Source organism: Lethenteron reissneri, chromosome 46 (genome assembly GCF_015708825.2).
Source record: "Lethenteron reissneri isolate LAM-NWPU_2019-01 chromosome 46, ASM1570882v1, whole genome shotgun sequence".
Lineage (NCBI taxonomy): Eukaryota > Metazoa > Chordata > Hyperoartia > Petromyzontiformes > Petromyzontidae > Lethenteron > Lethenteron reissneri.
The window spans coordinates 4819411-4963589 of NC_083824.1; the positions used below are offsets into that span (position 1 = coordinate 4819411).

At 45.9% G+C, this 144179-nt stretch overlaps 3 protein-coding genes across 15 annotated transcripts; 2 read left to right on the plus strand and 1 right to left on the minus strand.

The window, feature by feature from the left end:
* Positions 1-464: 464 nt before the first annotated feature.
* On the plus strand, positions 465-24800 carry CHAF1A (chromatin assembly factor 1 subunit A). Of its 3 annotated transcripts, none has more exons than XM_061570904.1 (15): positions 465-754; positions 3545-3616; positions 5223-6316; positions 7031-7078; positions 9083-9276; positions 10820-10880; positions 10992-11066; positions 11432-11655; positions 13806-13980; positions 14713-14793; positions 15334-15432; positions 16682-16934; positions 18426-18928; positions 19925-20024; positions 22034-24800. In XM_061570904.1, exons 1-15 carry the CDS (start codon positions 694-696, stop codon positions 22066-22068), a joined length of 3075 nt encoding a protein of 1024 aa, XP_061426888.1. In that variant the 5' UTR covers positions 465-693; the 3' UTR covers positions 22069-24800. The 3 variants fall into 3 exon arrangements, with proteins under 3 accessions (XP_061426888.1, XP_061426887.1, XP_061426889.1); XM_061570903.1 differs by having other exon boundaries at positions 468-754; positions 13803-13980; XM_061570905.1 differs by having other exon boundaries at positions 468-754; positions 3572-3616; positions 13803-13980.
* Positions 24801-24956: 156 nt separating this feature from the next.
* LOC133354222 (centlein-like) lies at positions 24957-57698 on the minus strand. Of its 11 annotated transcripts, none has more exons than XM_061570890.1 (26): positions 57592-57698; positions 55566-55654; positions 53675-53763; positions 53075-53159; positions 52018-52152; positions 51371-51550; positions 49091-49224; positions 47560-47722; positions 46588-46746; positions 45880-46059; positions 45294-45425; positions 44719-44840; positions 43177-43299; positions 37825-37925; positions 36995-37077; positions 35826-36634; positions 35415-35529; positions 34575-34856; positions 33936-34121; positions 33486-33583; positions 30267-30393; positions 29549-29686; positions 29212-29397; positions 28595-28774; positions 26553-26618; positions 24957-25548 (listed from the first exon to the last, which is right to left on the minus strand). In XM_061570890.1, exons 2-26 carry the CDS (start codon positions 55650-55652, stop codon positions 25453-25455), a joined length of 4056 nt encoding a protein of 1351 aa, XP_061426874.1. In that variant the 5' UTR covers positions 55653-55654; positions 57592-57698; the 3' UTR covers positions 24957-25452. The 11 variants fall into 11 exon arrangements, with proteins under 11 accessions (XP_061426874.1, XP_061426878.1, XP_061426883.1 ...); XM_061570894.1 differs by having other exon boundaries at positions 57512-57674; XM_061570899.1 differs by having other exon boundaries at positions 45880-46056; positions 57498-57674.
* Positions 57699-74269: 16571 nt separating this feature from the next.
* LOC133354227 (5-hydroxytryptamine receptor 1A-like) lies at positions 74270-86012 on the plus strand. The gene is made up of 2 exons (XM_061570909.1): positions 74270-74571; positions 81450-86012. Exon 2 carries the CDS (start codon positions 82305-82307, stop codon positions 84507-84509), a length of 2205 nt encoding a protein of 734 aa, XP_061426893.1. The 5' UTR covers positions 74270-74571; positions 81450-82304; the 3' UTR covers positions 84510-86012.
* The last annotated feature ends 58167 nt before the right edge of the window (positions 86013-144179 follow it).

Consider the following 144179-nt stretch of genomic DNA (forward strand, 5'->3'; position numbering starts at 1 on the left):
GTGGGGGAGAAAGGGGGGAGGGTGGGTGGAGAAAGGGGAGGGGTGGGGGAGAAAGGGGGGAGGGTGGGGGAGAAAGGGGAGGGGAGGGGAGAAAGGGGGAGGGGAGGGTGAGAAAGGGGAGGGGTTGGGGGAGAAAGGGGGGAGGGTGGGGAGGAGAGAAAGGGGGAGGGGGGGGGAGAAAGGGGGGGAGGTGGGGGAAGAAAGGGGGAGGGGAGGGGGAGAAGAAGGGGGAGGGGTGGGGAGAAAGGGGGGGAGGGTGGGGGAGAAAAGGGGAGGGGTGGGGAGAAAGGGGGAGGGGAGGGGGAGAAAGGGGGAGGGGTGGAGGAGAAAGGGGGAGGGGAGGGGGAGAAAGGGGGAGGGGAGGGGGAGAAAGGGGGGAGGGTGGAGGAGAAAGGGCGTAGGAGTAGGGGAGGGGTGGGGTCGCAAGTCTCGCGAGAACTCGGGCCGCGAACGGGACGACGAGAACCTCGTTTTTTTTATGTTGCGCGCGCACGTCACCCGCTTCCCGCCAAAATACGAGCGCGAGGCCCCGGCGCCATCGTCACCCGGCAGGCGAGTGTCGTCGCTCCTCCTTCACCCTCTCTCCTCACTTCAGCAATCTCCTGTCTGCCCCCCACCTCCCCCGCATCTCTCTGTGTCGTCTCTGCTGTGAAGGCGTCAAGCGAGAGGCGAGCGCTGCTCCTCACGACCGCGATGAGGGAGACGACGGCGGGCGCCGCGGGGCCACTGCGCTCGGTCGTGAAGGAGAACGACGGTGAGACGCGAGACACGGATACTTCACCTCACACACACCCCCTAACACCACTCATTATCTTCCTACCGTACCCCCCTAACAACACTTTCAATGTTAGCGCGATTACCCCTACCTCACCCCCGTGGAAAGTGCACCTAGCCTGGCACCGGCGCCGTGGTGACGTCACCGCTATTTAGCGGTAATTGGCGGCTCTTGTTGCCCAACAATCCGTGTGTCCACTCCACTCTCTTTGTCCTTCCATGCCACGACCTTACGCTAAACACCAACGCGAATGTTAACCGGATAGCGTTGCGCGGGGCCGTGCCGGGTCTGTAAGTTGTTAATTGTTGTGTTGCATGCAGTGCGGTGGGAATTAAGTCGTGTTTGCGTGTTGGTTTGTTAACAATCAAAGTGTAGTCAAAGTGTTGTGTGTGTGAGAGAGAGAGAGACATCCAGCAGTGGAGTAAAGTTGTTTGTGGGGGAGTTGGGGAGAGAACGGGAAGGGCGTCGATTGGCGCCGTTCTTTAATCTGGTGCGGAACGAGGGGACACATCGTTAACACAAATACATTGTGTACTCTACTCACGAGGTTTAACACTAATTATAAACTATTAATACGCGAGACGTAATCACGATGGGTCTAAGGTGTGTGTTGTGTATCTACGCCGACGTTTTGTAATTGCCCGAGCACGTAACACTCTTAGGTTTTTTCGGTAAAGTCACGTAGGTAAAATAATAATAAAGTAAAATAATAATAAAATAATAATAAATGAAAATAACTAAATTAACTCACGACGTTTCGGAAGCAACACAAGCCTCCGTCATCAGGTGTAACTGCGCCAGTAAAATTGCTAACGTAACACTCAACGCTGATCGCCACGGTATTCAAACTTAGACGTCAACTAACGCGGACATTAAACACTTATCCGCTACAATCCCGTCACTAGTTCTAGTATGAACAATTAATCAATGAATCATGAGCTAACACTAACCCTGACATTATTAGGACTTAGACTTTACGTAAGCACGAACGCCAAACGGCGTAACGCGCTAACCTTGTCATTAACACTAACCATGTCATTAACACTAACCATTTAACCATGATGCTAACCATTCACACTTATATAAAACACTAATCCTCAAGTAACAATAACTCTTACATAAAGCCGTAGACTAATAACTTACAATTGGCCTAAATATAATCCGAACGGTTAACTGGAATACGAAATCTTGTCACGAGTTCATGGGAATACTAGCGCCAACATCCTAACTTATAATAACTATTATTATCATCCCTAACACTGACCAACATTGACTTAATACTACCCCGTAAGGCTAACAATTTACACTCGTCATAACATCAACATCAGATAAACACTCGCAAGCCCTTAACACAAACCTTAACCGCAAGTCTTTTTATTAACACTAACTATAGCCTAACATTAATGTGAACACGCTTAAACTCTGTACCATTCCTAATTTTTATTTTTATTAATTTTAATTTCATTTTTTACCTACGTGACTTTACCGAAAGAACTAAGAGTATACTTTCCAAAGGATGTTTATTTCCCTAATCGCCTTGATCAAGGGGCCATTATCGTCGATCAATGAGCGGCATGTCACTGTCAGCTATGGCTACTGTCAACTCTGGTTCAGGTTTACTTGGCTTAGGCCCTTTAGGGTTATAATACCACTGGACCCAACTTTCTTCGTGTACAGAATAAAAAACAAGATTTGGGTTATCCACGTGGATTGGATTAACCGTGCTTGCATGGAAACTGAATATTAAATCGGGCATTCGATGCTCGTGTGCCTGTTACTCCTAAGTGACCGATTACAAAACTATTCAAATATACGACACGTTTCATCCTTCGCCCCCATTCCACATACGTAAACAATACTTAATTTTTGTAACGATATTATTTACAATTGTTTTGCACTAATGGGTTTTGTTGCATCTGGGCCATCCCCTCCCCGTCATAGTGGATAATCGCGAGTTGACTACCGTAATGTAGCAGCAAAATGGTTTGAGCTGTTACAAAAAAAGTAAGAGAAAAAAACACAATGATAACATTACAAAAATGTTTACATTCTATCCAGGATAGAATGCTAAGGAAATCTATATTAAAGAATTGAAACATCGGGTTGCATTGAGTGCGGTGTTTCATGGAAAAGGCTTTCTCCTTTGACTTTGTGAGTGAGGCCCAGCTGGATAGGATGGCGACATCTATAACATGGCCGATTGCCTTTGAGCCCCAGAAAGAAAAAAAACTCCAGGCAATTCCCAGCTTTTTCTGTCTTGTTTAGGTTTATGCTCGGGCTGAGAATGAGAGATTATTTGAGGGGTTTTAGCCTTGAAAAGTAAACACCATATTCAAAGCACTTAAAATTCGCCTCTGCATATTTGGTCTGCTTTGGATGCTCTACATTTTGAATTTATCGAATATGACAGGATCGTTTAAGTTTCCGTTTAATAGATTTAATCACCCTTTTCATATCCAAAGCAATGACGTCTATTGAGTATTGAGCCTAGGCTTCTACAACTCGACCAGTGAAGCCATGTAAGCGTTGAGATAATCCATGCAACTATCTCCTAGCATAACTGTTGTGCAATTGTGTTTTTGCAGTGTTTTGCTTTGTGGTAAGTGGATTCAATCGGTATCATGTTGTAACCAATGTGTCTTAAGTTGCTGTGAGCTGTTGCAAAATGGCTGCAACAGTGAATTGCTGCACATTTCTTCAATCCATGCGAGAATGCATAATTGTTAACATTTTATATCTGGGTGTTTCTGTCTTCGGTTTGACCGTCAGGTCTTTTTCTTCGTGTTTTCTTTGCAGATGCCAGTGAAACAAAAGAACCGGGTGCTAAGAAACTTGTGCAAGGTGACACCCCCACCTCTTAAACACCAGTCACGTTACATGCCTTTTTAAAAGAAAAACTCGCGCGTTCTCGAATTAACTTTTCAAATTCACTGTTCCTTCAGTTTTAGAGCTGTGCATAAGTAGCCTCCTGTAATTTGTGTGTTAATTAAGAATACTATCTGTATGTGGATGGAGCGGTGGTGCTGTTGAACACTACCACGAGTTTTATTCCTGGACAAATGAGTAGTGATTATGCTATGACGTGGGGAGGTCTTTTTCCTGCAGCGAATTAACAAAGGATTGTAATTTATAACGTATATATGCATATGCATTGGCTGTCATCTTTGTATAAAATTAAGAACTGCTTAGCATAGTATATATTTCAAAATCAAAACAATACGTTTGAATAACCGTTGTGATGGTGTCAACTTTTTAAAATGGATTCTTTCTTCAAATATAAAGGCGAGAAGACTCCTGAATTCAAATTTGTGGCAAATGGCCAATCATATATAATCCTCATTCGCATGCAAAGAGGGTTGAGCATTGTTCTCTGGAACACAAAGGAACAAATTAGTTGTAATGCTTTGAAAGTATATTCACTTTTGAGTACTTGTGGAAGGGAAAGATGGTGAATAGTTTGACAGCTACAAGTTGGCTGGCATTTTAGCAGGCTGGAGTCCAAAAGGGAACATTTTTTTGTTGGTTTCTGAGAATGCAAGCCAAACATTATATGACCAAATCATCCTGAATCTCATGTCTTAGACTATACGCAGTATTAAGCCTACATATTATTGGGTAGGCGATCGCCATCCATATAACAGATGTTAGAGGCTTCTGCGTGACTAGAGTGTGGACAGCGGAAGGGCAGGTTCTTTCGGTAAAGTCACGTAGAAAGGAAAAAAAAACATAACATGTTTAATTGAAACAAAATAAAATGTAAAAATTTTATTATTTTATTATTTCCCTTCTACGTGACTTCACCGAAAGAACCAAGAAGATGAATCCCTGCAGTCACGAAAGCTTTAAATGCTTATATGCTATTACGTAGATCTATGCTATTTGCCAACCCGCACTGACAAGCGTAGTGAAGCACGGTGAGAACTCCTGTGATCCTCACGGTGTGGGGAGAACCTCAATCGGCAGTGGGGTGACAAATTAGATGGACGTATATATATATTACAGTTAACTGGCTGGGTGGTGGTAACAATCAAGAGTTTGTTCAGTCCATCTCTCCTGGGGTTGGTAAAATGGATACCATTGTCTGTGATTCTGCAGTGATGTTCCTATGGAAACACTGCTCCTCATCTTAGGGATGCGCAGTTTTCACCACTCTCAGGAGTTAGTGCTCGCAAATACTATTTGCGCAGTAAGATACATTTACTTTGTTATACATTTTTTAACATTTAACTGGTGTTATGTAATAAATAATTAGATTTGTTTATTTTGGGAAGTGTTCCAGTTGTTCCCGACACCAACCCGCACTGACCACCATAGTAAAATATGGTCAAATAACTCCCACTGTTCACATGGCGTAGGGAAGCCGTTGTCCAGCAATGAGTTGACAAAATTGCTGCAAATATTATGATTTCTAATATTGAAATGGTTTTTGGGCTTAATTTTTTTTCAGCACGGCTGCCTTTTAAACGCCTGGACCCCCTCTCAAGGCAAAATGGCCCTGGTACTCCAAATGCAAAGCGCGCCAAGCTCTCGCCATCAAATCTGTCCAAGGAAGCATTTCCCAAAGCCAAGCTGGTGAGCCTTTACGAGGGGGATAATGCAGTGAGCTCCAGTTCGGAGCACGTCAATCACAAGGACAGCGTGCGGTGCGACAGGACAGGTGGCAATCTGCCATTGCTACGGGGTCCCCTGGACAAGCTCATCAGCTCAGCCCAGGAGAGACATATATCCACAACAAACGTCATTGACTTGACCGAGGAGTCGAATGATGGGCTTGGAGAACAGGCGGCTGCTGCAGTGGAAGCATCTAACGCTGTGGACCAAGACAGAGCTTGCGGTGTTATAAAACCTGAAGTGGTATTAATATCAAAGGCAGAGATAACATCTGAGCCTAAAATGGAATCATCTACCTCAACGGATTTGAAACCGGAAGTGACTGTTGTAGATGTAAATCCCATGCCCTTAGATGATTCTACACTGAGTACGAAGTCCAACCTATCTGAAGTGAAGCAAGAGATTGAAGGCCATGAGCAGAACTGTACAGTGGTAGAGGACCTGGACACAAGTTCTGAGCCCATGGATGTCGCTGAAAATATTTCTGAGAATGCACAAGACTCGAAGACACTTGAATCATCTAAAACATCTGATGCCAGTAAGTGTGTGGAGATATGCACCACAATAAAAGAAGACAAAGAACATGAAGAAGAAACTTCCAAAGGTGAAGAAGAAACTTCAAAAGATGAAGATGAGGACACATCTCAGGAAGAAGCTGAGGAGCCACAGAGTGAGAATGTCACTCAGCCAGAGTCCCTGGAGCGTGTAAAGCCATCAGGGTGTTTCGCTACTCCACAGCGGAAAAAGCTGCTGTCTCCGGCTACCTCCAGGAACGACTGTCCTGACACTCCAGCATCCCAGGCCTCGGCATTCAGCACCACCTTAAGCAGTTTGGACATCTCCACCAACCTCTCCTCGGAGGAGAGTTTCTCTCAGGACAACAGCCCCGCTGCTTGTAAGAGCCTGCTGAGTGCAACATCAAGCTCACTGGTGAGGCCGGTAATGACTTAATTTCATTGTGTGACCAGAGGGATGCCAAATCAACTTTGTGTCAATGGTTCTTACAATTTTTTGTTCTTACAATTTACGCAGCTTTTGGAAATGCAATTACATGTCAAAGTGTTTCTTGCTGTACATGAGTTTTGTCTGCCCATTGTTATTGACTGAAACCATGGATGTAAGATTAGCCAATATTCCTGGAAAATGTCAGTACCAGTAAAGAATTTGTTACGTTGGAGTGATCATTTCTTTCTTATTCATTTGTGAACTATTTGTGTTCTAAATTGAATTGCAACCCTTGCACCTATTGTTGTGCTCGGTGCTTGTTGTGCCTGATGGTGGAATGTGGCATTAAGTTTATTTAATTGTCTTGCTTTTTGATCAGATGTAAATAGTCAGTAGCCACAGTAAGTATTTCTGCATGAACAATGAAAAGTAATGCTATCACCTTATAAAGCATTGTGTTTGTCTTATGTTATAAAAATAAGTGGTTTTAAATGTCTAGTTATTCTGCTGTGTAATTGATGCATTTTCATATAATAGGAATTTAAAATTAAGCATCAAGTTACATTTTTTTAGCAACGCAAACATTGCCTCGGTTAATAACATTAAATGTTCCTCATGTGTAAAATTATTGCTTTGCTCTTGCTATCTAATATTTAAGCAGGATTTATGGTTATTTCATGCATCCCTTTTTTTTTACAGACACTTGGGAGTGTCAAGAAGAGAACAGGTGTCCGTAAACAGAAAATGGTAAGAAACTGCTTAAAACCAGACTAATATCCCCCTGAGGCAATATCTTTAAGCACAATGTCAGGTCTCATTGATTAGTAAATATACACGTGTGTTGCTTCGTGAGATGTTGCCTTTTGTGATCATTTAGTAATCTCTTTATTAAATGCATTGAACTTACCACAGACTACACATAATAAATCAAAACATTTTTGAGGCGGTTAGGTGGCTCAGGGCCTCCACGATCATGTTATGACACAGCTGGAACCAGTAAGGTCCTGGGCTGAATCTGAGCAAACACCCCAGATTAAACCATGTGCTCACTTGTAAATGGTCTTAATTGGCCATCAAGAACGCAGCATAGCATCATATAATAGTTTTTTTTCTGAATTTAGTTTCAACTTTTAAATATGTCATCATACCTTACATAGCATGAAAGATCACCATGCATTGTTTGGTGAGATATGTATGCAAGTATTTATTCAAGTAGTTTCTGTGTTATCAATTTCCAAGGACATTTAATTCACACTATGATTTGCTGGCTTTGAGAATTTTGTAAAAAAAATATCCTTTGTTTTGTGGGACTACTCATGTTATTTAATTGGTGATACAAATTACAAAGAATGATATCAGTGTGGATCCGAATTCGGAGGGCTGAGCTGACCTGCTCCTACTGGACATCTGTGAAAGAGAGCTTCATAGCTCATCAGATTCCTCCTGGATACAGAAATAAAGAAATTCTGAGATCAAAGGTGACTTTGAATCAAGGCCCTTGGATTTAAAATTGACCAATGACTGGAAAATCGTCAAATTAAATTATGGCATTTTCTTTTTTTGGCTCTGAGAATAAAAACAAATGTACTTTCTAACGTAATGATTTGTGTTAGCGAGTAAGGAACAATAAAGAAGCAAACGTGTCATTCCTATATAGTTTTTATGTGACGCGGCATGTAACAAGGCGATATATTTTTCAGATTTGAAAAACCTGTAGCCATTTTGTGATACGATGCACTGCTCTGCAACATTTCAAAATGGGTTCTTAACCTGGACAGACGGATAGCACAATTTGAATAAATAGAAAAATGCTAAACATCCAAAATGTAAGTGATAAAATGAGAAATGCTGTTCATGAAATAAGGTAATTCCATTATATTAAGCATTTTAAAAGACTTACAATTACTAAGCAATCCATTTTTAACTTGAATTCATGTAGATTAAAAAGCTTTAAATTCAAATTCCAGCATATTTATTGAGCTGTGTATGTACTGTTGCCCAATGTTTCCCATATTATGAATAATGCAGAGGCATATTGGCAAAGTAAAGGGCTTTGTTATTTTAAAAATGTATCCTGAATATGCGAGGTGGCCTTCGAAGTCCGAGCGTTGGGCTGGCACTGATAAGATCTTTAACAAGTAGGCTTTCGCGACCAATGTTATTCATAATAAAGGTTTTTGGGTTAGATCACGTTATTTATAAATGTGTCGTAACCCTCCACCACCCGACACGGCCAAACAGTAAAAAATGTGTCACGTTGACAAAAGACAAATAGTTCTCTACTTTAGCCCACCGGAGTGAATCCACAGCATTTACAATTTTTGAGTACGACTTTTCGCTGGATGTAATTACCAACGTGACACATTTTTTACTGTTTGGCCGTGTCGGGTGGTGGAGGGTTACGACACATTTATAAATAACGCGATCTAACCCAAAAACCTTTATTATGACTGATAAGATCTTTGGTTTCAAATCCGGGCAGTCGCCAGTGATTCCACCGCGCTCTCATTTGCAGTGAGTTAATGGTCTCAGTCCTGTCCCTAATGACTTAACAAAAATAACTCCTTAACATAAATATTTTGTTATGCACTAAATCTGGCAGAATTTTAGCTCCGGGATTTAAAAACGAGCAGGTTGACTATCGTGCAATGAAGAGTGCTGCCCCACTCCTGTGTGGCCACTGGAAGGGCTCTGAGTTAAGCTCTTTGATATCCATTTCCTTGGACTGTTATCTGACGATTGTTATTTTAGGCAGAGCTGGAGCAGAAACAACGACATCGGCAGGAAGAGAAGCTGGAGAAGGAGCGGCAGCGTGAGGAGGCTCGCCTGGCACGAGAGGAGTCTCGCCGCAAGATCAAGGAGGAACGCGAGCAGAAGGAGCAGGAGAAAGCAGAGAAATCTAAGCTCAAGGAGGAAAAGAAGCGCGAAAAGCAGGAGGCCATAGAGTGAGTAAAGAAACTGCCGTGGTGCTGTATTTCCATGATCTCTGGGATGGTTGGTGTTGGTTTTGTTCGCAAGCCAGACTCGCTGGCTTGGCATGCATTCCCATGGTAGCTTAATTGGCAGACCTAATACCAAGTTGGTTGAGAAAACAGCCTTAGGAGTTTACTATCATAAGGGATCTGCACCTTTTACCTGGGACAGCCTCAACCCATTGTGACGTCTATGGGGTCAGCATGGAACTAAACATTTGTGGAAAATTACAAGATTAAAATATTTTAGTTTGATGTTGGAGTGTATTTGCAGTGTTTAGCGCGCTGCTATGAACCCGGTGACATGAGTTTGATGCTCAGCTTCACTTAACATCAGTAGTGTGTGATATCGAAACCAGTTCTGGGTCACCCCTTCACCACCACATTGGGCAGCATTGTGAAGCATCAAACAACTCCCATGATTGGCATGGTGTGGGGATGCCTTCAGCCCACTCTGTATTGACAGGGCTGTACATTACATTTTTTATCTAATCCAAGCCGACCGTAAACACTGTTTATAACAAACCTTTAATGATTGCCATCCGACCTTCCACCCTGGTTGCTGAGTGTAGGTTGTTAAAGCCTGAATCCATTTGGTCTTGGAAACTTGTATACACAGTGTACGGGTCATGTTAGGTGACTGGTTGCCTCAGGCAGTTAGTGTTATACCTGATGTTTGCGAACCAACCCTCACAACAAAGGTGGTTGCTCAATGTCTATGTTGTAACACTGTGCCAGGACTGATGAGATCCTAGGTTACAACTGTGTCAACAACTGATTAAATCGGGTTTTCAAATGTATCAACTTTATGGCCCATGGCTGCCAGTATTTCCTGCACTGGCAGCTTGGCATTTTAATGATTCACCTCTACTACAATTCATTGAATTGTGGTGGACATGTTCAATAATTGTCGTTCATTAATTGTTGTTTAAGGAGACTATCCATGGCTAGCTGCTCGTCTGTAAAAGGAGTGTATGATGTGAATATCATAAAGTAAAATACGATTACATATTCGACTATTGGCATAAGACAAGCCTGTTGGTTATCTTTTAATGTACACTAGTAAGTTGTCATACTCGAGTAAGCTATACATAATTTTGAACGATCGGGCTGGGGTGCAAAACATTTGGTTTGTATCAATCAAATAAACAGCTCATTTAATTGAGTGAATCTTCATAAAATTTTTGCTTGGGGAATTGTACAGATGGACCACTTGTGCTGTTGTACATTTGCTCTGTAAATGCTTTATACATAACAAAAACTGATGTTATGTACATTAAAAGCCACATGCCCATCATAAAATAGACCCGCTCTGGCTCTTCTATGTAAATTTATTTTATCCATGTGACAATAACACCACATGCACAAAACACAAAGTCATGTTACAATGTAAGTTATCAACCTAGATCCATTGATTGAGAGACGGTTACTTTAGTTCCTCGCCAAGATCAGTGCTACCACGTACATATGTTGTGCTTTCTAATTTCAAATGTGTATCGTTTTCTTGGGTGTCCAGGTTAAAGCAGGAAGAAAAACGCAAGAAAGAGGAGGAAAAGAGTAAAATGGAAGAAGAAAAGGTATTTCATACAATATGAAGTTATGGACGTGTTTTTAAATTGATGCTTGCCGAGTGTTTTACTGTTGGGTTGCAACTGGCTTCACATTAACTGTCAATTCGTTCGTTGCAGCGTATGAAGAAAGAAAAATCCAAAGAAGCTTTTGCCAGTTTTTTCACCAAGGGTAAAACTCCTCAGGCCCCCAAGGTTGGTATTAAAATCATTCAAAAGTTGAGCTTCCAGTTGGAGGGCTTGTAGTGATTTTCAGCTCTTGTATGTCTTGTTTCAATTGCGATAATAGGAATTTTGAGTCGGGAAACAAATCTAAAATATGAGATTCTGTCGACCATTTCCAAAAGCAAGTGGATTTGGGCAGGATAAAATGCCAGGAGGACTGATGTTGTGGTGGGATAAGCTTTCCGGCAGAATTACGATCATTTCAGCTAATGATGTGCAAGGGTAAGATGGATTGTGGAATTTTAGGACAGTGAGGCATGGTCACAGACCTTCATCCAGCAGTGGATAAACAATGTCAAAATGATTAGTAATAAAAAAACATTTCCTCTCTATAGACACTTACAGGGACCTGCGGACCATTTGCGCCGTTTGAAATAAAGAACAACATGCGAGTGGCTCCTGTGCGGCGTGTGGAGGTGCTTCTTAGCGCTGTCGATGAGGCTATCGAGAGCCAGGCGACCCAGAACCTGTACCTACACGAGCTGAAGCGGCGCAAGCCAAAAACGAGCAAAAAAACATACCCGTACGCCGACTCCATCTGTACAGCTCAACTGGAGAGGCAAGTCATTGCACGTTTGTCACATTGTTACTCCTTGCAAATGCACTCTAAGTCGGGTCCACAACTGACCGATCAGTTGTGCGGACAAATCGGTCTCGAAATTTCCCACTGCTTGGTCGCTTGGAGATATCAAAATCTCCCTCACATTAACAAAGCCACTTCCGTGCCCTCGTTTAGGAGGCCGCTCTTCTGTCTTACAGTTACATGCTGATTTCTCACGCCTTGGCCACTTCTTTATAACCCTTGAGCTACACCCATTTCAAACCTTTTAAAACAGTCTGCCTCAGCAGCAGACTTACCCACCTGATGACGGACGCTTGTGTTGCGCCCGAAACGTCGTGATTTATTTTATTTTATACCTACGGGACTTTACCGAAAGAACCAAAGAGTGTATCAAAATATTTATCTATACTGGAGGAATCGGATGAGCTATAAAGCTTTTTTTTCACAGATTTCTAGAAGGGGCAGTATAGAACGTTACGACAAACAATACAATAGGAGTGCAAAGTATAGGAAAGGTAAATGCATCACTTAAATTGTATACAAATAACACAACTATTTTTAACTTAGCAGATATGATGAGATTGGGGACATTTTGGGTGATGTGGACATAAACCCCCCCCTTACAGGTATTGCGTAACAAATAGAGATGGAACATTGCATTGATTTTTCGATTAATATCGGGTTCCCTGTGTTTTGCAAAGGGCCGTTGTGAAGTTCCGCTTCTGCTGGCTCAGGGACACTGATGGAGATGAGAGTCTACAATGCTTGTTTGAGCAGGGGGGAGACATTTTGAGACTGAATAATGAATATGCAATCATCACCGTTCCTCAAAGGGATGCTGCGGTTCTTAGCCACATTTCATTGTACGTCGTTGGCATTTTAAATGTGTAACATTTTAAACGAATTTGGAAATTTCAATGGCTGCTTGAATTAATATACAGTACCCCGAGCTTTGCTATACATATAGAATAAAAAAAATCACTTGTGTACAAGGTTGATCCATAATCATTGCGTATAGCATTATTGTATAAAATATGTTAGAATGTAAGAAAGATGGTGGTTATAAAAAAATTCAAATGCTTGGGAATACATTTCTGCTTTAGCCTTGAGGACCTTGTATGAAAACTATATTAATGCATTCCATCTTCTATGGCATTGGTTCAGGTGGGTTTGTATTCTAATTTTCTGAACTCCAATTCAGTTGTGTCCAAATCGAGTTCTTTATGTGCATGTACATGGCGGTGTTGTGCAGAACTGAAGCTAAGGGCGTGTGAAGATGTTTCTAGAATTCTTTTCGTACGGCAGATGTTCAAGAGCCAAATGCCAATATTGGTCTTCAGGATATCATTTATGTAATTTTGTTTTTATATGAACTGTTTATACTGTGTATGCATTTGCAGGCAAATGCATAAGGCTTAAAGGTAATTGGTATTATGATTATTAACATTTCCTTATACGCGCAAAGTCTAGTTTACTCCAAAGCTCTCAAGACTGATGGTGTATGCCTGCATGAAGGGTTGGTGGGTCACGCATGTTAATTTAATTGGTTTAATTTTGCTCCGTCAAAGACATCCTATGCAATTTAAGTCAAGACTTTTTATATACATTTAATAATTCTAAATTAGTATAGTTCACTAATTTATTAAATGTTGGTGCAAGGGTTTTGTACTTCCTCCCCTAATACCAACAGTTCAGCTAATCCGTGAACTTAGTAAATATTTTATGTCCACTATAACTCATTCCTACTTTGTTTCTCAGTGCACTGCTGTGTCTAAACATTGCAAAATTTGCTTTGTCTTATTCATACTTGTTCATGTAGCCTCATCGCAGTCATGCTTTGGTGTTTGCCATTGTCTTGCTGCATAATTTTTCCCACTCAGTAGTCGTTGGCCAATATAAAATACTTTGACACATTTTTGTCACTAACCTTCCCCACCAAACTAACACTGATTGCACATTACATCTTGTTCATGACTGAACTTAATGGACTGCGAGGTGGTCCTAAGGTGGTGACTCGTTGGTTTTTGACCTGTGCATATGGAACTTTGAGTCGGTTCTGCGTATGCGAGTTTTTTTATATGAGGCTACTCTGATTGTATGCGTCAACATTTCTGTATTTCTTTAACTTATGGCTTCACCCACAGCAGTGAACTGGAGATCATTGAGAAGGTGACGGAAAACAGAGTCTCCTTGGAGGAGCGGAAGAGGTTTGGCCGCATGAAGCTACTGCAGTTTACTGGGAACAATCGGCCTGCTTACTGGGGCACCTGGAGCAAGTGCAGCAAGCACATCAACCCACGCAACCCCCTCGCCAAGGACAAAGTATGGAGACCCCAGTCAATGCACTTTCAATCTTATATTCCACATGGCTTCTCTGTTGAGCTGTATACCATTTGGAGTCACGTTGTTTGTATTATGACCTACTAACTCAGGTATTCAATTCCATGGTAAGATGATGGCAGCGCAGGATCTGATAAATGCACATTTTAACATGAATGTAACATCACTTTTGATGTTACATCACTCAAGTGTTAGAATGCTTAGTCTGCCTTACTGGCTTTCTTGAAGGCGCATGTCAGCGGATATATTGAGCAGAAATTTTCAGTAATTTTAAATCATTCTTGTTTCCCTTGGTGAAAAGTGCTTTTGATTTAAATCTTTCGTGACTGCAGGGATTCATTCTTGGTTATTTTGGTAAAGTCACGTAGAAGGGAAATAATAAAATATTAAAAATATTCAACTATAAAAATTCTCATGACGTTTCCACTGCAAAGTTTATTTTTGTATTTTATTTCTCTCACATTGCATAGTTTTTTTTAGGTAATGTGCAGTCATTATTTTTGCTTAACAATTTGTTCTAGATGCAGCAGACCTTCATGTCGGTCCGTCAGTCACGGCAAGTCTCCCCGGCGTGGGCATCTAGTTTTATATTGATTTGTCTCCTTGCCTGTGTAAAGAGCAGCGAGGTGTTGTGTGTGAGCTCCAGGTTAAAAGTGTTGTCTGGCTCCTGTCAGACAGTTGAGCGCTTCGTGTGGTCGTATGTGTGACGGACAGGAGTTGCTGGACTACGAAGTGGACAGTGATGATGAGTGGGAGGAAGAGGAGCCTGGGGAGTCCATCTCGCACAGTGAAGGGGTAAGTGGAACAGAATAATAATGCACGTTTATTTATTATAACAGTCTGAATGTTCAACACGGGCATTTATCACCAGCGTATAAACTAAGCGGAAGCCTAATGTAAACTTTTGAAAGAAACTAAAATGTTTTAAATCACCTTCTCTGGAAATCTAGCATTAATTTTACATGGATATTCGCTGAGCTTGTCGCAGTGATATTGTTTTCTGATCAATGTTTAGCGTGCGATACTGCAGTAATCGTCAAGGTCAGGGGTCTCCCTGCTGAATCGAGCATTGGGCAGTTAATGTTAATTTACATAGTTAATGTTCCGTTATAGTTTTTCAAGTGCAATAATCAAAATGTGAACTTTGTTTTTACTTGACATAGTTCTCAAGTAGGTTGGGTCTCGTGACCCATGGTAAAGGAATGTGAAATCGATGCCACGAGGATCCCGCCGCCAAAATGATACCACATTTTGCCGATGTCTCGGGTATGTTATCCATCGGTGCTGAACTTAGATTTGTTGAACTTCGTCCGTATGTATCTCTTATTCATTCAGGAGCAAGACGACGAGGAGGAGGATGATGATGACGATGACGACGGGTTCTTCGTTCCTCACGGTCACCTTTCTGATGGGGAGGGCAACTCCGATGGAGAGGTACGTGTGTGACCCATGGATTCACATGTTGTTTTTAGACTGAACCAGAGGTCATGACTTTTTTTTTTATATATAAAATGTAATGTGTTGCAAAGTATCAGTAGCGGTTGGCATATTTGAATGAAATCACTTATTTTTATTATGAAGTAATTAAAGTATGAAAACCGATGCAGACATGCTACACATGCTTCTGGGTGCTACGGAAGCAGAACATGCCATCCTTGAACTTGCCTAGCCAAATTACCTTTGGGGTGTGACAGCCTGCTACCAAAAATAAGATTTTTTCAACTCGTGAGGTTAGCATTTTCTGTTTCTGTAGGACCCAGAAGCATCCGTTATCATTCAATTAAAATTTTGTGAATGTAATTAATTAATTTTCCACGCAGGTTTTGTGTTTTATAAATTATTAATAAAGACATGATTGACACCAACAGAGAGCAGTGGAGGAGTGTAGCAGCTACAGATATAAAGATTGACAGCTGTGTTGCCTTGCACCTACAAACAAAAAAGCCAAAGGTTATCAACATTTTTATGGAATGCCAAAACACATCACCTTGACAAATTGCTCTGTTGTTGGAGATGGAAGCCTCACCACTTCTTCCAAGAATCTGATGAAAAGTAATGTTTACCAGCTCTCGAATTGGACCCTCAGTAGTGTGGTTGATAGGGTAGAGGCGGTAGACTGTAATTTGGTCAATGAGTCTGCTGCAAGAGCTGTACGCACACGTGTTGATTTTATTAATGAATTTTGTGTAAAACTATTTGTCAACAAAGTGTTAAAAAAACCAAAGCTTGACTGTCTATGGTGAGACAAAATTATCTTGTGAGTGAATATGCAGACGAAGAAAATTGAGTAACATTTAAAAGACTAGGGCACCAATATATATTTGAAAAGATTGTGGCGAGTTCCCCAATTAGGTCACTTGATAATATTGGCTAGGGGGAAATTATACCACTCACACCAACAGATAATAATTAGAATTTCACTAAATGTGTATTTCAGTTCACTAGATTAAGAGAATGGCAAAATGAAATTCACACACCAAGACTTGACTAAAATTCCACAGGCTGTCATCGCCTAGACGATGACAACACCAAAACGTTAAGACCTAAATGAACAAATTCACACACTCCAGTTGTATCTCGTCACTGTGCCTGTGTCACGCCCTATCCGAGAGGAGACACATTTACAAAGTGGTGAGACGTTTACAGAGCAGTGTCCTTCCCCACCCACCCCCCCCATGTGTAGGGCAAGCTGAGCGCCGAGACAAAAAAGCTGCGTGAGCGTCTCAAGGCGAAGGAGTGGGATGACCTGACGCGGACACATCGCTGCCAGCGTCTGGAGCCTGTGGTGATTGGTTGCGTGTGGGAGGGTGAAGGTGCGGACAGCGCAGCCCTACAAAAGCTGCTGCCATACAAGGGCCAGCGCTTCGATCTCGGAGCCGAGGAGGAGGAGGAGAAGGAGAATGCCCAGGAGATCAAGCAGCTCCGGGACATGCAGAGTGAGGAGTTTGTGCTTTCGGCAACTTGTCATGAATGGAAGAATCCATTAAGAACTCTCAGTGGTGCAACGTCCCATGTTCAAGAGTAGCTCGTGGGAATTTGATATCGGAGCTATCTTTCGAGATCCCTTCAAGTGACCTCTTGCACACAGTAGGGGGCAGTTCTTTTCCACCCACTCTGCCACTGAGAGTAATGGTTGTTTCATGACAGCGGGCGTTGCGGTGGTCTGATGTTAAATACCTCCCCTGGTATGCAGGAGGTCGTGGGTTCAATCCCGACTTGACGCCTGTATATTTAGAGTTTGCATGTTTTCCCTGTGGTCACGTGGATTTTTCTCCAGGTCCTCTCGTTTTTCCCTTAACATTTAGAAACGTGCATTTTGAGATTGCCTGCTATAAATGTCTTCATAAGCCACTTCATTGAGCTATGTATTGTGGCCAGGTTGCTTCTGAAAAAGAGATATATAGTTCCGTGAGTTTTACCTGGTAAAATACAAAGTTTAGTTGAGTGAAACTAATATTTTTTTAAATTCTCAGCTGGATTTAGGCAACGTAAAATAATCTCAGTGGTGCCAGCTCAGTGCTGTGACTACCAGAGTAACACTTAATGGTGGGAGCAGATAACGTTTCCAGGTATAATGGTTGCACGCCTGTAATCTGATTACCTCCGCTCAATGGGATGTCGCTCCTATTATCCTGCTGCCCCCGAAGTCTAAAATTCTCCCCATGATAGCACTCAAGTCCAAGGTTTTTCCTTAAATGTATATTGTTCATATGTCATCTCTTTGGGGTGTCTTACATCGTACCTCAGCACTGTCCCATTTTTTCCTGTAGCTTCTTAACATATCACAGTCCCCCAGAAAAAAGTCATAAATCTCAAATACATTCAGTTGGTACAGCCCCTCGAGTCACGATATGGCCTCAAAAGAATAACTTGCTTCTGTTCCTTCATGTTTTGTCTGTTGTGAATAATTCCATATGAAAGGATTTGATGAAGTTTTTTCAATGAATGGTTATTTGGCTGAGACCATTATTTCACTTAATGGAAATGTAAAACCGATCGTACAATCTATCATGCAATGCCTGCTCCACAAATACGAAGGGAACCTCACAGCGATATAGCTCTGATTATCACGGTTGGCTTTATATGGTGGGAAAAGTTTTACATTCATACATAGTCCGCTGTTCCTGACACCGTTGTCTGGCTTGACCACCTGAATGTGAAATTGTAGTTGTTGCTCTCCATCTGCAGCAGCCGTACGAAGAAGATCATTTCACGACTCTTGAGAATTAATTTGCTTGAATTTTAATAATGAATGTCAGTGATGTGAGCTGTACTGAATTATCTCCTATAATTTTTTACAGAACGCTTATCACGATAATCAGTCGTGTATTTTACGAGATCCAGCTTAACAAGAAGTGTGTGCTGTGGATGTGTCTGGCTCCTCCCCTTCTCTGCCAACACCACCACATCATGCTCCACTCCTACAGTCTTACGAGAACTCCTGCCCTTAGTGCATGGCAACATCAACTGCAGCAAATTCATGATCGAGGAGTTCCAGGCGTGGTGGCTGCAACGGGAGACGCAGGATGAATCGCCGCCGAGGGAAACTACGCTGGATACGAAGAAACGGCACAGGAACAGGTGGGACACGGCGCTGCCCTCCAAGTTGCGGTTGAAGCGTCTGATCAAGGAGAGCGCCGTGTACAGGAAGCGCAACGAACTGAAGCGCGTGTGCTGGTACGTGCACGCCGACGTGTTGCTCAAGTACGGCCTGCAAGATCTGCCCGTGCCGAGCCGCTGGAACTACGTGACTGCGCCGCCCGTGCGGGAGAGGGACGGCGAGGCGGGGTCCGCGGTGCCCACGCAAAGTTCGGGGACGCCCCCTGCTGCCGCCGTTGCACGGGAAGGAGGGAGGAAGATGGCCGCGTCCACCCCCGTCAACACTCGCAAGATCACGGCCTTCATACAGAAGCAGGAGCCCGGAAAAGCGGTAGGGGCGCGTTCGCATTGTCAAAAACGATTAATGCACCCGGCAGTCGGTGTTATGGTACTGCACATAATATAACCTGGTGCTGCTCGCACGCGACTGCTACGGTCACAGAAAATGATGTTGCCGCACACGTTCCTGTCAAACTGACAGCACGTGCTGCTTCCCGGTGCCATAGTTTACACTCGTACCAAACGCAGTGTACGCTGCTGTTGCACGCAACGTGCTGCTGCCACACAGCACTGCTACTACTCCCATTGGATGTACTACTGTCATTATGTATGACTCGCATATAGATTATGCTGCTGCTACTCACAAAAAGTACTATGCCAATTCTATGCACGTGGCAATATCATTGTCATGTTAGGCAGTGGATAATTCCACAATTTCAAGATGGGGATCGATCTGACACCTGCTGATGTTTCAGGCCGGTGCTGATTTTATTGACCTGGGAAGGATAATGGGCTGAATTACCTCCTGACTGGAATTTGTAATCGTGAGTCAAGCGCTCTACCAGTAGTGCCATCAAGAGTTGGGCTATCCGATATTTAATAGATTACTTGATAAATCAGAAATCATGTGCCACTGTACAGGAGGTTATGGACAGGACTTGGTGACATCATTGGCATCATCAACATTCTCTCGCTGGGTGTGGCCTGTTAGGATTTTCCTGCATTTGTGAGGCAGGTTATTGATTTTGAAACAGCCCGAGTAATCACCAATCACAGAATGATGATGGTGGCTTAATAAATATAATCGACTAATTGTCCCAGTTCTCGTGCTCATTTGGTAAAATGGAAGAATGTGTTAGCTCAGACTTACAACGAAGCGGTGGTAGAATTGCATTATCTATAATGGTAGAGGTGCCATGCATTCTCATGTGGCATTTTCCTATGGTGTGTGGAGCGATGTACACCGATTACAGTTTAGTGTCGATTTAAGCGGTGCTATTGGCTCATACATGTCAGGTGTGATGTCATGTCCATGCTACTTGTATAGGTGTCTGACGTAAAGCTGGAACAGGCGGACCCTGCCGGTGATGACTGCATGATTTTGGAGGAGCAGGAACCCACTCTGCCTTGCAACGAAAGCACAGATGGTAACATCTTTTTATTAAATTAACATTCCACTTTTCACATGGAGTCTTGTAGAAACGTTACACCACCTCTCCTACCTGCCTGTTCGGCATCTCGCTCTTGACGATTGAATATAACGATGAATCGAATCATATGTTCATCATGTGTCGAATTATGCATTTAAAATACATTTTTATTTTTGTTTTGGTTCACATAAATCCTGCAAACTGCTGTGCTTGTACTAAACTACAACGGCATTAAAATAATGGATTCTTGAATCGTGGCTCAAAATTGTCGATTTGTCAAATTACAAGAGGGTGAATTGTTACATTCATAGTCTTCACCCCCCCACTACCCCTTCTGCACTCTCTGTGTCACCACGTAATGTCACATTCTCTTGGACTCAAGAAGTCAAATTCAAGGTGGGCCTGGTGGCTCAATCAGGTGGCTCGCTCATACAATGCCCATTGCAGAACAATGAACCGATACTGATAGTGCCTCCTGGTTAAAGCAATTCTCAAGTATAACTAGTTGATCGTCTTGGCTAATTTTCTAATGACTGTACAAAAAGTTACGTTTTTAATTTGTGACCTTTTTGTATAACTAAGTTAAATGAAATTTATCCAATCTCATCAGATATCCAGAGCTAAGGGCTGTCCCTGGATAGTGCTTTGATTAACCACTGTATTAAGCAGACGTTACAGACTGCTGCCTGGCTGTTTTGTTGGCAGCAGAGGGCAGTGCAGAATTATTGTACTTTGCTATGCTTCCACATCTGTTCCCCGTCTTCACCAGCCCGTGCTGACATGCTTGGTAAACTACAGTCTTCTCAAATAATACCTACGACCCATGGCACGGAGACTCTCAAACAGCAATACATTTACACATTCTACCTTTAGAGAGGTGGAGCAATGGCGCAGTGGTTAGTCCACTACTGCGCCAACCTGGTTTGCCCGAGTTTGGTACATGGCCCCTGCTAAAATCAGTGGCGTGTGATGTCTGAACTTGTCTTTGGCCCCCCATACACTTTGCCAGCCCATGCAGACCAGCGTGTTTAAGTATTGTCAAACAAACCCCTCGTGACCAACATGGCATGGGGAGACTTTCGTTTAGGAATCGATTAACAAAGTGGTGTAAACGTTTTTTGTCGGTATTTTTTCTGTATTTGAGGAATACAATTTTGCATTTGCCAGCATACTTCACAGGGCATATCAGGGCCTCTGTTGGGTGAGGAAGGCCTGTTCCAGTGACTCTCAACACTAGGACTTTCTGCTGATTGGCAGTTGTGATTAGGCAGTACAATTGGGATATAATTTTTTAAACCATAAGTATATTTACATGATTTCACCATCCCAATATATTCTAAGTTAAAAGTTACTTTTAAGTGGTTGGATGCTTGTGTACAGCCCATTTGTAATCAACTGCTGGAAGCAGGCAAAGTCACGCCATGTGAGTTGACTACACTTAACCACTTGTCCGTGCAGGTTGAGAATACAGAGCATAGATGTGGGAGCATAGATTCGGTAAAGTCACGTTGGTAAAAATACAAATAAATAATAAAAATAATAGACATAATAATAGAAATAAAATAATAAATCAAGTCTCCGTCATCAGGTGGGACCGTCACAGCTAAATTTAGCTGTGACGGTCCCACCTGATGGTGGAGACTTGTGTTGCCTCCGAAACGTCGTGATTTATTATTTTATGTCTATTATTATGTCTATTTTTATTTTTACCCACGTGACTTTACCGAAATAACCTAAGAGTATGAATCCTTGCAGTCACGAAAGCTTCAAATCTAGAAATACATAGATGCACAGTACAATAATCGAATTTTCTGAACTGTGCCCTATTGTCCACAATTAAGTTTAGCCCTGCCACCTTATATCAACTTGTGTACCGTAATCAGCCATCTAAGCACTATCCAGGCTCAACTCTGCTTTGCTTCTGAGATCTGACAAGATCAAGTGCATGGTATATGTGAAGTGAAATGATGTGTAATTTGAGATCTCTGATTGTTATTGTTTTTCAGTTGTACCTCAAGTTCCAGCTGAAAGCTTGCACTGAAAAGGGATAAGGAAGTAAAATGAATCTCACCACGTTTTTAATGTTTCCTACTGTATATCCTGTATGTCTAGATCATTATAAAAGCTTGAATCGGAGCACGTGCATACAGCACAGCATTTTTCAGACTTGATTAAATGCTTATTTGTACCATTAATTCTTAAATGCAAAAAGATCGTGAAGAGGAACAGATTTATGTAGTTTATTTGAAACTGTATTTCATTTCATAATAAATCTAATAAAAAGATGAATGTTCTGCACAAATCACATTGCTGTAGCAGTGGAATATCAGAGCAGAAACTAAAGCTGCATAGTCATTGGACTTGGTGCCAAAATTATTGAGCAGCTGATGTACAGTTCCCATATCTACCGAACGGTTTACTTGGCCCAGTGCTTATTTACAAATGGGTTCTGTAACCGTATCAGTTCCACAGATCGCTTGGAATTGGTGGTGGTAGTGGTGGGGAAATATTTGTCCAAATATATTAAGCATTATAAAAAGGTAACATTTTGTGGAAACATCTTTTTTATAGCACTCTTTTAATGTGGGTCAACACGAGATACCATAATTCCAATGTAATGCCTCTTACATATTTGTATATGTTTGTGCCTGTGTGTTTATAGGAACCTATAAGTGACCTGTGATCCTGTTGTGGAAATTAAATGGTTCGGGCTGCAGATCTAAACTGGACGGAAGTGGCAATAAAACGGCAAAGCAGTACAAGGCGAGCGAGATACGTTCTGTTAAAATGGTTGGTTAAGCCAAAATTTGATAAACGATCGGTTTCATTATACAGATTTTTTGGGTTAGTGTAAATTACGCATTCTAACCCAAAAAAACTGTGGATAATATTGGTCGCGAGAGCCTGTTTCCCCATAATACAGGTTTTTTGGGTAGAATCGCATAAGTTACATGTAAATTACGCGATCTAATGGAAAAAAAGTTTTTTATTGGGTTAGATGGCGTAAACTCCGATCTAACCCAAAAAAAACCTGTATTGTGAATATTGCTCGCGAAAGCCTACATGTTAAACTGATGGGTTTCCCATTGAACTCCCATGTTAAAAGCGGCGTCATATTTCAACCCCAAAATGTTCCACGCTTGAGCAACTTTATTGTGAGAAATGCAAATTCTAATTTTAAATAAAGTAAACCATGAAGTATAACACCACACATGAAGAACAACCAGTGCTTGCAAGTGCATGTCCTCGGCATCTGAAATTAATTAGCGTCGCCACCACCTCTCCCCCACCCACCCATTAAAAGTGCACAGCTCCAGAGTCTTCTTAATATCGGAAGGACGAGCATTGCAGACGACCACAGAAGCACATCTGAACGTGCGCGCGCGCGATGCAAACAACAAAACTACGGGCTGTGCTGCGGCCACGGAACACATTCGATCGATCAGTCTCCGCTTGTTACGCGAACATTTGCTCGTTTTTCAAACAGTGGTCTAATTTCAAATTTATTGTTATAACGAATTCTCGTAGAAAACGCTCATTAGGCGAGACACACCTGTACTGGACTTTAGCTTTGCACTTCAGTTTAAGTCACATTGATTTCCCACAGTGATTTTAACATGGTGTTCTAGCAAGTGAAGGGATGTCCTGGGATGCTGCTCTCAGGCTTAACACTATATAGGTCTCTGAAATATAAGACGGGGCCAATTGGAGAGGGTGGTTTGATTAGTGAAAAGTTTTCCCCCATTACAGTAGATGGGAATTAATTTGTTCATGATTTTATGGTGCTATTGATGACCGTGAATAATGCAAGCTCATTCTCCGTTAACTTGGTTGCATGCAAAATATAATCGACCAAAATACTAACTGCACATCCGCCTGGTTTTAGGTGAGCAGAGCCTCACAATCTGTGCCTACTGATCAGTAATTTCTCACGTGTACGTGTACTATATTTTTTGTTTTGTCTGGACTGTTTTTAATGCTTTCCAAATAATGTTGCTCTGTCCGTCCATCCTTAATGGGGAGGGGGGGGGGCATAACTCTTTTCAAGAAGATGCAATATGAACCAAAAAATGAGTGTCAACTTGTGTTATTAGGGACTGACCCAGGTTGCCCAAAACTTGGACAGAAATTGGCTCAAAGGACACGCTACGGTGTCCTGTCTCTCCCTGCCTTGTGTACTTTACTGGTCAGAGCCACTATCAAACTCATTGTATCATCACAGCCTCCAGACATCCTGCGTGCCTGATGTTAGCACAACTATCACTCAAAAGGACACGCATAGAGAATCCATGCATGTGCATATTATTTGTATTTCTGCCGTCTTTTGTGTACCATTTGTACTCTCCTGTATTTGTATTTTTGTTAGCACGAGCATTATTTTCGTAGTGTTGTCCATCTTGTTCTCTCCCTCGCCATTGTTGGCCTACCTATTCTATGCCGGCTTGTGCATTTACGTAAATTAACAAAAATAACAGTTGTCCATAAATGAAATTTCAACTGTTGGTCATTGTTTTGATGCATGATTCGTATGGGTCAAGAATCAAATTTCATCAATGTGTGGTTCTGGCCCTTTGAGAGACCTCGCCCAGAACTTTGAGAGCCTCGTTTGAAGTGGCTGGGTTTCTTCGGGTACGAATGACATTGTAAAAGTAATGAGCCCACACTGCTGAGATAGTTTAGATTTTGATTTATTTGGTATTTAAGTTGAGGGTAAACATTTTTGTTGTTGCCATGTGCTGAACACTCTGTAGGGCATAAATGTGCCATTGTGTTGTCACCCGAAGTCCCTGTGATAAGATTCCAGATGGAGATATATTATTCATCTGAAATACGCTACAATTTGAATTGATAATGTGTCTACAACCGCATCAAGACAGACAAACATTTTGAGGTTTAGAACAGTTGACCAATCTAAACAATTTTTCTTAAAAAGGATTGTAGTTTAATAGCTTGGGAGCTCAGGAATCAATGGGTTCTTGTCTAAAATCACTAAACCAGATCCTGAGCTCAGAATCGTTTAGACTGGAGGAATCCGATTAACTACGAAGCTCTTTCACAGATCCATCATGAGCTACAACCATAGACTCCCAACCAAGGTGAAAACTAGATTTTAGTGTCAACCCAGTTGCCCATAATTCAATAAAAAATTACATGATCGATTATATACTTCATTATAACAAACTTGAAGGGTGCATTTGTATTTAGCTACTATGCACAGCTGAGGTGTATTCAGTCATGGTGGCTGTGTAAGATACAGCCTTAAACGATGTTGGGCGAAAGCATACTTGATCCAGGGAGTTGTAAAACATTGGTGAGCGGGTAGATGCTGTAACCAGAAAAAAAAACATTGAGATACACATGTACAGTAAATTGTAAAAAACAAAAAAATACAATAAAATGAACAGCGAGTCTGGTTCACATTTATTCAAGTGGCTTTCTGCTGCAGGATGTTGTGTGTTAGCTGCAGTTCTTCCTCCATCTTCCCCACCACGAGGTGTAGCAATCTGTCTGCAAATGGACCCTGAAAGCAACATCAAATTAACGGCAGTTAGCCTTGTAATATGAGAAGGGATTTCTACAGTAACCAAGCCCTCTGGTAGAGTTTGTTTGTGGATCTTGAGAATTGTATCATGTGAATCCCGACTTGCAGAAGAACAAGTGAATGTTAACCATGAGCATCAGTTTACCATATTCTCCAGATAACTGGTCATTTAGGAACAAAAACACTAAAATACAACATTCTAGGAAAGGGATGTAAACTATAAAGCTAGAAATTAGAATGGACGTTGGATAAAATAATACATGTTAATCTGCAGCATCAACTTATTATATACAATACAGTAAAGTCATTCTTTGGGTCTTTCGGTAAAGTCACGTAGATAGGTTCAAAGAAAATAACAACTACGACGTTTCGATGGCAACACAAGTGGTCGTCATCTACGTGACTTTACCGAAAGACCCAAAGAATATGAATCCCTGCAGTCACGACGGCTTTAAGTCAAGATTTAATACAGAAAATTCCAATCCAGTAGCAAGACGCACCTTGCTAATAAGATTGGTTTAAAAATAATCCCAAAGTTGCCATGCTACTGGCAATGATTAATCTGGAGGGCCATGCAGTCCAGTGGAATTCATGTTTGCTTCAGTGATTTACCTAATATGCTATTTTTGGTTATTTATATTACAACAATTTGCTGGGGAAAAAAATGCTTGATCATGTTTCTGCCAAATGAATTGACAACTTGCCGTTTAAACAGTACAGCAATGAAGAAAATAGAAATCCGAACAAAACTGTTCAGTTTATTTTGAATTACTCTGTGATCCAAGAAGCTCACATGAGAAATCGAAAACATTGCACAGACGTAAATCTATATATACAAGTCAGCTCAGGCAGATAGTTTTTATACATCATAGTAAAAAGACAATGATACATGAAATGATCCTGTTAATCTCAGTCTTGCATGTGTACAAACACCCTGAATGGATAAGCATTGGGGGGGGGGGGGGTTGGTGGTTAAAGGTTACCTGGGTATCCAAGAGTGCCTCCACTTCGCTGCACCACCGCGTATCCCTCTGCAGCGTCGCATTGGCCTGGTGAAACGGTTGCAGTTTGTCAGACAAATGAGTAAGTTCACAAAAGCCATCACTATTGACGCACTGTAATAACCTTCACGTTCATGGTCATAAAATCGCAGAGCCTATATCAATTACTGAATAAAGGTCTCCGTGGGGCCATTTCATGGGATGTTATTTGACGATACTTCACCATGCTGAGGAGTCAGCTTGGACTGGTTCAGAAATCACGGCTGACGTTGGGTATGGCTGGGAATTGAACTCAGGTGGGGTTTATAGTATAGTGTGCAAACCATTCTGCTGAACTAACCTGCATAATCCGCCTAACATTTGTGGCAGCATATATTATTGAGGGCAGGGAAATATTGATACAGTGGAAGCCTTTACTCTTTGGTTCTTTCGGTAAAGTCGCATAGTTAGAAATAAAATAAAACATCACGACGTTTCGATCGCAACACGCGGTCGTCATCAGGCAAAGGAGTCTGCCTCTAAAGGAAAACTTTATAAAAAAGCACCAGGAGCATGGGCGGTGCAGCCTTTGCCAAATTCAATTTCTTAACCACGGGAGATGCCTGTCAATAATAAGATATTTTAATCCTGTTGTGCACCACAGCCAACAAAAGTCCCTAAATCTTTTATTATGTCTTAAGTAATTTCTCATACTGCATGTTGGCATTACATTGCACGGTATGGGGTAGAGATCTGAGGTGAATGGTGGCTTCGCTGAAGAGCGACCAGAGCCATGGGTGTTGAGCGGCTTTCTATACTCTTGAGCAGCGATCAATGCACAGCTGCAGGCCATTGCTGTGGCCCAACGGAACCTCTTTGTAAACAAGTGTAATCAAATCAATAAACAAAATTACAACAAAGCTTTAGTTGCGTTTTCTCTTACAAAACCGCAAACACTGCACCACATTTCATAATTTTGTCGTTGATAAATTTCACGACGTTTTGCAAAATGAGGGTTGAAGAGGTTTGCACGCTGTGCCGTGAACTTGGTTATAGATTTGATTCCCGGTCACAGGTAAAATCAGTGCCGAGTGATATCTGATCCGGTCCTGGGCTTCCTCTTTGCCAAACCTGCACTTGCCAGCACAGTAAAGTGTGGTCAAATAACCTCATGACTGATGCACAACATGGGGAGGCCTTCATCTAGCAGAGGATTGACAAATGAGTAGATTATTATGATGGTGAGAATTCATAAGAAATCTGTTGAATTTTTACAAATGTAAATAATACGTGAGGGACAACTAAACAATTTGGTGTCTGCTGAAATGAGGAATAAGCAGTGCTTTTATCCATTGGTGGCCCTGAGTCGTTGGTAAAATGTTCATGTTGGCGCCCAGTCTACTCCCCACAACAACTACAGGTGACCCTCCGCAGGTGGATACTTTTATCAACCCTGAAAGAATAAATGACTAAATTTTGATTTAAAGCTTTCGTGACTGCAGGGATTAATATTATTGGTTCTTTCGGTAAAGTCACGTAGAAGGGAAATAAAAATATTAAACTAAATTCTCACGACGTTTCGACTGCAACACAAGCAATCATCAAATTTTCTTGCTGTGGATTTCACACCTGATGATTTCCTGTGTTGCAGTCGAAACGTGAGAATTTTATTGTTAAATATTTATTATTATTTCCCTTCTACGTGACTTTACCGAAAGAACTAATAAATGACTAATTCACTACCATCAGGTTTCAACTTCACAAGCTTTCACTTGCAAGCCGAGTGATCTCACCACAGCCGTCTCCTGGCCAGAGTATGCAACATATTCCTCAACAATCTCCGCTGTTGTGACACGGTAGAGTGAGGGGGTAAATATTCCACCTGAAGACGGAAGCTTGTGTTGCCTCCGAAACGTCATTTTTATTTTATTTTACTTTCATTATTTTTTTATTTTTACCTACATGACTACCGAAAAAAACCTAAGAATATGAATCCTTGCAGTCACAAAAGCTTCAAATCTAGAACTGAGAGGGTAAAGCCTCACCTGGGCCTCATCCACCTCCAGGATGTCTGAGAGCTCCGCCTCGGTGATGTTGAGGATGGAGGCAGCGAGGGACTGAGCTCTGCTCGCCGAGTCCGTCCGCGCGACCGTGTCGCTCGGATGCGCTCGCCGCAACAGAGCGTGCGTCTCCCGTGTGTGACGCACAAACTCCCCCGCCAATGCCTGGCTCACGCACGCACGCACACGTAACATTCACAGACACGTGCACGAACACTCCCCTGCCAGGGCAGAGGTCACAAACAGGTACACACCAATGTGCACTCGCATGTACGCAAGTATGTACGCACTTCCCCGCCAAGGCTTGGATCACACACGGACACTTATGCAGAGACAAAGATCCATATAGCCTTAGACTGTTGGCGCAAGTGCTGTTAGCAAGCGCCTATCAAGGTCGGTAGGGCACGCGAAGGTGGCCAGCACCACGCCCTTCGCCTCTCAAGTGGTGAAGTTTACACACCGCACCAGGTGCTCCCCACAATGCACACACATTATGCGTGTGCATATTTGCGCACGTGCACACCGGGCCAACACGCACTCACGGAGAGACCAACACGAAGCATCGCCGCGGGGGGTTCTCCCCACCCCGCGGACCCCCGCACCTTGACGAAGTTGGCGAACTGGGCGGTCCGCGATTGAGACGCGTTCAGCTGTTGGTGCAGGTCACGCAGCGTCTGCTGGCTGTGGCTCGCCAGCTCGTGCAGCTGCTGCGACGCCGCCGCCTCCAGCTCCTCGGCCGCCCCCTCGGCCGCGCGTAACCGCTCGTTGTGTTCGCGCAGCTTCTGCGTCTGCGGGGTTGATAATGCACAGCGGACACGTGGTCCTTAAGCAGATGATAGATTTGCTGCTGTGGATTGCTTTAGTAAATACGGTTCGGCATTTATAAAAATTGAGGGCAGCGTTTGACGGCGCAGCTGTAAGTCTCCTCTTTGGTCCCACCTTCTTGTCCAGCCCCTCCTTGGCTCTCTGGTAGAGCTGCTCGTACTCGCCCTTGGCCTTCGTAGCCACGTTCAGTCGCTGCTTCATCGAGTCGAGGGCGACCTTCCTGCCACTCGCCTCCTCCGTGAGGGATTTCACCTGGACGCATCGCATAGCGGGACATCGGACACTTTCGGGGTGACGGGATCCACTCAAACTTGTGTGTTTTTTGTAGATGGGATGAGTTTAAAACATCTATGATATTAAAAGGCACATTTTTATTTTAGGATAATTTCCATTAAATAATTGAACTTGTGACATCACCCAATGACACATAAGACATTTGGTGGAAAGCACGGATAGTGGTGTCACATCAGGTGATGTTATATTTTTCAGATTAATCAGACACCAAACATTTTTTCGGATCATCTTAAAATTTTAAATAGGCAAAACAATGTTCGTAAATTCATCTGCTTTTAGTCAACATAGTGTTAGTAAAGCATTTGTGTCAAGTTGTGAATCCGTGTCTTTCTGCTGCTGCAGTGTGGCGCAAATGTTCCCCGCACACATTTAACATTTCTCCTGAACAAGTATCCATGCTGCAGCCAAAGCTCCTCTCAGAATGCGACCCACAGGTTGAGATCCCCTGGTGTAGAGTGTGCGATTGACGCGTTAGCGCGAGAGGAGCAGCCCGAGTTAGCGGAGTTGGTGCTCCGGGCCGCGTGGGCTCGTTACCGACCTTCCCCTCCAGCTCGGTGAGTGCGGCCCGCTGAGCCGCCTCGCTCAGCTGTGCGCCCTTCACGCGCTCGCGCTGCTCCTCCAGCAGCTGACGCTTCATGGCGACGTCGCGCTCCCCTCGTGTCACCCTGCCCCGTGGCACACACACACATACGCGCACGCGCGCACACACATCGCCTCGTGAGAGACGACTCCGGAATCATCACTCACTCGCTGAGGTTCCAGCTACAAGTGGGGGAAATGACTCCACTCGTACGAATACAAAAAAATATTACGAGTGTTTTTCTCATTCACTGCATATTGAATACAGTTATTTGAAAGTAAATTAAAGTTAGAGGTCGCTGGGTGACTCGGGTCAGTGCTGAGCTTGCCTTACTAAGATCTTGGGTTCAAATCTAGGCACATTACTTGGCAAAAATGATAATCTTTTATGAGGTTTCTTGGTCTGGGTTTTTATTATTTACTATCTTTGTTTTACTAGGTAATGGCCACTGAGCTATGTAGCTCTTTTTCAGAAGCGACCTGGCCACAAATGATAGCTCAATAAAGTGGCTTACCACATCGAAACGTATAGCAGCCAAATACTCTAAACGCCGTGATGTTGATTCTAAATGTGGAGGGAAAAAACGGAGGACCGGGAGAAAAATCCACGCGATCACGAGGAGAGAGACACCGCAGACTCCAAATATACAGCAGCAAGCGTCAGGGTCGGGATCGAACCCACGATCTCCTGCATACCAGGCGAGGTAGTTAATATCTCCTAGCCACGATGATGATAATGAGAGAGAGACACGCAAACTTAAAATATACAGCCGCAGGCGTCAGGGTCGGGATCGAACCCACGATCTCCTGCATACCAGGCGAGGAAGTTAACATCTCCTAGCCACCATGATGCTAATGAGAGAGAGACACGCAAACTTAAAATATACAGCAGCAGGTGTCAGGGTCGGGATCGAACCCACGATCTCCTGCATAGCAGGCGAGGTAGGTTAACATCCTGCTACCGTGGCGCCATCTAGCCACTGTGATTAACTGTCATTGGCATGTGAATTAAATACAATGAAAACATCACATTTGTCAAATAAGCCGGTGAGCAGATGCTGTACGAGTTGAATGACCGCGTAGCCAGGAGGGAGAGCTGTCTGTTGGGGATGTTCAAGGGATTGTGTCGGCAGTGACGGTCCACATTTGAGCTTTTCATTGTATCGAGCGGCACGGTCGGTGCGTGAATCGACCTGCACTGGCGCACAAATCTATAACGGAGACGGGGGGACAAACGCCGTTTGAAAGAGACCACACAGCCCGCACGTACGGAAAGCTTGCAATTACAACTGCACGTTCACAAGTACACATTAAAATAGAACAAAATCTCGTGCACATCAGCGCCAGTGCCCTCTTTGCAATCGGTGGGATGAGGAACTTTTAGCAAACAGTTGATGCTTTGTGTAATGCTGTAAAATAAATTTGCATGGCTGCAGACATATAAATGTGACAAGGCTGTAACAGTGAGGTAGACCCATATGCGGGGCTTCCTTGAACAGACAAATTGTTGTTGTTCTTTGTCGTTTGTTTTTACCGATGTACTGAACCACTGTGCCACCAGTCCCCACAACAGCGGTTTCCCATGTAGCCTACACAGTGTGTTGGGGAAAGTGCTGTTAGCAAACCCCTACAAAGACTCGCACGGCAAGGGCTTGGTGTGGCCAGAACCAGGTCTGGCTGCCATTACCTCCCCAGTGTTGATGTTTGCATAGTGCAACCAGGTACTCATTTAAGGATGAGCCAACTTGGAAGAGGTCCAGAACCAGTTCAGATAAGCACCACTAGTGTTAGCCATGGCCTGGAATCGAACTTGAGGCATCGGGTTCGGAGAGCGATGTTCTAACATCTTCACCACCGCTAGCCACTACACACACACACGCACACAGATGTGCACTTGCGATCACTACACACCAAACCCATCCACCGTGTGGCTCGGATTTCCTAACGAGCAAATCAATGAGGCAGACACTTGCTGAATCAATGACATAGATCTGTGCGTTGTGGCTCAATTAACAAGCCACTGCCATTACCCTCATTCCAACAACGAACATGAGCTCCCAGAAAAGAAGCTGTATACAGCTGAGTGGAACCACCATCTATATTCGAGATCTTCAACACAACACGCAAGAGTTACTTGGTATTCAACCTATATTACAATTGCTGTTATTCATAAATAAGATAATTTGCACTTAAAGAGGGTGGGGATTTCCTCCAATCTTAAATAGCAGGCCGCTTGACAGCCGTACTAAATTGGTGCTCGCTAACAGCGGTACTTGTAGTATTGTGCCTGAACCTCACCACATCTCGCCAGGTAGCAACTGTATTGGCCAGTCGGAAAAAAATCTCTCTGCTCAGCTGGTGTTGGCCACTAAGCACGATAAAAGCTTCTTAACCATTCTAAGTTTTTGTGACTGCAAGGATCCATACTCTTGGTTCTTTCGGTAAAGTCACGTAGGTAAAGAAAATAAAAATAAATAAATTAAATCACGACGTTTCGATTGCAACACGAGCAATCATCATCAGGTGTGACAACCACATTGCTTGTGTTGCAATCGAAACGTCGTGATTTAATTAATTTTTATTTTTATTTTCTACCTATGTGACTTTACCGAAAGAACCAAGAGTATAAGCTTCTTAACCCTTTCCTGTTCCGATGACGTACATGTATGTACACCATCAGTTTTTTTCCAATTCTGTTCTGATAAACGTGTTCGTACATCATCAAAACAAAATCGGAAGAAAAAATTAATTAAAAAAACTTTATCGGTACCGAGGCTCCCACAAGGCCATGCGGGAGGGCGTGTGGCACAGTTTGGCACCAGCTATCGAGTGTGGTCGTGTCGCTGCAGTTATCTATGGTGAGTACAATGTCTTTGAAAACAACGGCGCTTCACCTCTCTAAATAAAATTAACCCTGAGCGGCTAGCGCATTCCGAGATTCCGAGGTGACCAGAACACCGACCCTGCAACTTGCAGACGCCTTCAAATGGGAAAGGGTTAACGTCCCAGAGCTTGGGTGTCCCACCACGATGCTGAATGACGTTGCAAATCCAGCATCACAACTACCAGCACCATAATCATCGTCAGCAGTCATGCTCTATCTACTGTTGGATGAAGCATCCTCACAGTTTCCCTCGCCGTTTGCGTGAGAGGCTGTGGTTTTCTGGTAATAACTCACTTGTCTTGGAGCTCTGAGATGTGCTTCTCCTTCTCCTGGAGCTCCATCCGCAGCTCCTTGATGGTCGCGAGCTGCCGAGACATCTCGCCCGCCGAGCCCTGCACATGCAGAACAAAGTCGGTTTGTAGATTATGATTTCAACATATACTTTTATTATGTTTTTCTCTGCAGCCGTTGGAAGAAATTTCATGGCCAAAGGCGCTTATGTGAAGCGCTCTAAGCAGAGATCAGCAACAAGTGCCAGAGATACACCTTCAGCCAAGAGCGGCATTCCACATTTCTATGCCAAACAGCAGTCTTAATAGGGCAAGGACTGTAGACTTGTCATCAAGTGGCACAGCTTCACCAGGTGGTGCTCGTTTTAATAACACAAGGTGCACCTGTATCTGGCCGGTCGCACCGTGGAAGTTTTGCGAGTTGAAATCCCGATGGAGCGGCTCGACCTCTCACCCTGAGCTTGAGCTGCAGCTGTTTGATCTCCGCGTCCTGGTTGGGTGGCGGGGCTGGCGGCGCCACAGCGGAGGCTGGCGGAGGAACCGGTAGCGCCGGAGACGGTAGGCCCCCCCTGACCTCGTCTCCGCCTCGCTCCAGGACTCGGATCTTCTGCTGCAGCTCGGACACCTCGGCACGCAGCCTCTGCACGATCGCACGCACGCGGGCACAGCTAACGCAGCCGTCTTTTCACTGCACGTGAAGCCCGGTTCACACGTGCACGTACGCGCAATGTACGATGTTTTGTATGCCGCAAGGACACTCAATTAATCTACAACTGTCGCGGAGCACAAATGCCTGCTGTGAAGATGGCTAGGGTGAAAGAGGGCATTACAGACAGTGGCGAAGTGAAGCAGGTGGAGGAGCATCCTCCCCCTTAGCGGAGGTGTGGAGGCTTTATGAGACGACAGGGGGGCAAGGAAGGGAGTTCCAGACAAAAGGTGTGCAGGAGTTGAGGAGGAGTGACCTCTCATGGACAAAAGATCACTGGGAAGTCTTGAGAGAGAGAACAAGGTTCAACTTCAGAAAGGAGCACAGCAGAGGAGAGGAAAGCGAGCGCCCATCAAGCAGGAGGCGTAGAGAGAGAGCTTCCCTGACCTGCGCCGCGAGCCGCTGCATCTCGGCGCGCTGCTGCGCCTCCGAGAGCCGCGCGCCGAGCAGCGTGGCGTGCTCGCGCAGCCGCGCCGCTGCGCCCTGCGCCTGCAGCCGGGCGGAGCGGAGCACGGCGACTCGGCGCTGCAGGGATGCCACGCGGCGCCGCAGGGCCCCCGCCACGGCTGGCGGAGGCGCCCGGTGTGGCGGCGCCGGCGCCGGGGACGCGTGGAGCGACGCCGCCGCGTGCTGCACGCGAAGGTGCCGCCTCCACCGTGGGTAGCAGGGCTGAGGGCGCGAGGGAGCACGTGCGCAGAGAATACGTCAAGGGCGGTAAAATTCACCTATGTTCTGTTGGGTATAGCTGGTTGAGAAGACTATTTATAAGTCTATGTCCAGCTTTGTCAGCCGGGAAACGGCTTCAGTTGATGTGTGGCGGATTGCTTGATGCATATTAGTTTGCTACCGTGAGATCTATGGTTTGGTCAATTAACAGCCGAGGCTAAGCCATGAGTTACTGGTTAACACCAGTAATCCCTGGGTTTAATCTTCCACGAAGCTCATGGTCCACCCTGAACGGCATCCACAAAACAATGGTAGCTACCTGATGCACAAATGGACAATTAATATCATATAACCACGCAATGCCCCATCCACAAATACGAAGGAGGCATCACAGCGATACACTCGCTGCTACTCCTGACGCGGTTATCTGGCTTGACCACTTGAACGTGAAATTGTAGTCGTCGCTCTGCATCTACGTCAGTCGGACGACAAGAAGAAGACCGGTGATCTGGGTTATAGGCCGAGGCTGTGATTGCGAGTGTATCCGCGTGTGGGTCTGACCCGTGCGGGGCCGCCCTTGGCGGTGCGGGGCCGCGCTTGGGACGCTTGCGCAATCAACGAGCCCAGGCTGCTGCTGGGAGTCGTCCTCTCCGTTGTCCCCGAATCCGTGTCGCTGCTGCACAGAGGGCAAGGCAATCACTCGATGCGACTCACACGCCCCATCACGTGATCACGTCGCCAAACGGTGGCAACTTGTGGCTATCAATTGCAGGAGGCTACCGACTCTGTCGTGGGATTTACAACATCAGCAGGTGAACTAGCTGATGAATGAAACATATGCAATGTGCAACTTGCCCCCGTAACTTTATCATTCTGAATATTCAACAGTGAATTAGCAAACCTCGATCAATGTCTGCTGATCAAGCACCATCTGCTACTCTCCCATCAGCCAGGGGTGCCGGGGCGCAGCACCTGTAGTCGCTCATGTCCTCCCATCCGTCCTTGCTGAAGTTGCGGAACGTGTTTCCCATCTCCTGGATGGATCGGTTCAGTACGGCCTGGTGGTGCCGGAGGTTCCCGCTGCGTCTCCTCCTGCCAGGCCTCCTCTTCCTCGCGGGGCCTCCGCTCCCTTCCGCGCGTCTCTCCCCGAGTCTCTCCTCGCATCCTTCCTCCGCGTTCCCCTCCGCATCCCTCCCGAAGGCGTCCGAGCACGGCGCGCCCCCGCCGTGTCGTGCCGCCGGTCGCCGCTTCTCCGCCAGCGCCGCGTTCTCGCGCCGCAGCTGGCGGCAGCGCTGCCTCAGGGCCCCGTGGCCCTCGGCGAGCGCCAGCCTCTGCGCCTCGAGTCCGTCGAGCCGACGCTCCAGCTGGCCGCACCGCTCGCTGGATTCGGCGCCTTCCCGCCGCAAGCGAGCCACTTGCCGGCGAAGCTCTGCGTTGGCGTCAAGGGCCCGCTCGCCATCCCGCGCCCGGCCCCGCAGCCCGGCGTTCTCCTCCTCCAGCCGCTTGAGCTGGCCCTTGAGCCCAGCCATCCTTCGGCCCAGATCGGAGTTCTTGCAGGACGTCTGCTCCAGCGTCTCCCGCAGCTGAGCGAGCTTCTCTTTGAGCTGCGAGCTCTCGCGGTCGGCAGCGGCCGTCTGCCTCGTTCTGTCTTCCGCCGTCCTCCTCAGTTTGGCCACGGCGGCCTTCAGTAGACTCCTCTCGCCGGCCAGGGCATCGCGTGCCTCAGCCAGTCTGCCAGCTTCCTTCTCCACCGCCTTCAATTGCCGTTGCAATGCGAAAATCTGGAAGAGCCAAGAAAACGTCCGTCAAATGAAGGCTTGCCAAGGCTGACGGGATGGGATCAGAAATGCCAACACTGCTGAGATGCAGGGGAGCTGCGCTTTGTTGGAATTTATTTGTGAAGGGACCTGGAGAGCCTGGACCCCCTCCCGACTTCCCTCCCTCATTCCCTCCCTCATTCCCTCCCTACCTCCCTACCTACGCTCCCCCCTCAACCCTGACCACTCCCTCCCCCGACCCCCACAAGCTTCGGTCTTGCCCCGATATATGAACCTCCTGGCAGTCACTGCTGGTGGCTGTGTCTTGAGTGCTGCTCGTGGTGGCTGGCAAAGGCAAGAGGGAGGGGGGGGGGGTGCCCCCACCTGCATCTGCTGCGAGTCTCGCAACTGCTCCGGCTGCAAGGAGCTGCTCCCCACCCCGCGGTGCTCCAGTCTCCACAGCAGCTCTGCAGCAGCAGCAGCAGACGACAAACGGCAGCAAAGACGATGGATTGAAGACAGCGACAGTCGCTCTCCAGTCTTCACCACGGACATCGCCGACCGATGCTCACCACCATTAGCATCACCCCCCCCCCCCCCCCCCACTCACTGGCAATGCCTTTCAATCTCGCCGATTATTCTGTCAGCAACATGACTGTTGCAGCCAATTCAAATAACCTAAGTGCTTAGCACACTGCAGTGCGACACTGTGACCTGAGTTCGATTTATGGATGTGGCTAACATCAGTGGCGAGAGCATTACCTGAAACGGTCCCGAACTACACTCCCCCCCCATCCCCTTCACCAACCCGTGCCTCGGATAAACAAAGAGCGGTGCGCGGTCAATATTGCATCTTGGACACCATTAAAGTAAACTAAAAACTATTAAAAAATATATTTTACCAGGTAAAGCCCACTGAGCTATTTTTCAGACGTGACCTGGCTATCACAAATGATAGCCTCAGCGAAGCGGTTTATAGTGTGGAAACGTATAGCAGCCAAACACTCTAAACGCCATGATGTTGATTCTAAACGTGGAGGGAAAAACCGGAGGACACGGAGAAAAATCCACGCGATCACGGGGAGAACACGCAAACTCCAAATATACAATTGTCAGGGTCGGGATCGAACCCACGACCTCCTGTATACCAGGCGAGGCAGTTAACATCTCGCCACCGTGGCGCCCCGATTGTCGAAGAACACAAGACTCCATACCGTCGCGCTCATGATGCAGGCAGTGTGAGAGCTGAGCCAACGCGGCGCGGTCTGCGGCCGCCTGCACGCGAAGGCGATCCAGCTCCTCCTGGAGACGCAGCCTGTGGCAACCACGGCCACGAGAGAGACAGAGCACCATCACACGTGGCACATGCACCATACAGCCAGCAGCACCGTCATGGGCCCACTGACACACGGCATGCAACAAACATACCTAGCAGCACACACGCTCACCAAGACCCACACACAGACAGAACAAGCACCGCACATACCCACAAGGATATACTCACAATACAAGTGTAATAAAAGGACTCAGACACTTCTTGCTGACTCCGTGTCCTTTATTTGGGGTTCGCGTTCTCCTTCCCACACGGCACTCCTCCTGAGACTCTCTCCCTGGCAGCCCCACATCTGCCTTCGCTCCCGTAGCCTTCCACGCTCCTGCAGCTCCGCTGCAGGCTCTTGGTACAGCCCTCTGGCTGCTCCCCCAGCAGCTCCATCTCTGCTCCCTGTTCCTCCGTGCGTGGCGATCTCGCCACCTCCCAATGTCAGCCCTTCGTGGCCTCTATGGCTATCTCGCCATTTCCTACCTCAATCCTCCACTCTCTCTTCCACCCCGCTGGCTGGCGCCGTCATGAGCCCCTCAGCCACCAGGCTGAGGCACGGCGACCACCCAACGTGTTCACCACCCTTCACTCCCCCGACTGACCCAGATAGCTTCCTGTCTCCCCGCTATAATTTCTCCCCCACGTCACCCTGACTCCTCCCTCTCGGATCGTCATATCCGCCCCGCCCATTTACGCCCGCATTACACTACCCTCCCCCGTAGAGAAAATCCCAGCCGTCCTCGGCTGAAACAGAACAAAATAATGCGGGCGAAGGCATCACAATCAGGAGTCCCCCAGACACAACGGAGATTATAACAACAACAACACAAGCAACGAAAGGGGAGGTATCAGGAACTGGAACAGAACACCGGCCTGTCCTCCGCGCAACATCAACAAGAATAAAAATGGCACAATGAACAAAAACGGCAACTGACACGCAAGAACGGCCAACGCGCACAATCCAGAAATGTGATGTTTTAGTGCGTGTCCATGTTGCAGTTCCATCCGCTCGGCTCAAGTCCAACGTCAAAGAGCAAGTGGTAGAGCAGAATGACGAACGGCGCTCAATTGCTCCTTCAAGTCCTCATCCAGCTAGCACACCAGGTAACACCCAGTGCGACGGGAGCTGAAGAATCTGTGACGAGAAGGAGAATCCAATCCCCTGAGGCACAGCACAACAACGCACATCCGCATGTCGTACACGACAGCCACCCGGCCTCAGGGTAGTGGAGATGATGTAAATCCAGCCCGCTTAAAAAAACTCCCCATAAATACCTAAAATAACGCAATGGATGCCCCAGTATTTACATTTTAACAACAATATTATTTACACGTGACAACAACAAAATTTCCTGCTCTTACCCACCAGCAGTCCTCCCTTGAGGACCAGCACAGACATCGCACGTACACAGCATGTACCCACGGTCACTCTCAGCAACCCAACAAAACACCTAATCGCACACCCTCGCGTGGAGAGAGCCACGCTCCCCAGCGGTGACGTTTAACTCGCCGTAACCCTCACCGTGGTCGTCAACCCACAGCAACATCCATTTACCATACTCTCGGCTAGTGCCATTTCGGGGAAGATCAGCACTCGGCCATGCTCCTCCCTTACTATCCCATCAGCGATGGACACACACCAGCCTCTTATAGTCTGACGCTTTATAGCCCAGGGAAGGTTCATCCCCCGGCAATGCCAGACCCCCTGTACTCCCCCCACGGGGCAATGTTCTCTTATAGAGACAATAACACCCTAACCCAGATCCCGTGAGCCCCCGGCACACCAGGTTCAGTCTGCCACCGCACAACTGAACCATGACTCCCCGAGCCATATGAGCACATGGCCCATTAGTTTAAGACATACCACGGAGGTTTCGCCTCCGGGCTGTCAGGTCAGCCATCAGCCATAGGCCGAAGTGACCACAACTCGTGCATCACCCACTCAACAATGGCAGGCATAACAGATGGAATATTTGCCCCACCGCGGTTTTTCCCGCGCGCTCAAAATGGCGTCCCCCTTCGCCCAGCGCGTTCGCGCAATATCTCGCGCGCACTCAAAATGGCGGCCCTTTCCGCAAAGCGCATCGTCACCATACCCCGCGTGCGCGCAAAATGGCGGCCCAACGTGCGAACACGTGGCCAGTTTTCTCCATTCGTGCACCCCAGCTTCCCTTAACTGGGGGTCACAAGACGCATCCCCCGTCACGTTATAACAACCCCACCAACGATAGACGCACAGCCCCAGCTTGCTGCGCACAGCTGTCATATCGTGGAATTTTTAACCAATATTTTACCAACCACATTGGTTACACAACCCAACTCGCTAAGCAACTCGTGGCTGCATGCGATCAACCGAATACGCGACGCCACTTGGCGCCAATTTACGGTCCCATTAGCATTAACCTTTGAGACACCCACAACGGCGTCATCGCGCACCCTCATTTTCAAAAAGCTCAATTACCCCTATAATATACACGCAATCTCGTGTGCACAACACCCATACAACCAAATTTTATGGTCCCCCTCTATAATATACACGCAATCTCGTGTGCACAACAACCATACAACCAAATATTTGGGTCCCCCTCGAATTTGTTAACAATTTCCAACAGGTACGCACAATATAATAACAATTTCAATTCCAATAGTCAACCACTGCATCGCACCCCATAACCATACAGAACGGTATAACAGCACATGCAATCAGCATATCGCGATCACACGCGTACATTTAAGCACAATAGCAAGCAGATCTGCAGGCAACCAACACACCATTAATCCTGTCGTAACTTTGCAGCAACAACACAATTATTCTCTCTCTTGCAACAATCGCATCGCACACAGCACCTCGCAGCACAATACACCAAAAAAATATATATATTTTTTTTCCAATTAAGCCCATCGCACAAGGTAACCCACAAATAATACAGCGCAAGATACCCGACGCTCCCAAGTTAATAATTAACTTCACCATTAAGATAACAACTCCACGCAGCAGCGCACACACACAATTTGACACTCAGCAAATACAGCAGACTCTCCGTCCATTCTCAACACACGCACACACTTACATTGACACCATTAACAAGCAGATAGCGCGTTCATCGTTATTACACACACATCCACACAGTCCGAACCGCGCTCCGCACAATCGAGTCATAAGAGAAAACCAAAATAGCCCCCCGGCCCTCGAAAGATGAGTGAGGTGTGTGTTAAGGCCGGGTGCGTATCGTTATGACTCGCCCGGGGCTGCAGCAAGAAGAGGACGGCAGGGTGGCAACTTGAGACGCCTCGCAGAACTCGTTCGGCGACTTGACGGCTCCGTTGTCACGCACCCGAGCCAGGACGGGAAGCTCCCGCCCCAGCAGCTGCAGCATCGGCGTCTTCTCCTCGCAGCACCCCCTCGAAAAACAGCAGCTCACAGCAGGCTGCTCACCCCGCGGCACCTCCAGATGGCAGCGCAAGGCTGCCTCTCCGCCGCGATGTTGAAGATGGCGGCGTCCTCCCGCCGCGGTGAAGACAAGATGGCGGCTTCCCGCCTTTTCTCCCCTGCCACGCCCAAGATGGCGTCTTCGTGCCACGTGGCAGATGGCGCTGGCAGCGCAGGAAAGGCAGAGGCCTGCGGATCACCACCGGGCCTCCCCGACGCCGTCCTCGGCGTGGTGAACTCACACAGTTGCGCCAGCACGATTTTCAAGGTCTCCCTCTGCGCCGCCATCTGTCTCCATCGTAAGTTGGCATCCTCCGGCACAGACAGGTCCACCAACGCGGCGACACCTTGCTCACCCGGACCCGTACTCGTTCCAGAACGGATCTCCTCTTCCATCGCAGGCAGGTCCACCGTCTGAGGAAGGTCGTCGTCGTCGGATGATGTAGCAGGAATATTCTTTTTTTTTTCTTCTTTCTCTCAGTTGTTTTGAGATGCCGTTTCACTTCTGACACCAGTGTAATAAAAGGACTCGAACACTTCTTGCTGACTCCGTGTCCTTTATTTGGGGTTCGCGTTCTCCTTCCCACACGGCACTCCTCCTGAGACTCTCTCCCTGGCAGCCCCACATCTGCCTTCGCTCCCGTAGCCTTCCACGCTCCTGCAGCTCCGCTGCAGGCTCTTGGTACAGCCCTCTGGCTGCTCCCCCAGCAGCTCCATCTCTGCTCCCTGTTCCTCCGTGCGTGGCGATCTCGCCACCTCCCAATGTCAGCCCTTCGTGGCCTCTATGGCTATCTCGCCATTTCCTACCTCAATCCTCCACTCTCTCTTCCACCCCGCTGGCTGGCGCCGTCATGAGCCCCTCAGCCACCAGGCTGAGGCACGGCGACCACCCAACGTGTTCACCACCCTTCACTCCCCCGACTGACCCAGATAGCTTCCTGTCTCCCCGCTATAACTTCTCCCCCACGTCACCCTGACTCCTCCCTCTCGGATCGTCATATCCGCCCCGCCCATTTACGCCCGCATTACACAAGTATTGCACACGCCACACAATACACACACAACACATGTGCCAAACATACCCTGCACTAGTTATATACGGCAATATGCATCACTCACACTCAATAACACCATTACACACACACACAGAGCTCGCATACACACACCCACCAGCACCTTCACACATGGCACATGCATCACACATACCTACCGGTCACCACATGACACGAACATACACACGCAATAGCAGAAATGTAACGATTCATTGATTATGAGCCATTCTTGCAATCGGATACATACGCAAGTAAAAAATCATGCACCTGAGAATACATAATTTCTGCTTCATATAGTTCGTACATTATTGGTTCATAAAAAGCCTGGAGGTACGTGCCATCGCTGCGCAATGTAAAACATAAATACACATATCAATTGATCTTCTTGGTTCTTTCGGTAAAGTCACGTAGAAAGAAATTAATAAAATAATAAAAACATAATTAAATAATTCTCACGACGTTTCGGCCACAACGCAAGTAGCCGTCTTCAGGTGAAGAACAGGTCTGTCAAGGAGACAGAATCTGAATGACAGCTACTTGCGTTGTGGCCGAAACGTCGTGAGAATTATTTTATTATGTTTTTATTATTTTATTAATTTCTTTCTATGTGACTTTACCGAAAGAACCAAGAAGATGAATCCCTGCAGTCACGAAAGCTTTAAATCGAAACATATCAATTCGTGAAGCCATAACTGTGACAACTCATCGGGTTGTGGAGGGCGAATCGTTACATCCCCCCACCGGCGTCCGACCGCCGTCTCACTTGTCGGCCTTCAGCTCGTGGTTCTCCCGCTGGACGAAGGCCAGCTCGTTCCACACGCCGTCGCTGTCCTCCTGACGCAGCTCGTGCGGCGCCGCTCTCTGAGGCCCGCCCTTTCGGCCGCCCCTGCAGAAACAAAGCGCCGCTGCCCGTGACCCCCGCGATCAAAGCAGCAGCGGCCTCGCCGCAGTGCGAGCCGTTCACACCGGGGAAGGCGGACCCGTTTCCTTCGTGAAGGCTGCAAAGTATGATCTGTGTTTTGATTTAGTGTGCTGATCTTAAAGGTGCATTGAAAAACGTTGATACTCCGACTGATGCTCCTGCTTTTGTGGAGTGACTCATGCAGCCAGCTATGGTGGTACATGTTGTTTGTTGTTTATTGTGAAAATTCGGTCACAGTTCCTATGATCACTGTTACATTGTGTTTATGGCTTTATTTTGGCGATTTCGAAAACGTTTTTATTTGGTTTGGCCATGTTTGTTTGTTGTAGTACGGAGTTAGACTGATGGCCTTAATCTAAGTTGTGGTTGTTGTTGTTTGACTTGCATCCCACTGGGATTTTTGCACACAGCGTTGGTGTACGGTGCTTTTTCTGCAATATTTTGCTGTCTTTTCTTGGATTTTCTGTTTGCACATAGTCACATAATCATTTTAAGATTTTTTCTTGTTCATGTTTTATTTTTTGTTTGTTGCGGTTGCACCCGAATGGCTCACAGGGCTATACCAAATAAATGAAACTGAATAAGACTTTAAAGTGCTTTTTGTGGGCCACACATTAACACACGTTGTGTCGGCAGGTGAAAGCGATGCCCTTCAGTACCCGCTTCATAGGGCTAAGAACCTTGCAGTGACCGATATTGTTTGGGGGGCTATTGTGAAGTGGTAGGAACTCATGTGGCCATGGGGCCTATGAATTGGAGTTGCAGGCCTGGGGTTCCCTCACTTCACGAAGTGGTTCAGGGGGTTAATACAATTAAAACATGTTGTCAAGTGCAGCGAGTTAATGGTCACAACCTCATTGCCAAATGATGAATTGAAAAAAAACTCATCGGGTATTCACTTAATTTGGTGTATTCCAGCTTGATTGACAAACAACGCTTTGTAAATCATATTACAAAAAATACTGACGTGATGAAGGGACGTATTAAAGTGATATCACCTTGATGGTTGACTGCTTGCTGACTTCAAAATAGAGATTTATTTGTCTTCTTATGTGATTCTAGATTTGAAGTTTTCGTGACTGCAAGGATCCATACTTTTTGGGGTTTTTCGGTAAAGTCATGTAGGTAAAAAATAAAATAAAATAAAAACAACTAAATTAAATCACGACGTTTTGGAAGCAACACAAGCCTCTTTCCCGATTTAGAGTGTATACAGATTTAGACTAAATAGATTTAGACTCTATACCGATTTAGACTCTAGACAGATTTAGACTCCATACAGATTTAGACTCTGCAGAGATTTAGACTCTATACAGATTTAGACTGCCGTTATTGTTGCAGTCGCGGCGCTGGCCCCACGACGGGGAGGCCGCCGTCACTGACCGTCCGTGCTGCTCCTCGGCCTGCCGCAGCTGCTCGGCGGCGACGCGGAGTTTGTCCTGCAGCGCATCGAGACGCTCGCAGCGCCGGTCGTGCGCCCGGCGCAGCTCCTCGCCCTCCTGCGCCTGCGCGAGATGGGGCGACGATGAGAGCGGGAGCGCGGTGCCGCGCGATTTCACTATCACTACAAGCCACAATGTTATCATCGCCATCGCAGACAAAGGCAAACAAAGACTAAGATTCCCCCGTGTAGCCTTAACAGACTGTTGAGGCAAGTGCTGTTAGCGAGTACCAACGAAGGCCGGTACGGCTCACGAGGGGGTGGGATGGCCAGCACCAAGCCAGGCCGTCTTTGTCTCCCTAGTAGCGATGTTTACACACTGCACTAGTTAATAATTTGAGGCTTAGTCAACCGAGGGGAGGCCCAGGACCGATGCAGATAATCGTCACTGATGTTGGCCGTGAGCGGGAATCGAATTCGGGTTTGTGTTTAGTTTGTTGTCCTTCTCTCGCACCTCCGACTGGCCCGGTTGGTTACGTACGCTGCGAAAGAAGTTCAACATACATACACAACATACCTGCACCTGCAGCAGGTTTTCCAGGCCACGCACCCTGCCCTGCAGCAGGAGAAGCTGCGCTTGAGAGTCGGAGAGGAGGCGCGACGAGCGACTTGGCGAAAGCGAGCGGGCGCGTGTAGCGGCGTCCCTGCCCTGTGGAACGACAGGACACTTGCCCTCGCCGCCCTTGTCCCACAGATGCACGCAATGCTCACGTACAAGACAATGTGATAACGCGGGGCAAACTTTCAATGTTGCGCCACTCAGAGGAGGGCCACCACAGCATCTTCAAGTGACGTCACTGGAATACCTTTTTAATGTATCCACAATATGACGCACTGGTGCGCTGCGAGATCTCGCCAACGGGGGGTCAGTGTACGCCCGAGAATTGAAATGACAGTGCTTGGTCCAGTGGGAGGTTGGAAGAAATTTTGAAGGTGAGTCGGCAGTTTTATATTAACACAAGCCGACCAAAACAGCAGCTTCATCCTGGACCAAACCCACTTTGGAAAACAAAGTAAAATCACAGCTCGTAGTATTGTGTGTGCCATCTTCATGTAAATGGGAACAAACAGGACGAGCTTTGCTACTGCTGTGTGGCCAGCACCTGAGCGGTGGTGGAGGCGATGCTCTGCCGGCAAGGGCTTCTGTATCTCCCGTGCACCGGAGCCGTTGCCGGGTTTGACAGCTGAGCCAGCCTCGTGGTGACGTCACGCAGCCTCTCCTGCAGGGCCTCCTTGTCGGCGAGCAACATGTCCAGCTCACGGGTGCCACTTGACTCACTCTGCTGCCAACACCGAGGCAAAGATCCCCCGTAAAGGCTTTTTAACAGACTTGGGGCAATTGCTGTTTAGCGAGCAGCTGTGAAAGCCGACATGGCATACGAGGGAGTGGGTGGTCAACACCACGCCTGGCCAACTTTGGCTTCCCAATGCGGATGTTTACCCGGCACTACGTACTCATGTAAGGCTGAGTTGACCTAGGGGAGGCTCAGGACTGGTTCAAATATTGCCCACTATTATTGGTTGTGAGAGGGAATCGAATTTGGGTTGCTGGGTTCGTAGCAGTGTGCTAACCACTCCACTACCGCACCACATCTCACACACAAAGACACATATCCCCCCGTGCCGCCTCTTTATAACCTGTTGGGCCAAAGACTGTTAGCAAGCACTCATTGAGGCTGGCACGGATCACATTTTTCAGTTTTAAGAGCAGCAAAGCCATGGGTACCAACCTATTGTACAAACGGAGTTTGTTTTTGGGTAACGTCTGACTTGTATTGGTTATAAACCTCCAACTCCTGCATGTGAGTTACCTGCTGCATCCCAGTGAGGTTGGTTTGCCTGCTGCTGCTGCCTCCATCCTCCATCTGTTCTGGTTGCTGCGGTTGTGAGCTCGGGGTGCAGGGGCCATGCCTCAGTTGCACCACGCTGGCCTTCAACGCCTCGTAGCGCAGATGCAGCTCATCGTGCATCTACAGACAGCAATTCGTATCATCATCATCAACGATGACAATTCACTTCTGGATGAAGGCCTCTCCTCGCTGTCATCCTGTCTTACAGATCTGCGAAATAATAATCAACCTAGCATCTATACATGAACCGATTTTATCACTCCATCTCTGCGGTGGACGTAGTCTGGTGCTCATTACCACCAGTTTTTAAGTCTCGACTACTTTCCATTATCTCTTCAAGCGATGAGTCTGGCCCAAGCCCACTAGCAGTGGGCTTGGGCCAGACTCCTCTTTCTGTCTCTCAATGTGATTCCAAGTAGGCATCTCTCAAGGTTTCTTTGCGAATATTTCAGCTCGTTCCATATTCTGCATCAATATCCATATTTCTGATCCGTGTCACAGCAGATAATATATACACCGATTAAAAACAATTAGCGGCACGCCGCTCAAATAATTTACACAGCACACAGGACGCAACTAACTTGGCCACAAATCTATGGGGACAGTAGCCTCAGCCACAAAGTATCATCATCAATCATCATCTTCTTGGTTCTTTCGGTAAAGTCACGTAGAAGGGAAATAATACAATATACAAATGTAAAACAATAAAATTATCACGACGTTTCGACTGCAACACAAGCAATCATCATCAGGTGTGAAATCCACAACAAGATAAAAAAAATATATTTTTATTATTTTATTATTTCCCTTCTACGTGACTTTACCGAAAGAACCAAGAATATGAATCCCTGCAGTCACGAAAGCTTCAAATCAAAATCATCATCATCATCATCATCGCTATGCATGCGTGTGGTGGCACGCGCCCCTGTGCACCTGCTGCAGCGAGGCGCTCTCAGCCCTGTGCGTCTCCTCCTGCTGGCGCAGCACCCGCTGCGTGTCGCGGGTCAGCTCCTGCAGCTGCTCCACCAGCTGCGACTGCTGTGCGGCGTGCTCCGCTTGCAGGCGCTGGTCGATCTGCAGCTCCTGCAGCTGCTCCCTGCGGATGGAAACAGGAGCATCGCTCGGTCAGCCTCAATAGCTGCTGGGACAAATGCTGTTAGTGAGCACCTATTAACCCTTTCCTGTTCCGAGACGTCAGCAAGTTGCTGGGTGTGGGTCCCGTGCACCGCTGAATTTTGGAACGCGTAAGCGGCTCAGCGCTAATTTTATTTAGAGAGGCGTAGTAGCGCCGTTATTTTAAAAGACAGCGTACTCACCGCAGATAACTGTAGCAACAAGACCGCACTCTATGATAGCTGGCGCCAAACTGTGCCACACCCCCTCATGCATGGCCTTGTGGGAGCCTCGGTACCGATAAAGTTATTTTATTTTCGGTTTTTTTCCAGGGTTAAGGCCAGCATAAGCACCGTCTCCCCACTGATATACAAACACCAGGTACATGTCATAGGCTGGGTTAACCTAGGTGAGGTGCAAGCCAGGATGTAATGTACATTGTCAGATATTTTTTATCTAACCACGCTTGCAAAGCGTGGGGGCTAGATGATTATTCTTCACCGCACTGGTCAGTGTGGGTTGCTGAAGGTGGATAGCATACGCGTAGGAGCATAGTACGCTACAACAATGTATATTGCTAAACTGCCCTCTGCTGCAACAAGCATTACCCAGTTTCAAACGTAGCTTCTGAGATCAGAGGAGTCTGGATGCATTCCGGTTGATGCGGTCATAGTTGCAGGGTGCAGTAATAGCGTGTACATAAGTCAGGTGGAGTGTGGTGCCCCTGATATATTATTACGCCACTTGCTTATCCGGATGAGGCTCAATGAGTCTCATTGCTATATGTATTTGCAATTGAGTAATTAGTACATAAAATGCCATTCGACTATTGGTACTGTAGTGATAACACTGTAGTGATGCAACACAGATATGACAAGCATGCCTCAGAAATGACGGTCGAGGGCACTTTCGATTACGCAACTAAAAGTCAACCTTTGACGCTGGGAAATAACTTATCTCGTGGAGAAAACTTGAGACTCGTGTCAGACGGCCAGGGACACACACAGGCACGGTGTACAAAGCAACAACGTCTTCGTGTTGTGTGGTTGTCGGTCACGGTGGCGAGATGTTAACTACCTCGCCTGGTATACAGGAGGTCGTGCGGTCGATCCCGACCCCTGCTGTATATTTGGAGTTTGCGTGTCTCTCTCCCTGCCGTCGCGTGGACTTTTCCCCGGGTTCTCCGGTTTTTCCCTCCACATTTAGAATCAGCGTCACGACTTTATTTGGCTACTATACATCATTTGTGGCCAGGTCGCTTCTGAATAAAAGAGTTGTACCGTTCAGTGGGCCCTACACCTGGTAAAATAAAAATTAATAGTTTCAGGCTTGAGTCTCCCTTTTGAGTCACCTCGTTTTGTCGAGCTCGGCGTTGCTGCGTGACAGCTGAGCCTGGCGCAGCGTCACCTGGGCTTGGAGCTCGTTGCAGTGATTGGTCCGCTCCTCCGCCTGCTGCCGCCACTTCCTTAACTCCTGTTCCAATCTCTGAGCGCACGAGCACGACGAGGTAAGAGGTGAATTGCAAATACAGGTAGTCCTCGACTTACAATGGAGATGCGTTACGACGACCCCATCGTAAGTCAAGAATATTTTAAGTCAAAGATGGCTTAGCCTGCCCAGGAGTCTTAAAGAATGGTGATAATTTAGCAAAGCAGAGCAATTTACAGTACCGTACTGTATAAACTATATACTGTATGTATTTATTAATTACAATACTGTATTTCACAGTAAAATGTAACGTAAAAACAAGGTGAAATTCTTAGCCTACCTATATGAACTGCAATTTAATCGAATTTTTTTTTAGGAAACAATCCCATCTGCTATAAAAAACTTTTAACATGCATTGAACGTATCGTATCGTGGTAACCCTAAAATGAAATCGCTAAAGCTATGTATCATACATGCATTGAACGTATCGTAACGTATCATATTGTACTGTACAGTACTCACCTGCCGCGCGAAATGTAAAATATTTCACAATTTTGTCGTATTGATATCGCCATCGTAAGATCAAAATATCGGAGGTCGGACCATCGCAACTCGGGGACTATCTGTACAGTAAAAGCCCAATAATTATAATAATGAAGCGTTCCCCATTACACCGCGGATTTTGATCTACTGCGGATTCAATGCATGCCCCCCCTAAAAAAAGATTAAATTAACTTCATGTTTCATTTTGTGGAAGAACCAATTATAGTAAAAGCCCAATATAACGCGGGCATCGCGGGACATGAATAACACCCGCATTATTGGCTACTCGCGTTATAATGGAAATTGCACCCAAGGTCGCATTTTCCATGTTAGTTGGGTGGCCATCATCGAGGCGGCTCCTGTGGCAATGTGACGAATCGGGTACGCACACATACGCGCTTTGCAAAGAGGATGCCATGAAGCACTCGCGTTCCTTTCACACACACAACACAACAACTCACAGGTGATAGACAGAACATCCCAAGTCCGGCTTTCCAGAAAAAACAAAACTGTTACTTGCTGAATGTTTGAAATTACATGAGCAGCAATCACAGCGGAATAATAATTATCATAATAATCACAGCCTCATTGTATTATACGCCCGCAGAGGGCAGCATAGCCAGAGGGATTTTACATGTAAGTTTGAGTAAGGGGCCGTACATAAATGACGTCACGCGATTTTGGACGATTTTTGACCCCCCCCCTCGTCACACGGCGTCACAAAAAGTCAGACACCCCCTCAAATATGACGTCACAAAGCTCTGCCCCCCCCCCAAAAAATAAAACATGCTTCAAATCGCTTTAAACTATTGTCATTGTAGTGCATATTTAATGTGGCGCTGCACTCTGATGTTGTAGCAGAAAACATTTATTAAAAAGTCTATTTAATTAAGTAGAACGTGTTGTCTATATTTATTTAAAGTTGCGCATTTTGATGTGATGTCACATTTATCAACCCCCCCCCGCCCCTCGTCACAAATGTCTGACCCCCCATTCCCCCCTACGTGCGTGACGTCATTTATCGACTGCCCCTAGCGACCCTATTTGTAAATACACAGTGTGTGTCATTTTCGAAACGATGTATCTTACATAAAGATATCTGTGGGTTCAGCAACCTTCCAGGGTGCATTTTTCATTATAACGTGAGTAGCCAATAACCCGAGTGTCATTCACGTCCCCTGATGCCCGCGTTATATCGAGCTTTTACCGTAATTGGTTCTTACACAGAACTTGATGGCTGCATCGTGAGAGTAAGAATGGATATTTATCAAAGAATCCATTTATGCCGATGACCAAATTACTTGCAATGAGCCAGATCTCGTCAGATCTCGGAAGCTGAGCAGCATTGAGCCTGTAGAGTGTTAGATGGGCAACCACCACGCCTAAAACAGCTGTTCTAGGTTGCTGCAGGCCTACGGTATCAGCAGAGGACATCGTTGTACTGTACTATGCTTCTACATCTGAGCTCCCCGCCTTCACTGAACATGAAGTACGATAAAATAACCCCCATGACCCGCATGGCATGGGAGGGGCTCTCATCCAGCAGTGGATATCAAAAGGGCTCTACTCGTACGATGAACAGTTAAACGTGTCTACGACTGACATCGGCTGTGGTTATGGAAGGAGCGAATGTAAACGGCGTCTCCGGCGTCCTCCTCACGTTCACGTTCTGCTCGGCCGCCTCCTGCTGCTGCCTGCTTTGCTCCGCGCGGCCACGCAGCGTCTCCACCTCCACCGCCAGCTGCGTGCAGCGCTGCTGCAGCTCCTGCCTCTCACCGTCGTGTCCCTGCAGCAGCCGCTCCGTCAGACGCTCGCTCTGCTCGTGCACGGCCTGCAGCTTCTGCAGACCCAAACGCGCGATTCGCGCGCCGCAGGGATCGTCACACACGAAGTGGGGGCGGGCAGCAGAGGTCGCAAACGGGTTTTGATTCCTTACCCGTACCCGGTCGCACCAGGGTCGCATACAGGTACCCGTACCCTATCCGATACCCGGCTACCCGTACCTGGCCGGGTATCGGGTAGGGTACGGGTACGAGAACCCGATTGCGACCTCTGGGATGAAGCCATGTTGCAAGCGCGGGTGGGTTGATTCTAGGAACTTGAATTGTGAGAAGAGACAAGACGTTGGGAAATGAGTGACAAACGGTGACTCACCAGTGACTCACGGCCTACCCGTACCCGGCCACACCAGGGTCGCAAACGGGTATCGGGTACCCGATTGCGACCTCTGGCGGGCAGCGCAGCTGAGTAGAGGGTGAGCGTGGAGGTTGGCGTGATGGCGAGCGGTGAGGAGAGGAGTCCGCTCACCTGCAGCTCTGCGCGTTGCTCTGCATGCTGCGCCTGCAGGCCCGACAACTGCTGCTGCAGCGCAGCGTTCTGCTCGTCCGTCGCTTGCTTCCTCTGCACAACGTTGCTCAACTCCTGCTGCTGCCCTCCAACACGCTGAAACACACCGGCATGTCAGGTCACTCCGTCGGGCAATCAATTAATCTATTGGTCGGTTTTGTTGTCACCAAAATGTCGGCAGCCTTCGTTCAAACAGTTGACAGCCCAATGACAAAGTAAATAAAAACAATGTTATTGTCTCCCAACACAAACAACATCTGGGGTCCTGAGTCAGTGGTGGGAATTACACATACCTATGGCAGGGACTAGTCTATACAAAAAGCAACTACTGTTGTCTTTTTACAGAATCATATCTGTGGGAGTGTATTATGATTGGCACGGTTGGCTACGTACGGTGCGAAAGAAGCGAAAGAAGTCCAACATACATGCATGCATGCAGTGTTTTAGCAGTATTGTGGCAGGAGTGAAAGTTCCACGTTCTGACGCCTCACACTCGTGCAGCCATAGGGCAACCACTTTTCAGACAGTGGTACTCAATGCCTTAACCCCTGAAAGAAAATGGGCCGAATTGAACAGTGGCATCCAAGTGGACAGGGTACTGTGTAGGTCAGGGGTCGGCAACCAAAATAACAAGAAGAGCCATTTCTTTCCAATTCGGTACAAAATTCAGTATTTCAAGAGCCGCAATGCATCTGAGTACATACTGTACATACGTACATATCGTCAAGAAGCAGCCCGTAAAGAGCCGCATGCGGCTCCGGAGCCGTAGGTTGCCGACCCCTGGTGTAGGTGGTGCATGTTGCCCATTGACAACCGCAGAAAGTGACGTGACCATGAAATCTTCTTGGTTCTTTCGGTAAAGTCCCGTAGAAGGGAAGTAATAAAATAATAAAAATAAAACATAATAAAATAATTCTCACGACGTTTCGGCCACAACGCAAGCAGCCGTCCTCAGGTGAAGACCAGGTCTGTCGGAGAGACAGCGTCTGAAATGACCATGAAAGTCCAAGGACCTCACCTGCTCAAGTTCGAATATCTTGTTGTCTTTGACCTGCAGTATCTCCAGCACCTTCCTGTCCTTGTGCTCAGCCTTCTGCTTCTCCCTGCAACCCACAATGCGATGTAAGTTCACTATAATGTACTATTTAGTTTTTTTTAAATCAATTTAGTGGATGTATTTTATTTTATTTTCATGACAATTACAATCAACTCACGATGAATATCCTGAAAATGTCAATGGTTTCCAAAATAAAAAATATGCTGATTTTAATACCACATAAAAGGTGTTTAATTCCATTTTCCAACATAAATTAGTATTATGTTTGGATACAATTCTTCCAAATAATTTTAGGTTTTCTCAATCGAGTTAGCATACAAACCGATGCAATACAACACAAGCCCATATAGAATTACTGCATACAGCATTTAAATGATCGTCTCCCAAGATGTTGTATGCATTGTCATGTGTCACACACCTCCCCTGCCTTCTCTCAATCCTTTCCTTTTCTTTCCACACTCACTCCCTCCCCTACTCCTGCACCACCACCTTGAGATGTGGCAGTTCAACACTCCAAAAATTAAAAGTGTACGATAAGATATTGGCAAAGAGGAGGAGCACCTTTCCAGCACCAGGCTGATCGCTTGAGAGACATCTGGATTGGCCACCTGGAGGCGCTTCCACAGGGACCACACAAACTCCTTGTCTGCCTGCAAACATTATCACTCCATCAGTTGGCATGCTTACATCAATCCAGTCAAAATCACAATTAATGCGGTACAGCACCTCCTATTAGCACGGTTGGCTACGTACGGTGCGAAACAAGTTCAACATAAATACGTATATACCTGAGGTTATTCTTTGGTTCTTTCGGTAAAGTCACGTATAAATAGGAAAATTTATATAAATAAATAAATTAAATAATAGCAAGCTATTATTTAATTAATTTATTTCTTTCTTTATACGTGACTTTACCGAAAGAACCAAAGAATAATTCCTGCAGTCACGAAAGCTCCAAAGTTAAGATTGATACCTGAGGTTGTTTACACTGTAAAAGAGCTTTCGGATTGTGTAAGCCAAAATTCATCATTGCAATATCAAGTATGCAGTGTTTCAAACAATGAAACACTGTAGGTAGGCAGAGATTTGGTCAGGTTAACTTCTCAATGGTCAAATTTCGATTTAAAGCTTTCGTGACTGCAGGGATTCATCTTCTTGGTTCTTTCGGTAAAGTCACGTAGAATGGAAATAATAAAATAATAAAATAAAACATATTAAAATAATTCTCAAGACGTTTCGGCCACAACGCAAGCAGCCGTCCTCTGTCGAGAAGACAGAGTCTGACTCTGTCTTCTCGACAGACCTGTTCTTCACCTGAGGACGGCTGCTTGCGTTGAGGCCGAAACGTCGTGAGAATTATTTTATTATGTTTTATTCTCAATGGTCCTTCTAAATATTTAATAATGCATATTGTACATATTCCTTTATAACAAAGTGCTAAGATCTGGGGTTAATACATTACAATTAGAGCAGCATTGCTAGATACAATAGAAATTATACTGTGATTACAATTTATGGTAAATTAACAATTTCAACTATACTGTAATTGGCCTCAGCCCCCAGTTGAGGGTAGCCATGCTACTGCTAATGCAGTCCCCCTGAGGTTTTGTAGTAAATTTAAAACAATGTCGTATTTATATTCTTGGTTCTTTCGGTAAAGTCACGTAGAAGGGAAATAATAAAATAATATAAATATAAAACAATAAAAATTCTCACGATGTTTCGACTACAACACAAGCAATCATCATCAGGTGTGAAATCCACAGCAAGAAAATTTGAATTTTCTTGTGATGATTGCTTGTGTTGTAGTCGAAACGTCGTGAGATTTTTTATTGTTTTATATTTATATTATTTTATTATTTCCCTTCTACGTGACTTTACCGAAAGAACCAAGAATATGAATCCCTGCAGTCACGAAAGCTTTAAATCAAAATGTCGTATTTGCTTCATTACAGCTTAGCAAGTTGTGGTTAAAGGCACACTACAGGAACGTTGAGTTGGTGTAAATGCAAAGTTTACCATAAAGCAGAGTAAGTTAGTAGTTAGTATCTTGGTGACACGGTGGCGAGGTGCTATCTCGCCTGGAATACAGGCCGTGCGTTTGATCCTGACCCAGACGATGCCTGTACATATATTTGGAGTTTGCATGTCCTCCCCGTGGTCGCGTGGATTTTTCCCCCGGGTCCTCCGGTTTTTCCCTCCACATTTAGAAACATGCGTGAAGAGCGTTTGGTTGCAATACATTTCTACGTGATAAGCCACTTCGTTGAGTTATCATTTGTGGCCAAGTCGCTTCTGAAAAAAGAGCTATAATACAGCTCAGTGGGCCCTTGGTAAAAAAGAAAAAAGGATTTTAAACTTGCCAAGAAAATAATGGAAAAGTGTGAAAAAGACTGATGACAATGATGGTGTGAACTATGCGTGAGTCACGAGTAGCACCCATCCGTCTCACCTGACATTGTACCAGCTCCTCCGATAGCTGCTTCACTTCCTCCTCCAGCTGATGCACACCAGCCTGGCTCGGCTTCTTAGAAGCCATGGCTGCAAGGTGTGGGCAAAACGTGACATTGTTAGTCAAACATTTTTTTTGACGTTACAATTCACCTTCATTACTTAGCTCCGTTATACTCTGCGTTAAGTTATTGTAAAAACAGTGTAGATTTGTTGTGTTTTAAACATTGAAAAAAATATTTTCTTGGGTTCTAAATTACGTGATGTAAGACATGTGGCCCTTGCAAGAGGCAATTCATCACGTGTCTCATCAGCTCTGCATTTCATCTCCTGGTTGAATAAAGGATACTACCAGCTGAATATAGATACTGTGTAATCCACTTCGTGTGTCTGTGTGCTCGTGTGTGCCGTTCCGGCCTTCATAGGTGCTACTCGCTAACAGCACTTGCCCCAACAGTCTGCTACACGAGAGGTTTTTTGGGGTTAGATCGCGTAACTATATAAATGTGTCGTTAAAACGCGCCACCACCCGACACAGCCAACTGGTAAGGGTTGTCACGTCAACAGAACGTGGCCAATTCGTCACTAGCACAGCAACACCGGTTGTGTGTTGGAGAGCCAAGCCACAACATTTACAATCTGAGTACGACGACGTTTTCGCTACACGGGGGATCTTTGTCCGTATTGACATTGTGGCGAGCTGGGATTGGCCAGTCATGGCCAACAGTCACCAAGGCGGACTGACCAGCGCGGTGAAGTATGGTCAAATGACCGCCACGCCCAGCAGCGGGACAGAGCGGTCACCGTGCTGAGCTGTCGCCTGTTCCGTGCTGTCACCTGTCACGTGCTGAGCTGTCCCCTGCTGTCACGTGTCCCGTGCTGTCACCTGTCACGTGCTGAGCTGTCACCTGTCACGTGCTGAGCTGTCCAGTGCTGAGTGGTCACGTGTCCCGTCCCGTCCCCTGCTGTCACCTGTCACGTGCTGAGCTTTCATGTGTCCCGTGCTGTCCCCTGTCACGTGCCGTCCCCTGTCACGTGCTGAGTGGTCACGTGTCCCGTGCTGTCACCCGTCACGTGCTGAGCTGTCACCTGTCACGTGCTAAGTGGTCACGTGTCCCGTGCTGTCACCTGTCACGTGTTCCGTGCTCTCCCCTGTCATGTGCTGAGTGGTCACGTGTTGAGCTGTCACCCGTCACGTGTTCCGTGCTGTCCCCTGTCACGTGCTGAGTGGTCACGTGTCCCGTGCTGTCACGTGCTGAGCTGTCACCTGTCACGTGCTAAGTGGTCACGTGTCCCGTGCTGTCACCTGTTCCGTGCTGTCCCCTGTCATGTGCTGAGTGGTCACGTGTTGAGCTGTCACGTGTCACGTGTTGAGCTGTCACGTGTTGAGCTGTCACGTGTTGAGCTGTCACGTGTCACGTGCTGTCACGTGTTGAGCTGTCACGTGTTGAGCTGTCACGTGTCACGTGTTGAGCTGTCACGTGTCGCCTGCTCCGCTTCATTTAGCGGCGCCCGCGGCGAACCGCGCCGGGCGCGCCGCCCGCGACCGTCGCCATAGCAACGGCGGACCCAACCCCCCCCCCTCCCCCACCGACCGCCACTTCAGCACCTGATGCGATCGAAACGTCGCGATTTAATTTATGTTCTACCCACGCGACTTTACCGAAAGAACCGAAGAGCGTGGATCCCTGCAGTCACGAGCGCTTCACATCTTCGGATTAAAATAAATCCGCACCAAACGCCCACACGCTGACGGGGCGGGCAGGGCTCATGGGCAGGCGCGCGAGTGAGTTGCGAACTCGCCACTTCAAATCTCCGCGCGGTGTCAAAGAGCTCCCTCAGAAGTCTCCCTCAGAGCCTCACCACGAGTCGCTCACCACGAGTCGTTCACCACGAGTCGCTCACCCCGAGTCGCTCACCCCGAGTCGCTCACCAAGAGTCGTTCACCACGAGTCGTTCACCACGAGTCGCTCACACGGAGCCTCACCCCGAGCCTCACCACGAGTCGTTCACCACGAGTCGCTCACCACGAGTCGTTCACCACGAGTCGCTCACCGCGCGCCGGGACCGCCGACCGAGGGAGCCCGCGGCCGTTTGAACGGAGACCTCCTTTACGGCAAGCCGTAAGGGCGGTCACGTGGGGCGACAACGTCTTGTGAAAGGAGAACCCGAGGGGCGTGACTCGCTTTTACGACACGTCGTGAAGCGGTAACACGTTTCACGACACGTCGTGAAGGAGTAACGAGAGAGGCTTCACGAGAAGCCGTGAAGTAGAACGTGAAGATTCTAGATTTGAAGCTTTCGTGACTGCAAGGATTCATATTCTTAGGTTCTTTCGGTAAAGTCACGTAGGTAAAAAAAAATCAAATTAATAAAAATAAAATAAATATCACGACGTTTCGGAGGCAACACAAGCTTCTGAAACGTCGTGATTTTTATTTTATTTTTTATTTTATTTTACTTTTATTAATTTTAATTTTTAGAACGTGAAGCTTTAACGTGCTTTACGACAAGCCGTGAAGTAGAACGTGAAGCTTTAACGCGCTTCACGACACGTCGTAAAGTGGTATCGATCCACGCTTTGTGTTGCACCAATGCGGCTGAATGTTGACTGAAAGCTTTCGTGACTGCGGGAATTCATATTATTTACGTAGATAGGTTTAAATTAATGAAAATAAAATAAACAAAAAATTGCTTTTTATTTCATGAAAATAAAATAAACAAAAAGTATCTACGTGACTTTGCCGAAAAACCCAAAGAATATCAATCCGGCTGAGTTTGATGATTCACTCCCCCAAGGCCGTGCGGACGATGGTTTGTGTACAAAAAAATACTTGCATTAGTGGAGAAATAAAACAGAATTATGCTGTTAACGTGTTCCAGCAGTGAATTTACAAAATCACTCCCACGCACTGACTTTTTATAACAACAAGAGGTCTTTCATGAGCAATTTTGAATCTTGTAAAACGTATAATTTTTATATTCTTTGTTCTTTCGGTAAAGTCACGTAGAAGGGAAATAAAAGAAAAAGAAAATATAAAACAATAAAAAAGTAATAAAATAAATGTCTTTCTGACAGACCTGTTCTTCACCTGAGGACGGCTGCTTGCGTTGTGGCCGAAACGTCGTGAGAATTATTTATTATGTTTAATTTTTATTATTTTATTGTTTCCCTTCTACGTGACTTTACCGAAAGAACCAAGAATATGAATCCCTGCAGTCACGAAAGCTTTAAATCAAAACGTATAATTTTGCCATAGAAATGTGGAGTTCCACGATTGCCTCGGGGCCAAAGCAGACCCTGAAGCCATCGGATGCTGAGATACCAATTAAAGTAATACATCTAATACTTTAATCACCCAGGAATGTCTGTCCTTCACGCTCGTGACATCACTCCATATCGACCAGCCCCCCTCATTAATATTCATGAGCAGGTGACGTCCTCCAAATGGACACCCCCCACCCCTAATTAATAATCATGAGCGGGTGACGTCACTCAATATGGAGTACTCCCCCCCCCCCCCCTCACGAATAAAACAAATATTTGTTTTTCTTCCAGGGTAGTGTTATTTCCAAATTGCTTATGCCTCAAAAGTACAGAAAATGTCTATTATTCCCCACAAACGTTGCTTTTGTGACCAGAACAGTGATATTTTGAAATGTATCTATTTTAAATGAGAACACGAGGTGTGCATTTGTGTCATTCCTTCGCGTAAAGTCCTGGTCACAAAAGCAAAGTTTATGGGGAATAATAGCCATTTTCATACTTTTCAGGCATATTATTACCTACTATAATAAGCCAAGAATGTCTGTGTGCAACGCTCGTGACGTCACTCCACGTCGACCAGCCCCCCTCATTAATAATCATAAACAGTAAAGTCACGTAGAAGGGAAGTAATAAAATAATAAAACATAATAAAATTATTCTCACGACGTTTCGGCCACAACGCAAGCAGCCGTCCTCAGGTGAAAACCAGGTCTGTCGAGGCGACAGCGTCTGAATGAATTTCAGACGCTGTCTTCACTTCTACGTGACTTTACCGAAAGAACCAAGAAGATGAATCCCTGCAGTCACGAAAGCTTTAAATCAAAATTTAATCATGAACAGGTTATGTCCTCCACATGGACCCCCCCTAATTAATAATCATGAGCAGGTCACGTCACTCCACATCGAACAGCCTTCTCATTAATAATCATTATAAGGCGACGTCCTCCAAATAGACCCCCCCTTCCCCATTCATAATAATTAGCGGGTGACGTCACTCCACGTGGGGGGTCGAGGCGCCTCCTCCCCCCTCCTCGGCGTCAACTCACAACCCTCACTACAAAGGCAGAACCCTCACGTCACGTGATCTCCGCTATTGAGACATAGAAGTAATAAGTATAACCCGTAAAAACAAAGTTTTTCACTCTAAATCCTTTATATGCGTGGCGGCTAGAGTCCTCTCGTCCTCTGGCTTGAGATGGCTGCCACCTATGGGTCGGTGATTGTCTGCCAGTATTAAGCAATTGGTAATTAAATATTTAATTTGTTTTCCCTAAACAGTGTAAAATTTTGGAATTTTTTTTCACGAACATTAATTGTCTCGCACAACGAGTCTGTGTGCAAAATGTCAGCTCGATTGGATCACGGGAAGTGGGTTAAAAAACGACCGAAAGATTTGCACGGTCGTAAGCAAGCAAGCAAGCACGCAAGCACGCAAGCAAGCAAGCATGCGAACTTAATATGAAGGATTTAAAATTGACGTCACGATGAACAAGGGATTATAACCTTAAAATGAAATAAGTCTGTGTCACCGCGCCCTTACAAATTGCACACGAAGTGATGCAATGAATATCACGTCGCGGTCTGCTTTTCGCTTGCAAGTTTCAGATTTACTCCAATACACCCGTCCTTGGACGTGCAAAAGCCTCGTATTGCTGCTGCTGATAAACCATTGCACTTCTCTCTCATACAGATTTTGGACACAAGGTGGCAGCTGATGTTCGGTAAAAATGTTTGCTCTTCATTCCCCTGCTGCAGCTGATGATGCTCCTTGTTCATGCACGATATTCAATCATTGAAGCGAGGTACAGTATTATATGGAAGAGCACCCCTAGTAGTGAAAGAGCAGCCCATGCTTGGTAGCACAAGTGGTTAAATATTGTATTAGATTCAGGCAGAAGCGTTTTTCTGTTCGTAATTTTTTTCTCTCCACTCCATCTCTTTTTTACATTTCTCTCCTAGTCCCTTCATGCGTCCTACATTTGCAACTGTGGGTCTCTGACGTGCAGGTTTGTTAAGATCATCAACTATACACACCAACTTCAACTAAGAGTTCTGGAGACAGACACGTCGCTTAGTCATGGACCCCAGCTGACGCCATCACTATCTGAATGTAATCTTGACTGAAAAAACCTGGGATCTCAACTCCATTTTAGTTTGCTGTCCAAAGTTTGAGTCCGTCTCAACCTGGACACAACATTCTCTGGAGGTCCCTTCGTGGCATAGCATCAGCCCAGGCATATTTCGAGGGCTGGACATTCTCCATTACACCTGAGACATGGCCACAATGTCGAAAGCCTGTAAATAAGAGCTCTTAAATTTGTTCGCGGACATCCGACGCTGACCGTTGTGTCACCGGATCCGAGCAGCACTGTTACAGGATGCGAGGGTGGCCCAGATGCAGAGGTCGCAAACGGGTTTTGATTCCTTACCCGTACCCGTACCCGGCCGCACCAGGGTCGCAAACGGGTACCCGTACCCGGCCGGGTACGGGTAGCCGGGTATCCGGTAGGGTACGGGTATCGGGTACCCGGTTGCGACCTCTGCCCAGATGGCAGCTTGGGAGGGTGCTCGACTGGCAGCCGCGAGGGGTGCCCGGTGGCCAGCCGACCGACGGCGCGACATGTCCTAGATCGCCAAGGCGTCCTGGCTGCCGGTCGCAGATGGTGGCCAGGCCGGCAGTCCCAGGGGCAACCCGCGTTGTGGGTGCCACCAGGCTGCTGGTCACTTGGGGGCAGCTTAGGTCGTGGGGGCAGCCGCAGCTGTCAGCTGGACTGGTGGTCGGGATATCGATCAAGTGGGCGGCTCACTTGTGAGCTTCCAGAACGATGCAGCTTTGTGTCACTTCAACAGCAGTATGCATATAAGCTCCTGTGCTATCTTGAAGAGGCAGCAGCGCAAATCTAGCAAGGAAGGACTTGTGGCTGCACCTCAGAGCTCTACATCATCCGTGACTTGTCCAGTGTGCCACAGAAAATTCCGGGCTTGGATTGGCCTGTTCAGCCATCTGCGCACTCATCAAAACCCAACAAAATGACAAACGTGCCATGGTCATCATCAACTATGATGGACGAACAAGAGAGAGACATATATACACAGTGATACCTCGATGTACGAAGAAGATGCGTTTCTGGAGATTCGAATAACTGGAGTAGCACATTATCGACACCATTCAGCTGCAAGGGCAAGGTCATCGGAAACCCTCAATATAATCGTAAGTAGTATTGCAGTAATGTAATTTTGGAATTAAAGATTACTTAGAAAAATACTTTTAAATGCTGGATAATCTATATGAATTAAGACGTTCATTTGTATGTCTCTTAAACCTCCAGGGTACGACGCGACAAGGTAGAACGATGGAATTTGTTACATAGGTAGCTTTAGGATAAAAACATATTTTAAGGCCCCCAAATCTCGATTTTAAGTGTCACATAAACATATTCTTAGGTTTTTTTTCGGTAAAGTCACGTAGGTAAAACATCAAAATTAATAAAAATAAAATAAAATAAAGATCACGACGTTTCGGAGGCAACAACACAAGTCTCCGTCATCAGGTGGGACCGTCACAGCCAGATTAGCTGCATCAAGTGAGGCAATGATTCAAGATGTAATCTCTTAAAAGCGAGTTGATGTTTGTGCGTGTCATTCAGAATATGATTTTGCGGTAGTTTTTCCTTTGATAGCATTAAACAGAAAATCAAATTAAAGCGAGAACCATTGTTCTATCTTTTATTGTTTTTTTTTTAGATATTTATGCTGCAAGCGGGTTTGAACGATTTTATGATCTTCAAATCTGAATAATAAAAAAAACGGTAAACGCTCGGCGCTTCCCCTCGTGGAGTATTAAGCTAATTCGTATTTGTTTTTTGTAATAAAAAAAGAACGGAATCTTTAAATTGGGCAGTTTCCGATGGGTACGCCTTTAAATATAAGAAGTTGTATCAAGTCGTCAACAATTTTAGTTTTTTGTGTGGAAAAATACACTTTTTGGAGTAGTTATTAGCGTTTGATCATAGATAAAAAAAATTGGAAAATAATCACATCAGGTTCGTAATTATATTATTGAAAACGTTTGCCTAGCGAAAACAAGCTTTGTGAACTAATATATATAAAAGCATGAAATCAGGAACTGGCGTAGCCGTTCCCTTGTTACTCGTCCAAAAGTGCTTGATCTGCTCAGTGTGATTGTCATCAAACCTAGTGGCTCTGTCATTCTGTAAGGTTGTGAAGTCCGGCAAATCAGTTGAACCGTCGTGTCTTTCAATGGCCAGATCCATCCCGGGTATCCAGGGGCGGTTGTTGTTGTTCATTCCGTTGTCTGTGGCGCCTGGAGGCACGGCATCTGACAGTCGTAATCAGCGCACATGTTGGCGATAATGTCTTGTTGAACACCCGAGAAGCCTTCGACATTTGCTAATATTGTCAGGGTCAGTCCTGACGAGGGGCCTTTTTTTGGCGACGCGACTGCATTGACCTGCAGGCATAGCCATCATTTTGTGGCGGTCGGTGGTCAGCAGGATCCGACGATTCAAAGAGTTTCACAGGGCCTCGCAACGTGAACGCTCCTGTATTGGTCCCTTTTGGATAATAATAATAGACTGACAGACCAGTGGCTGATGGGGTCTCCAGACAATAGGCTGACAGACTGATTTCTCAAGGGTTTCCATACAACAGATGGTTGACTGATAAGATCTCTATACAACAGACTAACATACTGGTGTCTCATGAGGCTTCTAGATAATAATAATGGACAAACCAGTCCAAAATTGTTTTCTCCAGACGAATTTTTTATCAAATATATAACAAATACATCTCACTCATCATGGAGTCGAGGGGTATGTGAGGCAATTACAATGAGAACACAGAGACCACATTTAATGACAAGTGAGGAAACTTAATTATTTTTGTTCATTATTTCCAAATTACCTAATTTGGAGCAAGGCCAGGAACATTATTTTCCAATTAAACCTCGCTGCTGGATTACTTCCCTTGACTCGGAGGGGGTTTACGAACGGTCTCTCTTTAGGGGTTTCATAATGGTCAGGTCAGAGCCAATATTTCAGTGTCTTGTGTTTCTAGGTTTGACCCCAAGGCAACCCTGCAGCGAGACCTTGTGTACAGCGGGAACGTACACACACTCAGGGTGTACGGTCAGTTAATGTTAAACACACTTTTAACATTTTTTTTTATTTAAAGCTTTCGTGACTGCAGGGATTCATATTCTTGGATCTTTCGGTAAAGTCACGTAGAAGGGAAATAATAAAATAATAAAAATATAAAACAATAAAATTCTCGCGACGTTTGGACTGCAACACAAGCAATCATCATCAGGTGTGAAACACACGGCAAGAAAATTTGAAAAAGAATTAACCCGTAAAAACAAAGTTTTTCACTATAAATCCTTTATATGCGTGGCGGCTAGAGTCCTCTCGTCCTCTGGCTTGAGATGGCTGCCACCTATGGGTCAGATGATTGCCTGCCACCATTAAGCAATTGGTAATTAAATATAATATTTTTTTCCTAAAAAGTGTAAAATTTTGGAAAAAAATTTTATCACGAAAATAAATTGTCACGCACAACGAGTCTGTGTGCAAAATGTCAGCTCGATTGGATCACGGGAAGTGGGTTAAAAAACGACCGAAAGATTTGCACGGTCGTAAGCGCGCAAGCAAGCGTGCAAGTGAACTTAATATAAAGGATTTAAAAAGTGGCGGTTTTTTCTTAACGTCAGCACCGCGGACAGCGATTTGGCAGTTGGTCAGATGGACGAGTCCATCTATGTTCGGAAAAGAGGAGGGGGGAGAAGAAAAAAAATTAACCCGTAAAAACAAAGTTTTTCACTAGAAATCCTTTATATGCGTGGCATCGGTTTTATTTTATTATTATTTCTGTTTTTCTTGAGTAAGAGTTTCATTTTTATCACATTGGTATTATAAATTAAATATGAAAAAAAATTCCTAAAAAGTGGAAAATGTAGGAATTTTTTTTCACGAAAATAAATTGTCACGCACAACGAGTCTGTGTGCAAAATGTCAGCTCGATTGGATCTCGGGAAGTGGGTTAAAAAACGACCGAAAGATTTGGCCGGTCGTAAGCGCGCGAGCAAGCGCGCAAGTGAACTTAATATAAAGGATTTAAAAATGGAATGAGGTCCGAAAGTCACTGTGAGCGTGAACACACTTTAAACATGTTACACGCTCAACAGAATGGAGCAATGCGTCAATCTACTTGTGTCTGTCGCGCATTCTTCCGTAGTTCTCGCTCCGCGGAAACGACGAGGCAAGGGGCCGTCCATAAATGACGTCACGCACCTGGCGGGGGGGGGGGCGGGGTCAGACATTTGTGACGATGTGTGACAAGGGGGGGGGGGAGTTTGATGAATGTGACGTCACGTAAAAATGCGCAACTTTAAATAAATATAGACAACACGTTGTACTTAATTAAATTGACTTTTTTTTATAAATGTTTTCTCCTACAACATCAGAGTGCAGCACCACATAAATACGCACTACAATGACTATAATTGAAAGCGATTTGAAGCATGTTTTATTTTTTGGGGGGGGGGAAAGGGCAGAGCTTTGTGACGTCATATTTGAGGGGGGGGGTCTGATTTTTTGTGACGCCGTGTGTAAAGGGGGGGGGGGGGGGTAAAAACTCGTCCAAAATCGCGTGACGTCATTTATGGACGGCCCCTAATGCCACAAGAAACTTGCTGCCTCCGGGCTCTGGAGACCACCTGGAGAAGATTCGAGGCGCGCGTTGACAACGATGGCGAACGAGTGGGAGACTCTTTGACTTTTTAAAAGCTATTAACATGACATTTGTCATCACATAGTAGTAGATTTTTACCCTTTTAAACTGGTACAAAACTGACACCTTTATTCAAGGCATCATGTTTGCAATAACCACAACACAAGTAGTCAAAAAAGCAAACAAAAAGAAGCAACTCTGATATTGCACTGTGTTTGAGTTGTACGCCTTCTGGTGTCATCTGGTCCAACACCAATGGGGACTAGGCTCTAAAGAAAGCCGTCTCGGGTGTGGACCAATCAACTTCAAGGACAGTGCATATTATTATCATTATCAGTTTTGTACCAGTTTAAAAGGGTAAAAACCTACTACTTTATTTTGCCACTTGTAAAAGAGATCTCATAGTGTAAATTTGTCATCACGTCACAGTGTATTATTACCCGTTCTTTTGCCATTAAAAACGATAGTCCCGTGTGAGTGTTAACATTTTATTGAAGCACCCTGTCCATCAGCCGCTCCGCGTCAAGCCCCGTGGCTCTCTGTGTCACCGACGGGATCGCATCTTGCGCTTGAACATTAATGAACTTACCACACCTGTGATTGATTGCATCCTGATTGCATACTTGATTAATGAATCGATCATTGAAGATGGATGGATGGGTGATGTGGCCCACACTTATTTGACTTTGCCGCCGAGGTCTACAAACAGCGTTGTTCAGATCTCACCCCACGCCCCACCACCACCACCACGACCGCGTGTTGTGAGTATAAATCTCAATAAATGCGTGACAAATCAGGGTGTCACTAAAGTGCCAAGAAGGATTTTTTCACTTGGACGCAACCTACGTTCACGAAATATGACTCCACAGTACGATACGAGGCACAGTTGTTGTTGACAATTAGGTTAAGTGCGTTTGTCAGCGCGAGCACGCGTGTCTATCAATCTTTGCGCGTGCGATGTGCACTCGGCCATAACTCATTTGGGGTGCGCGTCGTCTGGATGTTTTGTATTGGTGCGTGCGAGCGTGTTGAATGCATTTATGGGGCCGTCCATAAATGACGTCACGCGATTTTGGACAATTTTTGACCCCCCCCCCCCTCGTCACACGGCGTCACAAAGTCAGACCCCCCTCCCTCAAATATAACGTCACAAAGCTCTGCCCCCCCCCCAAAACCATATTTCCATTTTGAAAATAAAACATGCTTCAAATCGCTTTAAATTTTTGTCATTGTAGTGCGTATTTAATGTGGCGCTGCACTTTGATGTTGTAGGAGTGTTGTTATAACAATTAGTGTTGTTATAACAATTCTATATTCATTTAAAGATGCGCATTTTGATGTGACGTCACATTTCTCACCCCCCCCCCCCCTAGGTGTGTGACGTCATTTATGGACGGCCCCTAATGTCAATATCTTTCTGGCTACTTAAAAACTCACCTCTACGACACGCCTTTTTCGAGTGACTGAGCTTGGCTCCGCGCCTCCGAGTTGCGGCCGTTCTGTCTGCAAATTTTGCGCGCGTTACAAATTGCATCAACATCATCATTATTATGAAACAATCACATTCTTGGAGACGGAATAAAACGAGGGGTATTTAAGATACATCCCTGCCACTGGTTTGCAACTCCCATCTTACGGATGAGCAGGAGGAGGAGGAAGCGGCGGACCAAGGAGTGATCTCACTCTCTCCTCTCATAGCACCCATTCGCCCGCCCCGAGCGTGGGGGGGGGGGACTGAGAAACCCGGGGGGAGTGGGCTGCCCGGGATTGGGACTGAGCCCAGCGGAACCCTGGCTCCAGAGGGGTCGGCGGAGGCGGCAAGGGGGGCCGGCGCCGATGAGATGATTGACCGCGAGGACCCCGAGGATGATTGGGACAAGACGGAGTACCCCAAAAAGTTCGGAGGGTGGAGGAAATGAGGGTAGGCCGGGGGTGTGCACCCCCGCAAGACTCCCCTTGTGGATGAGGAGGGTGTATGGTGAGCGGAACATGCATGTGCAGGAAAGGTTTCCCGATAGGGGAGCTTTCATGAAGGTGGCACGGACGGTGGTCAAGGACCCACACAAGCACAATTTCAACCGGCAGGAGATCTACCGGTTGAAGGCAATGACGACCAAGTTGAGGAAACTACCCCCACCCCCCCACCAGGGGAGGAGGGTGTGGATGAGCAGGGGGGGGGCCTGCCAGGCAAAGGGGTGTCAGAGCCCGGACTGACAGAGTGCATCGGACACTGGCTGTGGGGCGGTAGCGGTGTTGTGCGGATGGTGTGGGGTGACTGTGGTGCCGACGCTGCGCATCGCGGTGCGGCGCGTGGCCCGGGGGTTGTATTTTGTGCTGACATAAACGCTCATTTATCGCAAAAACTCCAGCGCAATTGCCGCTGGAGGTAATAAAATTATAAAAATCTCTCCTCTCATCGTCACTTTAGCGTTTCAGTTTCATTTATTTGGTATAGCCCTGTGAGCCATTCGGCTCTTGAATCGGGTGCAACTGCAACAAACAAAAAACTAAAACATGAACAAGAAAACATCTTAAAGTGACTGCCTATAAAGGGTACGTGACTTTACCGAAAGAACCAAGAAGATGAATCCCTGTAGTCACGAAAGCTTTAAATAGAAAATTAAATCTAAAAATCTTAAAGTGACTAAGTGACTATGCGCAAACAGAAAAATCCAGGAAAAAACTGCAAAGTCTTCCAGAAACAAAGCACCGTACGATTTAAAGCTTTCGTGACTGCTGGGATTCATCTTCTTGGTTCTTTCGGTAAAGTCACGTAGAAGGGAAGTAATAAAATAATAAAAATTAAACATAATAAAATAATTCTCACGACGTTTCGGACGGCTGCTTGCGTTGTGGCCGAAACGTCGTGAGAATTATTTTATTATGTTTTATTATTATTATTATTGTTTTATTACTTCCCTTCTACGTGACTTTACCGAAAGAACCAAGAAGATGAAAGCACCGTACACCAACGCCGCTGTTGTTCCTTGAGCACGAAGCCGCGCGTTGACACAACGAGAGTTTCATATCGGGCGCAAGGACAATAATCGTTGTCGTGATCGCGAGAAAGGGCACCTTCCCGTGGCAGCCGTGTGCAGTAACAACAGCTGGGAGGGAATGTTGTGAGAACGATGTTAATGTTGGTGGCGGTCTTTTTTTTAATGGGCACTTTTATTGTTTTTTTGTGGAGGGGGATTTACTTGAATCTGTCACGCATGAGTGACATACAGGAAAATTTAAAACGGTGACCCCTTCCTTCCCCACTCTCCCTCTCCCATTATATCTCGCCTCATCAACCACTTTCGTGCAGCACATGGTTCCGATCGTCCTTGAGGAGACGTTCCTGGCGTTGAGCAGTGCCGGATTAAGCTTGTGTGGGGCCTGTAGCATATGCTATAAAGGGGCCATGAAAAAAGACACGTAAATATGAAAATACAAATGATTAACTTGCATAGTAAAGTCATTGTATTTTTTCATTTTCTATACAGCCAGATAATACGACAAATCTCTCACCTTAAACACCCAGTCGTTCATAAACGTTGAAGGCAGTATAGTACTAGAGTAATAGAGCAAGTGCAGAATCACTGAACCGGAATTGATAGTAAAGTCACGTAGGTAAAAAATAATAAAATTAAAATTAATAAAAGTAATAATAGAAATAAAATAATAAATCACCGGGAATTTTTATTTTATTTTAATAAAATAAAATAATAAAGTACCGTGATTTATTATTTTATTTTATTTCTATTATTACTTTTATTAATTTAAATTTTATTATTTTTTACCTACATGGTGACTTTACCGAAAAAACCTAAGAGTATGAATCCTTGCAGTCACGAAAGCTACAAATCTAGAACGGAATTGATAGCTTGAAAGCATTTAGCGCGGGGCCTTTGAAAGTGCGAAGTCCGTAGCATTTGTAGCTACTTTTGCTTGCCCGGCACTGGCGTATAGCATCGCGTGACAAAGATTCCTCGTTGGAGAGAAAGAGAGACACAAATATGGTAAAGTCGTCATCGAGAGTCTTCTTCTTTTGTTCGTGGTATGGCAGTTGCCACCGATGGCAGGATGGCCACCTGTCTGCGTTTGACCGGGGCAGTCTCGGAGTTGGCATCTGCGTTCGAGGGTAGGAATCGATTTGCACCGAGGTCTGGTTACCGGCATTGTTGGTGAACGTTTCTTTACGGTAAACTGTAAAGTATTTTTTGTAAATGTTGTGGGTTTACTCTCCCACACACCGGTGTGCTGAACGAGTAACTTTATTTTATTTTATTATTTCCCTTCTACGTGACTTTACCGAAAGAACCAAGAATATGAGTAACTAATTGACACGTTTTGTTTACGTGACAAACCTTAACAATTGGCTGTCTGGTGGTGGCGGGTTTAACGACACAAAATAAATCTCTATTATGGATAATATTGGTCACGAAAGCCTACTGCGTGTTAAACTGCAAAGTCTTCATAGACATTATGTTAACTAAGAAATATGTCCGGGTTTGGTCTGAAGTGGAAAAGGTGATGACCCCATGCTGGTGGCAGATACACAGCAAATATATTCTCTGTAATTCTTCTGCAGAGTGCAGAATTTTTTTAATGTTGAAATTTGAAAACATTTCAAGGCAAAGCCAGCACAGCACTTAAATATATTTTTTTATCGAAAGACCCAAACTTGCGCACACTGTATGTGAAAGATCTAAATGTTTCGATTTAAAGCTTTCGTGACTGCAGGGATTCATCTTCTTGGTTCTTTCGGTAAAGTCACGTAGAAGGGAAGTAATAAAATAATAAAAATAAAACATCATTAAATAATTCTCACGACGTTTCGGCCACAACGGCTGCTTGCGTTGTGGCCGAAACGTCGTGAGAATTATTTTATCATGTTTTATTTTTATTATTTTGTTACTTCCCTTTTACGTGACTTTACCGAAAGAACCAAGAAGAAAGATTTAAATGTGTATTTGTATGTATGTTGAACTTTATTCGCGCCGTACGCAGCCAACCACGCCAATCGACATCTACAGCATAAATAAATCATTCTCACTCGCTATGAAACGTGAGCACCATGCCCCTTGTCCACAACGGAGCGGACTACGGCTCCACTTACCACCTCAAGCAAGCAAGACCAGTCGCGTATTTACTGACGCTTTCCAAAGTGCGCGTTTGTCATTGTAAATATCTGACTGGCGAGGAAGCTGACGATGAGGATTGACGTCTTACGCCCCCGCTCCTGATCCACTGTTTGACCCTCGTGGCCGATAGAGACGGGCGTGGAACAAAGTTTGAATGTCAAATGCGATCAAGGCTGTGTGAACACGTGAAGCGAAACTCACTAGAATTTGTTTTCAAGCAGAATTACGCGGAACAAAATACCTTGAGGACTTTTTTGAACTGATTTTTTGTAACGACTGAGCTGGATCCATAAAAGTAGTTTGAGGCACATTCATCTGAGCAAAAAAAAAACATTACCAGCTCATCTTCATGCTGGTGTGCATATTTGATGTTTGTCAAGGGCTAATGCGAATGCTTTCATCTCATATGGTGTTCGACCAGATGACGCCAAAAGGCGCACAGTTCAAAGACAACGCACTGTCAGAGTAATGAGAGCTCGGGGTGAGCAGCTACATCATGGGACCTCCTTTGCCAGTACCAAAATATACTAATAGGGTTTTTTCCCCCCTTTTTTCTGGCAACAAAACTGACACCTTTTGCAAGGAATCATGTTTACATTAACCACAATACTTGCAGTCAAATGCAAACAAAAAACAATACTCTGATAATTTATGCATTGTCCTTGAAACGGATTGCTCCACACTAGAGACAGCTTTCTTTAGAGCCTAGTGCTCTGATAAAAAAGTAGAAATATATCAAGAGCGCTTCAGTCATCACCTGCTGAATGAGGGCCTCCCCATGGCCATGCGTGTGGTTGGGGAGGGAACGAGGGGACGGGTTATTTGACCATACTTCACCGAATTGCGTTCGTGCGTGTTCGTGAAAGCGGAGTGCAGAGGTCAGGGGTCGGCATCCTGCGGTGGCTCTTTAACGACGGCTCCGTGACGTCATTTATTAATGACCGTCTCGCATTCACCGGAGGGCATTGCGGCTCTTTAAATATTGAATGTTTTTTATGACCGAATTGGAAAGAAATAGCGATAATTGTTTTGGCTGCCGACCCCGGGTATCGTACAATCTTGATAAACCACCGCTCCCCTTACACACAAAGACAAAGATCCCCCGTATAGCCTTAGCATACTGTAGGGGCAAGTGCTGTTAGCGAGCATCTATAAAGGCCGGCACGGCACACAAGGGGGTGGGTGGCCAACACCACGCCCGGCCGCCTTTGTCTCCCCAGTGGCGATGTTGACACACCGCACCAGGTAATAATTTGAGACTGAGGCGACCTAGGGGAGGCCCAGGACTGGTTCAGATAACCGTCACTGGTGTTGGCCGTGAGTGGGAATCGTTACCTGGGTCGCCAGGTTCGTAGCGGAGCGCGCTAACCACTATACTACCGCTCTCCTTAAACACACACGCACACACGTGCGCGCAGAAAATCACTGCTTAAAATGGAATTTGAGTTGAGATTCAGTGAGTCGTTATGAACGTTACACTTTTTTTGTGAGAATGCATAACACAATCCAAACCTTCACGTGAAAAACCACACTTCTTCGACAAGCCACCGGCAAGCACACGTCCGGCGCGTTTGCGATACTGCGTTGGCAGTGGTGCACGGGAACAGATTACAAACAAAAACCCCATCACATTCGTCAATAACGCAACCTGAAAAATAAAAAAAACATAATTGGGGACGTTTTGGGCAACGGCCCTTCGCCATGGCAGAGATGTAGATTTTTGTATATATGTATGTTGAACTTCTTTCGCACCGTACGTAGCCAACCGTGCTAATCGGAGGTGCGGGACAGATGGGCCTTTGCCCGAAACATCAGCAAGCGGTGACTGATTGCAATGCTTAGCTACGGGATTAGAATGCGGATATGGCACCCTCTGTTGATGAGACTCAAAAAGGTGACGCTGCATCATGGGACCTCCTTTGCCAGTACCAAAATATACTAATAGGGGTTTTCCTCTTTTTTCTGGCGTCATCTGGTCGAACACCATATGAGACTAGGCTCCAAAGAAAGCTGTCTCTGGTGTGGAACAATCCGTTTCAAAGACAATGCATAAATTATCAGAGTATTGTTTTTTGTTTGCATTTGACTGCAAGTATTGTGGTTAATGTAAGCATGATTCCTTGCAAAAGGTGTCAGTTTTGTTGCCAGAAAAAAGGGGAAAAACCCTATTAGTAAGGTGACGCTGGTTATCTCTGGAATTCCGTCCTCCTGTCTGTCCACAATGCAGACCTTACTCCTCTGCTCAGGGCTAGAGTCAAGACTGCTCTTTCCCTCTACCCATAATTGATCCTTTGCATCTGTCCTGACGTCTCAATCCATACTGAATTCCACTTTACCCCACACATTCATCCCTCTAACTCCCCATTTCTCCGAGAAATAAAATGCCCTCCTCTTCTGCACAATCTCACAAGGTGTGGGTGTTTCTCGCGAGATGCGGTCACGTTTAGAGGCGTTGTAAATTTCCAGTGGCACTGTAATTGAATCGTAATGACTTCACTTGGCTTTGGGAGTCCTGTCAATAGCTCTGGCGAACGTCCATCAATAATAACCCCGTCAATAAACCCATCGCCGTGAGAGGAAGCGATCTTAATGTCAGGTCAAGATCGAAGGATCTCCCCGCTCAAATGAGCAATGGCGACGATGGTGGCAGTGACAGCGGTGATGGTGGTCTACCCATGTACCCATTGGGGGGGGGGGACACGTGACGGTGGAGTAGCGACTCGGGGTTCGACTCCCGCTCACGGCCTACACCTATCCCCTAGGTCGACTCAGCCTCAAATTAGTACCTGGTGCGGTGCGTAAACATCGCCACTGGGAAGACAAAGGCGGCCGGGCATGGTGCTGGCCACCCATCCCCTCGTGTGCAGTGCCGGCCTTCATAGGTGCTCGCTAACAGGACTTTCCCGAACAGTCTGTTAAGGCTATACGGGGGAGCTGTGTCTTTGTGTTCCCATTTATACAGCTGAGATATGGAATGACTCGTCCCCGTCACAGGAACGTGGAATTTTCACCGGTGGGCCAGGGCTTCAATGCTCGGTTTAAGTCGAGACACCGATTAAACACGTGCTGCTGGAAGGACAAAGGCGGGTGGATTTAAGAAAGGTTGGCCATAGGTTTTAACTGCCTAACCCAGAGATCGAACCAAAGCAGCTACCTCTGGATTGCAGCAAGGCAAGTCCGGAGTGATGACCATTACACACCTGCGGCAGTAAGTCCACCACTTTCATGGTGACGTTACATAAATTCAAATTGCACATCGCATTTCCCGTGTAACTATAACATTAACCCCACGTGGCCCCATTCCGTTCCATATGACCACAAATGCCAAATCCCCCCCCCCAATCTCTCCCCCCCCAGGCCCCCCACACTCCACCTCCTCCCGTCAACCGTGTGGTTATGAATCCCACGGTATGGTTGAATTCTCGGGGTGTCCACGTGGGGGCTTTTGGCTGTAATTGTTGGAGCGAAGTCCGCCCCCTCCCCCTCCTCTCTCTCTCTCTCTGAGATTGCAATGAGGGCTAAAAGCCACCGGCGGTCGGTGTGCATTTGCTGGCCGTCTGTCACGGAGAGGCAACGCGTTCCACTCTCGTCCCAACAAGCACACATAAATAACTGAGCTCAGTCTTGGTACAAAGAAATATAGCTTTTTTTTTTAAACCGTCGCAAATGTAATGGCGCAGCTCTGCAATGACTTTTTTTCTTGCACACAGTCAGTAACGACATCATTATTATTATATAAGTTGTAAAGGACTTTGGCGATGCGGTTCATTCGAAACCAGTACGGAACGTTGTTCTGCGGAATTAAATTGACAGCGCCACAACCGTAGAGTCTTCTTGAACGAAAACCCCTTCAGACAACAACGGTGAGTGCATTGATTGTATTGAAACGTGTTCATAGATTTTCATTTTGATTTGAAGCTTTCGTGACTGCAGGAATCCATACTCGTTGGTCTCTTTCGGTAAAGTCACGTAGGTATCAAATAAAATATAATACCGACGTGACTTTACCGAAAGAATCAAATGGTATGGATTCATAGATTTTATAGGAATATTGGGTACAGGACTATATAACAATTATTATGGATAGGTGGTCGCTTGTACTGTGATGGTAGTGCCTTACTCCAATGCTCAAATCTCTACTTAAGGCGAGCCAGCGGTCTGGGAATGATCGAGTGTGAAATGAAGCCACGATTACAGATATGGAAACACGGAATGATAACGGTGCATATTTAATAACGTTTTGGCGGTATTTGTTTATATTTACGCCGTCTTCATCTGGAATGTCTGGATGGTCTAACCGCGTTATCCGGATTATAAGACGCTCACCCCACTCCCCTGTATTTTAAAACTAAAAGTTGGGGCGTGCGTCTTAAATCTGGGCTGTGTGTATGTCGCCTACCTTTGTGGGGCGCGGTAGTGAAGCCGATGTTTACACACCGCACCAGGTACTCATTTGAGGCTGAGCCGACCTAAGGGAGGCTCAGGACCGGTTCAAATAATCGTCACTGGGTGTTGGTTGCCACGAGCGGGAATCGAACTCGGGTTGCCGGCATTCGTAGTGTCAAGTCATTGCGACACCACTTCACCCCGAATGAGACGGCGGTGATATGATTTCACGAGCTGAAATAAGATGAATATCGTGTGTGTAGTATACAGTATATGTGAATAATAATAATGATGTGTGTAAGAGGAGCGGTGGTGCATTGGTTCATGCACTGCGCTAGGAACCCGGCGACCAGAATTCGAATCCCGGCCACGGCTAACATCCGTCGCGAGTGGCGTCTGAACGGGTGCTGATGGTCGTCTCCACATCCAATGCGAATGATCGCGTAAAACCACACAGATGGCTTAGAATCGGAACTTCATTTTTCACGGAACGTTTTCCCCGAGGCCTTCCAAACCCCCGTCGGGCAGTGCAATGACGAAGTGCCGTGAGTGAACGTTCTCTGAACGTGTGTAAACGTGTACGTGCGTGAAGGAGGGAGGTGAGGAGTCCCAGAGTTCTTCTTATTCATCCGTACGGCTGCTGATGTCGATGCAGAGCAACGACTTCAATTTCACATTGAGGCGGCCAAGCCAGCAGACAACCGAGCCAGGAGCAGTAGCGGCGTAGCGCATCATCATCATGATCATCATGATCATCATCGATGTGATGTCTCCTTCGTATTTCTGGATCGAGGCATTGCGTCGTTACGCGTTGCACGGTCTGTCCTGGATGACCGCAGTGGCACACCGCTGGATAGTTTGTTTGTTTTTATTTTCCATTTGTGCATCAGGTATCCGCGGCTGCCATGATTCGTACAGATGCGGTTTAGGGTCGACCACGAACTTCGTGGAAGTTCCAGAGTTGAATAGCGTGGAGATGTGGAGATGATAATGGGACGCGACTGGCACGTCGAGATGAGGCGAGATGAGAGGACACGATTGAGTGACAGTGGCGGCCGTGACTTGGCCCAGCGGGAGCGCGTTTGCCGCTTGGTGCAAAGGTCCGCGGTTCGAATCCATGGGCCGTCCTGGTTAATAGCCGCCGGTCGCTTCCCAGTGAAAGTTAAAGCTCCCTTGACGTGATGATTGGTTTTTTACCCTTCTATCTGGCAACAAAACTGACACCTTTTTACAAGGAGTCATGTTTGTATAGACCGCAATACCTGCAGTCATAATACAAACAAAAGACATCAGAGTTATGTCTTTTGTTTGTATTATGACTGCAGGTATTGCGGTCTATACAAACATGACTCCTTGTAAAAAGGTGTCAGTTCTGTTGCCAGATAGAAGGGTAAAAAAACAATTATCATATTTTTACTGGCAAATGAGGTTCCCATACTCCCTTGACGTTGTTCGACAAAGAGTCGGCTACGTGTGCCGGTGTCGTGATCCAAATGTGAAGATATAAATTGGTAAAATCTCGTAAGCAACATCACCACCGCCTTACTGACAGACTACACCTATCTGCACAACTTTTCGCCTTCGTGATAGCCTCCTTGCGCTGCGAGAATTAAGATGTGAGCGAATGCCAAATGTACTCAATTATCATGATCATTAAATTTGCGAGACTTCAGAAAATCACGAGCATCGGTAGCAGCGGTAGAAGAGGCAACTGAGACGGTACGAGAGGCAATGGAGGCAGCCTGCAGGTCATCAATATGCCGAACAGCTGTTAAAAAAATAGACCACACACTTGCCAATAACGCAATGGCCTTAAAAGTAAAAAAAAAACATAATAGGTGACGTTTTGATCAACGACTCTTTCCATCATAGCACGTAAATGAAGACCGCCAGTAGAGAGAACAGAGTGGACAATAAGAGTTGGAGACCGCACTTTACACCATGTATGTGCTGGATGTTGAACTTTTTTCGCACCGTACGTAGCCACCCGTGATAATCGGGAGATGCGGGGGAATGACATCAAACTAAACACAAAAAAGCAGTTTTAACAACAAAATGCGTGCATAGCTCCAGTGGCTTCCTAACATCGGAAGAGCGTTCCAGACGGTCGTAGAAGTAACTCATCTGAGAGCGCCGCGCGACGACTTTGATGATGATGATGATGATGATTCGGTGACCGCCGTCTTTGTTAGATGAGCAGACAAACGCCGCCGCCGCAAGGATGACCGTGGGGGAGGCACGATGAGAATCACATGAAAACATTTGTCTTCCTACGTGCAGTTTATTTTTTAAGTGGCACATGACTGCAGTAGTTAGTTAGTTACTTAATAGTAGCGGGTGGGATTCTACCTCCAAGTTCTGATGATGACTTTGATCTCCACCCCAGATGTGGATCCTTGAACCAGGGACGATTGCTCTGTGCGAGAACTTCTCTCCCACGAAGACGGCAACAGCAGCAGCAGCAGCAACAATTCCAAGCGGAGCGTAATTTCAGATGGAGCTGTACAGGGCTGAGCTCTGGAAAATAGTGTGGGGGGGGGGGGGGTGAGGGAGCTTCGGAAAAAAATCCGTGAGCAATTAAGTCCTGATTAATTAGAAGCCAGCTGCGGCTAATTGTTATCATTCATATCCAAGGCAACGTCGCGTTGTGCTTTATAATTTTACAGCACGTCTGTCAATCCATTGCTGGATTGCGACCTCCACACATCGTGTGAGTCCTGGGGGTTTGACCATACTTCACCACGCTGGTCAGTGCAGGTTGGTGAACAGGGAGGAGGGGAGTCGTAGTCGGGGATTGAACTCAGGATGCTAGCATAGCTTTTATTTATAGATATATAATTATACCAGAATCAGAATATGTATTTATACTGGAAGAATCCGATTAGCTATAAAGTTATTTTTCACAGATGCCCAGTAGTATATATATGGAGAGATAGTACATAGACCACAATATTGAATGTCGATGCCATATATCCGTGCGCGTGTCTTTTATTTTGCCTTGTGTTGGAGACTGTACAGGGCGATCAACGCGTAGATACCCCACTAAAATAACAGGGAGAAATAGCGACTGTAACACGTTGTCTCAAAGTCTCTACACGTATTCCACCCATCTCAATGCACTTTAATTAAATCCTTTATCACTCTCCTCTGCACGATATGGGAGCCATCGCATTCACGATATTCACTCAGCCGTTGAGAGCAAAAAGATGGGTGGTTATAAATCAGAGCGGGGGTATCTTTAAATGTATGTTCAGCATAGAGTACCGTCGATATTAACGAGGACGTGTACAAGAAATAAGCAGAGCAGCTGAACACAAAAACCGTAACGTTTATTAAATCCTCCCTGCCACGATCTCTGTTCAACCAGCAGTCGTAAACACGTGGGAACACCACAACACGTCCGGCAGGCCAAAAAACACACCCTTGTCCAAACAGAGCCCTCGCTCTCTCTCCGTCGAGCTCCGTGGTGCGTTGACTTTGAGGCCCTTCCGCCAACAGGGGCTCTGGCGTGCGATTGCAGGGCTGCGCCTTGGTCTGTTCCAACCGGAGGTGCACGCGGGTTCCGTGGAGCGGTGAGCACCGCGCTACGAACTCGGCGACCCGGGTTCCATTCCCGCTCGCGGTCAACGCCGGTGACGGTGATCTGAACCGGTCCCGGGTCTCCCCTAGGTCGGCTCAGCCTCAAATTTGGTTACCCGGTGCGGTGCGTAAACATCGCCACTGGGGAGACAAAGGCGGCCGGGCGTGGTGTTGGCCATCCAACACCCTCGTGTGCTGTGCCGGCCTTCGTAGGCGCTGCTCGCTAAAAGCGCTTGCTCCAATAGTCTGCTGCGGCTATGCGGGGGGGCCTTTGTCTTTGTGACTAAGTGCAGTCGGTCACTCGTAACGCCTGGGTAAGGTGGCTTTGCAAATGACGGCGATTATGGCATTCCAACCGAAAAATAGGGTGTCATTTCTCATTAATAGCATTTCCAAACCGCAGACGTTCTCATTTTATATTACACTAGCGGGAACTACCCGTCGTTGCCCGGGCGAAAAATAGATTTCAAAACCTCTCTTAAAAACATTACATCTACATACACAGATACTAAGCTATTGTGAAAGCGCGGTGGGCCCTTTGTCCATTTCTCCACCAACAAAATTACAAGAGGCTTGCAGGAGTCCAAAAAGTGATAGGAAGTGGGGGGTAAATAGTTGATCTAAAAGGTTTCCGAAAATTGTCGACCCACCCCCCTCAATTTTTTTTTGTTTACCCCCACGTAGGTATATATACCTACACACCCTACATACAACAGAGTAAGTAGTATCTATTGACTCTGTAGTTGTATCTACTGACTGTACAGTAGTATCTACTGAGCCAGTAGTAGCTAATGGCTGTATAGTAGTATTTACTCACCGTAGTGGTATATACTGACTGTTTTAGTATCTACTAACTCTATAGTAGTATCTACCAACTCGATAGCAGTATCTACTATCACTGCAACAGTGCATACTGACTGTGGTGGTACCTGCTATTACTACAGCAGTGCCTACTGACTGTGGTGGTACCTGCTTTCACTGCGGTAGTACATGCTGACTCTATAGCAGTATATATCGACTCTATAGCACAAACTACTAACTTGACAGAGTGCCTACTAACTTGAGGCCTAGTCCCGTGCAGAGCCTCCGGCCTCGCCTAGATTGCCCAGCCGGCGGAGGTGGCATCTTGGCAGGCCGGGCCGCTACACCCCCCTCCCCCCCCACCATCTCCCTGCCCGCTCTACAATAATAGTAGCTAAGCGCTATAATATTAGTATCTACCGACCCTATAGTAGTAAGTGCACACATTGGGGTGGGGACAAGAGGACATGACACTTCGAAGCATTTACCTCAGCATTGTTTATTTTTTTGCATTTTTAACGCGAAAGAGAATTCCCCCTCCTCTCCCAACGGACACGTGTGCGTTGTTAGGCGCAACCACCGGTCAGCTTTGTCGCGCATGGGTGCTTTGGCGTGCACTGAGTGGCGTAAGGAAATCAATAAATAATAATAAATAGCACTAAATTGTTAATTTAACTACTTTAAAGTTGACGGATGGGAAAATGGAAGAGTGCTGGCTCGCCATAGGGCTTATGGCGTGGTACCTGGGTACTTATTTTAAAATGTAAACCCCACGGTTTGCAAGCCAAATCCTTCGCAAGTTTCTTACACAGACAGACAGACAGGCACACAGACAGACAGACAAAAAATAACATTTATAGGTAAGATAGATGTTAAACTGCATCGTATGTCTGTGTTACTCCGTGTGGTGGTGGAGGTGGGGGAGGTAGCGTAGTGGTTAGCATGCCGCGCAAAGAACCCGGCAACTCCGGTTGGATTCCCACTCCCATGGCAAGATCAGTGGCGAATATCCGAACCAGGACCACTCCCAGCTCCACTTTGCCTTCAGCTAGTGCCCGATATAGTCAGTGCCTGAATGAAGCTATTGTGGAGCCTGTAGCAGATGTTATAAAGGGGCCCTAAATAAAAACAAACATACATATTAAAACAAGCATTTTTAACTTGCATAGTAAAGTAATTGTATTTTTTCATTTGCTATACAGCCAGTTAATTCGACAAACCGCTAACCTTAAACACCCAGTCGTTCGTAAAAGTTGAAGGCAGTATAGTACTATAGTAATTGAGCAAGTGCAGAATCACTGAACAGGAATTGATAGCTTGAAAGCATTTAGCGCGGAGCCCTTGAAAGTGCGGGGCCCGTAGCTACATATGTAGCTACTTTTGCTACTAGGATCATCCGGCACTTGGTGTAGTGTGCAAACATCGACCCTGGGGAAGACAGTTCAACATGTTTCGAACGCTCCATTTGTTCCTTGATCCACGTGCTCCTGCTCATGTCTCTCGGTGATTCCAAGATGCATTGCTCCATGCTCAGCTTTTGTTCAATTCTCCTTTGTCATTGCGGATATTTCCAATGCACAGCAGGTAATATAAACTGATTGAAAACGTCCTTCTTTAGGTATATTGGAATGTGGCTTCTCATTATCAAATTACATTTTATATCAGCACTCCATTCTGCCCTCACCTTGCCTTTCGTTTTCATCATCGTGATCACGGTCTGCCTTCAATAATTTTCCTGCATATGCAGTCTCCGCTGCATATTCCATTTGTGTCTGCCCAGAGAATATCGATTCTGTTTATCCAACTCGTGCAAAACTTTTCCTTTTGTTCGCATTGATCTCCATCCTCCGCCCTTCTTGTTGAGTGAGCTCTTCAATCATTTCCTCTATTTCCTTTCCATTGGTTCATTACAATACGACCGCATTGACTCACGTGCAATGTTTCTTTCTTCCACATTTTCCCAACCGGATGGCAGACATCTCGCGCCACCAACTACGGCGGCGCCCGTGAACACCTGAACATCGGAAATAGCGGCGGTCCGTCAATGCAAATGTGTGTTTAGTTCTTATTTGTGGTCCGAGGGTGTAACAAAAAAAAAAGGCCAGTGAAATCTCTCGAAGTACGAAGCAGAAAGAACGCGGAGACAACTGTGGTGGCATTTTCACGCGGGAGAATCAACTGCGAGCGCGTCTGTGGTGACAAACGGAAACCTGGACCGCAGCGGTCTGAGCCAGAGGCTAAGCGCCAGCAGACTAGATGGCAACGACCGGGCTCTCCTGTAGAGAACAACATCAAGTCCCAATCTTCTGCCGGCGAGGTAACGATGACAGCTTACTTTGGAATGAACAGCGACCAATGAACATTTGTCCACCGGGAAAATCCGACGGACTGTCAACCGGCGCTTTGTACTGTCACTTACCGAAGAGCAAAGTGAAGGGTGACATTCGTCAGTGATGCCGTGGACTCTTGAGAAACGGAGTGGAGTCTCGGCAGGGCATATCCACACTCTGCGCACGCAGCGATGTAATTGCTATGAAGACTTAGATGGGAAGTTTGCACGACATCCGGCACAGAGCCCAGATCTAGCCCCTTGGGAATCTCATCTTGTTAGGAGCTGTGAAAGAAGCTCTACCTGGAAGCGGGTTTGACGGGAGAAGAGAATGTGAAAGCAGTGTTTGCAGTCATGACTTTGGGACCATCAGGAAGCGTGTGGGCCTCTGGTAGAAATGTATTTCAGAAGAGGGTGCAATCAAAGGTTCAGTTAAAATTAATGTATTTCCTTTATTAAAACACCATCTTGTATATCGGTACGAGTAAGCAAACAGGAGCTATGAAAATCAGCTACGCTCTCAACCACACTTCCTCCAGCCTGGGCTTCACCCTGGGATACATTGACACAGTAGCAGCAGCAGCAGCCACTCAAAGCACCAACATCTCCCACCACCACCACCATCAGCCCGGGCCATCGCTGCTCTACCAGACCGCGACCTCCTCGGCGCTGGGCGCCCTCATCGCCTGCTCCATCGCGGGCAACGCCTTCGTGCTCGCCGCCATCTACCTGGAGCGCTCCCTGCAGACCGTGGCCAACTACCTGATCGGCTCCCTGGCCGTCACGGACCTGCTGGTGTCCGTGCTCGTGCTGCCCGTGGCCGCGCTCTACCAGGTGCTGGGCCGCTGGACCTTGGGCCAGGCCGTGTGCGACGCCTTCATCGCGCTCGACGTCCTGTGCTGCACCTCCTCCATCTTGCACCTGTGCGCCATCGCGCTCGACCGCTACTGGGCCATCACGGACTCTGTGGACTACATGAACAAGAGGACGCCCCGCCGAGCGGCGCTCATGATCGCCATCACCTGGGTCGTGGGATTCTCCATCTCCATCCCGCCCATGTTGGGATGGAGGCAGGCGGAGGACAGGGCCGACCCGGACGCCTGCAACATCAGCCAGCACCTGGGCTACACGATCTACTCCACATTCGGCGCCTTCTACATCCCGCTGGTGCTCATGCTGGTGCTGTACGGGAAGATCTTCAGCGCGGCCAGGTTCAGAATTCGGAAGAACGTTGCGTTTAAGTCGGCGTCGCACACGGACAACGGCTCTGCCGATGGCCCCATCGCTGTGACGGCTCGCAGCTCCGAGCCAACGACTCTGCTGATTGTCGCACAGGTGTCGGAAGAACGGACGAGCGACGGGCCAGAGGGTTTGCTTCTGCCCATTGTCATCAGGGATAGGGAGGAGACAGACGGTGATGGTGGTGGTGGCGGCGGCGGGAGGGTCGGCCAGGAACGGAAACGCAGCCACGATCAGCATCATCAGCACCATCATCAGCACCATCATCATCATCATGACAGTCACACCCAACAGTGCGGTCATGAGCACAGAGATAGTCAGCAGTCTCATCACGGACATCATCGTCACCATCATCAGCATCATCACCACCATCGTCACCATCAACATCATCTCCACCGCAGCAGTCAACGACCAGAACAGCAGCATCTTCAGCAGCAGCAGCAGGAGCAGAATTCTTCGGACCAGCAGCAACAAAGTCATGGTCATCAACATCAGCAGAAATCTCATCACCAGCATCGTCAACATAAATCTCAGAGTAATCATTGCCATGTGCAGCAGCAGCAGCAAGAGCAGAAACAGCAGCAGCTAGATCAGCAACATCATCACCATCATCGTCGTCATCATCATCATCATCGCCGCCAGCAACATCATGATGATGATGATCATCAGCAGCCTCAAGATCATCAGCAGCATAAACATCAGCAGAAGACTGGTGACCGTGATCAGAAACAGCATCGTGGTCATCACAGTTGTCATCATCATCAGCATCATGAGCATGAGCAGCTACAACTGCAATCTGCAGACAATCGGCAGCAATCAGCTGATCATCATCAGCAGCAACATAAGCAATCTACAAACAATAATGATGATGATGCCGATCAGCAGTATCGTCATCAGCAGCAGCAATCTACAGAAACTCAACAACAGAAATCTACAGCGCATGAGGGGCAGCAACAGAACCCGAATCAGCAGCAACAGGTGCATGAAGAGCAACCTGCAGATCAGCAGCAGCAACAGCAGCAACAGCAGCAACAACGACCTGCAGACGAACCTCACCACCACCAACAACAGCAGCAGCAACAACAGCAACTCGAGAACAACCAACAGCCTCCCGACCACCAGAAAACACTCGGTCCATCGCAGGACCTCCAAGCCAAGCAGGTGATGGACCGCGCCCAGATGCACCGGATGAGAAGCGCCATGGCACGAGAGCGCAAGGCGGTGAAGACGCTGGGCATCATCATGGGCTCGTTCGTGCTGTGTTGGCTGCCCTTCTTCGTCGTGGCGCTGGTGGTGCCGTTCTGCGGACCGTTCTGCGAGCTGCCCCCGATCCTCATGGCCCTCATCACGTGGCTCGGCTACTCCAACTCCCTGCTCAACCCCGTCATCTACGCCTACTTCAATCGGGACTTCCAGAACGCCTTCAAGAAGATCGCCAGGTGCCGGTGCTGCAGAGGGAGGTATTGAGGTGGTCTGGGGTGGCTGTGGCTGCGACCTGTCCCGGTTTGAATTAGAATGTGTATTTTTACTGGGGGAATCTGATGAGCTGTAAGGCTTTTTTTCACAGATGTCCAGTAGTTTCACAGATGAATACCTGTCAACCCCTCATCAGTGCCGACCTTATTACAGACCAGTTCATCAAGTCACAGGGTCACTGTGTGTGTATTGCTACCACTGATGTGCTAACATTAGAATTGCTTTGAACTTTTGATTTCGCTTTACAATTCACAATCGCATTTATAAACCAGAATGTAAATCACCAAGGTGAATAAACATGGAATGTTTGGCAACATCCGGGCATGGCTGGTGGTAAAACATTCAAGAGAAGGATTTAAATTCACAAGGAGGGATCCTCCGAAACTATAATAGTCTCAGCCCCCCCCCCCCCCCTCAAACTTAATCCGGCCTTGGGAACACAGTGAGTGGTTCTGGGATCAGAGCTCCGTGCTCTAACCCCTGGGAGTCTGGGTTTGAATCTGGGTTCGAATCCGGCCTCTCAGCCACGCGTGATTAAGCCAGGTTATCAAGTCCACCAATGACTGCAGGAAAAAACAAAACTCCATTGTATTCAATTAAAATCTTTACGAAATTTCATGTCTGAGCATTAAACAAAGTGAAGATCCCCCGTATAGCCTTAACATAATTTAGGGACAAGTGCTGTTAACGAGCACCTATGAAGGCCGGCACGGCACACGAAGAGATGGGTGACCAGCACCACGCCCAGTCACATTTGTTTTCCCAGTGGCTATGTTTACACATTGGACCAGGTACTCATTTGAGGCCGAGTCGAACTAGGGGAGGCTGGTGTTGGTCGTGAGCCGGAATCGAACTCGCCGCACTGCCCGCTCCGTGCGCAACTATTTTGGGGCATTTGTAGAATAGTGGTGGATAAATAAGACTCTTGACGTGAATGCAGCAGTAGTTCTGTGACTTGGCATCAACTTCCAGGGCCGTGATGGACTTGTGGCTGCCAGACTTCGAGATGTTAACGTCTTAGCTCACGCAATCCGTGATGGCGATGGCACAAGTGGGGTACAGTGTGAGTATCGGGGGTTAGGGTGGGGGGGGGGAAACAACGACATCAAAATGAGATGGTCATTCCAGTGACACGGGGCGAGCCCTGGGATTTGAATCTCGGTTGAAGTCACTCATTACCTGAAGTCTCCTGGAGGTGATGGTCTTGGCCCAGTCAGCGGCGACTCAAGGCAAAGCACCCTTCTCCATTGGTGTCCTTAAGCCAGTATTGGAAATTCCACGTTACTATGGTTGAGCCCAGTCTGTCCACAAGACGAGAATTGTCTAAGACTTCGAAACTAAAAATACTGCTGACATTCTAGCTTCTCGAGTGTTGAGAGTTGATGATCTCGGTCAGCCTGGTTACGAGTTACTGCACAAAACAATTCAAAAATATGTTTTTCATACTCTTTGGTTCTTTCGGTAAAATCACGTAGGTAGAAATAAAATACAATTTAAAAAATCACGACGTTTTAATCGCAACATAAGCAATCTTCATCAAGTGGAACAACCACAGCAAGAAATTGCTGAAGTAGGCCTGAATTAGGCCTGAAGTAGGCCTAGTTCAAGCCTACTTCAGCAATTTCTTGCTGTGGTTGTTCCACCTGATGAAGATTGCTTATGTTGCGATCGAAACGTCGTGATTTGTTTCATTTCATTTTATTTCTACCTACGTAACTTTACCGAAAGAACCAAAGAGTATGGACTCCTGCAGTCACGAAAGCTTCAAATCAAGATCTGTGTTTCACTTAAATACCCCTACCCCAGATGTAACTCCGAAACATTTATAAGCATGTGGGAAGCCTGGTAGGACTGGTAGGTTAACGAGCACCACAGAGTCATACACAGTGCTACCGTCTATGCAGTGCCGGATTAAGCTAGTGCGGGACCTGTAGCATTCGTTATAAAGGGGCCCTAAATAAAACATACATGAATATTAAAACACACATTTTTAACTTGCATAGTGAAGTAACTGTATTTTTTCATTTGCTAAAGAGCGAGATAATACGACAAATCGCTAACCTTAAACACCCAATCGTTCATAAAAAGTTGAGGGCAGTATAGTACTATAGTAATAAAGCAAGTGTAGAATCACTGAAAGTGCGGGGCCCGTAGCATCTGTAGCTACTTTTGCTACGAGGATAATCCGGCACTGCATCTATGCGAACCACTCAATAACAATGCCCGATCCCTTCTTTACGTCACACACATGTGAAAACCTGGGACCTTGTATTTACCCTTCCTGGAAATAAAACAGAAGGTGTTAAGATGTTCAAACACCAAATAGAAAAATGCTGCAAGGAATCACGTCTGCATTAACCACACGTACTTGTGGTGAACATGAAAACAAACACGCTCTGATTATATATGCATTGTCTTTGGAATTTATTGGCCTACACCAGTTTTATTGCCAGAAAGGGTAAAACTTATTCTTATTTTTTCATACTTTTATACTGGCAAAAAAGGTCCCATGTTGTCGCTGCTCATCCCGAGCTATGCATGCTCTGATAGTGGCAATGTCTTTGTGTTGTTCACCTTTTCGCGTCCTCTGGTATGACACTGGTGAGACTAGGCCCTAAAGAAAGCTGTCTCTGTTGTGGACCAGTCAGTTTCAAAGACAAGGCATTATATACTATAGTCTTTGGTTATTTCGGTAAAGTCACGTAGGTATAAAATAAAATAAATCACGACGTTTCGGGTGCAACACGAGTGTCCGTCATCAGGTGGGAAAGCATGGTCTGCTGCTGAGGCAGGTTGTTTTAAAAAGGTTTGAAATGGGTGTAGCCCAAGGGTTATAAAGAAGTGTTAATGTGAGAAATTAGCATGTAACTGTAAGATAGAAGAGTGGCCTCCTCAACGAGGGCACGGAAGTGGCTATGTTAATGTGAGGGATTAGCATGATGTTAATGTGAGAAATTAGAGGGCACGGAAGTGGCTATGTTAATGTGAGGGATTAGCATGATGTTAATGTGAGAAATTAGAAGGCACGGAAATGGCTATGTTAATGTGAGGGATTAGCATGATGTTAATGTGAGAAATTAGAGGGCACGGAAGTGGCTATGTTAATGCGAGAGATTAGCATGATGTTAATGTGAGAAATTAGAGGGCACGGAAGTGGCTATGTTAATGCGAGAGATTAGCATGATGTTAATGTGAGAAATTAGAGGGCACGGAAGTGGCTATGTTAATGCGAGAGATTAGCATGATGTTAATGTGAGAAATTAGAGGGCACGGAAGTGGCTATGTTAATGTGAGAGATTAGCATGATGTTAATGTGAGGGATTAGAGGGCACGGAAGTGGCTATGTTAATGTGAGAGATTAGCATTAACATAGCCACTTCCGTGCCCTTGTTGAGGAGGCCGCTCTTCTTTCTTACAGTTACATGCTAATTTCTAACATTAACGTCACTAGCCCCGGCCACTTCTTTATGACCCTTGGGCTACACCCATTTCAAACCTTTTAAAACAGCTTGCGTCAGCAGCAGACCATGCTTTCCCACCTGATGACGGACGCTTGTGTTGAAACCAGAAACGTTGTGATTTATTTTATTTTATACCTACGTGACTTTACCAAAAGAACCAAAGATTATGGATTCCTGCAGTCACGAAAGCTTCAAATCAAGATTGCATTATATACTATCAGAGCATGTCTGTTTGCTTGTTCACCGCAAGTCCGTGTGGTGAATGCAGTACTTGATTACTCGCAAAATGTTTCTATTTGGTGTTTGAACATCTCAACACAACTCCAGTTTTATCGCCAGAAAGGGTAAAACATTATTTTTCGATTAAAGCTTTCGTGACTGCAGGGATTCATCTTCTTGGTTCTTTCGGTAAAGTCACGTAGAAGGGAAGTAACCAGGTTGACAGGTCGACAGACCTGGTTTTCACCTGAGGACGGCTGCTTGCGTTGTGGCCGAAACGTCGTGAGAATTATTTTATTTTATTATGTTTTATTTTTATTATTTTATTACTTCCCTTCTACGTGACTTTACCGAAAGAACCAAGAAGATGATCTTATTTTGTAATAATGTGAACATCTGTGTGTGTGTGCCCCCTGGTTGGGAACAACATCGTTCCCTTCGGCGGCGGCGACGTCTTTAATGTTTCCTTTGAACCGAGGGCGTTTCGCAGGGATGCCGACGTGATGGGCTGATGGGGGAAACTCCCCGTGGACTGGCCTAGAGAGGGAGTGGTGCTACAGCAGAGGGTCGACTGTTCAGTGAAAACTACGGTCACACGTACCGGTAACTCTCAAGAAGGGGCACTGCAGGAGGTGAACATTTACCCCCTTCTCAGGAGCGTAACGAGTGTGGGGGGCAGGCAGGGGGTGCCTTGCCCCCCCCCTCCGCCTGATGTACAAAGCTACGAGTTGGGGGGGGCCCCCTCGGCAACCACCACTATGACATTTGTTTTCAGCAACAGTATCAAAGAACAACAAACTGATTTAAAACGCGGTTTAATGCATTGTTGTTAAAATGCTTTCATTTACGTTTCACGTTTTATATGAATGTACAGTAATTAGAGTGGTAACGTAACATTGCAAAGAGGCACTACTACGGAGCTGGTAGTGGCTGCATTTTGCGATGACGAAGCGCCCCCTACAGCGTTAAATGTTCGAGACCGTGAGCGTGTTGATGCGATTAGGCCGTGATATAGAATAGCCGAGGTGCGACCGTGCGAGACAAATCAAATATCGGGGCTCCACCTAACCGATTGCAATAGCACCCGAGCTGATAATGTAGCTACGACGCCACTGTCCAGACTGACCGACTAATTGCCCACTTGGCAGGACAGTGCTATGTCACCTTGGTGCCATACAGGGACAGCTGTCGTCGAAAAGAAAACTGCATCTGAGCACTGGATGTTGGGGCATTTAAGCCACCTATTGAATGCCAATTCTCAACCTTGACCATCATGTTTTACAAATATTTTAAATCCGCTTGTATTTGTGTGTTGATGGAAACGTGGAGAAGGTCGCACTCATCCCGAACTGCCTGCCAGTGCCTTCCACGTGTCTCCACAGCTCGGGACTCGCTCGTGGGGGAAAGTGATTTCCTCTCGTGCTGATGAAGCGACGTGAGATGTGAGTGGTTTTGAGGAGCGAGGCGAAGAGTTCTTCTGGCCAGGGATTAAATCCTTGTGGCATTGATGATTATGATGATGATGGGGGTGATGATGATGGTGAGGATGATGGACCATATGCAATGCATTTCAAGTGGTCTGTGCAGAGAAATAATACAGATTCACCAAGGCCCACTCACTGCTTTTTGTATAAGGACAAATTATTTCCCATCAGCGAAAAACATATATACGTACAATATACAAAAAGTAAAATAATCCACTATACATAGTGCTGTTTTTGTTTACTGGATATTTCTATCAGTAATTTTAATAGGTTTAGGGCTAATGTTGTTTAGCAATATTTTATCTGTCAAACATTAATGCACTTAACCTATACCGTGATGCGATATGTGTGGTGGCATAAACATTTCTAATTTTAAAACCTTTTAGGTGCCCGTTTGTCAACCTTGTGGCCGACATTGATGCGTGCATATGCTGTCTATGTGCTAATGTACATTGATGCGTTACGAAGATTGCTTTTCAAATCAAACGCAGTGTTGTTGATTGTATTTTGGAGTGTGTGTGCAATCGTGTTGGGATCGGCAGCACAGTGGTTAGCGCACTGCACTACGAACCCGGCTATGCGAGTTCTAATCCCCGCTCACGGCCAACATTTGTGGAGGAAATCCGAACCGGTCTTAGACTTGCACTGAGTCGACTCAGCCTTCAATGAGTACCTTGTGCGGTGTATAAACATCAGCACTGGGGAGACAAAGACGCCTGGGTATGGTGTTGGCCACCCATCCCATCGTGCGCCTTCTGGCCTTCATAGGTGCTTGTTAACAGCACTTGCCCCAGCAACTTGTGTAGGCTATACAGGGTGTCTTTATCTTTGTTTTAGGTGCTGACACAAGCATCTGGGTTATGTAATATTATTGGTTCTTTCGGTAAAGTCACGTAGAGGGGAAATAATACAATAAAAAAAATATATATATTTTTTATATTATATTATTTTTTAATGTTTTATTTTTATTATTTTATTATTTACCTTCTACGTGACTTTACCGAAAGAACCAAGAAGATGAATCCCTGCAGTCACGAAAGCTTTAAATCGAAATCTGGGTAATGCCCCACGACCTGCCTGCAAGACCACTCCAGGTGGTGTCAAATTGCACCTAACCTGGCACAAGCACTGTACTAGCAATGCCACCACTCGGCGGCTGTGTGTGTGTTTGTTGCAACAACTGTTGGAACAAGCTGTTAGTGAACACCTATTAAGGCCAAGGAATGGATTAGCACACTGCACTGCACTCATAGAAACCCGGGTTTGAACCCAGTCACAGTGCGTATGGTTGATGAATTTTAACGTGCGCAAGTTCTGCACTCAAAAATGTATTTCTATAGAAGGATGCTGCCGCATCTAAACTGAACCCGAAGTCAAGGTATAAGTAGGAAAAAGGTTGCACGTAGAAGAAGGCAACCCGATGATGCAGGCAGTGACGACAAGGAAACTGGCATGATTGGGGCACACACGTGGAGTCGGATAGACGACAACAGAAAAGCTGTGTTGTTGTTGTTCGGAAAAATGGAAGGAACCGCACAGAAAGGAAGGCCTTACAGAGAATGGCTTTGGCGACGACATCGCAAGAGATTGGTGCCAGCAAGATGTGGCCACTTCGTGAGCATATTGGCACAAGACAGATGGAAAGTGGAAACATTACGAAATGTGCAGTGGACACCCACCAGGGCTATTTGCCCATGGATCGTGATGATGACTTTGGTGACGTTCTGCTTGACGAAGGTCTTCTCAAGCCATCACATCCTGCATCTCAAGCCCACGAAAGAAGGTTTCAGTTTGGGGAGGCCTTAATCCATCAGTATATTGATCATGGCTGATGACGATGATTTTCTGTTCTGGACCATAATCGAGTCGAGTACTGTCCTTAATCGACTGGCGTAGTCACGACATTAGTGCTGGAGAGACAAAAGCGGTCGGGATATAGTCTAGACTGGCCTCACGACCTCCACTTGTGTGTACAACGACGCCCTTTAATAGATGCTCTCAAACAGCGCTTTCCCCTCTGGTCAATAATATAAAACAGCCGCTCTTTGCCGACGTGTGTGCCTGACTGTGTATTTGTGTGCGCGTGTGTGTACTTACGCCAATTTGAAATTTAAATCAATTTTCCAGTAAATTGAATCAGGCTGATTTGTGGCGCATTAATGCAATTGAATTCAGTCTATAATGTACTGTCTAATTAAACATTAAGCCCACCCATTTAAATGCCCCGTGTATTCAGTATTCGTGTGGACATTCATTCTCTGTTGCCTGCAACCGGTAAGCAGTGAAAAAAAAAAAACCCCTCTGCTCTTTCACCCCACATCGCACACGTGGTGAAAATATTTTAGCCGGGCAGTAATTTCCGACCGCATCCCATATTTTTTTTTCTAATTAAATTGTTGTTGTTTTGCAAGGTGGTTGACTTGGGTAACTAAAACAGGTCAAATGTTAGTGATTTCCCGCTCAAATGAGCATCGTTCATTGGACAACCGCTGTTGACCTAACGCAAAGTGGCACTCAATTTATCGACCCTCGAGGAGATGATTGCCTGAGTCTGAACTTGAACCCGCAACGTTCCAATTTGTGAAGGCAAAAAGCAACCCAGAACCACAGCGCGCCACGCGGCTGGATTTCTTGCTGATCCTACCTAGATGAGGGTGTGTGAATGTTCTGTATAATCGCTCTACCCCCAGGGTGAAAGCGAGAAACAACAGGATACAATTATACAACAGGATATAATTATACGACAGCATATAATTATAGAACAGGATATAGTTCTACAACAAAATGTAATTCACTGCCAGTTTAACACACGGGGCCGATGCAGATTGCAAGGCAAATGCTTTGTCATGCGGTGCTTCGTTTTCACGATTTCAAACAATCGTGCATAATTTAGTTTTAATAAAATAAAAATGCTGAATTGAACTGTGACGTTATACAAATGCAGTATTCGGCAACCTATTTAAATTCTTTTGTATAAAAATATACACAAATACTATAAATATATAATTGCATTTGAATTCTCCTTTCAATATTTATAAGAGCTATTATCAGTGGGTGTATTGACATGTGTGTGGGTGTCTATAAGGTATCTCTGAACCTGTGCCTGGCCTCTCCTAGGTTGACTCGGCAATAAATGTTCACACGTTGAGGAGAGCGGAGGTGTAGCGGTTAGGGGCCGTCCATAAATGACGTCACGCAATTTTGGACGATGTTTGACCCCCCCCCCCCTCGTCACACGGCGTCACAAAAGAGTCAGACCCCCCCCCCCTCAAATATGACGTCACAAAGCTCTGCCCCCCCCCCCAAAACCATATTTACATTTTGAAAATAAAACCGCTTCAAATCGCTTTAAACTATTGTCATTGTAGTGCGTATTTAATGTGGCGCTGCACTCTGACGTTGTAGGAGTGTTGTTAGAACAATTAGTGTTGTTAGAACAATTAGTGTTGTTATAACAATTCTATATTTTTTTATGTGACGTCACATTTCTCAAACCCCCTCCCCTCGTCACACATCGTCACAAATGTCTGACCCCCCCCCCCAGGTGCGTGACGTCATTTATGGACGGCCCCTTAGCGCGTTGCGCTTTGAACCCGGCGACCAGAATTGTATTCTCACTGAGGGCCACCAACAGTGACAATTATGTGAACCGGTCCTGGGCCTAGCCTCGATCGACTCAGCCTCAAATGGGTACCCGGTGCGATGCGTAAAAATCGCCACTGGGGAGACAAAGGCGGCCGGGCGTGGTGCTGACCACCCACCCCCTCGCGTGCCGTGCCGACCTTCATAGGCGCTACTCGCTAACAGCACTGGCCCCAACAGTCCGTTAAGGCTATCCGGGGTGATCCTCGTCTCTGCATGCATGAATGTGATCAAATACATGTGATTAAATAAGCGGGGATTGATCTTGTAAGACCTTGCAGGCTGAAGAGCAGGGGTCGAGCTTAGTGACAGGCTCCGAGGCTGTGCCGAATGATGAGCACAAGATAGTGAGACCAAGTCCATTGCAGTACCATCCAGGAGGTGTGAAGCTTTCGTGACTGCAGGGATCCATTACTCTGTGGTTCTTTCGGTAAAGTCACGTGGGTATAAAATAAAATAATTTTTAATAAAATTAGATACAATTTTATTTTATGCCTACGTGACTTTACCGAAAGAACCAAAGAGTATACGCTTAGGTTTTTTCGGTAAAGTCACGTAGGTAAAAAATAAAATTAAAACTTAATAAAAGTAATAATGGAAATAAAATTAAATAATAAATCACAGGTAAATTTACTGCATCAAGTAATTGATGCAGTAATATTTAGCTGTTACGGTCCCACCTGATGACGGAGACTTGTGTTGCCTCCGAAACGTCGTGATTTATTATTTTATTTTATTTCCAGTATTACTTTTATTAACTTTTTATTTTTACCTACGTGACTTTACCGAAAAAACCTAATAGTATGAATCCTTGCAGTCACGAAAGCTTCAAATCTAGAACCAAAGAGTATGCTTTATAATATACACCACATTTTCACCGTGGTCTCATTTTTTTAATCATCCGAATGTGTTTTTTTGAGGGGTGGGGGTGTTAATCCGCATAGTTGACGTGGCGAGAAGTGACGTCGCTTTCCACAAAGTCTCGTCCGTGCTTAGTCCCGCCAAAAGCAAATTTGATGTCACGTGGCACCTGACGACATCACTTGTTTCCGCTCAAACACGTGGATTTGTAACGCAATACAAATGACCCAGTCGCGATTTTATGTTTACAAAATCCGAAATGTTTTTAATGCGAAAGCTCATCCCTCGTGCCTCTCATAGGAAAAAAAAATGTAATTGTGCAATTGTCCCTGAACCAAAATCATTGGAGGTTATCACCAAAGATTCCATTGCAGCTATTCAGCAACAGCGAATAACACGTAGCCCCAGCCGGACTCGTAAAAGCATATCATAACATCAGCTCTTTATCCGATTGGCATTTATACAACAAATGCTGACTCGGCAAACGTGCACAGCAGTTTACCCCCCACTGTACGTGTTCGATAGCCGTTCACAAAGTATGACCTCAGTGGCCCAGGTAGAATCACGCACACACGCACCCATGAGCGACATGCGAAATAAGCACGTGCTTAATACATCCCTCAGTTTCCCTGCTCCGTATAACACGCTGACATAAATACGTCCGTACGTACGAACGATCGGCGAAGTGACCTTTGACCCCGGCTGTAAAACTGTTGGGGGAAATGACTGATTTATTTGGTCCGAGCACGTGGGTTTCCGTTGCTTTTGCCACTGCAATATCGATTTGACATCACGAGAGTGTGCGGTGAATGACAGTCAACTCGCTGTCCTTTATGTGACCACACACACACACACATATATAAATGATCATTTTGCCATTGCGTTGTGTTTGTTTGTTTTTATTCAACATTTATCGACGCGTAGGCAATGTTTGAACGGTGGATTTCTTTCGAAGGGTCACTCCGCCACGTTCAATTTTAACGACGACCCCCACCAGCGCCGACGGTGCAGTGAACGCAACACGTAAAGCTGAACCCGGTTAAGAAATAAGATATAAGTAAGTAATATTTAAAATCGTTTTTTTTAAACACGCTTTAATGAAATGTACCGTACGAGTAATGGCAGAACTCCACGACTCCAGGAAGTGGCTACGAAGCTTGCCATAACGTAAGGAGCCGCGGTCAATTACAGCCAACGTCAGTTGACTGTGGACAATTAGACCCAAGCCGAAACATAACATATAAAAAAGATTGTTTAAAAATATATATATTTTTTATTTTCAATGATAGAATATAGTATTGTCATCAGTATGACATAGGCATACCAAGTGTGCAGTCGATACGACATTGGGAAGTGGGTTAAAATTGAGTTACAAGATTTGAGGATACGACAACAACAGACAGAGTGAGTTTATAAAAAGCGTGTAAAATAATGTTTTAAAATATGTGTTTTTATTTGTAATGATACAATATAGTATTGTCATCAGTATGACATAAGTATACCAAGTTTGCAGTCGATACCACATTGGGAAGTGGGTAAAATTTGAGTTACAAGATTTGAGGATACGACAGAGTGAGTTAAATAAAAGCGTGTAATGAAAAAAGACTAATCGGCACTTAACGGCTCGTGAGCTCCAATTGCGTGTTATCCCCGTGGTCGCGTGGACTTTTCTCGGGGTCCTCTGGGTTTTAATTCTCCAGTATTTGGCTGCGATCAATTTCAGCGTGATAAGCCACTTGGTTGAGCTATCATTTGTGTCCAGGTCGCTTCTGTTAAAGAGCTGCGTAGCTCAGTGGGCCTTACCTGGTCTAATAAAAAAATAGTATTTTGTTATTTTTTTTTTCGTGAGGAAGGTAGACAGTCGGGGAAAGCTTCAGAACGAACAGGGAAGAGGATAAAAGGAGCGGAATAAAAGGAGATTGAGGCACTTCTTGAACGGAATAATTCCTTGATGTGTTACGTCTTGAGCTGAAGACGTAATCCAGTCAACTAAAGCTCTTCTCTATTTTACCAGGTAAGGCCCACTAGAACTATGTAGCTTTTTTTCACTAGCGACCAGGCCACAAATGATCGCTCAACCAAGTGGCGTATCATGTGGACATGTACAGCAGCCAAGTATTCTAAATGCGTGAATTTGATTCTAAATGTGGAGGGGGAAAACCGGAGGACCCGGAGAATAATTCACACGACCACGGGAAGAGAGAGACACTGCAAACTCTAAATATACAGCAGGAGTCAGGGTCGGGATCGAAGTCTAGGTAGTTAACATCTCACAACCGTGGTACCCCTAATACAGTCAAAATGCAAGGCTTAACCTGCCTGGAACTACTTTATATAGATGTGTGACCACCACCACTACCACAAGGACTTACCAGGTGTTGTACGCGTGGGGGTTGCGAGGTGTGGCTCGGAGTTGGCAGTGTTGTCACCCCCTCTCGTATACAGCGTGGTGGGATTTCTAAGAGTACATTATTTCAACTTTCTTCCCACATGTAATTATCATAGCACATACTCTTAGGTTTTTTCGGTAAAGTCACGTAGGTAAAAATAAATAATGAACATAAAAATAATAGAAATAATTATAGAAATAAAATTAAAAATCACGACGTTTCAGGGGCAACACAAGTCTCCGTCATCAGATGGGACCGTCACAGCGAGATTGACAGTGAGACTGGATACAGTAAATCTAGCTGTGACGGTCCCACCTGATGACGGAGACTTGTGTTGCCTCCGAAACGTCGTGATTTATAATTTGATTTCTATTATTATTATTTCTATTATTTTTATTATAAAATTTTACCTACGTGACTTTACCGAAAAAACCTAAGAGTATGAATCCTTGCAGTCACGAAAGCTTCAAATCTATCATAGCACAATCATTATTATGTATCGCGTTATCGTAGCGTGCGATTACAATGCACGGATGCCTGCCTCTGCTGCGTCACAGGTTGGCATCACTGGGTTTGCAATGCAGAGGTCGCCGGTTCATGCATCCCAGAGTATCCGATTAAAAATAAATAAGCAAGTTTCTTAAATCCCTCCAGCCTCTTTTCGTCAATCGGCAGGTCACGTGTCGTGGTAGTGGGGTTAAGTGTGGGTACTCTCACACCTTCAAAACTATCTGGCCACTATGGAAGAGAAACATTTTTTTGTCTAAGAGGGGGCTGTCTAGAGCTCCCCCTAGTGGAGGCCGTTCCGTAGCAGTGGTGTGAGCGAGTATGTTTTCCAGGGCTTGCACATTTTACCGAGATAATTAATGACATTCATCAACCTAAATGCATTCGGTAGCAGGGAGGTGAATTAATTCACTTAGAGTAATGTATGACTTGGATCCCATTGAGCACCTCTCTTGGGAACTCGTACGCACAAGTCGGTTTTGGCTCGGGGATATAAACAAAGACACTGATCCCCCGTACAGCTATAACAGACTGTTGGGACAAGTGCTGTTAGCGAGTAGCGCCTATGAAGACCGACACGGCACATGAAGGGGGTGGGTGGCCAACACCACGCCCGGTCGCCTTTGTCTCACTAGTCCTGATGCTGAAAAACTGCACCAGGTACTAATTTAAGGCTGAGTCGACCTAAGGGGAAGCCCAGGACGGGTTCAAATATCCATCACCGATGTTGGCTGTGAGTGAGAGCCAAACTCGGGTCGCCGCGTTCGTAGCGCAGTGCGCTAACCATGACCGCCCCCCCCAATACGCAGACACACACAGACATTCAGACACACGTACGTAGGCACCATTACATACACAGACAAACACACATAGACACGCACGTTTGCGGAGCCCTGCCCGTGGACATGTACATATGAGTGATCTGTGTCGAGAACACACGTGGGTCCATAATGACAAGAAGCCCATCACAGAGATAGAATGGGCAATTTGGGATTTTATAAATATATATTTCATTTTTACAAACCCACATTCTCGTAGAACTGGATGCATTCCCACAACAACAAAACATATCGTGAACTAATTGCCAATTAAGTACAAACAGGGCCAAGGTTATGAAGCCATGCCAGCCAAGATGATGTAGGTTCCCGCATCTTGCTGGTTACTGAGCCGAGACCCAAACCTTCTAGCACTGCCCGGCAGTCTGGTGGCCACCGCCATCTGACTTTAGGCATTCTCCATGTGACACAGATGACGCTGCCTTCAAGGACCGACGGTCTCGTGACCGTCACCACCGTCTGAGTTTAGGTCTGTCTTTGGTCGGTGACCTCTGCACGTCACTGCAATGCCTGTCTCGTAAACCTGCCGTATAAAAATAAGTATAACAACACGTTATTGTTAGCTAGCGACTTTCATCGAAAGATCACAAAACGATGTGCTACTGTACGTGTGAAACGTAAGCACTCCACACAAGACAAGATCAATGAAGGCAACCAAGATATCGTTGATTTTACCTCGCTGATCTCATCAAGAAGCATGAACCATCACGCGAGCTTCGGTTATCCTCGCAGCAGCGGCGTTTGGCTAGCCATCGAACGAAGACGGTCACTGCATCACGCACTTTCAGATGCGCTTCTGCGGCCGTCTGGAACGCTCTTCCTTCCAATATTAGGAAGCCACTGGAACTAAGCACTTTTAAATCATCCTCGATTAAAAACAAATTTCTTTTAATTTATTTTTTGTGTTTAGTTTCTTGTCCTTTCCCCGGACCTCCGATTACCAAGGTTGGCTCTGTACGGTGCGTAAGAAGTTCAACGTACGTACGTACATATGAAGGATGCACGAATTTTACCGAGTCGTCATTCTAGTGCTCCCACAAGCGATTGGCTAGAAGTGAGTTTTCAGTCGTGACTCAAGAACACCGACAGGGCCCCGAGTCGTGGATACGGCCGGGTAGGAGGGCGCTCCCAGGTCCCGGAGCCACACGCAGGAGACCCTTGGAGCGACGTCTCGTCCTCGCGATGCAGACACGACCGGAATCCGCGGGACGCAGATTGTGGAGATGGAGCATATGGATGAGATGGAGCATTTGGGATGAGATGGAGCGTAGGGATGAGATGGAGAATAGGGATGGGATGGATAATTTGGGATGAGATGGAGCATTTGGGATGAGATGGAGCATTCGGGATGAGATGGAGCATTTGGGATGAGATGGAGCATTTGGGATGGGATGGATCATTTGGGATGAGATGGAGCATTTGGGATGAGATGGAGCATTTGGGATGGGATGGATCATTTGGGATGAGATGGATCATTTGGGATGAGATGGAGCATTTGGGATGAGATGGAGCATTTGGGATGAGATGGAGCATTTGGGATGAGATGGAGCATAGGGATGCAATAGCCCCATGCCTTGGCCTTTCATTGCTTTATAAGAAGTCCCTTCAGTGCCATGTCCTGCGCTCGTCTCCCGCCTCTCGCAACCTCATCTTTCCGAATACTTCTGTAATGCTTCCTGCCACAGTATAATACCCAACCTCCAAGTTGCTCACCTATCCTCAATCCTACTACGACACGTGCCGCGCCCATTGCAACCTCCTCATACATCATCGCACGTGCAACTTGCCACGCTTGCAACTTGCTTATCATGCAATCCTGCCATTCATGAAACATAATTTATTAGATTGTAAGTTTCTCATATTGGTATTATATTAAAACCAAAAAGTATACACCTAATAAGTCAGTATTAAAAGTAACTGCAGTTGCATGCAGAAGGATGTCAAGGACGCCATCGGTAAGATAAAACAACTGGAAGCTCCAGAACAGATGTCCGTAGGAAAGTGTCGTCGACGCAATCGGGAAGATCTGTCAGGAGGGCCCTGCGCTGAGCTATTTGGCCGTTTCCTTTGTAATGAATCTTTTGACTCCATATGGGGGAGGAAATCGGAGATGCCGGAGAAACCCCACCACCAATCCACTGCCATCACTTGGCCATCTCGCAGTCCTGACCGGCTTAGTAACATCACAATTCCACTCACGATCCACCAATAATCGCTTGCCCCCAAAACCTTGGAACACAAGTGTGTGCCACCACGCGTGTTAATTATTCATTTACAGTAATTGCTTAATTAGCGAGGCTGTGGTTGATGTGCAGATATTCCCATGAGTTTGCCCGCCTTGATTATACAGGTGACAACGTCTAGAGATGAATGAGGGCGGCATAGGGAGTGGGTTATGCTTGGCCGGACCAATTTCCAAGGTTAAATGTGAGTCCGTTGGTAAACCCAACATAAAAAATTGGTACAAAGTCAAGCATTTATTTTTTTACTAACTCAAATGTGGATTGAGGAGGCATTGGTGGTCTGCTTCCTTTAACAGTTATGAGCCAGTGGTGGAAATTCCACATTCCTACGGTGAGTTCATCCATCGGCATTGATTGCTCCCACAAAGTTGTTGATTTTTCGTCACACAAGTGGTAGGTATTTTATTGACCCCAAAAGGATGATGGGTCGAGTCGACCCCCGACCAAGCTTTGCACTCGAAATCGTCCGCTGACAATGCAATGGTGTTCCTCATATCATGTCATGTTCTCCCAAACGCTACGACTTTGTATCTCTTGATGATAATTATAGAGCGCTCAAAGCAGGAGATGTGCCCATGTGTAACGCGTTACTTTACGCCTGTTGCACGGTCAACATCCATCCTTCAAGGACTCACAGTCGGGAATAGTTGCGGAATACACCACGCCGCCGTTGACCCTGACCATTGACCGAGCAACCCAACGTTCTTACCAGCTCCCTCCGCAGGAATGTGTTTAAATCTGCAACACTTTCCTGCCACGTGCTTTTCCCAATCTCCAAGTTGCTTGCCCGATCCTCTTTCACTCTGGGCATGTTTCCCATCCATGGCAACCCCTTCTTAATTGCATCTACAACGCAGTCCTGTAACGTTCTAAATACCGAATTTCCAAGTTGTTCACCCTATCCTCCACTCTCCACGCGTATCTCACCCATCACAACCTCTGCTTCCTGATAACATCTCAACTCTTTACATCTCCTAATCTGTTCATAACTCCCAAGTTGATTCCCCTATCCTGCCACGGAATTATTAGCATCGTCCACAAGCAGTTAAATTCGATGGACAGGGTTTTTGTTTACTTCTTGAAAGTCCAGCTCCAATCAATGCTCGCCAATTATAACCCCAGCACATTCTGCTGTCACCGGAGAATGTCCACATATTGACAAAAGCTGTTGTCATCTGAAGAGAGTGCATCTCTGTGTGTGCAGTGTTTCCCGTGCGTCTGTACACATACACAGCTTCGTACCACCTGGTCACCTGAGTTCGATTCCCGCTCACCGCTACCGTGAGCGACAAAACATCTTAAACGGTCCTGGGTCTCTCCCCCTGAGTCAACTCGACCATAAATGGGTGCCCTTGTTGCGGTGTGTACGCCGGGGAGACAAAGGCGGCAAGGTCAGGGTTCTGTCCTTCGCCCCTCCACAGGCGCTTGCCAACGGCACTTTCCCCAACGGTCACGTGAGGCTATACGGGCGATGTTTGCCTTTGTGTGCGTACAGCTTGAAATGCACTACGGCCAGTGCAAATATCCCCTTGAGCCATTGTCGGGGACAATCTGTTCCATCAAAGAGAAATGGATGAAAACGCACGTGGCTTTAAAGAGACGTGCTACCCTTTGATGGAGAAGTGTTTGTTTGTGTGGCTGTGTGTGTGAACACCCTGCTTGAGATGAGCGGTGGTGCAGTGGTTCGGTGGACACTGGCGCTACGAACACGGCGACCCGTGTTCGATTCATGGCTACGGCGAGCGTCAGTGGCGAGTGGTGGCTAAACTGGTCCTGGGCCTGCCGTAGGTCGACTCAGCCTTGGATGAAGATTCCTGGTGCGGTGTGTAAGGGGCCGTTCATAAATGACGTCACGCACCTGGGGGGGGGGGGGGTCAGTCATTTGTGACGATGTGTGACAAGGGGGGGGGGGGGTGAGAAATGTGACGTCACATCAAAATGCGCAACTTTAAATAAATATAGACAACACGTTCTACTTCATTAAATAGACTTTTAATAAATGTTTTCTCCTACAACATCAGAGTGCAGCGCCACATTAAATACGCACTACAATGACAATAGTTTAAAGCGATTTAAAGCATGTTTAATTTTTTTGGGGGGAGGGGGGCAGAGCTTTGTGACGTCATATTCGAGTGGGGGGTCTGACTTTTTGTGACGACGTGTAACGAAAGGGGGGGAGGGGGGTGGTCAAAAATCGTACAAAATCGCGTGACGTCATTTATGGACGGCCCCTCAACATCAGCACTGGGGAGACAACAGGTGTGGCCGGGCGTGTTGCTGGCCACACAGCCATCTCATGCTCCACGCAGCCCTCAATATCCGCTCGCGAGCAGCACTTTCCCCGACAGCCTCTAAGGCTGCATGGGGCAATCTTCGCCTTTGTGGGGTGAGTTTCAGATATAGGTTAAAAAATTACTTGGGATTTTGGAACTTTCAATTTAGAATCTGTCGGATTTCAGATCAATTATTTCACGTACCGAATGTAAAATGTCACCCGAATGTGGAATTTCCAGCGTTGGCACGGAACTACAGGTGGAGAAGGTGAACACCACTAGGAACTCGTTGGAGCAGAAGGCCCTTTGGCTCGACTTGCCGTGGCGTGTGTCCAGTGTTCCCGTTGGCTGCTTCATGATTCATACTGGTAGGAACCTCCTTTTTACACCAACCCACACTGGGTTATTGTGTCCGTCGTGCAGGGAGGGGAGGGTGGGGAGGGGCTGTGTAGAGAGGGTGGGGAGGGGCTGGGTGGGAAGGGTGGGAAGGGGCTGGGTGGGGGGTGGGAGGGGTGGGGCTGGGTGGGGAGGGGCTGGGTGGGGAGGATGTGGCTGGGTGGGGAGGGTGGAGGGGGGGCTGGGTGGAGAGGGAGGGGCTGGGTGGGGAGGGGAGGGTGGGGAGGGTGGGGCTGGGTGGGGGAGGGTGGGGCTGGGTGAGGAGGGGCTGGGTGGGGGGTAGGAGGGGTGGGGCTGAGTGGGGAGGGGCTGGGTGGGGAGGGTGGGGCTGGTTGGGGGGTGGGAGGGGTGGGGCTGGGTGGTGAGGGGCTGGTCACCCTGTGGTGCCCTTATAAAACTCAACGTTTAACCTTCTCACGCCGGCTTGTGCCCGCCCTCACAGTCGGGCATATTTGCGGAATACACCACGCCGCCGTTGACCCTGGCCATTGACCGAGCAACCCAACGTTCCTACCAGCTCCCTCCGCAGGAACTACAGGTGGAGAAGGTGAACACCCCTAGGAACTCGTTGGAGCAGAATGCCCTTTGGCTCGACTTGCCGTGGCGTGTGTACAGTGTTCCCGTTGACTGCTTCATGATTCATTTAATCTTCTGCGATGGCAGCCCCCAGAACTGATGGATAATCAATCAGGACGGAGCCTCTCACAGCCTGTAACTGTGTCAATAAATCAGGGGATTTGAGTGAGCAGTGTTCAGACTTCCCCCTGCAAGGCCCACTCTCTTAAGAATCAGGATCTCTATTTAGGCTGCAGTAGGAGGAATCCGATGAGCTATGAAGCTCTTTTTAACAGATGTGCAGTATGGGCGGGTCAGTAAATTACAACAGCAAACAATACAACACCACGATAGGAGTGCAAAATATTGAGAAAATGGCAAGCAAGTCACGAAATAGAAATGCGTAATCAGTTATTTAATTAGAAAAGCCCGATTTATCAAGATTGGGCAAGACGGCAAAAACAGCAACAATACAGTCCCAGACCACACCGAGATGACACCAAATAGCAGTCCTCCTTCAATACAATGGCACATTAACACTGAACTATCGTACACAGGTAATGATCAACGTTACAAATCACATTTTTCAGTTGCTCACCTCCTACATCATAGAAACACGGACAACGATATTTTTTCAGCCACATTTATAAAAAAAAATATGACATTTCAAAAAAATAAATTCAAGTTTGACATTTGCCAGGTTATTCTCCTGGGTTTTTATAAATGCTGTCTCAGAGACACGATTTTGGCACCGCTGGCATCCTGCGTTAAATTCCTGGTTTCAGCCACCCGTGATCTCACTGGGCTCTAATGTAGGACAGTCCGAGAGTCACAGACCCCCGGTAGCCAATAACTGCACGAAAAAACAAGCTGTTGTTATTGGCAGCAGGTAACTTTTTGTGTTTAAGTTGTTGTCCTTCCCCCGCATCTCCGAATAGTACGGTTGGCTACATCAGGTGCGAAAGAAGTTCAACATACTGTACATACAAAGGCCTTCAGTTTATTCCATCCCTCCCATTCCCTCCCCTTCCAGAGTTGCCCCTCTCTAAACGGCCTCCGAACTCTTTGATTTCATCTCGCTGCTGCCGTCTCTTCGACTCTGTAGGACATTCAATTTGTGTTTTCATTTAAATGTGGCTACATTCCGCACGAGAATACAATATGTATCTATCCATCTTCTTGGTTCTTTCGGTAAAGTCACGTAGAAGGGAAATAATAAAATAATGAAAATAAAACATTAAAAAGATATTTTATTATGTTTTATTTTATTATTTTATTATTTCCCTTCTACGTGACTTTACCGAAAGAACCAAGAAGATGAATCCCTGCAGTCACGACAACTTTAAATCGAAATGTATCTATTCGTTTGACTGCCTTGTGATGAACATTTGTCTGTAGAAGGACATGTGGAGAAGTCTAATGCCCCCTCGTATGTGGATTAAAAAAATATCACTTGAAATTATGTCCATATTTGTTCTGTGATGTATGCTTCTGCGGGGCATTCCCTTAAATGGGGTCATCCACTGCTCAGCTCTCCAATATGGTTCTCCAACAGTGAGAACTCAATTTTTGGTTTGTTTACCATGTGACGAATACTCTTGGCGGGGCATGTGAGAAGGCGAGTTCACCTAATGTGAATATCGGGCAACTTAAGTGACTTCAGATGCAGTTCTGTGATGTCATCTTCCAGGAGATTTCCGAAATTGAATTTCTTTGTATCTTGGATATGACGCCGTCTTGCCACAATCTAGCCTCAGGTCTTCCCCTTTGTTAGACAGCTGACATACCCTCTAAGGACAACTCCTACAGTCTCACCATCATCACCGCCACCACCATCTGGCTTTAGGACATTCCCTTGGTCAGTGGCCTCTGTGTGCCACTCCGATCCCTGTCTCAGTCACCTGTCCTCTCCTCCTCCACCCTGCTGCACACGCGCCCCACCCATCGCAACCGCCTCTCTCGAATTCCATCTGCAATGCTTTGTTCCCGCACTGTGCCCCCAACCTCTGGGCTAAACTAACCTCTGGGATGCGCACATCGTCCATCTATGAAATTCCTAGCGCCCTCCAAATGCACCACTACTCAAAAGCCAGAAGAACCTTTGTTTGTCCAGTGGCATTTTTAAAGTCCATATGCTTTAAAATAGAAAAACGTAAATAATATAAACCTCCGTTGAATTTACAGAGCTTTTTGTCCGGAGTACAATCAGTATTTTGCGTGCATTGCATTCACATTTATCATTGCATTTAAATCGTTTTATACGTTTTGACATCATACATTTTGCTGCGAGACATGTCTGCATGGTTCATTCACCATTCATTCATCAGTGTGAGAAATGATGTCTGTTTGCAGATATTGTTTCATTATTTACTTGCTTTTAAATACAAAAACAGCAATTGCCCTTGGGTATAGGAGGAAAAAGCCAAATTATTTTGGCACTAGTGAATAGGTTAAGACAGCATGAAATTTATTCCATAATTTTTTCAATAAAATGTGTGTGTGCCCATATGTCTGTGTTTGTGTGTGCGCGCGTGGGTCTGTGCATTTGTGTATGGGTTTTTTGGTCAGGCTGACTTTTCAACAATTCCACCAATTAAATGTCAATTACGTGACTTCCTCCCTGCTGAGTTTGCTTCTGTTGCTCCGTGGAATTAGATTTGCAACTGGGCTAATTTAAACAACAAAAAGACTCCTCCAAAAGGAAATCATCGTCATCAACCATAGCCATCCACTGCTGGATGAAGGCGTCATCGAGCAAGCACGACCCCTCACGAGCCTGGGATCGAATCCACGATTTCAGCCAAGGGTGGGACAATCGGGTTTTTTTTACATCCGGGTTTAATTGTCTTTTTATATTAAACCCGATCATCTGAGATTGGGAAAAATCCGGTTTAATTAGTTCTAATTGCAGAACCGCACTTCTCAACGACGGGCTTCATCCATTCCAAGCTAAGGAACTCACTGGCGCCCACGATTTTGTAAGAGAAGCTCGTGTTCATCACGACCAACCTGCCCGCCGCATTCTACGACTACCTCGTGCCCGACGGCCCCCCGAGTACAAAAGCAGCACCGACGAGGAAGCAGCCTAAGCCTATCAGAGTTTCGTATTCATTAACCAGGTTTTAATTCCCCGAAATCGGGTTTAATTGTATTAAAGAAAAAACCCGATGCCTGCCGCTGATAAAATCGGGGTTTTTCCACCCATGCTTTCAGCAGTGTCGGCTCAGTGACGCTCATGCGCCCATAATGCACCTCGTCGTAGATCACCCGACCACCATGTGCGTTGGATTTTTATCTCCGCCACGATACCCAAAAGCACCCACATTTTCATTGCGAATGTTCCAGAATAATTAAACGCATGCTGCATATTCATGTCTCAACAAAGACGACAATGTTTCCCGTTAGTATGCAATGGTTGTATGGAAGGAAAAAAAAACCGCTTGAATAATCAACTCTGATTAATTTTGAATGAATTTTAATAAGTAGATGTATGAATTATTGATGTAAAATCATCATTTTCATTAATGCAGTCAGCACCACTGAGGTAGCCATATGTGGCCCAGAGGTGACATATTTGTCTGGGCCAGGAGGCGAGGTGCACATGGATGTAGGGCTGAACGATTTCGGGAAAATATCTAATTGCGATTTTTCTGACAGATATTGCGATTGCAATTTGATTTGCGATTCATATTTTGAAGTCAAGCTTCAGTTAAATTTTCACTGTGTAATAGATTTAAAACATGTGATGGAGCATTACCACATGATACCATGAAAATATGAACTGCTCTATATATTCTAATGCAAGGATGATAACTTAAATGATATGAATTGCTTCCAACATGTATTTATTGAAATGTTTGAATTGAAATAGAACAATCAAACATAGAACAATTGTTAAATAAATAAAGTTATAATAATAATACAAATTCCAATAACATAGTAATAGGACTTTTTAAATCGCAAAAAATCGTAGCCTTTGAGATTTGCTAATCGCATTGTTTCAAATTTCGATTTGAAATCGATTAATCGTTCAGCCCTACATGGATGCCACGGTCAAAGTGGTGATGCTCGGTGTGTATTTGCACTCATTCTAGATTTGAAGTTTTCGTGACTGCAAGGATTCATACGCTTTGGTTTTTTCGGTAAAGTCACGTAGGTAAAAAATAAATAAATAAATGAAAACAACTCAATTAAATCACGACTTAAGCAGTGTGCTTTCGCTAAGTTGTCCCCACACCGCTTAGCACACTTAAGTGTGTTGTGCTTTCGTTAAGTTGTCCCCACCTGAAGAAGGACGCTTGTGTTGCTCGCAGAAACGTCGTGATTTAATTATATACATTTTTTTTACCTACGTGACTTTACCGAAAAAACCAAAGAGTTATGTATTTGCACTCCATCAGCTGCCGTGGTGTAATGGTGAGGCACACTCGACTTGAAATACGGAAGTTGTCGCTTCAATGTCTCGGCGCGGCAGTTGAAAGATTTGGGCACGTTTCTTAAACCCCCCCTCCGCCTCTGCCTCTGTTCACCCAGCAGCATGAACGGGTTCACTGCAGGTTGCATGTGGTGGGGTAAAGTGTGGGTACTCCAACCTTTTCCAAGGCATCTGGCCAGCGTAGGAAGTGCAGGCCAGACGAACCTCTGTAGTGTATCTCTCGAGCTCCGTCAAGAGGAGGCCCGTCTGTCAACAGCGGCGTGAGTAAGGAATTGCAGGGCTGCGCCTTTAACCCGCTTTTTTTTTTTAACTGGAAAATATAATTGCCAATTTAGAGATCTTTATCTAGTTTTGGTTGTTGGTGAGATGCCAGTGAAGAACTAAGCTACCCGATGTTTTCGTACGCAATTAAAATTTCACGAAATCAATTGATGTCAAAGCCACCGTGAAAAAGCATTTGGGGAGTGATTGGTTTTGCAAGGTCACAACGGAACGCATCAAGGTCAGTCTTGAGTCCTGAAAATTATATTGGAATACGTATATACCCCTGTCTGTGATAATACGTTAGCTTCTCAGCCCCCTACAGAGCTATTCCAGTGTTGTTTTGTCATATTTTGAGTTACTCTCCATTTGCTCTATTAGTGAGTAAATTATTGAGTAAATAAGTCATCGTTGTTGATGTTGACGAAGATATCTAAAAATTTTCACTCTGCGGTTGGGGGGCTGTAAATACACCTCGGAGCATACAAATAGTCTCGTCTATTTTTAAACACTTTAAACATTTCTGGATTTTTGTTAACCTGAATTTAAAAGGTATGTTTTTTTTTAAAATCCTTTATATTAAGTTCACTTGCTTGCTTGCGCGCTTACGACCGTGCAAATCTTTCGGTCGTTTTTAACCCACTTCCCGTGATCCAATCGAGCTGACATTTTGCACACAGACTCGTTGTGCGTGACAATTGATTTTCGTGAAAATTTTTTCCAAAATTTTACACTTTTTAGGATTTTTTTTTTAATATTTAATTACCAATTGCTTAATGGTGGCAGGCAATCATCTGACCCATAGGTGGCAGCCATCTCAAGCCAGAGGACGAGAGGTCTCTAGCCGCCCGTTTCAAAGACCAATGTGGGCTGGGTTGTGGCCCATTGAACTACGCATATAAAGGATTTATAGTGAAAAACTTAGTTTTTACGGGTTAATTTTTTTTCCTCTCGAACAGTAGCCTCCAATGCACGTTTTGGAGAACCCAAAGTGACGAAATTTTTGTTGTTCGTAATCAGCGGGAGTATAATGACTTGAGCGAAATACAAATTCGCTGTGATGGGTTTTTTGTGCAGTCGTTGGTGACCGTGAGGCTAATGCCATCAACTCGCTACACTTGAGATCCTGCTTTAATCACAAAGTATGTGGTGATACTGCTTCATTGGCAGTGGTGCAACAAGCACAAATAACTAAAAAAAACTTAACACATTCATCAACAACGCTGCCTTAAAATTAAAACAACGCTATGAATAAGGGCAATTGCCTGAAACGTCGCTGATTATACGTGCTTCATATTAAGGCCACTGGTGCTGTTGATGAGTGTGTTGAGTTTTCAGTTTAATCATCGCTGGGCTGGGATGACTTTGCTGAGCCACGAGACCATCTCAGTGGTTATAACTGTATCTGATGATTATGTTAATGTCCGCTTGAGGCATTTAATATCCCTGAAGATATTTGCCGCAATCGTTATTTATCATCAACTTTGTTTAACCGTGAGAAAGCCGGGTCATATTCGCTCCCTGCTCGGGTGGTGACCCATCTCCATTCGCAGCCATGAGCCATCACCCTTACCATCATCATTATCAGCTATGATCAATCCTCTGCTAGATGAAGGCCTCCCAAATTGTCACAATATTTTTTATCAATGCACATGTTTTTTTTCAATCCGTGTATAACACATCATTCGGTGGTGGTGCTGCTGCTGCGTTAGCAGTGTTATACAACCATAATTAACAAAACAACGGATTCGTTCATAACAGTGGCCTTACACTGCAACGTTTTGGGCAATAGGCCTCCTTCATAGCACATCAATAGCAAGGCCAGAGGGAAAGTGTGGATAATAGGAGTGAGAGACTGCACTTTATACCATTGGGTGTGATGAGAATTACATTTTCTTTCCATGTTTTCTGATTACCAGACGTTTTTATTAGCTTCTGAATAGTTGCATAACAGTAGTTACTGAGTAACACACAAGCCATTCAATAATCATAAAGTATTATTACAAAATAAGCGAATTTATATTAAATGTAAAATGAAACATTGCATTGATGGGAAGATTTGTTCTTATGAGCATAAAACTAAAGCAATCCACTTAGCCAGGTTGCATTACTTCACTGGCCAAAACCGTTACCTTCATCATTATAAAGTTCAGATTTCCAAAACGCCGCTCCAACCCACTCTCATATGTCCTTTTATATCACCAGTTTGATTTCTGTCTCCTGTCACATCTTTATGCTGTGTTTCTTTTCAGATGTCTCCCACCAACTGGCCAGGAGCCAGCCATGGAATATTTTTTTAGATTCCAATTGCAAGGCCTCTTCTACGCATGCATGGGAAAGTTGCTTGACGCGTAGCTGTACGGTGATTGGATAGTGGTAGTGGGCTCCAATGTGGCGAGATGTTAACTACCTCGCCTGGTACGCAGAAGGTCGTGGGTTTGATCCCGACCCTGACGCCTGCTGCTGTATATTTGGAGTTTGCATGTCTCTCTCCTTGTGGTCGCGTGGATTTTTATCCAGGTCCTCCGGTTTTCCCCTCCACATTCAGAAACATGTGTTGCACACTCGAAATGAAGGACGTGGGCAGGTGCTCCAAATCGAGGGCAAACACATTTATTTTGTTCAATCTGTAAGATGCAACAGCACGTGTGTCACACACAGCAATTCTTGAATCGAGTCGCCATTAACCACGTGACTGATGTACAAATGCGGTTATTCAATAACCCTGCCAGCCACCTACAGGCCCAACTCAGTCATCGCATGCTCCTGTACACACATGCATTGATGCACTGCACAGCACATCATGACTAAACTAATAGGGGGTTTCCACTTTTTTCTGGCAACAAAACTGACACCTTTTGCAAGGAATCATGCTTACATTAACCACAATACTTGCAGTCAAATGCAAACAAAAAACAATACTCTGATAATTTATGCATTGTCTTTGAAACTGATTGGTCCACACCAGAGACAGCTTTCTTTAGAGCCTAGTCTCATATGGTGTTCGACCAGATGACGCCAAAAAAAAGGGGAAAACCCCTATTAGTATATTTTGGTACTTACAAAGGAGGTCCCATGATGAAGCACATCATGACTTTCACAAACCACACTTGACTCCCTTGCTGCACAAAGGAAATCATTAAAAGAGTGGCCCATTCCTAATGTGCCACACATGCGCTTAAGAGTATTTGGCTGCTAAAAATTGTCCACACGATGACGAAAAGTCACTTCGTGGAGCTGTCATGTGTGACAGCCAGGTCGTGTCTGAATAAGTATAACCCGTAAAAACAAAGTTTTTCACTATAAATCCTTTATATGCGTGGCGGCTAGAGTCCTCTCGTCCTCTGGCTTGAGATGGCTGCCAACTATGGGTCAGATGATTGTTTGCCAGTATTAAGCAATTGGTAATTAAATGTTTAATTTGTTTTCCCTAAACAGTGTAAAATTTTGGAAAATTTTTTTCACGAACATTAATTGTCTCGCACAACGAGTCTGTGTGCAAAATGTCAGCTCGATTGGATCACGGGAAGTGGGTTAAAAAACGACCGAAAGATTTGCATGGTCGTAAGCAAGCACGCAAGCACGCAAGCAAGCAAGCGAACTTAATATAAAGGATTTAATAAGTATAACCCGTAAAAACAAAGTTTTTCACTCTAAATCCTTTATATGCGTGGCGGCTAGAGTTCTCTCGTCCTCTGGCTTGAGATGGCTGCCACCTATGGGTCAGATGATTGTCTGCCAGTATTAAGCAATTGGTAATTACATATTTAATTTGTTTTCCCTAAACAGTGTAAAATTTTTGAAAAAATTTTTCACGAACATTAATTGTCTCGCACAACGAGTCTGTGTGCAACATGTCAGCTCGATTGGATCACGGGAAGTGGGTTAAAAAACGACCGAAAGATTTGTACGGTCGTAAGCAAGCAAGCAAGCAAGCACGCAAGCAAGCACGCAAGCAAGCAAGCAAGCGAACTTAATATAAAGGATTTGATAAAAAGAGCTACACGGCTCAGTGGGCCTCACCTGGTAAAGTATAACCAACGGGTAAGCTTCACGCCTCTTAAGCTCATAGGTGGAATACGATAAATGCATGCAAAAGAATTATGCCGCTTATTTCATGTATTGACTTCAGGGACTGATTATTATTGACCCTCATTAAGCTGTCAATTGGAATGAGTGCTGAGGATTTATGTTGTGACTCATTTCCTCAGCTGACCTCTACAGCGTTCTTGCCAAACAAAACAAAAATCTTCTGGCACGTCTTTAAAGGCAAGACGCACAAAAAGAAAAAAAATATACCACAATCGTACATTCTTGAGCCAGCACAGCTGTCGATCCTACATTTTAAATCGCTGTTTCAGCCACCCCGTGATGAAACCGGGTTGATGAAACTGATGACGGACGCTTGTGTTGCGCCCGAAACGTCGTGATTTAATTTATTTTCTATCTACGTGACTTTACCGAAAGAACCAAAGAGTATGGATCCCTGCAGTCACGAAAACTTCAAATCGAGATTGAAACCGGGTTCTTCAGTGTAGTGCGTTGATGATCTCAGCTTAGTCGCCACTTGCTCATGTGAACCCGTAGACCTACGTAGATAAATACAGACTCACACAGACACCAGTGGAATCACATGGGAACCAATAGGCTCACATTGACTGGGTTGTGATCATCATGCTAATCTCTCACATTAACAAAGCCACTTCCGTGCCCTCGTCGAGGAGGCCGCTCTCGTTATATCTTACAGTTACATGCTAATTTCTCACATTAACATCACTCGCCCCAGCCACTTCTTTATGACACTTGGGCTACACCCATTTCAAACCTTTTTAAACAGTCTGCTTCAGCAGCAGACCATGCTTTCCCACCTGATGACGGGCGCTTGTGTTGCGCCCGAAACGTCGTGATTTATTTTATTTTATACTTACGCGACTTTACCGAAAGAACCAAAAATTATGGGTTCTCAAGGGTAGTGAGTTGATGTTTCTCAGGCTGGTCACCAAAGACTGCACAAATATAGTAAGATCGTGGTATATTTGGTTTTGCACTTACTATGTCTAAATAACACCCCTGAAAATAAAACAAATATCAGTTAGGTATGTATGTTGAACTTATTTTGCATACTGTCATGCGATGAGCATTACTCTCAGTCGCAAGGCTTTGTGGGAAAATGCTGCCTCCCCCACCCCTTACTGTGTTGACTTGAATTAATCTCAAAGGTAGCTCTGACATTAATATCTGTGGGCCGTTCTCTTATCCGGGAGTCTCAAGGCTCGATTCCAGGAGGATCCTGCATTGGCTTTTTGGCCGAGACACTGGTCAGCGTTTAGTACTACGTGGGAGAAGATCAGAGAATCCAGATTTAAATAAGCAATATTTCAAAAACTTTTTTTTAAACACGCTTTTATTAAATGTACTAGTAATGGAAGAACTCCACGACTCCAGGAAGTGGCCCCGAAGCTTGCCATAACGTAAGGGACCGTGGCCAACTTACAACCAACGTCAGTTGACCGTGGACAATTAGACCCAAGTCAAAACATAACATATAAAAAATAATGTAGAATTTTTTTCATGAAAGAATATAGTATTGTCATCAGTATGACATAAGTATACCAAGTTTGCAGTCGATACCACATTGGGAAGTGGGTTAAAATTGAGTTACAAGATTTGAGGATGCAACGACGACAACAACGACAACAACGACAACAACAACAACAGCAACAGAGAGAGTGAGTGAAATGAAAGCGTGTAATAAGACACCCACCACGCACACATGAGGTACGACATTCACCACTGCCATCTTCTGGCCAGCACGTAGCCCCACACAGCTGGTGTCAGCGGAGCTTTCGATGGTGCAGGCGGTGTAACTGCACCCAGTGCAGAGTGGGACGGGGATCCAGGATCCAGATTGCAAGGAACGCTACCACCCCCCCCCCCCCCGTATCATTCCTTGTACCGGGGACCATGCCAACCATGCTGCCAACTATGCTGCGCTGCCAGATGCATGCCAACGTTCTAATAATAATAATAACATTTTATAGTAGCAGCGTCATTCATGGCAAACATGCATTCCATAACGATGTACATTAATTGTATTTAAGGGACCTAATCGCATGTACGCAGTTGGCTACGCACCGCGTGAAAGAAGCCCAGCGCACACTCACGTACCGATCCGACGAAAGCCCTACGACCCAGCAAAATCGAAAAACTGAATAAACGAATTAAGAAATGGCACCAAAACAAAAAAGCACAAACAACTGGTCCATTAGATCTGCACATCTCAGACCACAATCTCAACTTCACAATCAAGCCAGGAAACCTCTACAGGAGGGGTGGTGGAGTGCCAATGAGTCACGACTCGTTTATATCAATCGGTACAATGTTCTAAAACAAAATAGTTTCCCGGTCCTCCACAGCCGCAGTGCGTGGATGTTACTCCCCATCCGGCCGTGGCTGATATTTCGTCTGCTGTTCTGATGGGCGTTTTCGTCATTGGCAGATCTGATCGTTGCGGCTGATATTTAGTCTTCTGTTCTGATGGGTGTTCTTGTCATTGACAGATCTGATTGTTGCGGCTGATATTTCGTCTGTTGTTCTGATGGGCGTTCTCGTCATTGACAGATCTGATCGTTGCGGCTGATATTTAGTCTTCTGTTCTGATGGGTGTTCTTGTCATTGACAGATCTGATTGTTGCGGCTGATATTTAGTCTGTTGTTCTTATGGGTGTTCTCGTCATTGTCAGATCTGATCGTTGCGGCTGATATTTCGTCTGTTGTTCTGATGGGTGTTCTCGTCATTGACAGATCTGATAATTGTGGCTGATATTTCGTCTGTTGTTCTGATGGGCGTTCGCGTCATTGACAGATCTGATCGATGCGGCTGATATTTCGTCTGTTGTTCTGATGGGTGTTCTCGTCATTGACAGATCTGATAATTGTGGCTGATATTTCGTCTGTTGTTCTGATGGGCGTTCTCGTCATTGGCAGATCTGATCGTTGCGGCTGATATTTCGTCTGTTGTTCTGATGGGCGTTCGCGTCATTGGCAGATCTGATCGTTGCGGCTGATATTTCGTCTGCTGTTCTGATGGGCGGTCTCGTCATTGGCAGATCTGATCGTTGCGGCTGATATTTCGTCTGCTGTTCTGATGGGTGTTCTCGTTATTGTCAGATCTGATCATTGCGGCTGATATTTCGTCTGCTGTTCTGATGGGTGTTCTCGTCATTGACAGATCTGATCGTTGCGGCTGATATTTCGTCTGTTGTTCTGATGGGCGTTCGCGTCATTGACTGATCTGATCATTGCGGCTGATATTTCGTCTGCTGTTCTGATGGGTGTTCTCGTCATTGCCAGATCTGATCGTGGCGGCTGATATTTCGTCTGCTGTTCTGATGGGTGTTCTCGTCATTGGCAGATCTGATCGTGGCGGCTGATATTTCGTCTGTTGTTCTGATGGGCGTTCTCGTCATTGACAGATCTGATCGTTGCGGCTGATATTTAGTGTTCTGTTCTGATGGGTGTTCTCGTCATTGACAGATCTGATCGTTGCAGCTGATATTCCCGGGATTGGAGTGCTGCTCTCGATCACTCTTCGGCGTGCCCGATCTGCAGACGGCTGCGCGCACACCGCTCCGCTGCTCTGTGCCAGTGGCGTCGCTCTCTCTCTCTCTGAAGATGCCGCAGGGGAGAAAATCAAGCGGCTTCTAGATTTTAAAAAAATACATCGTGTTCTTTAGATTTCTCTGATTCCAAAATATACCCATGAAATACAACTGTTGAAATGCCTGTTTTGTAACGTAATGGGTAAAGGGTGGTAAGGGCGCAGCCCTGCAATTGCTCTGTTCACGCCACTGTTGGTGGAAGGGCCTCCTCTGGAGGGAGCTTTATAGAGTTGTTGTATTCTTAGGTTTTTTCCGGTAAAGTCACGTAGGTAAAAACATTAAAAAGTAAAATAAAATAAAAATAAAAATCACGACGTTTCGGAGGCAACACAAGCTTCCGTCTTCAGGTGGTACCGTCACAGCCACGACAGCTGTATCAAGTAAATGAGAGATTGCAGGAGCTACCACTGCGTTTATATAATGGTTGGAGAAGGTGGTGGGGCAAGGGCGGCATACTTATTATTAATATGGTAAGCTGAGGCTTGAGACTAAGAATAGACTGCATAACAAAGGCTGAGCCTTTGTTATGGAGAGGTGCGGTTTGTTGTCTTGCACAGGTCGACGTTGAACAATTTCTCTTGTAGCCCCGCCCACCACCCCCACGTTCCATTCCCTGGTTACCACATTCTGATAAGCCCCTCCCCCCCTTAACTTGTATTTAAGGGCTGGTCTTTTCTAATGTTCCTCACTTGATGCAGTAAATTTAGCTGTGACGGTCCCACCTGATGACGGAGACTGGAGTTGCCTCCGAAACGTCGTGATTTATTATTTTATTTTATTTACATTATTACTTTTATTAACTTTTAATTTTATTTTTTACCTCTACGTGACTTTACCGAAAAAAACCTAAGAGTATAGCTCTATAGAGCCTCACTTCCATGCTGGCCAGACGTCTTGGAAGGGGTGGGAATACCCACACTTTATCCCACCATGAGTGTGGCCTGCCGATCGAACCCAACAGTGGCTGCACCCATTCATCCTGGGATTTAAGAAAACTTGCGCCATCTTGATAATAGTTTTTTTTACCTTCTATCTGGCAACAAAACTGACACCTTTTTTACGAGGAGTCATGTTTGCATAGACCACAATACCTGCAGTCATAATGCAGACATAATGCAGTCATAATGCATATTGTTTGCATTATGACTGCAGGTATTGTGGTCTATGCAAACATGACTCCTCGTAAAAAAGGTGTCAGTTTTGTTGCCAGATAAAAGGGTAAAAAACAATTATCATATTTTTTACTGGCAAATGAGGTTCCAATGGTGTAATTGCGCCATCTTATCAACTGCCGTGCCGGGAAATGGGAGTAACCTCCGGCGACCTCTGGATTTGCGAGCTGAGCGCGATGACCCATTGCAACGCGCGCACGAGAAAAATACAAAACGTTGGTCCGTTTCATCAACCCGTCTCGGTGTCCGCTCTTTAACCTAAGAGACAGGAGGGGTAGGGGCAGTGAGTCCCCTTAGGGGCCGTCCATAAATGACGTCACGCACCTAGGGGGTGGGGGGGGGTCAGACATTTGTGACGATGCGTGACGAGGGGGGGGGGGTGATTGAGAAATGTGACGTCACATCAAAATGCGCAACTTTAAATAAATATAGACCACACGTTCTACTTAATTAAAAATACTTTTTAATAACATCAGAATGCAGCGCCACATTAAATCCGCACTGCAATGACAATAGTTTAAAGCGATTTGAAGCATGTTTTATTTTGGAGGGGGGGGGGGCAGAGCTTTGTGACGTCATTTTTGAGGGGGAGGTCTGACTTTTTGTGACGTCGCGTGACGAAGGGGAGGGGGGGGTCAACAATCTTCCAAAATCGCGTGACGTCATTTATGGACGGACCCTTATCTCGATCCTACACCTCAACTCACGAGCGCTGCGTTCGGGATTTTTGTCCGCGGAATTTCGTGTGCGCCGCTTCCCCCTTGCTACGGTTTGTGCTGTGCATCGTGGCTCATGTCGGATTAAATAAAATAAAACTCAGGAGTGTAGAGGTGACCAGGTGGCTCTTCGTGGCCATGTCAAAAACACTGATCCAGCACCGCTGAGACACATCAAGCACCGATGGGACTTTCGGCCCCCGTGTGTAATGTTCAGTTTCACTGTTTCGCGTTGTTGAGTCTCCTCCACCGCGGAGCGAGAGATTTACAACTCCGCCGGGAGACAGCGAAGATTCTACTTTAATCTCATCGGCACCGTTTGCCCGCCTTAAAGAGATTTTACCTTCGAAAATGTCACCGAGGTTATTTCACTGCTCGCTACCTCCTCCCCCCCATGGAGTTGTAAATCTTTTGCTCGCAACGTGAAGTCGCGAACCGCCACATTACCCAGGTTGCGTATACGACAGCTTGAGCACAAATTCACACGCGTCTGATAAAGAGATCAATTCGAACCGGCGACCTCTGCATTGCAAGTCCATCGTGCTAACCATTACATTGTTATACTGCACTTTAGACAGCGCGGCGTACTAATGTAAGTATGCTGAACTTCTTTCGCACCGTACGTAGCCAACCGTGCTAATCGGAGGTGCGGCGAAGGACAACGAACTAACCACAAAAAGCAACGTATATGTAGTGACGACAGGGACGGTCGAGCTTGAGGCAACACCCGTTTATTAACACTTACGTAGGTACAGCGTATAACTGAAGCGGTAGTGGCCTCTTCACCCGCTTATTAACAGTAAGCACTCCCAGGCTAGCTGCCACCCGTCCTCTCAAGGAGACGACCTGATCTGGCCCTGGCTAGGCACAGATCCCGACTACCAGCCACACGAAGTCGGCCCTTAGAAGGACATCGACTTTCGCGGCTCTGGAGTCGCACCGCTGGCTTGCTCTGCCCGGCCCTTAGAAGGACAGCGACCAGAGAGAGTTCCAGGGGCTAGCTGGCTTGGCCTTTGATCTTCACTGGTTCTTCATCTTAACCCGTTGCCAACGTCTGCCTCGAGCTCTCTGGCTCTCCGCCTTTTATACCAACTTGCCACCGAGGGGCGGGGCCCCCCAAGGTGGTAACCGTTTGCGGACGTGGATGTGGACACCCCTGTGTAACCGTCCGTTTTCCCCCCGTAACACCCCTACATATACATCGCCTCTGTGCCAAAGGCAAGAACTGTTTTTTTTAAATCACCACAGGGATGATGTTGTTTGATTGGACCCAAGCTTTTGTTATGAATTTATTTAGGGTTTTTTTGTTGGTTTTCGATTTTCAATGAAGAGATTTCTGGATGTTGTTCACACAGAGCTGGCTAAGTGCTGCAGGCTTCATCGAGATCCTGTGCGGGCAGCGGTCACCTAGTGGGGTCATGCAACACTGGGCCACAGGCGTTCAGTGAATGAGAGGGCTAACGAATTCATGTTTGCCCAGTTAAGCCTCGTCGCTCAGTCTCACAACTCTTCTTTTCAGGAGGATCCTGCCTCTTGAAAAGTAGGGGGCGATGGTAGCCACGTGTCATCCCAATTGTACTTTTTATAAATGTGGCAAATTTGGATCATGACACCAAGAAAACGATGGGCCTGCTCTTGCCAACGACGTCACGGAATCTTTAACGTCCTCTGTAAAGTATACGGATACACACCGCAGTATTAATCAGGGTGGCCGCTGGGCTCAACTGCGAAACTCTGCAATAATTGGCAATAAACAAGCTACTGCTAGGCCATATAATCATCATCATCATCAGCAGCAGCAACATCAACATCGATAGCAAATGTCTCATCACCAGCAGCAAGAGGGGCGATGTAATCATCAGCTGTAGCATCAACGTCAGAATCGTCACCATCATCATCATCATCAGCAGCAGCAGCAGCACCAACGTCACGATCATCAATGACAATGACACCACCAACATAAAACTCATGAGCAGAAGCATCAATGCAATCGTCATTATCATCAACACAATTATCATCATCGTAACAATCGTCATCATCAGCAGCAGCAGCAGCAATATTATCATGATAATTGAAATTTCCGTAAGACACACACACACAAACAGGACTTGCCAAGTATCCAGGGCAGAATCCTCGTGGAGACAAAACTTTTCATGAGACTCTGCGAGGCTTTCTTAAATAAGTGCAATACAATGCAGTTATTTTTTTTATATACTTTCAAACCAAAGTCTTAGACTTGAAATATATAAATACAAATCTAAAAGAACTCCAGCCAACGGAATAACAAGCATAACATTTTTACGTGATTACATTTTTCCTCTCTGCCAAAAAAATCTTTACAAATAAATAATTCTATGAATGACCTTGACACTGTGAGTCTTTGTAAGATGCTTTTTCGTCCACGACACAAGCCACAGTTCATGCAAAAAGAAAAAAAATCTAATTATTTATATTATATTGTATATTCCAGCTGGGTCTCCAAAGTTAATTTAATTTCTCTGTCTCTGTTTTCACGGCCGCGCTGTCGAGCTCTCTGAAGCGTTTGCAGGTTGTAGCGCGAGTCACCAACAAGACACATCGACAGCAGTACAGCAAGTAGGTTCACGGACAAAGTGCTCTAGCAGCCTGGCGTGCAAGATGTGAGGGAACAATCTTAATTTGGTGCTTTCGTGACTGCAGGAATTACTCTTTGGTTCTTTCGGTAAAGTCACGTATAAAGATAAAATAATAAATTAAATAATTGCATGCGACGTTTCGATTGCAACACAAGCAAATCATCATCAGGTATAAATGAAATAGCAACAAACATCTAACCAGAAAACTATAGACAGACATATAAGCAGACAGATATCACCAAGATACATAGAGAGAGAACAACACATAGGCACAAAGAGAGAGAACATCTCTGTGACGAGGCCTTAAATAGAGAGAGGGGGCGGGGGCGGAGAGAGGGAGGGGGTTAGAGAAAAAATTAGCATGTCAATGGGTAGGTCGACGGGTGGTAAAGTACGCAAGCTTGAAAATTAGGAGAACGGGAGATAGACACATTAAATTAAATAACCTAGCAAAATATCGAAATGTAATGTAATGCAACACAGAGAGTCGGTCAACACACAATTAACGCATAGCCTGGTCGATTACGTATGTGGGGAACGCTCTCCGATTTCCTCCACGCATGCACAAGCCAATGAGCTCTCCTCGGGGTGCCGCAGTTACTCGCCTCTCATGCGCGAGTGATGATGAAAGCAAAGAAAGGACATCGGCTGGCGACATGAAACACCAGCGCCACCATCAACAAGTGATATCATCGAGGGGAAAAATATGAACTGCGCCGTTCAGTTCCTGAAGAAGATCCCAACACGTGGAGTGAAACGTCGGACATCATCCCGAACAACACGTGGCAAACACAACCCGAAAGCATATCAGAGATATACTGGGGGGCATGTGTGGGGGGGAGGGGGGCATGTGTGTGTGGGGGGGGGGCATGGGTGTGTGGCGGGCATGTGTGGGGGGTGGGGGGTGGCGGGGGGGGGGGCACAGGCAATGCTTTGATAAACGTGGGCCCGTTTTCTCTAAGTTCAGTCCCGAATAGCAACACAATTTTTCACCAGTTAATTTATATTGGTCGGTCTTTAATCTAGGATGGTCTTTAATCTAGGATGGTCTTTACGAGAGTTATAGTGCCCTCCCTCCTCTTAGAGAGAGGCAACCAGACAGACAGCGAATCCAACAAATGCTTTCAACCACTAAGTTGGAAGACGTGACGGATTTGAACACTGCGCCCGTTTGCTACCGATGAATTATTGCGCAGTGCATTCCAGACCATGAGCACTTAACTTGCGTGGGTCACACGCAATTAGGAAGGTAATTAATTACGAACGCTTTTTGTCAACTTGAATTCAATTTGAAATAGGACGCTTTAACAGAGGTGGCTGGCTGGCTCAGAGGGTTCATAATGGCCATCTCAGTCACTGAGCCAACACTCGTGAAATCCTGGATTTCAAATATTCATTTTTGCCTAAACGTAGGGCTTCTTTCCCATCCATACCCAGAGTTATTCTCTTGGTGGTGCTGTCGATGGCTTTGTTACGAAATTAGAAAATAATCCCATGGGAACTCCCGTACCGAACAAGTGTCACAGAGTAGCCCTGTTCAGAATATTGATTAATCCCAGAGAAATCCGAGGAGCTGTGAAGCTCTTTTCCACAGATGTCCAGTAGGTGTTGACGTCACCAGAGGTACTCCTCAAGTCACTTCACACGGGGCTCTTTATCCGCAGTCGGCCACTCATCGTTTAAATGCCGTGGTGAGATTGTTCGTGACACGCGTTAACGCGTTACACGTAAATCAAACCAACGTTTTCAATTTCTCAGAGCCGGAATGAGTGCACTCATTAAGAGCAGTCATTGGTTACTTGAGCTGAGAACGTTAACTCACTGCCACATATTGTACATTTGCATTCATCATGGTTGCTGAATAAAGGCACAGAGGCCACAAAATCACCGAGTGGCCAGCAGCAAACGGCACAATTAGTTTAATATTGCGACCAATATTATTCATAATAGAGGTTTTATTGGATAGTCAAAGTGAGTTACAGCTTCAATGAGCCCCGAGGCGTTGATACTCATCTCCTCTTTACATCCCCGAGCCAAGTTGGTGAAAATTCCACATTCCTATGGCAGGGGGTGAGTCCATCCATCGGACAACCACTGTTGACGACCCCACAAACGTGGTAGGCATTACACAAGCGTGTATACCTTTCTTGAATTGAGCAAGGTTATGATACATTTTGAGAACCCGGTTAATATATGGATGTATCGAGCAGGGGTGACCAACCTCTAACAGACCAAGAGCCAAACGGACCCATGAGTTCTGCAACGAGCCAAGGGTATATATAATATGATATCATACAACGTATCATGCAACGTGGATTCATTATTATTTGCTACTACTGTGATAGTAAGTTCGATGTTATGCCCCTTCGATGGAGCCGCATTTTGATGGATTAAAGAGACCACCGATGGTCTAGAATGTATTTGTATCTGAGAGAGTGGTTTAGTCACAGGCGGCTCAGAGCCAGATTTGAACCGAATATCTCAGTGGCACCATTTCAGTGGCCTGACCCCTGAGTCACCCGGCCACTTTGAAATTATTATTTTTTTGCAAGTGTGGTGGATTTGATGGACTCAGCCTGGCCACCGATGTCGAGGCAAAACGTCTCCCTGCTCAATCCAGCGTGACGCGCTGGGTGATTAATTTCATTGGGTGGCTCTGAGCCAGTGGAGGATGGGGGGGGGCATTCCACATTCCCATGGCAGAGGCAAGACTATCTACGTGACAACAACCATTGTTGTTGACATTCCCACGCAAATCATTATGCCACTCATTTTATTGATCCTAAAAACATACGTGAATGATAGCAATTAACCTCCGTGTCATCATTTTCGGATGGGTCCGAATTCAAATATCGATTTTCAGATGCTTTAATAGATGTAAACATTAGATTCCACTTTACATGTGCGTGCTAAATATGTGCTTTCTAGCCTCTCTAAAACATAAATAAAATTCACATGAGTCAGGCAGTCTTGTATATATATTAGATATACTGTACATGCACAGACTGCTGTGTATGTGTGTACTATGCAGCATATAAATGGCAATGTGCACTAACCTGGGTAATTAATTATAGTAAAATGGCTTCTACACGCCTGACAAAATAATTCATTTCTTAACCCATTAACTTTAATTAAAGTGATGACAAAGTAAATTACATCTTGGCTTACGTAAGTTAATGGATTTCTTTAGGGGGTATTCCCTCTTTGAATCTATATCTCATTTGATAATCCATCTCTCTGTGTCTAGTGTCTCTGGCTGTGTGCGCGCCTTGCTGTGTGAGTGTTAACAGAGCATTGTATGGAGGCAGTACGCTGCACGAATGCGTTGACTGTGAATCAGATGAATGAGGTAATTGTGCTGCTGAAGCACCATCAATATCATCATCATCAGCAGCATCAGATTCATAAGCAGCAGAATGATCATCAGCAGCAGCAGCAGCAGCAACGTTGCCAGTCAAAAAAAACAGTAATCACCATCATTATCAATTAAACACGTAGATGATGTTCAAGCCTAATTACTGTTCATAACAATAAGTGGGCTTGGCAAGGACAGATCGCGAGAGGGGACGATGGTCAACAATAACAATAAAAAATAAGTAACGTAAAAACATCTTTTTTTAAAACACGCTTTAATTAAATGTACCGTGCTAGGAATGGAAGAACTCCACGACTCCAGGAAATGGCCCCGAAGATTGCCATAACGTAAGGGACTGTGGTCAATTAGAGCCAACGTCAGTTTCCCGTGGACAATTAGACCCAAGCCGAAACATAATATATAAAAAAAAATGTTTTAAAATATATATTTTATTTTTTATGATAGAATATAGTATTGTCATCAGTATGACATAAGTATACCAAGTTTGCAGTCGATACCACGTTGGGTAGTGGGTTAAAATTGAGTTACAAGATTTGAGGATGCAACAACGACAACAACAGACAAGAGTGAGTTAAATAAAAACGTGTAATAACAACAATACAAAAATAACAACAATACAAAATAATAACAACGGAGTGAAGTCTGCCGAAGAGATGACAGCGATGCCGTCAGTTCGTGTGCACGTGGTTGGGTTGATTGTTGCATCGCAGGATCGTGATAGGGGGTGGGCAGCTTGGGGGGAGGCCTTCATCCAGCAGTGGATTGATCATGGCTGCTACAGAAGATGATGACAATGTTTCTTCGAAAATTGGCCAAAGAATTTCAGTGCAGAAACCTCATAAATTTAATCCGTACACTCATTTAGGCCTTCCTAGGTGAATATTTGACAAATAGATTAGAATGTTCTCTGCACATGAATATACTGTGCAGTGCATATTTATACTGCAGTGTGCAGGAATTAGATGTTGATATAGATTTGCATACCATTGCTATTTAAACTTTTTTTTAGGTTATATGAAAATCAATCGATCTGATTTCAGGGATACTGCCTTGGCGCAATGGTTAACTCGCAAAAAGGTATCTGGTTCAAACTCCGGGCGCGGCAGTTTAAACAATGGGAAAGCTGATTGCATTCTTTGCATATCTGCCCACCCATCTCTTGCTACCCATCTCTGCCCACCCACCTCTGCCCACCCACCTCTGCCCACCCATCTCTGCCCACCCATCTCTGCCCACCCACCTCTGCCCACCCATCTCTGCCCACCCACCTCTGCCCACCCACCTCTGCCCACCCACCTCTGCCCACCCACCTCTGCCCACCCACCTCTGTCCACCCACCTCTGCCCACCCACCTCTGCCCACCCACCTCTGCCCACCCATCTCTGCCCACCCACCTCTGTCCACCCACCTCTGCCCACCTACCTCTAGCCCACCCACCTCTGCCCACCCATCTCTGCCCACCCACCTCTGCCCACCCATCTCTGCCCACCCACCTCTGCCCACCCATCACTGCCCACCCACCTCTGCCTTTACCTTTCATGCAGCCTTTTATTCTCAATCGTAAAATATGTTGCTGTTAATAAATACGTAAGTTTGATTAAACAAAGTAGTTGTATCTTGACTTAAAGCTTTCGTGACTGCAGGAATTCACATTATTTGGGTCTTCGATAAAGTCACGTAGATAGGTTGTTTATTTTGTTGTCATTTTCTTTGAACCTCTCTACGTGACTTTACCGAAAGACCCAAAGAATAAAGTCGTTGTACTTACGTGCCGGTACTTAATTTGTGTTTCGATGATTCACCTTTTAAAAGAACCTGGCCATGCCTCGCACTCCCAGAAAGGGCATCTCGCACCCCCTGGGGGTGCGTGCACCCCCTGGGGGTGCACGCACCCCCAGGGGGTGCGTGCACCCCATGTGGTAGAAACCACTGCTCTAAGCGGAGGCCCTTCTGGCCAGAAGTGGCATGAGCAAGCAATTGCAGGGGCTGCACTTTTAACCCTTCACCGGTCTGCATCGCGTGCATTGGTGGCAGGGTTTCATTTTTCTCTGTCAGGGATCCGCTTCTGAATTTTTCAGTCAACAACCTTTTGCCTGCTGCTCTCCTGCTCCCAACGCTTGGCGACGACGTCTTCAATCACATCCGTACTGTGCCATCCCATTTCTTTTCTCAGTCTTCGCCAAATCTTTTTTTTTCTTTCAGATTTTTTTTCCTCGTACGTTTGTTTTTTTGAGTTAGCGTTTCAGTCTCTTTTTCATATCGCTCATGGCTCGTCACCATGTCGTTTGTGGTTTCAGATCATTTGTACTCTCCTTGTTTCAACCGCTCTTCTCACTTTGAATGCACTCTCCATCGCTACGACAGTCATTGCATTATTTCCAGTTGTGCCATCCATTTAATCGTTTTGCTCTGTACATTGTAATATATTGATCGGGAGTTGTTCTCAAATCATCTATGATACTAATTTATCTCAGACCGCCGCGTCCTCATTCCGAAAAGTGTCAATGGCGTCTCATCACACTCATTATTTAAACTGGAGGAATCCGTATTCTTGGTTCTTTTGGTAAAGTCACGTAGAAGGGAAACAATAAAATAATAATAAAATATTTGTATTCTTATTTTAATAATAAATAAAATAAAATATGTATTATTATTTGAATAAATGTTTTTTTATTTTTTTATTCTATTGTTCCCCTTCTACGTGACTTTACCGAAAGAACCAAGAATATGGAGGAATCCGATGAACCATGAAGCTCTTTTTCACACCTCGGGCCTTTGTAGGGGCAGACGTAGCAATCGTCACGCTTACGACGATGCGAGCCCAACCGCAGTGACGTCGATTACAATAAATTGACAATGATCATCTTCTTGGTTCTTTCGGTAAAGTCACGTAGAAGGGAAGTAATACAATTATAAAATAAAACATAATAAAATAATTCTCACGACTTTTCGGCCACAACGCAAGCAGCCGTCCTCAGGTGAAGACCATGTCTGTCGGGGAGACAGCGTCTGAATGATCATCGTCAACTCTTCACCAAACGTTAACACCGCCAGCGACACGTGTCCACGGTGTGTTGCTGCTGGAGAAGGGCCGCTTGTTAATTGGGATGCATTCCACATTGAACCTCCTCCCCGCCCCCTGGGCACCACTCAAAGCTTCGCCACTGGTCCCAGGGCCCTCGGACCAGTGGCGAAACGTCCACATTCTTGATGATTGGTTTTTCACCCTTCAATCTGGCAACAAAACTGACACCTTTTTTTACAAGGAGTCATGTTTACATAGTATTGTGGTCTATGTAAACATGACTCCTTGTAAAAAAGGTGTCAGTTTTGTTGCCGGATAGAAGGGTAAAAAAACAATTATCATATTTTCTACTGGCAAATGAGGTTCCAATGGTGTAAATGCTTTACCCCGAGCTCTCATATTCTGATGGTGCATTGTCTTTGAGTTGTGCGCCTTTTGGCGTCATCTGGTCCAACCCATGTGAGACTAGGCTCTAAGGAAAGCTGTCTCGGGTGTGGACCAATCAACTTCAAGGACAGTGCATATTATATTATCAGAGTTGTTTTTTGTTTGCATTATGACTGCAGGTATTGTGGTCTATGTAAACATGACTCCTTGTAAAAAAGGTGTCAGTTTTGTTGCCGGATAGAAGGGTAAAAAAACAATTATCATATTTTTTACTGGCAAATGAGGTTCCAATGTTGTGTATACGTCCACATTCTTCTTGATGCAGGGGAGTGGAAGGTGGCAGCAGCCTTCACGCGGGCCCACTCTGTTGAACGTGAGAAAATACGACGAATTTAAATTTCGATTTAAAGCTTTCGTGACTGCAGGGATTCATCTTTTTGGTTCTTTCGGTAAAGTCACGTAGAAGGGAAGTAATACAATAAAAAAATAAAACATAATAAAAAAAATTCCTCTTGATATGCAAATTATTTTGTCAAGGCGCCCTTCCCCCCTTCCAACCCAGCTTAAATATACGATCCAAGCGTGGTGGTGTTTCATTCAGACGCTGTCTCCCCGACAGACCTGGTCTTCACCTGAGGACGGCTGCTTGCGTTGTGGCCGAAACGTCGCGAGAATTATTTTTTTATTATGTTTTATTTTTATTATTTTATTACTTCCCTGCTACGTGACTTTACCGAAAGAACCAAGAAGATGAATACGACGAATGCTATGAATGTCAATCATCGATCTCTCCCAGGTCTCCAGAGCAACATGAACAAGGCGAGCGAAATTGTAGTTGTTGTGGCTTTGCATCTACATCAGCCATACGGAACAAGAAGAAGATGTTTCGATTTAAAGCTTTCGTGACTGCAGGGATCCATCTTCTTGGTTCTTTCGGTAAAGTCACGTAGAAGGGAAGTAATAAATTAAAAAAAATAAAACATAATATTATTACTTCCCTTCTACGTGATTTTACCGAAAGAACCAAGAAGAAGTATAGTAATAGGTTTTTACCTTTTCAACTGGTACAAAAATCTGACACCTTTATACAAGGCATCATGTTTGCAATAACCTCAACACAAGAAGTCAAAATGCAAACGAAAATAAACAACTCTGATGATGATGATGCTAATGATATGCACTGTCCTTGAAGTTGATTGGTCCACACCCGAGACAGCTTTCTTTAGAGCCTAGTCTCCATTGGTGTTGGACCAGATGACGCCAAAAGGCGTATCATTATCATCATTATCACCATCAGAGTTTTTTTTTGCTTTTTCACTTCTTGTGTTGACGTTATTGCAAACATGATGCCTTGTATAAAGGTGTCAGATTTTGTACCAGTTAAAAGGGTAAAAACCTATTACTATATTTTGCCACTGGTAATGGAGATGTCTCATAGTGTAAAAGAAGAAGAGGCTTGCAGGGGAAGTCAGCAGCTCATGCTCCCACGTGAAAGCCACGTTGACATTTCACAAAGTGGTAGTAGCTGTTTTATCTGCCGCCGCGGGCATTGTCGGTGCCGGATGAACTGAATCGACTCTCCCTCACCTACCCGAACCGGGATTTGAACTCAAAACCTTTCGATCACAGGTCGAACGATCTAACCGCAGCAGCGCCCGTGTTGGACTCGAGTGAATAGCTGAGACCGGGGCGTGATTAATGAGTCAGTCTGAGTGTGGTGATGCTGAGAATCCTGGCTGTAATCTTTTAGTGACCCAAAATGAATTATGAAATAACGTCAGGGGCTTGTCATCATTTTTCCTGCACTATTTTTCAAGTGCTTCGGAAGACACTTAATAAAATTGCTTCTGCGCGCGTGTGTGGTGTGTGTACGTGTGTGTATGTATGGATGCGGCGTGTTTGTGATTGTGGACGTATAAGTACATGGTATGTGAGTGAAATTGAATGCGTGTATGGATATGTGTATTATGTATGAAAACAGTCCAGTCCATGTGTACGTGTGTATTTATGTGTCTGTTGATATGTTTGTGTATGTGTGTGATTATATTATGGACGTGTATGTGGTATGTATGTGCAAGTGAATGTGTTGTATGTAAGTATGGGTGTTTGTATGTATATGTGTTGTGAGTGGACACGTGTGTTAGAATGTGTGTGCCTATGGGAATATATGTTTGTTAATCTAAGTATGTCTGTGTGATGAGTTATGGCATGGTGGTTAGCGGCACCGTAACACAATCCTGGTGACCTGGGTTCGATTCCCAGCCACGGATATAACATGAGTGGATAATTCTATATGAACCTCCCCAAGGTCAGATCCAATGTGTAAACATCAGCACTTGGGAGACAACGGCGGCTGGACAATGAGTGGTTGATGGTCATTCCACCATTCCACACGTGTCGTGCCAACCTTATTGTCTACTTGATAACAGAACTTCCCAACACTGTGCTGGAACCGAACGAACTGCACAGCACAGCACGACTGAGAATTGCCTCGAGACGACAACAACAAGTCTTAGGTTTACACCATTGGAACCTCATTTGCCAGTAACAAAATATGATAATTGATTTTTTTTACCATTCTATCTGGCAACAAAACTGACACCTTTTTTTTACAAGGAGTCATGTTTGCATTGACCACAATACCTGCAGTCGGAATGCAAACAAAAATCATAACTTTGATAATGTTTGCACTGTCCTTGAAATTGATTGGGTCCACACCCGAGACAGCTTTCTTTAGAGCCTAGTCTCACATGGTGTTACTGGAAAATGAGATTCCAAAGGTGTAAATGCTTACCCCGAGCTCTCATACTCTGATGGTTCATTGTCCTTGAGTTGTGCGCCTTTTGGCGTCATCTGGTCCAACACCATGTGAGACTAGGCTCTAAAGAAAGCTGTCTCGGGTGTGGACCAATCAATTTCAAGGACAGTGCATACATTATCAGAGTTGGCTTTTTTTTGCATTCCGACTGCAGGTATTGTGTCTATGCAAACATGACTCCTTGTAAAAAAAGGTGTCAGTTTTGTTGCCAGATAAAAGGGTAAAAAACAATTATCAAGTCTTAGGTTTAGACAAATGTAACATATTAAATGCCTTCGCGTGTACATTGAAACGGAATTAAAAAAAATCCCGCACCAAAACAATCTGGGTAAAGCAGAATATTTTCATTATCTCCGGCGTCGTCGCTTTCGCTCGCAAAACACGGAGCCAAACCAATCCCCCTGCGGTGGTGCTGAATCAATCACGGGCGCTCCGTTCGGCTAAAGCGATTTGCCTGCAGAGACGACGCCGAGTTGTGTGCAGAGCTCGATGACCAAGGGCCGTGGCCACGAGGTGGTGACGGCGGTAGCTGCCGCAGCGGCCGCCCTGGTCAATACTGGGGGTATTGACCGTCAAAAGTAACACAGGAGATCCTTGAATATCGCCGGGTGGTTACGTTCTTGGAAAGTGCCGCGAAAGTCAAAACCGCGATATTCAACACGCTCATGAAGCTTTGCCTAAATAATGGGGTTAGGTACACGGCAACCAAACATAGACAACACCACAATTGAAATAGTGGCTCTGCTGTATGCCAAGTAAACTGCAAACAAAATAATTGAAATGAACATGTAAAAGCCCCGTACACAAAACATTCCTAGACAATAAATAGTAGTATGAATACTGTATGAATACTGTATTTACGGATGATGATGATAATGATCCAGAGCGGGTGTGTGTGTGTGTGTCATGCACTACGAACCTGGCAACCTGAGTTTGATTCCCGCTCACGGCTACCAAAACCAGCTGACGATTACCTGAGCCGGTTCTGGTCCTCCACTAGGTCGACTCAGCCTTACATTAGTAGCTGGTACAGTATGTGTAAACATTGTCACTGAGCTTTATTAAAATTACAGTGTGTACACACGTGTCAATATCGGATTTTGGCGATTTTTCCTCTGACTTTTTTTTTTATCGATTGCAATTTTTTCACCTGGCTCCTCCATGGAGAAGGCACGTCTAATTTGCGAGGGTGTCTGGCGGGGTGGCTATTGACAGATAGGCAGCAAGCACATAGTAACACGTGTGTGATACTCATAGTTTCAATCTATAGTATTATATGGTGATCATCAGTCAGTCAGGGATAGCGATCGCCTGTCACGGGAATGTGGAATGTTTACATCGTTGCACCTAAAAGGGGCGAGGGAGTTCTGGATAAAAGGAAACATTTAAGTCGGGAGTTGTGGCTGTACAGAAAGTAGGATGCCGAGCTGATTATATTATTGACTAGCTGTACTACCCGGGACTTGGATCCACTACGCCCGGCCGCCTTTGTCTCCCCAGTGAGTCGACCTAGGAGAGGCCCAGGACCGGTTCAAATAATCGTCATCGGTGGTGGCCGTGAGCGGGAATCGAACTCGTGTCGCCGGGTTCGTAGCGCAGCGCGCTACCCGCTACACTACAATGCGTGACGCTTCCACATGCGCCGGTCACGTGACAGATTTGACGTCACAGTTCACTTGCCGTGCAAAAAATACATGCATTATTGAGCTCCCCCTCCCCCCCAAAAAAAATAAAGTGTATTTTCATAATTTTTGCATGGTGTACAGTCTGGAAAGTACCCACATGGCAAATTTAAAGTTTGTTGCATGTCGGGAAGTACGCTAAACATTTTGAACAGACACATATTCACAACTTGGCCTTTTATGTATATGGAGATGTTTTGAGTGTGGGGTTATTCCTTCGTGTGCAAGGGTTTTCTCCGGGCACTCCGGCTTCCTACAACACTCATTCGGTTGTCATGTACAGCTCTGTTTTTTTTATCCGTCGGTATGATGTCCGACGTTTCACCAGATAACTTTTGCCAGATCCCTTAAGATCTGCGTGTTCGGTCTCATCATCACCACCCACCACCACCATCTTGGCTTTAGCTCTTCCCCATATTCTTGGTTCTTTCGGTAAAGTCACGTAGAAGGGAAACAATAAAATAAAAAAATATTAAACAATAAAATTATCACGACGTTTCGACTGCAGCAGGTGTGAAAAACACACGAAGAAAATTTGAAAAAAGTGGCGGATTTTTCTTAACGTCAGCACCACGGACAGCAATTTGGCAGTTGTTCAGATGGACGAGTCCATCTATGTTCGGAAAAGAGGAGGGGGGAGAGGAAGAGAATGGAATGCGGTCACCAATCTCTGGTTACCTCTTCGATGCCTGCCTCACTAACCTGCCCTACTCCACCCTGCTGCACACGTGTTCCACCCATCGCAACCTCCTCCTCCTCACCCCGATTACATTTCAAATGTCTTCCCGCGACATTCTAAGTTCCTTAATCTCTAAACAACACCCGAGCATAAACGCTACAAAATGCCACACTCTCAAATCTATTCCTTAGAAAACAAATCGATGACTTAAGTAATTTCAAATCAATTGTTATTTTCATGTTAATTCCTCTGGATTAATGTGAGACACCGTGGGATGTGTGTGGCGTGGACAAGAATTTAAAATAGCTGTGTGGGTTGTGTGGATTTGAACCGGCTTCGAATTTCAGTCTCAAACCAACCGTCAATGGAGCTGCCACAGAGGTCCAATGGTCAGCACTGTGGACTTGCAACTTTCAAAACCCTCTCCAGTTCATTTCGATCTCCCGTTACACCACAGTTGGTCAATTATCCACAGGTCACGTGCAGTGGGGTAAAGTTGGGGCACTCCGACCTCTTTGTGAGACGTCTGGTCGGTGTGGAAGAGTAGGCCAAAAATACTCTCTCGATTCTAGAGCTCCCTTTCGTTGAGGCCCATGCCTCAGGTTGAGATGGATACCGTACACCATGGATTTATTCAGCGTCTAAACACAACGGCATCGCTAAGACGCTGTACGGAAACAATGGGACATACACACATAGCATAGAGCATTGACAGTAGATTTTTTAAATATACACTTTAAGAGAAGAGATATCCATAGGCAGAAGAACTGAGGAAGTTATTGACCCTGGAGTTAAACAGGGGCAAAGAATAGACAGCACGAACCGCTGGGGGAAGGGAGTTCCAGACGGTGGGAACTGTGAAGAAGAATGAGAGAGATAGGTGAATTTATGTCGCCCTTTGTGGGAAGTCAACGGTGGATGCTTCCCCGTGACTCGGCTGGATCTTACCATAGGAATGTGCAATTTCTTGCACTGTTTAAGGGTTGCCAATGAACGGGCAAAGGGAGTCGACAGCACGGATCGCTAGCAGCTTATACCTGGATTCTAACCCAGATTCCCAGCAGTAACGGCTGTGGGTCCTCTGAGGCAACCTAACCACTCATGAACACATTCCTGCGGAGGGAGCTGGTAGTAACGTTGTGTTGCTCGGTCAATGGCCAGGGTCAACGGCGGCGTGGTGTATTCCGCAAATATGCCCGACTGTGAGGGCGGGCACAAGCCGGCGTGAGTAGGTTAAACGTTGAGTTTTATAAGGGCACCACGGGGTGACCAGCCCCTCCCCACCCAGCCCCACCCCTCCCACCCCCCACCCAGCCGCACCCTCCCCACCCAGCCCCTCCCCACCCTCTCCACCCAGCCCCTCCCCTCCCCACCCTCCCCTCCCCACCCTGTCCCACCCTCCCCACCCAGCCCCTCCCCACCCAGCCCCTCCCCACCCTCTCCTCCCTACCCAGCCCCTCCCCACTCTCCTCTCCCCACCCAGCCCCTCCCCACCCTCCCCTCTCCACCCAGCCCCACCCCTCCCATTTTTGGATGCACGACGGACGGACAGAATAATCCCCTGTGGGCTGGTGTAACCAGGAGGTTACTTCCAGTATTATTTGTGTTCGTAAAGAAAGTGCCTCTCCGCCCTCTGGTGGATGTAAAGAGTAACTTCCGCAGGGAATGCGATTACCTGATCCTGAACAAAATCCATGACCACAAGGAGAGCTAGGAAATCCATTATTTGAGGGTTCGATAATTATTCACTTGCATTACTCGATGGATCGGAAAACACGAAAATGTTTGAAAACGAGGTTTCCACGCGTGCCGCTGGACGAGACGTCAATGGGCGGGGCTTGGTGACATCATCTGCATGAATATTCTTTGAGTCTTTCGGTAAAGTCACGTAAATAGGTTCAAATTAATACAAATAAACAAAACAAGCGATCGTCATCCTCCTGATGACGATCGCTTGTGTTGTGATCGAAACGTCGTGGTTTTTTGTTTATTTTTATTAATTTGAACTTATCTACGTGACTTTATCGAAATACCCAAAGAATATGAATTCCTGCAGTCACGAAAGCTTAAAGTCAAGATTTCATCTGCATGAATTCCAACCGTCACGATGGGCGTGGTTTGCAGGGGGGTGGGGGGGTAGAGGGTCCCGCCTTCGCCTGGCAGCACGTGGTAACGGCCGCCATTTATAAATGGGCCCGAGTAATCCAACCAAAAAATATTTAATTACACAAAATAACAATTAGCGAATATAGACAAATTATATACGCAGACAATACGCCTCTCACATATACGAGTTTCTCTCGGCATAAAATATTAAAGTAATTTAGTTACACAACCCATAGGCCAATGAGATGCTGAATGCCGAAACTGGACCAGAGTTTGCTCATACTGAAGCGATGCTGCTGAAATAATTGCAGACCCGGGACCACCTCCAGGAGTTTGCCCGTGCGAAGGGCAGATCAGCAGGAATACGGTCGTCAGAGACAAGACTTTGCAGCAGTGATCATTGGTGACTGTACTGTGCTGATGAGTCACACTCAGGATGAAAGCAGTCCGCAGTTGTCTATCACTGCATCACTATTGCTGTCAATCGGTCACATTTATTGTCATGCTGATCTAAGTCAAGAGTACCAAAATACACTTCAAGAAATGCTGATCGGTTAAAAAATATATATATCGTGCCATTTGTTATTTTTTGCACAGTCGGGCTCGCACGATACTCGTCATCGCACGAGACTCAAAGCCATTCCATTAAGTTCAAGTTCATTTATTAGGTATAGCCCTGTGAGCCATTCGGCTCTTGAATCGGGTGCAACCGCAACAAACAAAAAACAAAAACATGAACAAAAAACATCTTAAAGTGAATGTGACTAAGTGCAAACAGAAAATCCAAGAAAAGACAGCAAAATATTGCAGAAATAAAAATCACCGTACACCAACGCTGTGTGCAAAAATCCCAATGGGATGCAAGTCAAACAACCAACAACAACCACAAGACAACTTAGATTAAGGCCATCAGTCTAACTCTGTACTACAACAAACAAACATGGCCAAACCAATACACTTTTAATTCGCAGAGCTGGAAATCTGGCCAAAATAAGACCAAGCCAAAACGTAATGTTCACGTGATTAGGTTTTTTTTCTTCCTTAATTGAAGCGCGACCATTGCTGACAGCACGAACACTACGACACTGTGGCCTCCCTGTCCCTGATTGGCAGGAAGTAGCCGAGCAGAGGGGCCAGCTGGACAGAAACGGTGCACGTGGAGCCTGGACGGCTTCGCTGATGGCGTTTTCATAGCTCCCCGCAGAGACAAAAGCGTGCTGCTGTGGTCAGGGCCGTCCGTGGGGAGGTGCAGGCCCGGGGCAATTCCCACTGTGTAGCAGAGGTCGCAAACGGGTTTTGATTCCTTACCCGTACCCGGCCGCACCAGGGTCGCAAATGGGTTCCCGTTCCCTACCCGTACCCTACCCGAAATGAGTGAGAAACGGTGACTCACCAGTGACTCACGGCCTACCCGTACCCGTACCCGGCCGCACCAGGGTCGCAAACGGCTACCCGTTCCCGGCCGGGTACGGGTAGCCGGGTATCGGGTAGGGTACGGGTATCGGGTACCCGGTTGCGACCTCTGCTCTATAGTCACCGGTGGTTACCACTGCCAAGTCTGCCTTTGATGGGCTTTCTCGTCATTTTACAAATTTGAATTTAATTCCGTGGTTACGGAATACGTCCACGAGAGGGCGATAAAGCACTTTACATTCCGATTTAAAGCTTTCGTGACTGCAGGGATTCATATTGGTTATTTCGGTAAAGAGCTGTCGGAAAGACAGCATCCTAATGAACACAGTGTTCATTAGGATGCTGTCTTTCCGACAGATCTGTTCTTCACCTGACGGCTGCTTGCGTTGTGGCCGAAACGTGAGAATTTAATGTTTTATTTTTATTCTTTTATTACTTCCCTTCTACGTCATTTTGCATTCCTGCCAAATACTGCAACAGGTGGCAAAGAGGGCCCATTACAGCAGTCAGTCACTGAGCTGACGTCATCATCCTGGGGCGCACAGGGGTGCCAAGGACCATGCAACCTAAGTTCGAATTCTGAATGGGTCTTGGGCGCCACCCCACCTCATCACCAACCCTCACTGACTAGCGTGGTGAAGTATGGTCAAATAACCCCCATCGATAATTATTGTAACGTGTAAGCTTTTGGAGCAGGCAACATTTGTGGGGCCATCCATAAATGGCGTCACGCACCTTGGGGTGGGGGGGGGCAGATATTTGTGATGATGTGTGACGAGGTGGGGGGGGGGGTTGAGAAATGTGACGTCACATCAAAATGCACAACTTTAAATAAATATAGAATTGTTATACCAACACTAATTGTTAAAACAACACTCCTACAACATCAGAGTGCAGCGTCACATTAAATACGCACTACAATGACAATAGTTTAAAGCGATTTGAAGCATATTTTATTTTCAAAATGGAAATATGGTTTTTTGGGGGGGGGGGCAGAGCTTTGTGACGTCATATTTGAGGGGGGGGGGTCTGACTTTTTGTGACGGGAGAGGGGGGGTCAAAAATCGTCCAAAATCGCGTGACGTCATTTATGGACGGCCCCTGTACTCACGAAGCAAACAAACGACAGATACAATACATACGAGGCGGTGGAATGAAAATTAATTAATTCTTCAAATAGAATCTTCGAATTGTGACAATTCAGCCAATCGCTGGGGCTGTGAGTTCATAATAATCGCCATCGGCCATGTGGCCAACCCACTGTTGAATGAAGGCCCCTCCACGCTATCGCCTCGTCTTATGATCCTTGCGACGGACTAATCCACCCAGCTCGTGCACACGAGCCGCTTTCATCACTCCATCTCCTCGGCTGTCCATCCTCTTAGCGGTGTTTCATTACCTGAGCTGTGACCCCAATATTCTAGATAGTAGGAACCCACTGGAGTCATGCACTTTTAAATCTAAATGGAAAAACTAATTTCTTTAGAACTGCTTTTGGTATTTAGTTTGTTGTCTCTCCCCTGCATCGCCGATTAGCATGGCTGGCTAAGTACGGTGTGAAAGAAGTTCAACGTACATATATTACTACAAGCAGGAACCCACGGAACTTCCGTGGTTAAAGGATGGCGAATTTGTACAGAGGCTGATGATGTCATAAAGTGATGATTTCACACAGAAATTTCGATTTTTCACATTTATTTTCTGAAACTAAATTACAATTATTCACGATTGTATCTCGATTACAATACATTTGATCGATAAACGTGGAAAAAAGAACACAACACAAAACAATCTACCCGATTGTTTGTGCGGTAAACACCTGGGGACACCGCGTCGGACAAGGCTCCTCGTACAGGAGGACGAAACTAAACTTCAAATAAGTAATATGAATTTTTTTTTAAACACGCTTTTATGAAATGTACTAGTAATGGAAGAACTCCACGACTCCAGGAAGTGGCCCCGAAGCTTGCCCCTACGTAAGGGACCGTGGCCAATTACATCCAACGTCAGTTTACCGTGGACAATTAGACCCAAGTCGAAACATAACATATAAAAAAGAACGTTTAAAAATATATTTTATTTTTTTATGATCGAATATAGTATTGTCATCAGTATGACATAAGTATACCAAATTTGCAGTCGATACCACATTGGGAAGTGGGTTCAAATTGAGTTACAAGATTTGAGGATACAACGACAACAACGACAACAACAACAGAGTGAGTTAAATGAAAGCGTGTGATAACAACAGGCTGCACGCTCTACACACTGCGACTGGCCGGTCGAACGGAATGGACGCGCGGCCTTTCTCTCTGTTGAGTCGGAAGGAACAGGACAAGGCGTGTCGCAACTTTGTTTCGTCACGACAAGTCACAGCTTTGTTTATTTTCGGCTTTTGCTGCAACGGCCACACGGCGCAACGCACGGGGTTTCGTTTGTCAGAAAGAACAGGGCGACAGAACCCATCCAAACTTGCTTACCCCGAGCTCTCATACTCTGATGGTGCATTGTCTTTGAGTTGTGCGCCTTTTGGCGTCATCTGGTCCAACACCATGTGAGGCTAGGCTCTAAGGAAAGCTGTCTCGGGTGTGGACCAATAAACTTCAAGGACAGTGCATACAGAGTTATGTTTTTTGTTTGCATTATGACTGCAGGTATTGTGGTCTATGCAAATGTAGGGGTGTCAGGGGAAGGATTCCCACCAATAGGAGGGTTAGTGGGAGGGGTGATCGAGTAGATATAAGGGGAGAACGGGCGGGAAGAGGGGGCCTTTGGCGGGAACGAGATTGGGACGGCTGGGGACAGGTGTGGATGGGAGAAAAGGATTAAAAGACGAAACCCCTGCAATCTTGTGTCGGCTCTCCTTTACACAAACATGACTCCTTGTAAAAAAGGAGTCAGTTTTGTTGCCAGATAAAAGGGTAAAAACCCAATTATCATATTTTTTACTGGCAAATGAGGTTCCAATGGTGTTGATTTTCTTCGTTTACAGTATGTCCCGGTGCGTTACAGACATGCGAACAGGCGTAGTACAAGCATATTATTACATAGGCTTCTTTACCGCGGTGGATTATATTACATGTGCATATTTTTTGTTTTTTTTTCCAGAGTCGCATCTCCGTTGAGGCTGAACGAAATATGTAAGGGACATTATACAATAGGGGGTTTAAATTGGATGAACCCACACGGAACTCTTTATCCGAGTGTGTATAATGAGATGTTTGAGCCACTGGGTGAAGGGGCGGAAAGGGAACAAATGGGGCAGTAAAGTCACAACCCCCATTATAAAGATATGAGAATAATAAGGCGATGAATTTGGTGGATTCTGGCCTGAGTAAAAGGAGGGATTTTCTCTGTCGCGGTAATAAGGCGGCGAGTTATTCAACACGTCTAGAAACGTCGATGAGACGCCTGGGGTTTGCTTTGTGATGGCCGTGTCACAAACGCGCTGCAACAAGCCAGCACAGTTCGAGGAACTGGCGTTGAAACAAGCTTCTGTTAACATTACAAATATTTATGTAAAAAGCTCGTTTTTCAATGCACACACTTTTGTTTGCACTCAAAAGTAGAAAATGTATTATATTTACCCCAGAATTAATACAAATGTATGTGCTGAATAAAAGTGGGGCGTTTCCTTTCCATTTTTCATTTGCTTTATGCAAGCCACCCACGTTTATTCAGCACATCAAATTTGATTAATTCTGGGGTTAAAAGAATAGATTTTCTACTTTTTAGTTGCAAACAAAAGTGTGTGCATTGAAACACTTAAAACATTTTTTTACGTGACGACTATTTCAAGTATTTTACACGCTTTTAATTAACTCTGTTGTTGTTGTCGTATCCTCAAATCTTGTAACTCAATTTTAACCCACTTCCCAATGTGGTATCGACTGCAAACTGGGTATACTTATGTCATACTGATGACAATACCATATTCTATCAAAAAAATACAAATATAAATTTTAAACGATCTTTTTTATATGTTATGCTTCGGCTTGGGTCTAATTGTCCACGCTCAACTAACGTTGTCTGTAAATCACCACGGTCCCTAACGTTATGGCAAGCTTTGCGGCCACTTCCTGGAGGCGTGGAGTTTTGCCATTACTCGTACGGTACATTTCATTAAAGCGTGTTTAAAAAAAGTATTTTTAAATATTACTATTTTACTTTACTCGGTAAGGTCCGCTAAAGCTATATATCTCTTTTTCAGAAACGACCTGGCCACAAATGATGGCCCAATGAAGTGGCTTATGCTGGTAGGAACCACCTGGTTCCACCAGCCCACAGGGGATTATTGTGTCCGTCCGTCGTGCATCCAAAAATGGGAGGGGTCTGGCTGGGTGGAAAGGGGAGGGTGGGGAGGGGATGGGTGGGGAGGGGAAGGTGAGGAGGGGCTGGGTGGGGAGGGTGGGGCTGGGTGGGGGGTGGGAGGGGTGGGGCTGGGTGGGGAGGGAGGGGCTGGTCACCCCGTGGTGCCCTTATAAAACTCAACGTTTAACCTACTCACGCCAGCTTGTGCCCGCCCTCACTGTCGGGCATATTTGCGGAATACACCACGCCGCCGTTGACCCTGGCCATTGACCGAGCAACCCAACGTTCCTACCAGCTCCCTCCGCAGGAATGTGTTCACGTGGAAATGTATAGCAGTCAAATACTCAAAGCACGTGTTTCTAAATTTTGGAGGGTAAAACCAGAGGGTAGACACACAGCATGGTGGACACACAGTAGGATTGACACCAAATAATATATTGCACGGAGCAATTCGATACTAAGCTTCACAGAATGGCAATGATCACGATATCAGTTTCCCGTAACTTTTTCGGCTGCATTTTAAGTTTGGAAAATTGCATCGTTTGTCTAGTACGGATAAATACGACTCGAATATCCTTCAATGCCCTTCATAGCCCACTATAAGCCGCCTAAGCGTTGTAACTTTACAACATCTATATTCTGTGGTCACTTCAACATGTCGGCCCCGAGTGTATTTCACATTTACGTACACATTTATTTATAAACTATAGATTTTTATTTTTAATTCGCAAATGTTAACCAAGTGCTACGCATCTCGTGCTTTCTAAACAGCCCCTTTTTCAATGTAAAACGGTCCCTCTTTATCGCGAGACAAACGTAATGAACAAGAAGACAGCACGCCGACTTTGCACTGAGTGGTGCCAATGATTTAACGGGCACATTTAGCGAGACAATTTCGGAGCTGAGCACCACTGCTAAAGAGATCGCTGTACTGCTACGTTCGGCTGTTTGTATCCAATGCGCGGCAGATGAGTGGTGGTGCAGTGGCCAGCACAGCGTGCCTCACGAACCCGGTATGAAAGCCACCGCTGTCAGCAGTCAGTGGCGAGGGGCGTCTTAAATCGGTCCTGAACTCCCTTTCATTATTTTCAATTTATTTTTCTTTCAAAATTTTTATTAAATTTTACAATTTTTATGTGGGGTTTTTGCTTTATTATTTTCAATTTATTATTGTTATTTTTTATTCTTAAAAATGTTTATTTACATTTTATTTTATTATTTTTTTTAAAACACATTTTTAATTTTTTGTTCTCTACTTACGTGACTTTACCGAAAGAACCAAGTTTTAAGTAAAAACATTCTCCCTTAACCCATTCCCTCCATCGTTCCACTCCACACTCTACGCCCAAACCCCACATTGACCGGCGTGATGTAAGGCCAAGCAACTCCCAGCATGCGGTGACCTTCATCCAGCAGTGGATTAACCACTGCTGCTGCTGCTGATGATGACGACGTTGGTATTGGTGGCACGGTGACCCCAGGTGTCGTCTAGCACAGTGTCTTCTGCTACACGCGTGGCTGTAAACGGCAGAGCAGTGCATTGCTATTTGCCCGGCATTACCTGGGATTTGCCGAGCGCGAGCGGCGCCTCTCCCGTCTGTAGATTCCCATCACGCGAGGCCACGGGGGCCAGGTGGTGCCATCCGCACGGTGATAATGGAAAAACGCTCCGAGGCTCCGTGAGCCACTCACTTCCACAGGGGTCCCTTCCCCCTGTTCACTCCAACGCCGCCTTTAGCTCGCCCAATGCGACATTCTAAAGCAGGGCTGTAGGCAACCTGCTATTTACGGGCCTGCGTCATTCCTGACGTTATTCAACGTTGCATTGCGGCTCTTGAAATACTGAGGTTTCATCTTCTTGGTTCTTTCGGTAAAGTCACGTAGATTGGAAATAATAATGGCACTTGGGCTACACCCATTTCAAACCTTTTAAAACAGTCTGCCTCAGCAGCAGACCACGCTTTCCCACCTGATGATGGACGCTTGTGTTGCGCCCGAAACGTCGTGATTTATCTTATTTTATACCTACGTGACTTTAGCGAAAGAACCAAAGAGTATAATTGATACTGTTTTTATAACGTAAACAAATCTCTATATAGTCGGTTCTGCGCCTTGCAATGTAGGCTGCCGTGGAATTGTCCAAGTGCAGCCCTGCAATGTATTGCTCACAGCACTGCGGGCAGAAGGCCCCCTCTCGTTTACAGAGCTACAGAGAGGCCACGAGGCCTACTCTTCCACACTGGCGCACGAGGGGTGAGAGTTACTCACATTCCACCTACCGCTCAACGAACTGCGCCGTCGAGCCCCGAGGGCGGAGGGACAGAAGAAAAATCGCGCCGTCACTTCGTCTGCCACGCCGGGAGGTCGGATCGAACCGGTGACCTCCACGTTGAAGTGACACCGGCGACACGGCAAGAAGCACGCACGCACGCGCACGCACGCACACGCACGCACGCACGCACACGCACGCACGCACGCACACGCACGCGCACGCACGCACGAACGCGCACGCACGAACGCGCACGCGCACGCACGCACACGCACGCACGCACGCGCACGCACACGCACGCACGCGCGCACACACCTCGTCACATCATTCAGGCACGTGCCGGGTCTCTGTATCAGCTTCGGTGGTAATTAGAAGAAGAAGAAAAAACGACGTGAAATTGACTTTCACGCCTGTTCCAGTTACACCGCCCATCGACAAAATGAAACATTCGTCAATAAGACGGTGGCCTGCATAAAATAAATAGATCTAAGGCGACGTTTCGGACAATAGCCCTTCATCGATAAATCGGGCATCGCTTTGTGAGAAGTCAATGGTCATCCTTCGGTTCGTGGGGAACTAGCCCCTGCCATGAGAATGTAGAATTTCCACCGACGGCCCAGGCCGCATGTCCACGTGAGCATAGGGAGGCTCTCCGGCTTGGTCCCGACGACATATTCACTTTAAGATGTTTTTTGTTCATGTTTTTGTTTTTTGTTTATTGCGGTTGCACCCGATTCAAGAGCCGAATGGCTCACAGGGCTATACCTAATACATGAACTTGAACTTGAACTCTGGCGGATGAGAGAAGCCCCAGCCCAGCGGCGAACATCACGATTATGAAGCGAGGCCACAGCGTGGGCAGTAAATATTGGTGGGGGGGGGGGAGAATGAAACAAATTTCAGTCAAAAATAAAAGGGTTGACCCAGCTCCATCACCCTATCACCCCATCACCCCTCCCCCAATACATCCACCGCCCCATTCTCTCATCCCCCCTCACCCCCCCTCGCCATCCATGACTCCTGAACTTGGTGCCCTACCCAAGCCCTCGCTGCTGCTGCTGCTGCTGCCTCCACCCACGGTGCTGGGTTAGAGAGGGCCACGTAGCCTCGCCTGCCAGCGGCAGACGCTCTCTCTACACCCTCCTAGAGAGACGCCCTTGACAGATTCAACATCATTCCATTCCTGCGGAGGGAGCTGGTAGGAACGTTGGGTTGCTCGGTCAATGGCCAGGGTCAACGGCGGCGTGGTGTGTTCCGCAAATATGGCCGACTGTGAGGGCGGGCACAAGCCGGCGTGAGTAGGTTAAACGTTGAGTTTTATAAGGGCACCACGGGGTGACCAGCCCCTCCCCACCCCCCCGTCAAAAAGTACTCAAACGTGACCTGAACAATGAGAGGGCTTTCAAACATTCTGCAGCGGCTTTCGTTTTGTTTTTCCTTCCAAAGAAAAAGTCGATCAAACTTGTAGCCACAGCGCGCCCGGTGCGCTTCAGCTGCAGCAACACCGCGTCGCAGTCGCTCTGCGCGTTCGCAGATTGACGTCCTCGACGTCTCTCTGTGAACCACCGCGCCGCCCTCTTCCTCCTCGCGGTGCCATCTCGCTGAGCGCGATCTTCGCTGTCATGCGAAAGCTTTGCCACGCGTCCGCTGCCAGCGAGACGCACGCCATCATCTGCATTGCACAGTGTTGGTGACATCGCCTACTTACTCGGGCAGCGGCGAGTGTCACCTGACAGACTAAGCGATGAGTCGTGATGGGTAGTAGCCCTCGTGATGGGTAGTAGCCCTCCATGGCAGCTGTTATTTCTCGACGTGGTTCGCCTTGGCAGTGCGGTGCACTTGGTCTATTAATTATCATTCTCAGCATC

What these genes read in the sequence shown, in the direction of transcription:
- CHAF1A (XM_061570903.1), top strand. Translation starts at nt 694, where the DNA reads ATGAGGGAGACGACGGCGGGCGCCGCGGGGCCACTGCGCTCGGTCGTG. An exon ending in GTGCAACATCAAGCTCACTG is followed by an intron (nt 6,317 to 7,030) that starts GTGAGGCCGGTA and finishes TTTTTTTTACAG; the next exon opens with ACACTTGGGAGTGTCAAGAA. An exon ending in AAACTCCTCAGGCCCCCAAG is followed by an intron (nt 11,067 to 11,431) that starts GTTGGTATTAAA and finishes TCCTCTCTATAG; the next exon opens with ACACTTACAGGGACCTGCGG.
- LOC133354222 (XM_061570890.1), bottom strand. Translation starts at nt 55,652, where the DNA reads ATGGCTTCTAAGAAGCCGAGCCAGGCTGGTGTGCATCAGCTGGAGGAG. An exon ending in AGAGCGCCTCGCTGCAGCAG is followed by an intron (nt 46,747 to 47,559) that starts GTGCACAGGGGC and finishes TGCTGTCTGTAG; the next exon opens with ATGCACGATGAGCTGCATCT. An exon ending in ATCTCAGAGCTCCAAGACAA is followed by an intron (nt 30,394 to 33,485) that starts GTGAGTTATTAC and finishes GCCACGGGGCAG; the next exon opens with GGTGACACGAGGGGAGCGCG.
- LOC133354227 (XM_061570909.1), top strand. Translation starts at nt 82,305, where the DNA reads ATGAAAATCAGCTACGCTCTCAACCACACTTCCTCCAGCCTGGGCTTC.